A 144,179-nucleotide genomic window follows, 5' to 3' on the forward strand; every position below is an offset into this window, starting at 1 on the left:
TGTATATGCTTGCCACCTCGTCTTAATATCTTCTGTTTCTTCTAGGTCCACACCATTTTTGCCCTTTATTGTGCCCATCTTTGCATGAAATGTTTCCTTGGTATCTCTAATTTTCTTGAAGGGATCTCTAGTCTTTCCTATTCTAGTATTTTCCTCTATTTCTTTGCATTGATCACTTAGGAAGGCTTTCTTATCTCTCCTTGCTATTCTTTGGAACTCTGATTCAAATGAGTATATACTTCTTTTTCTCCTTTGCCTTTCACTTCTCTTTTCTCAGCTATTTGTAAGGCCTCCTCAGACAACCATTTTGCCTTTTTGCATTTCTTTTTCTTTGGGATGGTTTTGATCACCACCTCCTGTACAATGTTAGGAACCTCCATTCACAGTCCTTCAGTCCATAGTTCTCCATCCATAATTCATAGTTTCTGGTTACAAAACTAAAATGTATTTTTGCTGGAAGGAGCCAACCATCAAATAGGCAAAAATAATAATCACTTCTAGTCTCAACCCTCAGAAATAATTAATCTTAAGATTTATTTTACTTTCTTCCAGTATTTTTTTTTCAGGAGTTAAATTTAATATTTAATTGCAATAATCATTTCATCCTAGTTCCTGGATCATTTACCACCTCTCACCTCTAGTTTCTAATCTTTATTTTTGTCTTAAATGTTAACTGTTTCGTTATTTGTTTGTGTATTTAATTGCAAGCTTATTTAGCATAACATCAAAGAAATAAACATATAGACCGAGATGGGACTTCTCATGGCTTATAAATGTAGCAAAATTGAAAGCCAAGAGAGAGAAATTGTTGTAAGACGGTGAAAAGCAGGGCGGAATTTTGGCTCTGAGTGGGGCCAAATATGTTGGAGGACAGAAACAAGAAGGGGACAGAAAGTAAGTAGGTGGAGAAGAGAGGTGACACTTGTTGGATCATAATGTTGAGAAATAAAATTCTTTAGATCACCTGTCTGGCTTCTTTCATCTATACCAGCTCATTTTCTTTTGAAAACTAAGGCAGAAGGAAATGGATTTGCATAATGGCCCTCAGGGAAAGAGTCTAGGTGACTGTGGTCTTTTTTTTGACAATCAGAAGGTAAGGCAGACCTCAGGTTGACTTCCTGAAGTCCTAGGTGCCCAAGGCTAACCGCAGCGCATCCCACGCCACATCGGTTTAGCAGTGCCAACACCAAAGGACTGTGGATTGTATTTTAGGCCAGGGGATTTACCCAGTAGATACATACTCTATACAGTATGGAAATCTCCCCACCCTCACATCCTGCCTAGCTCACAAGGCCCTCTCAGGTGGCATACTCTTTGAAAAGGCTATATATAGCTGTCTGTTTGCCTTGCTTTTCAAAGTGATAGTTGGGTAACAAAAGTTATTGACTTGAAACCTCTTCCCCATGATAAACATGTAGACCTTAGCCATCTATAAACTTGCATGTCTACCTTACTCAGTACACCATATACAATATTTTGTGTTTTCATACTTCGCACCTCTTCAATCTTAGGGCAATTAAAAATGTACCAAAAACTGTCCTTAGAATTGTGGTTCTGACAGTTTCTCTTCCTACAAAACAATGTTGGTTTTAGATATTGAGATAAGCATTATCATGGCTTTCCATGTGGCTCATTGGTAAAGAATCTGCCTGTAAGTCAGCAGATGTGGGTTCGATCCCTGGGTTGGGAAGATATCTGGAGAAAGAAAGGACAACCCACTCCAGTATTCTTGCCTGGGAAATCCCATGGACAGAGGAGCCTGGCGTGCTACACTCCATGTGGTTGCAGAGTCGGGCACAGCTTAGTGATTGAGCAAGCACGCAAGTGTTATTGAGTCCATCCATTCAACTCACTCGCTGTTACTCTATCATGTATTTAATTGCCCTGCTCTACTGTTCTCTGCCTCTTCAGGGTTCTCCTGACTTATAACCTTTCTAAAGTTGGGGTGGTGGCTTATACATGCTTCATTATAGTCCTTATTAAGAAGAATTACCAAAAATGTATAAATAGAAAAAAATTATAAGATAGGTAATGTGTACTTTCAATGTCATATTGGAGCATGGTTTACACATCTGAAGATTATGTGATTTTTGAAGAGAAGTAAGTAAGACAATGAGATTGGATTAATAAGACTGAAGTATTGCTTTCTATTATTTTTAATAGGTTTATTGATATACATTTCACATACCAAAACATTCATCCATTGAAAGTGTATAGTTCAGTGCTTTTTTTTCATATATTCACAGTTATGAGATGATCACAATGTAACTTTAGAACATTTTCAGCACTTCAAGAGGACTATCTATTATTGATTAAAGTCTCAGACTCTGGAAAGTTCTGTAATAAGTTACAGATTTTCATTCAGAAGAGATGCAAGTGATCTCATTTAGTAAAAAGGATAGCCCCAAGGTTGATTTTATTGCCCTGTAGACATTTAACCAGTTTTGTTTCTAACCTGGCAATGTTAGTCCAACATCCTTTCTTTAATGCCAATGCCTAGTGTTCTTGCCTGGAGAATCCCAGAGATGGGGGAGCCTGGTGGGCTGCCATCTATGAAGTCGCACAGAGTCAGACACGGCTGAAGTGACTTAGCAGCAGCAGCAGCGGTCTTCTAATTCTCTGAATCAGCTTTATCATCCTGCTGACTTCCTCACTGATGAGTTAATTAAATCTACGACATGTTTTCATTGTATATTTGTGTGAGAATTATATTTTCAGATTTTTGAAACTTACTGTTTGACAACCTGAATGCTCTTAGTTTAATGGTAGGCACATAGCTGGCAATCAATAATCTTGACTTATTGATCTCCAGTTTTTTTTTTTTTTTTTAATGGGGATGCAGCAGACTTCCAAACTATGGGAAGAGAATAATTTTACAGAACTTTTAGAAAAATCAGAAAATGAATTTTGAATGATATTTTGTGTTTTGGTTCTCAAATTCTAAAATTTTGTGCCAGAGAGAGTTAAATTTGAATGAACCTGTTTATTTACTTCTTTTCTATAATAAGGTTTGAATTGACAAATAGCCTAAGAATATAATTTTACTAGCATAATATTTTTATAAATCTATAAAGTATTATTTATTTTTGTGCAAGTAGTATATGCAATAGAATAAAATCTGAAAGGTATAAAAGAGAATGTTCTGGAAAGATAAGTCTCTGTCCCACCATTTTCCTCAATCAACAAACTACTCGAAGATTATTCCTGGTACCAGTTTCCTGTGCATCTGTTCACACACACACACACACACACACACGATTTTAAAACTTTTTAATTAAACAATATGTGGTATATTATATATACTCTTTTGCAATTTGCTTTTTTTACTTATTAATATTTATTGAAAATTGTTCAACACAAGTATACATATGGGTACCTCAGTCAAAGCATGTCTAGTAGCTGATCACTATTTCCATGGCTCCCACATATATCTTACCTATCATCGTCTCTTGCAGGAGCTACCTAATCTCCATTTCTGCCCCCTTACACCTCTACAATCTCTTTGCAACATGGCAGCCAGAAATGATCCTCCATATATGTAGCTTTGCACATGGTCTGCTTTCCTACTATCACCACAGTTTTGTGGTCTCATCTCCAACCACTTTCCCTCACTTCACTCTTGTCTCTGTGGCCCCCATGGTGTTCCTCTAACACACCAGGCACACTTCCACACTAGGATCGTGGTCCTTGCTATTCCCTCTGACAAGAGGTTACTCTCCAAACACCTGTGTGCCTTCCTCCCTGACTTTCTCCTTGAGGTCTTTGCTCAGAGGTTGCTTCTCATTGAGCCTTCATTGACCACCACCTCCAGCTCCCTCTCTCATGCACAGACTGCCATCCCACTTGCCTACTTTATCTTTTTCCACAGCATTGGACATATCATTTATTTTACTGTCATTTACTGTCTACATATAAGCTCCGTGAAATTGAGGATATTTTTCTGTTTTGTCCACTTCAGCATGCCTAGCAACTCAAACAGGGCCTGGCAAAAAGTAGGCCCTTTAATTATATATTAATTAGAAGAACTGGTGAATTTATGCAGAATAGTATGTGTATATTTGTGTTCTATTTGTGTGATACAATGTAGTGTAGTTTAAGCTTTGCTGTATGTGGGGACTTATGCTTTTAGTGCCTTGTGACCCCAATAAAGTTGCTTAACTTCTCTGAGTCTTGATTTCCCTTTCTATAAATAGTAGCTGTGCTTATGTTTTATAGGGCTGTTTGGGGATTACATTTTGAAAAGAACATAAAGTGTTTAGTACTATGCCTGGCTTATAGTAAGTTCTTAATAATACAGTTATGATTTCTCTTTTAATCATTCTTTATTAATCATTCATCAAAAATGGATTTATGAACTGAATAGGTGGCTGAGAATATAGAAACTCATTTAAAAATCAATTGTGTTACCTTTTAGTGATTATTTCCTTACAGTAGAGTATAAGCCACTTTATTTTTTTTTGAGAAGTCATTTAACATCTTCAGAAATTTTTTTTTTTATCTCTTCAGAGGTAAGGACCTTTATCTTTGCATTTCTCTTTTCTAGCTGGTCCTGGAAATAGAGCTTGCTCAATAAATTTTGTTGACTAAACAAATGGAATAATGAATCTCAGTGGGCATAAGCAAGTTCATATTTATTAAAAAGCTGCAATTTTCCAGGTATTGAAGCAGGCAGTAGGGATATAAAAAAGAACATTTAGGGGATGAAGTTTATTTCAAGACCTTTATATAGTAATCACTGAGTTTGGGGGATGTATTTTTATTTCAAAAGTAGTCTTCTAACTGAGGGAGGGGGAATTTGGATTCATCACCTTGTGCAAAGTACAAAAACTCCAGAGATGTCTTTGCCATAATTTCTCTGAAGAGCTTTTCAAAGAAACGAAACATCAACGGTTTATCAGGTAGACATCAAGAGGGAGGAAGCAGGCAGACCAATATGGGAAATCCTATGGTGATTCAGGACCTCAGTGAATTTCTGGGGTCCCCACACATATTGCTAACCATGAATGATTCCGTATTTGATACAGAATGAGAGTATGATTGTGAGCCATGCAGCTTGAGAGAGAGAAAATGCCTGACCTGAGTTTCAAGATCAGGGCAGAATCCATCCAGCTCCATGTTCTGACCCTGAGTAAGATAATACTGAACCTCAGTTCTTCACCAGAAAATTATGGTTTTAAAAATTTGCCTCCTTTATAAGAATATACAATAGGAAAAAGATAGTCTCTTCAGCAAGTGGTGTTGAGAAAGTTGGACAGCCTCATGTAAATCAGTGAAGTTAGAACACACCCTTTCACCATGCAGAAAAATAAAATAGCTTCAACACTTAAGTATAAGACATGACACTGTAAAACTCCTAGAAGAGAACATAGGCAAAACATTCTCTGACATATATCCTAGCAATGTTTTCTTATATCATTTCCCAAGGAAATAGAAATAAAGGAAAAATAAACCAATGGGACCTAATCAAACTTATATGCTTTTGCACAGCAAAGGAATCCATAAACAAAGCAAAAAAACAACCTATGGAATGGGGGAAAATGTTTGCAAATGATGTGACCAACAAGAGCTCAATTTCCAAAATATACAAATAGCTCATACAACTCAACAACAATTAAAAACAATTCAGTCGAAAAATGGGCAGAAGAACTAAATAGACATTCCCCCAAAGAAGACATACAGATGACCAAGAGGCACATGAAAAGATGCTCAACATCTTCAGTTATTAGAGAAATGCAAATCAAAACTGCAATGAGGACTACACCTGTCAGAGTGGCCATCATTAAAAGGTCTGGGGACTTTCCTGGTGGTCCAGTAGTTAAGAATCTACCTTGCAATGTCAGGGGATACAGATTCGATCCCTGTTCAGGGAACTAAGGTACCACATGCAATGCAGCAACTAAGCCTACATTCTGCAGCTACTGAGCTTGCACGCCACAACTAGGGAATCCACATTCCAGTAACTAAAGATCCTACATGCTTCAGTTAAGATCCAAGACAACTAAATAAATACATAAATAAAAAACATTTTAAAAAGTTTGTAAATAACAAACGCTTGAGAGGGTATGCAGAAAGGGAAACCCTCCTACACTGTTGGTGGAAATGTAAATTTGTGCAGCCACTATGGAAAATAGTATGGAGGTTCCTCAAAAAACTAAAAATAGAGTTGCCATGTGATCCACGAATCCCACTCCTAGGCATATATCTGAACAAAACTGTAACTCAAAAAGATACATGCACTCCTATGTTGGTAGTTGCACTATTCACTTTTCAACTAAGATATGGAAACAACCTTAATGTCCATCAACAGATAAATGGGCAAAGAAGTTGCAGTACATATATACAATGGAATACTACTCAGCCATAAAAATGAACTAATGCCACTTGCAGCAATGGGGATGGATTTAGAGATTATCACACTAAGTAAGTCAGAAAGAGGAAGACAAATATCATATGATATCACTTATATGTGGAATCTAAAGTATGATGCAAATGAACTTATCTATGAAGCAGAAAAGATTCACAGATAAAGACAACAGACTTACAGTTGCCAAGGGAGTGGGATGGGGGAGGGATGAGTTAGGAATTGGGGTTAGCAGATGCAAACTATTATATATAGAATGGATAAACAACAAGATCCTACTGTATAGCACAGGGAACTATATTCAATGTCCTGTGATAAACCATAATGGAAAATGAATCACTTTGCTGTACAGCAGAAATTAACACAACACTGTAAATCAGCTATACTTCAATTTAAAAAGAAAGAAGGAAAAAGGAAAGCCAAATTTGAGGCACCTTTGTGGGGAAGGAGAGAGCTGTGCTTGGGAGGCAACATGCTGAAGAAGGGCTGGCAGTGTTCTATTTTTTGCTCTGGGCAGCAGCTACAAGGATGTTCACTTTCTTATTACTCATTAAGCTATATATTTATGCTTTGTGCACTTTTATGAGTGTGTGTTATATTTCACAATGAAAACTGTTTCTAAAACTATAAAGTAAATAAATACAAATAAAAACCAGCCTCCCTGAAATGATTACATGGGTGAGAAAATTCTCCATATCCTGGAAACCACTGTATAAGTGGGACTCTGTTTCTGACAGATAGCACTCTTTGTTAAGTTCCTGTCAAAGAATAACCATCCCCATAGGATGACTGCCCTTAACAAGCACACTGCCCACTTACAGGATTTAATCCCCAGCACATTATTCAGCAGATGCAGGAAGATGATCATTGCAGGGAGATTTGTAACAACAACAAAACTGGAAGTCATCCAAATATTTATAGAAGCTGAATGGTTTTCATTAATTATGCATCTTAACATTTTGATCAGGAAGAATATCCAGCCTACCCACGCTTATATCTTATCAGGGTCAGCCTATTCTTGATGGAGAAGATGGTTTGTTGTTGGTGATGGTGTTGGGGAGGGCTAGTGAGCCTGTCCTGAGGGGGTGGCTGCTTGGCGGCTGAATAAAGGGGTGTGTGATGGCAACAGGTCACAAAGGACTGTGCAGGATAAATGTGGTGATGCCAAGAGACTTAGGCAGAGCCCTGCAGGGAGATGGGCAGTTGCCTTCGCTCCCTCTCTCTCTCAGCGACTCAATTTGTGGCTGGTGGTGCTGTCGTCAAAGAAGAGAACCATGAGCAGTGAGTGTTTGTTACCTTATTACACGGCCAACAGCTACCGTTCAATGGATGTGTTCAATACCTCCATGGGGGACCTGCAACGACAACTGTACAAGGGAGGAGAGTATGACATTTTCAAGTACGCACCCATGTTTGAAAGCGACTTTATCCAGATCAGCAAGAAAGGAGAGGTGATTGACGTCCACAACCGAGTTCGAATGGTGACTGTGGGCATTGCATCCACCAGCCCCATCCTCCCACTACCTGATGTCATGCTCCTGGCCCGACCAACTAAAGTCTGTGAAGAGCATGTCAGACACACCCGGACCACCAAGGGGAGAGGTCGCAAGCCCGCAAAGACCTTAGAGCTCACCAGGTTGCTTCCCTTGAAGTTTGTCAAGATCTCCATCCACGACCGTGAAAAACAACAGTTGCGCCTGAAGCTTGCCACTGGCCGTACTTTTTATTTGCAGCTGTGCCCCTCTTCTGATGCACGAGAAGACCTCTTTTGCTATTGGGAAAAGCTTGTCTATCTTCTGAGACCACCGGTAGAGAGTTGCAGCAGTACCCCGACGCTCCAAACTGGAGATGCAAGAATTCTGGAGGGTGACAAAAGCCTATTGGTAAGTACCTACAGAGACTCAAGAACACGGAGCAGAGTGCTTTGGGAGAGCAGTGCAAAGCTGGTCCTTCAAAGGGATTTGATTCTCTCTGAGACTCACCTGGGAAATGCCTTCCCATGTCAAAAGGTCTCAGAACCAAATGAGCCATCACTGTGGGACTGACATACTGGAGAGGTTCCAAGCACTTCTCTACATTGTCCCACAAGGCCGAGTTTCAGAGAGCCCTTAAGTATTGTATCAGCCGCACTGGTCTCATCCCAGGGTTGTAACCCCTTCTACAGCAATCCTGATTGTCTAATCTTTTCTTGAACACTTACCCAAGGCCAGGTAATCTCATCAGTGGTAGAATATTATTCACAATTAGGAAGTTCTTCATTGTCTCCCCATGACTCTCATATGCTTATTAAAATCAGTCCAACTCAATTGTGCATCTACTCAGGCACAATTCATTCTAATAGTCTCCAAAACATAGAATGTATGTGTCCCTTGACCAAGCAACCTCACTTCTAGGAATCTGTCCTGCAGAGGTAGAAGCACAAGGGTATAAAATTAAATGACCGTGGAGAACTGTATTAATATCAATGCTTTCCCTGGCCCTGGGATTGTTCAAGCAAACGGAGTGGCTGTTTGACAGGGATGCTGTAGATGGAATCTTTCATCCAGTGGGAGCTTAGACTGGATGATTTCAAAGGTTATTCTAAAGAGAAACCCTTGAACTGGTCAGCTTCAGGATGGGAGAGGAGTGGACAGCTCTGATCTCATTTTCTGTGATCTCTATCTTACCTGTTTCTCCTCCCTTGGCACAGACCACAGAGCTCCATAGAGAAAGGGATCATGACGCTGTGGGGCTTCACAAGCTTGGTGATGTGTCGGGAGCCTCGTCTTGTGCTTATGTTGGTGGAGAGGGAGACTATCATGTCCCCCATGGCTCAACTACATCCTTGAAAAGTACTGAAGGAGGAGCAGCAGGGACAACCTCGGGCCTGGCCGTAGCAGGGACAACAACAAGCTCTGGAGGAGGCGTGGCAGTTGCAGGGGTGGGAGCGGGCTCTGTAGGAGGGGCTGTGAGCTTGGCCGCAACTAGGAGCACCAGCACCAGCCAGGTGAGCACCACCCTGGCAGGAGCTGCCGCCAAGGGTTCAAGAGAAAGCGGATCCGGCAAGGCCATTGTAGGTGCTGCCAGCATATCCTCAGAGGGCACGAACCTGGTTTTGGCAGGTGCTGCCAGCACATCCTCTACAGGGGTGGACAGTGCAGACAGCAGCATGAGCGTGGTGTTTGCAGGAGCAGTGAAGACTGGCAAGGCTGCTGCTGCAAGTGCTGAAGGCCAGGTCGGAGCCCCCCTGGTCTCTACCTTGCAGAGTGAAGGCTACATGTCTGAACGAGATGGAAGCCAGAAGGTCTCCCACCCCAGGGATGAAACTCGGAAGGAAAAAAAGGAAAGAAGGGAAAAGAAGGACAAGTCTTCATCTAGGAAAAGTTCCCGTCACCGCAGGACAGGGGAAGGTCATCACAGGACAGGAGGGGAAAAGACCCGGAAGTCATCCTCCCACCGGTCTGTATCAGGCCATGGAAACAAGAGAGATGACAAAAAAGAAAAAGGGCAGAGTGGCACCAGGGGCAAAGGACACAGCCCTCACAAGAGTGGCAGCCATAGCTCATCTGGCAAGGAGGGGAGGACAGCTCGCAAGCCGGGGAAGAGCAGGTCCAGCACCAGTTCAGGGACTTTAAATAAGAGATCCAGTAAGATCAGCACTTTCTTCAGAAGCTTCAGAGTCATTCCTGGTTCAAAACCAATGGTCAGACATGACAGAGAGGTAGACTTTGTGGCTAAGACGGTAGAGAAACGCAACATAGAGGCCAAGGTGGAGAAAGCCCCGGTTGGTGAGGACGTGGAGATCCATGGAACTGTGACATCAGAGACGATGGAGACCATCATCATTGAAACAAAATCCGTTTAAATAAGAGCCAGGGCAGGAAGCTTCCATGGAGACCCAACTTCAGGAAAGGATCCCTAGAGAGTCAATTCCAGCTTTCTTTAATAAAGGAAACCATACAACTCCAAAAGAAAAGCTCTGTTCTGTTTGAATCTCTAGGTCCTCTTGCCTGGTAGTGACTTCACAGTGGTTTCTGTGATGTGAACTTTGCTGAGACCCGTCTCCAGTCAAGCAGAACCCCAGCTCCCACCCATGTCCAGCAGAGCCAGCATTAGTACCCTGCCTTGCCTCAACCCCTTTCTGCCTTTGGTTTCCCCAAGACTATGGCTGTAAGTCACAGAGTACAGGTTGGGAAGAACCACCACCACCACATCCCCATGCCCTTCCTCTTCTCCCCGAAGACTCCTGAATAAGGTCATTCAGTCCAGTCCATAGAATAAGACAGGACTCATGTCTCCTCTGGGGGTAATCAGGTGAGAAAAGAAAGGGTGCTTCAGCACTTGTGGGCAATCAGAATAGTGAAGTTTATCATCTTGATCAGGAACTGGCAGCCTGAGGGTCAAATCTTGCCAACTATCTGGTTTTATAAGTAAAGTTTTATTGGAATGTAGCTACATCCATTCATTTATATATTGTCTAAGGCTGCTTCCCCTGGAGGAGGAAATGGCAACCCACTCCAGTATTCTTGCCTGGAGAATTCCATGGACAGAGGAACCTGGTGGGCTGTACAGTCCATGGGGTCGCAAAGAGTCAGACACGACTGAGCGACTAATGCAACACAAGGCTGCTTCCATATTAAAAAGACAGATCTGAGTAGCTGTGTCAGAAACCACGTGACCAGCAAAGTCTAAGATGTTTGTTCTCTGGCATTTGGCAGAAAAGTTTGCCCACCTGGATGTAATCTTAAAATTCTTCTTCCTCCTGGGTATACACTCTGGAGAAACTCTCATAAACACTTTCCAGGAGACAACTAGGAAAATGTTTACAGTAAAACAATCTGTAATAGCAAAATCCTGGAAACTGTCTACATATCATCAAACAGGAGAACTGATCAAATGTGGTGTATGCCTACAGTACATATTATACAGCAGTGAAGATGAATAGCAGTTGGAGAGGTTAGCATGGGTGAGTCTCTTGTAACGTTGAATAACAAAGTGTCATAAAAATACATGCAATATAGCTCCATTTGTAGAAAAGATCAAACAATAAGTGTGGGAACACACGTTCACTAAATGTGTAAAGGAAAAACAAGGACATGATAAACAACAAATTCACAACAGTGGATTTCTATAAGGTGAAAAGAACAGAGGGATGGCCTGGGAGGTACATATGAAAGCTTCAACAGAGTGGGGATTGTTCTATTATACAAAGAAGGGGTGTCCATGGGGATGTATTATTGTGTATTTTTTATTTTTATTTAAAAAATAATTCCATTCATTATTTCTAGCTGTGCTGGGTTTTTGTTGTTGCACAGGCTTTTCTCTAGTTGCTGTGGGCAGGGGCTACTCTCTAGTTGCGGGCTTCTCATTGCAGTGGCTTCTCTAGTTGAGGAGCATGGGCTCTAGGGTACCGACTTCAGCAGACTTCAGCAGTTGCGGTACGAGGGCTCAGTAGTTGTGGCTCTAAGGTTCTAAAGCACGGGCTCAGTAGTTGTGGTGCACAGACTTAGCTACTCCGTGGCATGTGGGATCTTCCCAAATCAGGGATCAAACCCATGTCTCCTGCATTGGCAGGTGAATTCTTCACCATTGAGACACCAGGGAACCCCTGTGTATATTCTATTTTAGTATCTCTGATATCAGGATGGTTTTTATATTGCTGTCAGCCAGGTGGCAGTAACTACCTTAAAAATATTTTAACCAATGTATTTCACGTATGTTTCCCTTTTAATATATGTGCAAGAGATAACAAAATATCTAAGTCTGGAAAATAATCTTTCAATAAGTATAAAATTTAAAAAATCTAAGTGACATACTCACTATCCAGGAACATAGGAAAGGTTTGATATTTTGGTAAGGAATAATAGAATAGTTCAAAATGGTCTATACTTATGAACTATGTAAGTGATGTATGCATGTGGAAAATGATTCTAAAAATAGAAAACCATATATTAGAAGTGAGACTATGCAATTTTCAAATGTCCATTATAAAAATGAATCATTGCAATTTTAAGAAGTTGTAAATAAATTTCACGTGTCTATGAAAATCATTAAATTGTTAACAACAGATGATAAAGCGGCCTTTGAGAAAAATGATTCTGAGAACCATGTGTGTTTGTATGAGCCTGGGAGTCATCTGCAACCTTGCAGTTCTCTGCTCATTCTCCTCTGTGACAACAGTCTACTAGGACGGAAGCTGGGTTTCCAGTAAAACTTAGGGACTTTCTCTGCAAAGCACATGTATGTGATAGAGGTGGAGGAGGTGAGAAACAAGATAGGGAGGAGTGGTGGCTTGGGAGGATGAGGGGAAGCCCTTCTCAGTTGCTCTGGTGGGCGGCTGGAAAATCCCACCTTGGGATTTCCGATAAATAAGATCAATCAATTCTGGGGATCAATGTGTCCTTGGAATTAACTCTTGAAACAGTGGGTCTTGGGAGGAAGAAACCAAGAGGCATGTTCTCTAAGACCTGAGAGGGATTTGGGGGAGGCCTTCTGGAAATGTGAGGGGCAATGTGCCAGAGGAGAGGAACTCTTTCCAAAGCCTTTCTCAGAGTCCCAAATTTTCACCATGCCAGAGGCCAAATCAGCCTAGTCAAAATTCAGTCTCATGATTCTGTATACCCTGGCTTTACCTTTGGTCCTTTGTATCCTGTTTTATGCATTCTCACTCTCTCACTCCAAAGGGCTTCTCTAATGTCAACCTAGTTTGTCCATTATGCAGGACATTAATTGAGCAGATGCAGAATGTACACAAATACCATCTAAGAAAGTGCAGGTGAGGACTTGCCACCACAACATGCCCTGCCTGGCACTTTCTCTGCATTTCCTTTTCTATTTTGACAGTTCATCAAGAGATGCATGTTCAGATACATACATATTTCAATGCAACAGGCATCTTCCTCTGGAGGGAGCTATCAATTGGGGCATCAAGTCAATAAACCCTATCAGATAAAGGCCAATATTTTTGACAGCAATATTCATCTCCATGGTAACAATTTGGCTGCTGCTGGTGCAATTAGGCAATGGATGATTGGTTACTGACTAACTGGCTTCCCAAACTTCAAGTCTAGCAACACACGTACATACTAGAGTGTTTTGCCTACAGCAAAGTAAGTACAATCATTCACAGGATTGTCGTGATCAAGTGGAGTCTTTCAGACAGAAGAAAGATGTGTGATAGTGGGAAGAAACAAGGTGCCTCAAAATATTGAAAGCAGTGTCATGGCTGGCAGAGCGAGTGTGATGAGATGCTGGGGAACACAGCAGGGGCCAGGCCGTACAAAGCTTTGTGGTCCATTTAAAGGATTTTGATTTCTGGCCTTAGAGTGATGGAAAGCCATGGAATGTTTTAAATAAGGGAGTAGCTTGATCAAGTGTGCACTTTGTGAAGGGCACTGTGGTTTCTGTGCAAAGAAATATTTGGTGAGGAAATCATTAATATGTGACTTTATGTCACTTTCTATATTGGCCACAGAATCTATAAAATGAGACTGGAGGGTATGTTTTGAAAGATGGTTTTCCATTTGAAATATCCACATGAGGTGGGCATTCCTTCAGTGAAGGACCCATGGCCCCACCTGGTGGGGGTGCGGCCCGCAGAAAGCCTTTAGCTGACAGTGAGTTTGGAAGTTGCCTAGGTTCCTCATCCAAGGTGCATAGGAAGAACTGAAGGAGGTAAAGGTCTGGGTGTCGTAGCCCAAGGTCACTCTGGTTCAGGAGCTTCTGGTGGGACCTGTATCACAGCTCAGTTTCTCCCTCTGTGCATTCCTGCTTCTTCCTGAGGTGCTGCTCCTAGGAATTCTCCTTATTGCTCAAAACTCTATCTCAAAATCTGCTCATTGGAGAACACAATCTGTGACACTATGTTAGTGTAATGTGCTGTGGCCACCTCCTCTAGAGTAGATAATGAGATGAAGGAAAGTAGACTCAGAAGAAAGATAATCAAGTCCTGGGCAAATCACAGAGACTGGAGTCTGCATGGGGTAAAGGAGGCCATAGTGATTTAAATACATAAAAGCTGCCTCTGTCCTTTGGAGGCCCAAGGTTCTAAGAGAAGTTTATTTTGGACCTGAGGCAGGAACCAAGTGGGTAAAGACTTTCTCAGATAACTGCAGAGGAGCAACATCTGGGCTTGCAATGGATTGGACCATATTATTTGCAGCTGCGAGGGCAGTAATTGACATTTAGGAGATGAAGAATAAAAAATGGATGAGTAAACAAATGAAATAATTAGAAAAGGAATTCATCATTAAGCTCTAAAAACCTGCCTGAGAGTGTATGGTCCCTGATGCCTTCAGGAAAATAATTCCATTCTTTGAATGACATAGTTTCATGAAAAGACCTCTACTGTTTAAATGGGTGGTATGTGGGGACTTCCCTAGCACTCCAGTGGTTAAGACTCTGTGCTTCAGGATATGGTTCAGGATGGGTACACCCATGGCTGATTCATGTCAATGTATGGCAAAATCACTACAATATTGTAAAGTAATTAGCCTCCAATTAAAATGAATACATTTATATAAAAAAAAGACTCTGTACTTCCACTCCAAGGGGTGCAGGTTTGATCCCTGGTCAGGAAACTAGGATCCCATGTGTTGCGAGGTAAGTCCAAATATTAATGAAAACAAATTCAGTTCAGTTCAGTTCAGCCGTTCAGTCGTGTCCAACTCTTTGCGACCCCATGAACCGAAACAAGCCAGGCCGCCCTGTCCATCACCAACTCCCGGAGTTCACCCAAACCCATGTCCATTGAGTCAGTGATGCCATCCAACCATCTCATCCTCTGTCGTCCCCTTCTCCTCCTGCCCTCAATCTTTCCCAGCATCAGAGTCTTTTCCAATGAGTCAGCTCTTTGCATCAGGTAGCCAAAGTACTGGAGTTTCAGCTTCAGCATCAGTCCTTCCATGAACACCCAGGACTGATCTCCTTTAGGATGGACTGTTTGGATCTCCTTGCAGTTCAAGGGACTCTCAAGAGTCTTCTCCAACACCACAGTTCAAAAGCATCAATTCTTTGGTGCTCAGCTTTCTTTATAGTCCAACTCTCACATCCATACATGACCACTAGAAAAACCATAGCCTTGACTAGACAGACCTTTGTTGGCATAATGTCTCTGCTTTTTAATATGCTGTCTAGGTTGAACATAACTTTCCTTCCAAGGAGTAAGTGTCTTTTAATTTCATGGTTGCAATCACCATCTGCAGTGATTTTGAAGCCCAGGAAAATAAAGTCTGCCACTGTTTGCACTGTTTCCCCATCTATTTGCCGTGAAGTGATGGGACCAGATGCCATGATCTTAGCTTTCTGAATGTTAAGCTTTAAGCCAACTTTTTCACTTTCCTCTTTCACTTTCATCAAGAGGCTCTTTAGTTCTTCTTCACTTCCTGCCATAAGGGTGGTGTCATCTGCATATCTGAGGTTACTGATACTTCTCCCGGCAATCTTGATTCCATCTTGTGCTTCCTCCCAGCATTTCTCATGATGTACTCTGCATATAAGTTAAATAAGTAAGGTGACAATATACAGCCTTGAGGTACTCCTTTTCTTATTTGGAACCAGTCTGTTGTTCCATGTCCAGTTCTAACTGTTGCTTCTTGACCTGCATACAGATTTCTCAGGAGGTAGGTAAGGCAGTCTGGTATTCCCATCTCTTTCAGAATTTTCCACAGTTTATTGTGATCCATACAGGCAAAGGCTTAAAAAAAAATGGTGGAATATAAACTGCTGATCCTGACTATTTAAAATTGGAGTGTTTTATCCATGATGGATTTTTTCCTTTAATAGTTTTTTAAAAAATACTGTTATTTATTTATCTTGCTTGCTGAGTTTTTCTCCTCTTCCTTAATTTTGCATCTGAGGCTTACGTTGGTTCCAGCCCTAATGTGATTCTGAAAGCTGGAAGCTCATATATACACAACTGTCATTTAGGAAACATGAAATTTTTCTCTCTTTTTTTTTTTTTTACTGTTGTTCAATACTCATCTTTCCACTTTTTTTTTTTTTTTTTGTCACATGGCAAAGTTTGTGGGGATCTTAGTTCCCTGACCAGGGATTGAACCTGGGCCACATCAGTGAAAGTCCAGAATCCTAATCACTGGGCAAGTAGGAACTCTTCAATGATACTCATCTTTCAACAAAAATATATTCAGCACTGGTTATATGTGAGGCAATACTAGAAGTTGTCAGAGCTAATGCACAGATAAGTTGGGGACTTAACTACAGCCACAGGAAAAAAAGCAGGTGCATAATGACAACTCAGGAGACACTACTTTGGGAAAGATACCCGTGTTCTCCTTACTTGTTACAAGTAATAAATCCTTCCTTCCCCCAACCCCCAACAAAGAAAAAAAAAATGCAACTTAAGGCAGAGAAGTGCTGTAGGTATAGAAAAGAGGCTGTGAGTGGGTATAGGGGTGATTTTTATTTTGGTGAACTCAGAGAAAACTTTTGAAGAAAATCATGTTTGAGTGGACTTTAAAAGGGTTGGATACAGGCCAGATCTTCTGGGGAGTGTTTAGAAAATAAATCAAATAACCAATAAAATGGATAGATTCTATGATGATTCCAAAACAGGTATGATAATGGTGTTTGTGCACACTAAGTCACTTTAGTTGTGTCTGACTCTTTGCAACCCTGTGGACTATCGCCTACCAGGCTCCTCTGTCCATGGGATTCTCCAGGCAAGAATACTGGAGTGGGTTGCCATGCCCTCCTCCAGGGGACCTTCCGACCCAGGGATGGAACCCTCATCTCTTATGTCTCCTGTGTTGGCAGGCTGGTCCTTTACCACTAGCATCACCTGGGAAGCCCATGCTCATGGCACAGGTGAAATTTCACATAGTAATGTAAATGTAGATTTTACATTGTAATGACAGTAATAGTGTCAACAAAAATTCAATTAACTGTCAAGTTAAGAAAATAAAGAAATTTTATTTGAGCCAAACTGAAGATTATAACCCAGGGAAGCATATTCTCAGAAAGCTCTGAGAACTATTTTGTTAGAAGTCAAAGGCATTGTCATATACGTTTTTGAGACAGAGGGTCATACATCAAAATCATATACTGATATTTTACATAAAATTCATCAAGGATACACGATCCAGGTAAACACATAAAGAGCGAACATCAAATCACCACGACCCCCTATGGAGCTGGGAAAGAATACTGTTCTTTTAAGAAGTTATATTGCTAGCATCAGAAGAAAAAAAGATGTTTACTATTGAGCAGGCACTCTGAGCAGGCATTCTGGTCTTTGAGGAGCTCTGGTTAATGTATAATGGGAATGCACACTACACATTAGGAAGACCCAAAGAAACACACAGAGAAAATGCTATGTTTAAGTTTTTGTCCTGCCTTAAAATATAAATTTTATTAATATTTCATCAGTAAGTACAACAAATAAAAGAGTGTACCTGCTTTTTTGTACAAGATTCTACATCTTTTTAAAGATCTTCAGCCTGCAAGTGACAACTGACATTGTTTCTCAGTGGGACGTCATACGTGGCACACTAATCTTTCTGTTACGAAATAAGTGTAAACTGGGGTTAGTTCCCCAACACCAGGGTTAATGCTGCCCTCTGCTGCTACAGAGAGGTGTAGCAGGCATAGCAAACTAGAGACCTCCTTCTGGCCCATCTGCTGCACACAGGTCTGGGTTGTTGAGACTATTATTAGTGATAAGGTTATTAGTACACATGAGACAACAGCAAGAATGCAAGAATGAAAACAGTGATTAGGAATTAAAACTACACAGCAGACTGCAGAGAAAAATGTATTAGCAATGATTCTCACTCAGAGTGCATTGTTTAAACAGTATAGACAAGCTGATAAAAATCTTTTGACAGGAATAAGCAGGGGCTGGAGATGAAGAATTTAACTTGCTAGCTTCCATTTTTTCTGTATGGGCTTATTAACAAGTATAAACACAATGTAATTAATTAATAAGAGTTCAGTGATTACTGTTTATGAACCTACCAATGACAAACATAGCAAGACCAACATAATCAATAGGGTACATTTTCTGGAATATTTGGACTTCCACATGCTAAAAAAAATCTTCTAGAAGAAAACATGGGGAAAAAAGCCTCTGTGACCTTGAATTAGGCAAAAATTTATTGAATAGGGCATAAAATGCATGACCCATAAAAGAAAACAATTGGTAACTAGTATATCATCAAAAGTAAAAGCCTCTGCTCTTTGAAAGGCACTGTAAAGAAAGTGAAAAGACTAGCTACAGGAGAAAATAAATAAAAATAACAAAATACATTTCTGACAAGGGTCTTTTATGCTATGTGTGTGTGTGTGTGTGTGCGCGCGCGCTCTTACAACTCTAGTAAAAAAATAAGTTAATTTAAAAATTTCAAATCTTAAAGATGATGCTGTGAAAGTGATGCACTCCATATGCCAGCAAATTTGGAAAACTCAGCAGTGGTCACAGGACTGGAAAAAGTTTTCATTCTTATCCCAAACAAAGGCAATGCCAAAAAATGTTCAAACTACTGCACGATGGCACTCATCTCACACGCTAGCAGAGTAATGCTCAAAATTCTCCAAGCCAGGCTTCAAAAGTATGTGAACTGTGAACTTCCAGATGTTCAAGCTATATTTAGAAAAGCCAGAGGAACCAGAAATCAAATTGCCAACATCTGTTGAATCATAGAAAAAGCAAAACGGTTCCAGAAAAAATCTGCTTTATTGACTATGCCAAAGTCTTTGACTATGCAGATCACAATAAATTGTGGAAAATTCTTCAAGAGATGGGCATACTAGACCACCTGACCTGCCTCTTGAGAAATCTGTATGCAGGTTCAGTTCAGTTCAGTCCCTCAGTTGTTTCTGACTCTTTGCAACCCTATGGGGGTTGCAAGGCCTCCCTGTCAATCACCAACTCCAGATTTACCCACACTCATGTCCATCGTATCGGTGATGCCATTCAACCATCTCATCCTCTGTTGTCCCTTTCTCCTCCTTTCCTCAATCTTTCCCAGCATCACGGTCTTTTCAAATGAGTCAGCCCTTCGCATCAGGTGGCCAAAGTATTGGAGTTTCAGCTTTTCAGCATCAGTCCTTTCATGAACATCCAGGACTGATCTCCTTTAGGATGGACTGGTTGGATCTCCTTGAAGTCCAAGGGACTCTCAAGAGTCTTGTCCAACACCACAGTTCAAAAGTATCAATTCTTTGGCACTCAGCTTTCTTTATAGTCCAACTCTCACATCCATACATGACCACTGGAAAAACCATAGCCTTGACTCGATAGACCTTTGTTGGCAAAGTAATGTCTCTGCTTTTGAATATGCTATCTAGGTTGAACATAACTTTCCTTCCAAAAAGTAAGTGTCTTTTAATTTCATGGCTGCAATCACCATCTGCAGTGATTTTGGAGCCCTAAAAAATAAAATCAGACACTGTTTGCACTGTTTCCCATCTATTTGCCATGAAGTGATGGGACCAGATCTTAGTTTTCTGAATGTTAAGCTTTAAGCCAACTGTTTCACTCTCCTCTTTCATTTTCATCAAGAGGCTCTTTAGTTCTTCACTTCCTGCCATAAGGGTGGTGTCATCTGCATATCTGAGGTTACTGATATTTCTCCCGGCAATCTTGATTCCAGCTTGTGCTTCTTCCAACCCAGCATTTCTCATGACGTACTCTGCATATAAATTAAATAATCAGGGTGACAACATACAGCCTTGGTGTACTCCTTTTCCTATTTAGAACCAGTCTGTTGTTCCATGTCCAGTTCCAACTGTTGCTTCCTGACCTGCATACAGGTTTCTCAAGAGGCAGGTCAGGTGGTCTGGTATTCCCATCTCTTTCAGAATTTTCCACAGTTTATTGTGATCCACACAGTCAAAGGCTTTGGCATAGTCAATAAAGCAGAAATAGATGTTTTTCTGGAACTGTCTTGCTTTTTCGATGATCCAGCAGATTTTGGCAATTTGATCTCTGGTTCCTCTGCCTTTTCTAAAACCAGCTTGAACATCTGGAAGTTCATGGTTTACGTATTGCTGAAGTCTGGCTTGGAGAATTTTGAGCATTACTTTACTAGCGTGTGAGATGAGTACAATTGTGCGGTAGTTTGAGTGTTCTTTGGCATTGCCTTTGTTTGGGATTGGCATGAAAACTGACCTTTTCCAGTCCTGTGGCCACTGCTGAGTTTCCCAAATTTGCTGGCATATTGATGCAGCACTTTCACAACATCATCTTTCAGGATTTGAAATAGATCAACTGGGATTCCATCACCTCCACTAGCTTTGTTCGTGGTGATGCTTCCTAAGGCCCATTTGACTTCACATTCCAGGATGTTTAGCTCTAGGTGAGGGATCACACCATCGTGATTATCTGGGTCATGAAGATCTTTTTTGTACAGTTCTTCTGGTGTATTCTTGCCACCTCTTCTTAATATCTTCTGCTTCTGTTAGGTCCATACCATTTCTGTCCTTTATCGAGCCCATCTTTGCTTGAAATATTCCCTTGTTATATCTAATTTTCTTGAAGAGATTTCTAGTCTTTCACATTCTATTGTTTTCCTCTATTTCTTTGCATTGATCACTGAGGAAAGCTTTCTTCTCTCTCCTTGCTATTCTTTGGAACTCTGCATTCAAATGGGTATATCTTTCCTTTTCTCTTTTGCTTTTCACTTCTCTTCTTTTCACAGCTATTTGTATGGCTTCCCCAGACAGCCATTTTGCTTTTTTGCATTTCTTTTTCTTGGGGATGGTCTTGATTCCTGTCTCCTGTACAATGTCATGAACCTCCGTCCATAGTTCATCAGGCAATCTGTCTATCAGATCTAGCCCCTTAAATCTATTTCTCACTTCCAATGTATAATCATAAGGGATTTGATTTAGGTCATACCTGAATGATCTAGTGGTTTCCCCACTTTCTTCAATTTCAGTCTGAATTTGGCAATAAGGAGTTCAAGATCTGAGCCACAGTCAGCTCCTGGTCTTGTTTTTGTTTCTTCATCTTTGGCTGCAAAGAATATAATCAATCTGATTTTGGTGTTGACCATCTGGTGATGTCCATGTGTAGAGTCTTCTCTTGTGTTGTTGGAAGAAGGTGTTTGCCATGATTAGTGCATTCTCTTGGCAAAACTCAATTAGCCTTTGCCCTGCTTCATTCTGTATTCCAAGGCCAAATTTGCCTGTTATTCCATGTGTTTCTTGACTTCCTACTTTTGCATTCCAGTTCCCTATAATGAAAAGGACATCTTTGGGGGGTGTTAGTTCTAAAAGGTCTTGTAAGTCTTCATAGAATTGTTCAACTTCAGCTTCTTCAGTGTTACTGGTCAGGGCATAGACTTGGATTACATGATATTGAATGGTTTGCCTTGGAAACGAGCAGAGATCATTCTGTCATTTTTCATCCAAGTACTGCATTTTGGACTCTTTTGTTGACTATGATGGCTACTCCATTTCTTCTAAGGGATTCCTGCCCATAGTAGTAGATATAATGGTCATCGGATTTAAATTCACCCATTCCAGTCCATTTTAGTTCGCTGATTCCTAAAATGTCAGTGTTCACTCTTGCCATCTCCTGTTTGACCACTTCCAATTTGTCGTGATTCATGGACCTAACATTCCAGGTTCCTATGCAATATTGCTCTTTACAGCATCGGACCTTGCTTCTATCACCAGTCCAATCCACAACGGGGTGTTGTTTTTGCTTTAACTCCATCCCTTCATTCTTTCTGGAGTTATTTCTCCACTGATCTCCAGTAGCATACTGGGCACCCACTGATCTGAGGAGTTCATCTTTTGGTGTCCTATCTTTTTGCCTTTTCATACTGTTCATGGGGTTCTTGAGGTAAGAGTGGTTTGCCATTCTCTTCTCCAGTGGACCACATTCTGTCAGACCTCTCCACCATGACCTGTCCGTCTTGGGTGGCCCCACATGGTATGGCTTAGTTTCATTGAGTTAGACAAGGCTGTGGTCCATGTGATCAGATTGGCTCGTTGTCTGTGATTGTGGTTTCAGTCTATCTGCCCTCTGATGCCCTCTCTCAGCACCTACCATCTTACTTGGGTTTCTCTTACCTTGGATATGGGGTATCTCTTCACGGCTGCTCCAGTAAAGTGCAGCTGCTGCTCCTTACCTTTGACGTGGGGTATCTCCCCATGGCCACCATTCCTGACCTTGGACATGGGGTATGTCCTCTTGGCCGTGGCTCCTGACCTTGGACGTGGGGGATCTCCTCTCGCCTCTCCTGTGCCATGCAGCCTCCTCTTCTGCACCGCACAGCAGGTTAAGAAGCAACAGTTAGAATTGGACATGGAACAATAGACTAGTTCCAACTTGGGAAAGGAGTATGCTAAGGCTGGATATTGTCACCCTGCTTATTTAAATTAAAATACAGGGTACACCATGAGAAATGCCAGGCTGGATGAAGCACAAGCTGGGATCAGGATTGCTGGGAGAAATATCAATATCCTCAGATCCGCAGATGACACCACCCTTATGGCAGAAAGTGAAGAACTAAAGAGCTTCTTGATGAAAGTGAAAGAGGAGAGTGAAGAAGTTGGCTTAAAACTCAACATTTATAAAACTAATATCAAGGCATCTGGTCCCATCACTTCATGACAAATAGATGGGGAAACAATGAAAACAGTGACAGACTTTATTTTTGGGGGGGATCCCAAATCACTGCAGATGATGACTGCAGCCATGAAATGAAAAGACGCTTGCTCCTTGGAAGAAAAGCTGTGACCAACCTAGACTGTATATTCAAAAGCAGAGACATTACTTTGCCAACTAAGGTCTGTCTAGTCAAAGCTATGGTTTTTCAATGTACGGATGTGAGAGTTGGACTAAACAAAGCTGAGCACGAAAGAATTGATGCTTTTGGACTGTAGTGTTGGAGAAGACTCTAGAGGGTCCCTTGGACTGCAAGGAGATCCAGCCAGTCCGTCAATCCTAAAGGAAATCAGTCCTGAATATTCATTGGAAGGACTGATGCTGAAGTTGAAACTCCAATACTTTGGCCACCTGATGTGAAGAATTGACTCATTGAAAAAGACCCTGATGCTGGGAGAGATTGAAGGCAGGAGGAAAAGGCAATGACAGAGGGTAAGATATTTGGATGACATCACTGACTCAATGGACCTGAGTTTGAGTAAACTCTGGGAGTTGGTGATGGATAGGGAAGCCTGGTGTCCTGCAGTCCATAGGGTCGCACGGTTGAATATGACTGAGCTACTGAACTGAACTGAATTTTTAAAAAAATGGGCAAAAACTTTTTTTAAAATTTTATTTTATTTTTAAACTTTACAATATTGTATTGGTTTTGCCAAATATTGAAATGAATCTGCCACAGGTATACCTGTGTTCCCCATCCTGAACCCTCCTCCCTCCCCATACCATCCCTCTGGGTCGTCCCAGTGCACCAGCCCCAAGCATCCAGTATCGTGCATCGAACCTGGACTGGTGACTCGTTTCATACATGATATTATACATGTTTCAATGCCATTCTCCCAAATCTCCCCACCCTCTCCCTCTCACACAGAGTCCATAAGACTGTTCTATACATCAGTGTCTCTTTTGCTGTCTCGTATACAGGGTTATTGTTACCATCTTTCTAAATTCCATATATATGCGTTAGTATACTGTATTGGCGTTTTTTTTTCTGGCTTACTTCACTCTGTACAATAGGCTGTAGTTTCATCCACCTCATTAGAACTGATTCAAATGTATTCTTTTTTTTTTTTTTCATTTTTTAAAATTTTATTTTTAAACTTTACATAATTGTATTAGTTTTGCCAAATATCAAAATGAATCCACCACAGGTATACATGTGTTCCCCATCCTGAACCCTCCTCCCTCTTCCCTCCCATACCATCCCTCTGGGTCGTCCCAGTGCACTAGCCCCAAGCATCCAGTATCGTGCATCGAACCTGGACTGGCATCTCGTTTCATACATGATATTTCTTTTTAATGGCTGAGTAATACTCCATTGTGTATATGTACCACAGCTTTCTTATCCATTCGTCTGCTGATGGACATGTAGGTTGCTTCCATGTCCTGGCTATTATAAACAGTGCTGCGATGAACATTGGGGTACACGTGTCTCTTTCCCTTCTCGTTTCCTCAGTGTGTATGCCCAGCAGTGGGATTGCTGGATCATAAGGCAGTTCTATTTCCAGTTTGTTAAGGAATTTCCACACTGTTTTCCATAGTGGCTGTACTAGTTTGCATTCCCACCAACAGTGTTAGAGGATTCCCTTTTCTCCACACCCTCTCCAGCATTTATTGCTTGTAGACTTTTGGATTGCAGCCATTCTGACTGGCATGAAATGGTACCTCATAGTGGTTTTGATTTGCATTTCTCTGATAATGAGTGATGTTGAGCATCTTTTCATGTGTTTGTTAGCCATCTGTATGTCTTCTTTGGAGAACTGTCTATTTAGTTCTTTGGCCCATTTAAAAAAAATGGGCAAAAACTTTTAACAGAGCATTCACCAAAAAAAAAAGATATGTATGACAAATAAGTACCAAAAAGATACTCAACACTAGAGAAATGCAAATTAAAACCACTACTTAGCCAGTAGCATTGCAAAAAGGAAAATAGCAGAGCAGGGTACAGAACAACTGAAATTCTTATAGTTTTCTGGTAGAAATGAAAAATGATGTATCTTTTATAGAAAATGCTTGTCACTTTCTTATATAGTTAAATATGTACCTATATTATAAGGCCTTACAATCCATTAGTAGTTATTCAAAGAAAACAAAAAAGAAAACTTTATGTCCATACAAAGATGTGTATGTGATACATAGGACTGGAAATAACCCAAATTCTCATCAACTGATGAATGAATTATGGTACCTCCATACAATAGAATACCCCTTTTCTGTAAAATGCAACAAACTATTAATACATAGAACAATGCTGATGGACTTCAGAAGTTTTAAGCTAAAGTGAAAGAAGTCAGACACAAAAGTCTACATACTACAGGATTCCATTTATGTGATATTCTGGAAAAGACAAACCTATGTGAATGGAAATCAGATCAGCAATTACCAGGGGCTAGGGATGAGGGAGGGGAATGAATACTGAAGGGGTACAAAAGGAATTGCTTGGGATGATGCAAATATTCTATACGTTGATTCTGGCGATAGTGTTTAGAAGGCAGAATATATTAATCAAAACTCATCGAACTGTCTACCTGAAGTTAATTTTACTGTATGTGAATTATGACTCAATAAACCTGTCAACTCAATGGACATGAGTTTGAGCAAACTCTGGGAGATAGTGAGGACAGGGAAGCTTGGGGTGCTGCAGTCCATGGAGTCACAAAGAGTCAGACATGACTGAGCGACTGAAGAACAAACAACCTTAAAAAATTGACAGGGTGTAGAAAGAGTGTGACTATTTCTGCTTGCCACTTAGGATCAAATGATAAAGATGTTCTTTATAATGTGCCACACTCCTAAAAACAGACAAGATGCTAGTTACCATGGACTCCTGCCTGTAACTGCTGCTTCACCTCCTCCCACTGTCCTTTTGCTGTTAGTTGTGAAACACATGGGCCCCCTTCCTGTCTCTCAGAGGATCACGGCAGCCTCGGGCTCTTTGCACTTGCTGTCTACAAGATACCTGCACAGTTGACCCCTTCTCATCACTTGTCTTAGCTCCAAAGCACCTCTTAGCAGAGGCTACCCCAATCACCTTCTAGAAAGTAGCTACCTATCAACCCACATAGCTATCACTTTATTTTGTATTATTTTTCTCTCCATAGCACTTATCACCATTAGAATTTTTTTTTCCTTGTATGCTGTTGTTTGTATCTATGAGAAGGCAAAGCTTTTGTTTGTCATTTTTACCGTCTAGAACAGTGCTTGGCACAATAGATGCAATAAAGATTTGCTGAACAGGTATAGTCCTTATTGGGCTTCCCTGGTAGCTCAGTTGAAAAGAATCTGTCTGCAATGCAGGAGACCCCAGTTCAATTCCAAGGTCAGAAAGATCTTCTGGAGCTGGTAAATAATTTGCCTGCAATGTGGATGACCTAGGTTTGATCCTTGGGTTGGCTACCCAACTCCAGTATTCTGGCCTGGAGTATTCCATGGATTGTATAGTCCATGGGGTCGCAAAGAGTCGGATACAACTGAGCGACTTTCACAGCCCTTGTTAAGCTAGAAAAGGCACCTTTAAGAGAGAAACTTTCCATTCAGATTCCAGAAGTGTAGCCACATAAGCGAATGTCTATTATACACCATATTTTCACTAGTTCCTCTCATGATGTGAATTTCACACCATTATTCATTTGTAGTTTATTGTAAAGAACACTAGACTAACAGTCAAGAGTCCCAGATTCCAGCCTTAATCCTCCCCTTAACTGTAAGATACTGAACCTTTGGATCCAAAATTTCATTTCTAGAAATTTATCTCAAGGAAAACATTGAACAGGTGCACTAACATATACGTGTGCACCAGGAACTAGGATACTCATCCAGTATATTCACAATAGCAAAAGTTGGAAGGAAGATAATTTCATATAACAGGCTTTGGCTATATAGACCCTGGTTTATCCATTGATGTCACACTGTGAATTCATTTGAAAATGATTATATTCATTTTGTTACTTATTCAGTGGATGTTCATTGAGTACTGGCCAATTCCAGGTACTGTTCCAGGTACTGATGATGCAGCAGTGAATGAAACAAAGACCCTATGATGATGAATCTTTTATTTTGATGGGGAAAAAAAGACAATGAATATAAACAAATCATATACTACATAATATATCAGATTGTAACACATTCTATGAAGGACAGATAATGCATAGTAAGGGAATTAGGGACATTCCCCAAGAAAATGATTGGGGCACGCCACTTTTGAGTATCCAGGGAAGACCAATCTGACAAGGTCACATTTGACCAGAAACCAGTATGAAGTGAGGAGGTGAGGCATGTGAATATCTACGGAAAGAGAGTCCTAGGCAAATGCAATGGCCTTTAGGCAGAAGTAGACTTGAAAATTTCAAGGGAAAGAAAGAATCCTGTATGTGGAGAAGATTGAACATGGAAAAAAATGGTAGGAAGTATTACTGGGGAAGTAGCCAAGGATGAGATTTTTGTAGCACTTTCTATAGGCCATGGTAAGGACATTAGATTTTATTATGAATGTGAAGCCTTGGAGAACTTTGAGAAGAGTGGTCAGATCAGTCATATTTTAAGACAGTATGATAAAATTGGCTTTGTTGTTGTTGCAGTTCAGTCACTAAGTCATGTCCGACTCTTAAATAGGCTAAGGAAGGACAAAAGTGGAAGCAAGGAAACTATTGACATTTAGGAGGTTATCTCAGAAGTCAGGGGAAGGTTATGATGGCATGGATGAGGATGGAGGCAGTGTGGATGGTGAAAATTAATATTTAGAACTTTTACTTATTTCCACATAGAACTAATACAAAAGACTGACACCCTAATTTTGAATAGATTATGGGAGAAAGAGGAGTAAAGATGAACCTTTGTGTTTGAGACTTTACAGTTGAATAAAGATGTGTAATACTGTTGGAGATGCCAGTCCAGGTTCAGTGCACGATACTGGATGCTTGGGGCTAGTGCACTGGGACGACCCAGAGGGATGGTATGGGGAGGGAGGAGGGAGGAGGGTTCAGGATGGGGAACACATGTGTACCTGTGGTGGATTCATTTTGATATTTGGCAAAACAAATACAATTATGTAAAGTTTAAAAATAAAATAAAAAAAAAAAAAAAGAGGGTCTGAGTGCAAGGGACAGGGTGTTGCCAGGATCTAGATATCACTTCAGTATTATCACCTGGATGACATCCCACTAAAAACAGAGAACTCAGTCCCAGGGCAATTCAAATGATCAAGGGTGCCAAATGCTGCTGAGAGTAGACTAAGATGAGGACTAAGAATGCCCACTGGAGGTCACAGTTTATGTCACATTGGTCTCAATGAAGGGAGCAAAGCCTAACTGGGGTATGCTCAAAAGTGAACACACTTCTTCAACAAATAGATTGTGGGTGGAGGAGATTGAGGTAGAGAAAGGAAACTAGATTAAAAGATGATTAGTAAGATACATCCAGTATCAGACTGACTGATACAGCCAGTCACAAAGGGGTGGACTTTACTGGATCCTCAGATAATTGGTATCCAAATACTGACTTGATTTTGACGATATTAAATAGTTGTTGTTCAGTTGCTCAGTCGTGTCTGACTCTTTGCGACCCCATGGACTGCAACACGCCAGGCCTTCCTGTCCGTCACCAACTCCAGGAGCTTGCTCAAACTCATTTCATTTGAGTCGGTGATGTCATGCAATTATCTCCTCCTCTGTTATCCCCTTCTCCTCCTGCCTTCAATCTTTCCCAGCATCAGGCTCTTTTCCAATGAGTCAGTTCTTCACATCAGGTGGCCAAAGTATTGGAGCTTCAGCTTCAGCATTGGTCCTTCCAGTGAATATTCAGGAAAACAGAAAAAGAAAGCAAAGAGTAACTGCTTTTATTGGTAACACACATCCTCCGCGACCCCAAAACCCTGTGGCTGCTGCCTAATCCCGGAAGGGTGGGCGGTGCCAGAAGGAAGGTAGGGGGAGAGGGTTGGCTAGAGAGGGGGAGTTATGTGCCGGCGAAATAGTGAGCCAACCGTCACAGAGGCGGGACTAGAGCCTCGGTTAAAGGACAGCTCTTTCCAGCCAATCAAAGGGCAGCATCAGTGGCTTCTTCCAGGAAGTGGAGGCCGGAAGTTGGATTTCGGCTTGAGGTGGAGAAGGCGGCTGCCAGTGTAAACCCAGAGCTGAAGTAAGTGGGCGGCGACGGCTTGGGCCTCAGTTCCTCGTACATTTCTTTTTCCGGACCCCGCTGCTTCCTTTGAGAGGGCTGGGAGTCCGGGGAGGCCTGGTGCTGAGGACGTTCGCCCGCCTTCCTCTCCGGCGTTCCTCAGAGAGCGCGACCTTCCCCGCAGCTCGCGGAGCCGGGGTCAGGGGTGGGTGGGGTGATTGGCCTCCCGTGGGAAGGTACCCTCTGCGCGGCGGGCTCTAGGCTTCCTCCGGTGGGGAGGCCGAGCCCGGCCGGAGGTTGGCACACCTGAGCTCTAGACCCGCGCCGCTGGTTTGCCGAGCTGTGTGGCCCCGCCACGTCTTCTGGCCTTTCTTCGGCCTTGTCCCTAACCAGTCTCGCCCTTCTTCCTCAGGGAGCACTCCTGAAATCAAAAGATTTAATGGGAGACGGGGAAGGAGGTAGGTCCCACGCGTCATTCATTAGATCTTCTGGGAAGATTTTAAAAACAACATTCCAGCAGCTCCATTCACAGTACACAAACGAGTCGAACGTCTGGAGATAAGACCCTACAGTACCTTTCTTTTTGTGGTTAAATCCGTCAGAACGGAACAAACACTAAAAGGTGGATCTTGAGTCTGATAATCAGCTATGATGCCTGGCGCGTGTCTTACGAAAAACCTCCGTTGCCTTTGGCACGTTTAGTCTGGAGAAGTGATATAAATAAACATGATTTCTGTTGTATGTCAGTTTCCTTTTGTACTGGCAGATGCTTCATTGTTTACTGATTTAAAGGAGCTTGTGCTGTGCAACCATAACAACCAAGGTTGAGAATTCCTGCTGTGCCATTTCTTGGCCCTTTGATTTGGTTGCAGACACTTCTTGGTGAGACAGACTTGGAACCCTCATCTCTAAAATGAAATTGATAGTAGTACTTAACTCATAGAATTAGTTTGAAGCGTAAGTAAAAGAGGATATAAAATAGTGATGCCTGTCACTTAGTTGCCCTTTTGGGATTGGCAGAAGAGGAATTCCAATCTGAAAAGGCTTGAAGGGGTGAAACCTAGGCTGTATGAAATTTATTTTTAAGTACCAGATGATTGCTAATTCTCCGATTTTGGTAATTATGTGGTTATAAGAGAACATTCTTATTTGGGAGATATCCACTGAAGTATCTTAGATAAAGAAATGAGAGACCCAATAAGGCAAATGAGGAAAATGTTAACAGTTGGAGAATCTGAAGAATATGGAATATTATTCATGTGCTGAAAAGACTGAATTTTTAAAAGTTAAAACATTGGTTATAACTATTTGCAACTATCATAAGTGTGTTGTAAATAAATGAAACAGTACACAGTATTTATAACCCTCCATTCCATGTAATTTCACCCCTTTTTTCTCAGGCCATATTGTGTATATATAGACATTTAATCCAAGCCCTCATATGGGTGAAAGTATGGATGAAGATTTGGATTATTTCCAGCTTTTCCTGCTCTTTTCAAACAGTGCTGCACTAAATATCCTGATACACAGATTTGTGTACTTGTACCAATATTTTTGTAGGATAAATTTCTAGAAATAGAATTGTTGGGTCACCAGTCAGTCCTAAAGGAAATCAACACTAAATATTCATTGGAAGGACTGATGCTGAAGCTCCAGTACTTTGGCTACCTGATGCAAAGAGCTGACTTATTGGAAAAGACCCTGATGCTGGGAAAGATTGAGGGCAAGAGGAGAAGGGGGTGGCAGAAGATGAGATGATTAGATAGCATCACTGATTCAATGCAAATGAATTTGAGCAAACTCTGGGGGATAGTGAAGGACAGGGAGACCTGAGGTGCTGCAGTTCATGGGGTCGCAAAGAGCTGGACACAACTTAGCGACTGAACAACAGCAACAGTGTTGTTAATCAGCTATAATCCAATATAAAATAAAATAATAAAAAGGATTGTTGGGTCAAAGAATATCAGCATTACAATGTTTGATACTGTCACATTAAATTCCAAGTAAGCATATTTGTTTCCTTTCCTATCAGTTGTATATGAGAATTCCCTATATTCTCTTGGTGATACTGGCTTGCCACCTTAGAGTGTTATTATGGTGGCTGTGATGGTGTTTGTGGGACCTCAGGGGAATGGATGTTTTCCACCGCAGAAGACTTCCCTGCAGGGCTGGAGTAGCTAAGAGCTTGCTTGTAAAATTGGCATGACCACTCTGAAGAAGCTGAAAGGTAGAGTGTGATCTGTGCTGGAATCCAGCACCTGCCACATAGAAAGTGTTCTATTTGTTAAGTGATGGAGGATTTGAAATCTTGATAGTCTTATATGGATAGGATCCTTTTTTAAAATTTATTTTTAATTGAAGCATAATCGCTTATTTGGCAACTGTGAATCAGCCATAAGTGTACATATGTCCCCTTTCCCTTGAACCTTCCCTCCCACCCCCACCCCATCTCACACTTCTAGGTTGTCACAGAGTACCAGATTTGAGCTCTCCGTGTTATACAGCAACTTCTCATTAGCTATTATACATATATGTTGGGATTTTTTTTCTTTTTTTTTCTTTTTTTAATTGGAAGATAATTGCGTTACAATACTGTGTTGACCCCTGCCGTATATCAACATGAATCAGCCACAGGTATACATAAGTCCCCTCCCTACTGAACTCCCCTCCCATCTCCCACCCCATCCCACCCATGTAGGTTGTCACTAGGTTGAGCTCCCTGTGTCACACAGCAGATTTTCACTATATGGTACATTTACATACTGTAATGTACACGTTTCCATGCTGTTATCTCAGTTTGTCCCTCCCTCTCCTTCCCCCACTGTGTCCACAAGTCTGATCTCTATGCCTGTATCTCCATTGCTGCCCTGCAAATAGGTTCATCAGTACCATCTTTCTAGATTCCATACGCATGCATTAATATACAATATTTGACTTTCTGACTTCACTGTATAATAGGCTCTAGGTTCATCCATCTCATTAGAACTGACTCATATGCTTTCCTTTTTATAGCTGAGTAATATTCCATTGTGTATATGTACCACACCTGTCTTATTCAGTCATCTGTCAATGGACATCTAGGTTGTTTCAATGTCCTAGCTATTGTAAAAAGTGCTGGAATGAACATTGGGGTACTTGTGTCTCTTTCAATTATGGTTTTCTCAGGATATATGCCCAGTAGTGGGATTGTTGGGTCATAGGGCAGTTCTATTCCTAGTTTTTTAAAGGAATTTTTAAAAGGAATCATACTGTTCTGTGTAGTGTCTGTATCAGTTTGCATTCCCACCAACAGTGCAGGAGGGTTCCCTTTTCTTCACAGGCTTTCCAGCATTTATTGTTTGTCGATTTTTAAATGATGGCCGTTCTAATTGGTATGAGGTGATACCTCATTATAGTTTTGATTTGCATTTCTAATAATGAGTGATGTTGAGCATCTTTTTGTGTTTGTTGGCCATCTGTATGTCTTCTTTGGAGAAATGTCTGTTTAGGTCTTCTGCCCACTCTTTGGGTTGTTTGTTTTTCTGGTGTTGAGCTGAATGAGCTGCTTGTATATTTTGGAAATTAATCCTTTGTCAGTTGTTTCATTTGAATTATTTTCTCCCATTCTGAGGGTTGTCTTTTCACCTTGTATATAGTTTCCTTTGCTATGCAAAAGCTTTTAAGTTTAATTAGGTACCATTTTTTTTTTTTTTAATTTTCATTACTCAAGGAGGTGGGTTAAAGAGGATCTTGCTGTAATTCAAGTCAGTGCGTGTTTTGCCTATGTTTTACTCTAATAGTTTTACAGTTTCTGACTTTATGTGTAGGTCTTTAATCCATTTTGAGTTTATTTTTGTGTATGGTGTTAGGAAGTGTTCTAACTTCATTCTTTTACATGTAGCTAACTGTCCGGTTTCCCCAGCACCACCTATTGAAGAGGCTGTCTTTTCTCTTATGTATTTTTGCCTCCTTTGTCAAAGATAAGGTGCCCAATAGGTGTGAGGTTTTATCTCTGAGCTTTTTTTCTTGTTTCTTTGATCTGTATTTCTGTTTTTGTGCCAGTACCATACTGTTGAGTACTATAGCTTTGTGGTATAGTCTGAATTCAGGAGGGTTGATTCCTCCAACTCCATTTTGTTTTCTCAAGATTGCTCTGGCTATTCAGGGTCTTTTGTGTTTCCATACAAAAACTGTAAAATTTTTTGTTCTGGTTCTGTGAAAAATGTTGGTAATTTGATAGGGATTATGTTGAATCTGTAGATTGCTTTGAGTAATATAGTCATGTTCACAATATTGATTCTTCCAATCAAAGAACATGATATCTCTCTCTCCATCTCTTTATGTCATCTTTAATTTCTTTCATCATTGTCTTATAGTTTTCTGTATACAGGTCTTTTAGTCTCCTTAGGTAGGTTTATTCCTAGGTATTTTACTCTTTTTGTTAGAATGGTGAATGGGATTGTTTCAAAAAGGATTCTTTTAAAAATTTGCTTTTAGCAATGTATTATTCTGAATATTTTCCTGCTTTTATCCAGCATTTGCGTTTTCTTCATCTTTTGCCTATTTTTCCATTTTTTTTTTAAAGATACAGGTTAAAAAAAAAAACTCAGTGGATCCTTATTGAGGATTTAGCACCTTCTAGCCATTGCTTAAGGTGCTAGAGGTAGAGTTGTGAATAAAAGGCAATATGAAGTCATAGTGCTTTTCTTCTCATAGGGATGGAATCAGAAAATATGTTTTAAAAAAAATCATAATTAAATTTCTAGTATTTACCCCTGTTAGCTTGCAAGCACTCTTCTTCCAGAAAAATAGGATTATCTTTTAATTTTGCTTCTGATGTATTTTCCCATATAGAATTTTTAGATTGATTTTTTGGTAGTCAGATCTGTTGGTCTTTTGTAGAACCCTTAAAATGTACAGTTATTTTTTGTCTGTTTTCCTTGATAGATTGTAAGGAACACTAGCATGGAGGCAGTGTTTCTTATTTATCTTTGAAAGATAGTATGATGTAGTGTTTGAGATCTTTTGGCTCTGGCTACTTCCTTTACACAAGTGGATCAACCTTTCTGAGCCACAGTGATCTCATCCTTGAAATGGAAAGCTCACCTTTCTTTTCTCAGATTTCTCACAACCATGAGAGAAGTTAAGAACAGTCCCTGGCACGTAGTATGCACTCAATCAAGTATTACCTGTCATCATAATCATTATTGTTATGTATTAGACAAACATTAAATACTTGAAGGAGTAAATACACATTAAAGATGTTTGTACCTGCTTTCAAATTCCCTTTGACTTGAAGCTCTTGTGAAATGAATGGAGCTACCAACAAAGACTTATGAAGCTTATGTGCATGGTTTTGAACCCAGTGAGAACTGTGATAGTCATAGTCCTTCCCTTCATAGAGTTTATAGTCTGGTTGGGGACACAAATCAGATACTGATGAAGAGAATAAAAGGGGGAAGACAGGGTCTGCTTTTGATGAATAATCAGAGAAGTTATATCTTTAGAAGTGACATTTTTAAGCTAGTGCCTGAAGCAGGAAGAAAATCACATGAAAAGACCCAGAGGCAGAAGAGGTTGGTAAAGAATTGTATGAGAATACTTGAAGACAGTATTGCTAGGATATAAGTAAAAGGGAATGTGGTATGAGAATTAGACTGGCTATTGTATGGATGAACTGTAGTGGAAACAAAAAGATCCCTGCAAAGCCATTGTGTTCCAAATAAGAGGGAGTGGTGTCTTGGTCAGAAGTGATGAATTTGAGATAGCAAGGGTTTGGAATCAGCGTGCCTGTGTGCATGCTTGGTTGAGTCCAGCTCTTTTGCAACCCCATGAACTGCAGCCTGCCAGGTTCCTCTGTCCATGAATTTTCCAGGCAAGAATACTGAAGTGGGTTGCCATTTCCTACTCTGGGGGATCTCAGGACTTGGCAGTGGTGGTGAGGAGAGGAAGTTGGTAAAAAAGGAGCATTGAGATAAACTTTAGGTTCCTGGCTTGGAATACTAGGTGGGAAATGGGGACATTTTACTGAGATAGGAAAGATTAAAGCTTTAGAAGCTATGAGAGGAGCAGATTTAGAGGGTATGTATTGTAGATGGAATCAAAAATTTTTTTTTAAGTTTGAATGCCCTATGAGGTATCCATAGAGAGCCCAGAGGCAGTCTGGACTAGAGATCAAAACTCATGAATCAAGAGAAAGACAAATATTATATGATATCACTTATATGTGAAATCTAAAAATAATACAAATGAATATATAAACAAAATAGAAACAGACTCACAGACATAGAAAACAAACTTGGTTGCCAAAGGGGAGAGGGAGAAAGGGGTAAATTAGGAATATGAGATTAACAAAGTCTTATATGTACAATAAATAAGTGGCAAAGATTTGGTTTATAGCACAGCAAATTATATTCATCATCTTATAATAACGTATAATGGAATATAATCTGAAAAAAAAAAACCTGAATAACTTTGCTGTATGCTTGAAACTAACACAGTATTGTAAATAAAGTATACTTCAGTTTAAAAAAAAAAAACCCAAGACTCAAATACAGACCAAGATTTCTCCACTTTGGCACAATATATTGACACTTTGGATGGGATAATTCTTTGTGGTGGGGGACTGCCTGGTGCATTATATGTTTACAGCATTCCCAGTCTCTACCCATTAGAAGCCACTAACACCCCTTTACCAAGTTGTGGCAACTAAGTGTCTCCAGGTTGGAGCTGACTGTGGCTCAGATCATGAACTCCTTATTGCCAAATTCAGACTGAAATTGAAGAAAGTTGGGAAAACTACTAAACCATTCAGGTATGACCTAAATCAAATCCCTTATGATTATACAGTGGAAGTGAGAAATAGATTTAAGGGACTAGATCTGATAGACAGATTGCCTGATGAACTATGGACGGAGGTTTGTGACATTGTACAGGAGACAGGGATCAAGACCATCCCCAAGAAAAAGAAATGCAAAAAAGCAAAATGGCTGTCTGAGGAGGCCTTACAAATAGCTGTGAAAAGAAGAGAAGCAAAAAGCAAAGGAGAAAAGGAAAGATATAAGCATCTGAATGCAGAGTTCCAAAGAATAGCAAGGAGAGAGAAGAAAGCCTTCCTCAGCAATCAATGCAAAGAAATAGAGGAAAACAATAGAATGGGAAAGACTAGAGATCTCTTCAAGAAAATTAGAGATACCAAGGGAACATTTCATGCAAAGATGGGCTCCATAAAGGACAGAAATGGTATGGACCTAACAGAAGCAGAAGATATTAAGAAGAGGTGGCAAGAATACACAGAAGAACTGTACAAAAAAGATCTTCATGACCCAGATAATCACGATGGTGTGATCCCTCACCTAGAGCCAAACATCCTGGAATGTGAAGTCAAATGGGCCTTAGGAAGCATCACCACGAACAAAGCTAGTGGAGGTGATGGAATCCCAGTTGATCTATTTCAAATCCTGAAAGATGATGCTGTGAAAGTGCTGCATTCAATATGCCAGCAAATATGGAAAATTCAGCAGTGGCCACAGGACTGGAAAAGGTCAGTTTTCATGCCAATCCCAAAGAAAGGCAATGCCAAAGAATGCTCAAACTACTGCACAATTGACCCATCTCACACACTATTAAAGTAATGCTCAAAATTCTCCAAGCTAGGCTTCAGCAATACGTGAACCATGAACTTCCAGATGTTCAAGCTGGTTTTAGAAAAGGCAGAGGAACCAGAGATCAAATTGCCAACATCTGCCGGATCATCGAAAAAGCAAGAGAGTTCCGGAAAAACATCTATTTCTGCTTTATTGACTATGCCAAAGCCATTGAGTGGATCACAATAAACTGTGGAAAATTCTGAAAGAGATGGAATACCAGTCCCCTGACGTGCCTCTTGAGAAACCTGTATGCAGGTCAGGAAACAACAGTTAGAACTGGACATAGAACAACAGACTGGTTCCAAATAGGAAAAGGAGTATGTCAAGGCTGTATATTGTCACCCTGCTTATTTAACTTCTATGCAGAGTACATCATGAGAAACGCTGGGCTGGAAGAAGCACAAGCTGGAATCAAGCTTGCTGGGAGAAATATCAATAACCTCAGATATGCAGATGACACCACCCTTATGGCAGAAAGTGAAGAAGAACTAAAGAGCCTCTTGATGAAAGTGAAAGAGGAGAGTGAAAAAGTTGGCTTAAAGCTCACCATTCAGAAAGCTAAGATCATGGCATCTGGTCCCATCACTTCATGGCAAATAAATGGGGAAACAGTTGAAACAGTGACTGACTTTATTTTTCTGTGCTCCAGAATCACTGCAGGTGGTGATTGCAGCCATGAAATTAAAAGACGCTTACTCTTTGGAAGGAAAGTTACGTTCAACCTAGACAGCATATTAAAAAGCAGAGACATTACTTTGCCAACAAAGGTCTATCGAGTCAAGGCTATGGTTTTTCCAGTGGTCAGGTATGGATCTGAGAGTTGGACTATAAAGAATGCTGAGCGCCAAAGAATTGATGCTTTTGAACTGTGGTGTTGGAGAATACTCTTGAGAGTCCCTTGAACTGCAAGGAGATCCAACCAGTCCATCCTAAAGGAGATCAGTCCTGGGTGTTCATTGGAAGGACTGATGCTGAAGCTGAAACTCCAGTACTTTGGCTACCTGATGCAAAGAGATGACTCATTTGAAAAGACTCTGATGCTGGAAAAGATTGAAGGGCAGGAGCAGAAGGGGACACAGAGGATGGGATAGTTGGATGGCATCACCGACTCAATGGACATGGGTTTGGGTGAACTCCGGGAGTTGGCGATGGACAGGGAGGCCTGGGGTGCTGCGGTTCATGGGGTCGCAAAGAGTCGGACATGAAGGAGCGACTGAACTGAACTGAGCTGGCAAAAATCACACCTGGTTGAGAACCACTGATAGAAATGCTAATAAAAGCTATGCAGTTGACTGAGGTCATCCCAGGAAGAACATAAAACAGAGGCCTAAAACTAGTGGCCTGCAGACCACAGAGGTTGTTAGAAATTCTTTTTGACTTAACAGTACTTGACAGTTTCCAGAATTAATTGCTAGTATTTTTAAAAACTGAGAAATTCCCCATATAATTCTGGATTTTTCCTTCCTTTCTTGAAAAGTCAAGACTAAGGTGCAGTGAATCTTAATTCATGAGTGAATGCTAGTGGCTGGAGGCTTTGAGGTCTGGCTTGGAGATCCTCTGTTCTCTCTAATCCCTGCCCCTGCATGTGTAACTTTATGTTCCCTGCCTTTTCCCTTTGATCTTTGAATTTGTGACTCTATAGGGCACTCCTCTGATGCATGCCAACATTAAAATTTGGATAGAGAAGGAGGGGCAGTAAAGGAGACTGAGAGGGAGCCTCCAGTAAGGTAGGAGGAAAACATAAATGTAAGATCACAGATGCTGAAGGAGAAGGGGACTGGGTTGAAAAGGAAGAAAATGGTGCTTAGAGATTAAGATCACTTTAGAAAAATGTCCATTGAATTTGGTCATGTGATGATTGTTGATGACTTTGAGTATTTGTGGAGGAAGGAGGTTGATTCCAGATTGAATAGTGATAAAAATGGATAAACAGAAAGCTAGTAGAGCAGTGAAGTGTAGCTTGGTATAGTTAGAGTAATGCATCATGCCCATGGCCACTGCCATATTGACTCAGTAGTATGCAGTTCACCACCATAGGTTGGTGGAAACTCAGGACTGCCCCACAGCTGCCCTTAGTACCTCAGAAATTCCAAGTATGAATCTTCCTCCAGTATATTACTTGCTATCTCTGATGTTGGATTGTATAAATAAATCTTGAAAATCTGGTAAGATCAGTCTAAATGAGCACTCAGGATCTTCTCATTTTATGATATTCCTAAGTTAAAATGGAATAGATAGAGGTTATTGTGGCTATTGAATTGAAGATATATTTGAGTTTGAAAGTTCTGTAGTGGATGTAGAAAAGTTAGTGAATCTATAAAGAATTGTAAAATACATTGTAGAATAAAAGGAAGTGCAATTGGATCACAGAAGCTCAGATGATGTGTTTGTTTAGACTAGAGCAATGGTAATTTTGTCAGTGTTCCTTAGAGTTACAGGTGTTTGCTTTTGGAAATCAATCTGTAATATAAAACAAGTGATTATAACATGAGATGGGGAGACAGCATGTGTAGTTTGGCTGCAGAGAGGATAGAGAAATGAGGCATAACTGGTGAGGGGTGTGGAATCCAGACTATTTCACTTATAGATGAAAATATAGTTGACCCATGAACAACTGGGAGGTTAGGGATGCCCGGCCTCTGCACAGTTGAAAATCTGAGTATAACTTAGAATTGACCTTTTGTATCTTTCGTTCCTTCACATTTGTGGTTCTGCATCTGAGAATTTAACCAAACATGGGTCTTGTTTTTAGTTATTTACTAAGTCATGTCTGACTCTTGCAACTCTGTGGATTAGCCCACCAGGCTCTTCTGGGATTTCCCAGGCAAGAATACTGGAGTGGGTTGCCATTTCCCTCCCCAGGAGATCTTCCTGACCCAGGGATCAAACCCACATCTCCTGCATTGGCAGGTGGATTCTTTATCACTGAGTCACCAGGGAAGCCCCATAAATCTTGTAGTACTCTAGTATTTACTATTGAAAAAAATCCACATGTAAGTGGACCTTTGCACGTTCAAACCTATGTTGTCCAGTGATACCAGTTCAGTTCAGTTGCTCAGATGTGTCCGACTTTGTGACCCCATTGACTGCAGCACACCAGGCTTCCCAGTCCATCACCAACTCCTGGAGCTTACTCAAACTCATGTCCATCAAGTTGGTGATGCTATCCAACCATCTCATCCTCTGTCGTCCCCTTCTCTCGCCTTCAATCTTTCCCAGCATCAGGGTCTTTTCAAATGAGTCAGTTCTTCACATCAGGTGGCCAAAGTATTGGAATTTCAGCTTCAGCATCAGTCCTTCCAATGAATATTCAGGACTAATTTCCTTGGATGGACTGGTTGGATCTCCTTGCAGTCCAAGGGACTCTCAAAAGTCTGCTCCAACACCACAGTTCAAAAGCATCAATTCTTTGGCGCTCAGCTTTCTTTATAGTCCAACTCTCACATCCATACATGACCACTGGAAAAACCATAGCTTTGAAGGTCAGCTGTATACTACAGTAGTTTTTTGTGCCGATGGAAATGTTAAGTAGAGCTGGAAAAATACCTGAATGATTGAGTATATAATGCTAATTAGAAAAAGATAGCAGGTTTACCCTGTTGTAAATGTTAGTTTTAGAGACGAGGGAGATCATTTTGTCTTGGGCACCAAATGGCCATGGGAGAAAAGGGAAATGATTCTGTCATTAATCACTGAATGTGATAGGTTTGTTTTGTAGCTCCACTCTCAATCTTTGGTCTATTTGTGTGTGTGTGTGTGTGTGTGTGTGTGTGTGTGTGTGTGTGTGTGTGTGTTACGTTTTGTTTTCCTCTTATTTTTTGTTTGATGGTTTATTTCTGTAGGTTCTTGATCTTCCACAATGGGTGAGCCACAGCAAGTGAGTGCCCTCCCACCCCCTCCGATGCAGTACATCAAGGAGTATACAGATGAAAATATTCAGGAAGGCCTCGCTCCCAAGCCTCCACCTCCAATAAAGGACAGTTACATGATGTTTGGCAACCAGTTCCAGTGTGATGATCTTATCATCCGCCCTTTAGAAAGTCAGGGTATTGAACGACTTCATCCTATGCAGTTTGATCACAAGAAAGAACTGAGAAAACTCAATATGTCTATCCTTATTAATTTCTTAGACCTCTTAGATATCTTGATACGGAGCCCTGGGAGTATAAAACGAGAAGAGAAGCTAGAAGATCTTAAGCTGCTTTTTGTGCATGTACATCATCTCATAAATGAATACCGACCCCACCAAGCAAGAGAGACCTTGAGAGTCATGATGGAGGTGCAGAAACGTCAACGTCTTGAGACAGCCGAGAGGTTTCAAAAGCATCTGGAACGAGTCATTGAGATGATTCAGAATTGCTTGGCTTCTCTGCCTGATGATTTGCCTCATTCAGAAGCAGGGATGAGAGTAAAAACTGAACCAATGGACGCTGATGACAGCAACAATTGTATTGGACAGAATGAACAACAAAGAGAAAATTCAGGTCATCGGAGAGATCAGATTATAGAGAAAGATGCTGCCTTGTGTGTCCTGATTGACGAAATGAATGAAAGGCCGTGAAGGATGTTTCTTTTCCTTTCCCCTTCAGTGAATGGTAAACATATTAGTTAATTCACTTTTAGAGAGTCTCAAAAGAAGATATAACTAGAAAGAAGTCTTGCAAGCAGCTTGATTCTCCAACTTTCTCAACTGTGAGAAGTCACAGCAGTAATTTCACCTTATGGCAAGCATAGGTAAATGAGTGTGCCTACATTAATTAAGAGTGATTACCTTAAAAAGCAGAGTGCAGGTATTTGTGGAATATCCTTGTTTCCAGAGTTGCAGTGAATTTTGAAGATATCTTCAGTGATAGCAGGTTTCAACACTGGGAAGTAGATTTGTCATTTGCTTTAAGAGTGATAGATAATAAAGGACATCAGACTTTATAAATGTGAAATTATGCGATCTTTGTTTCACTTAAAAACTTGCTTAATCTCTAAAAAAGAATAGTGTAACATGTTTAAAGAGAGGAACCCCAGAGTTATAAAACAGTTTCATTTTTTCTCTTGGCTGTTCTTGCAAACACCGTCTCAGCCTCTTACCCCTGTCCTGGATGGGTCCTGGAACTTTTATTCAGTCACTAAGAAGTCCTTTGATCACTTTTAGTTACAGACATTCATTTTAATCATTAAAATGTCTATGTAAATTGTCTGCACTATATTTCCTAGATTCAGACTTGCTTAAGGCTGGAAACCTGCTATAGAAAGGGGGTTTGGGGGCAGAGAGCGCTGGATGTCCACCAGAGATTCTTGCTCCCCTGAGACATGCTGCCTTGCCAGAAACTGTGGTTCTCCATTCCCTGTGCATCTCTATGAGGCCATGTGACTGAGTTCTAAGCAGTGGAATATGATGTAAAAATCCAGGCCTGCCCCATAAAAGTTTCTTATATCACCCACCATTGTCTTCTCATCTGCTGGTTTGATGGTCACACCCAGGAAAACTTTGGAAGCCACTTGAAGATGGCAAAAGTTTGGTCATTTTGGGTCCTTGAATGCCTGAAGACTAGGCCCTCCTTTCAACTCCACCCTCCCCTGCCCCAGTCCCACCCCTCTCCTCACCCCTGCTGATTTAACTTCACCATGTGAATAAGAAGTCAACTTACTGTTGTTATTTTGTTGTTACTGTTGTTTTGAGCACTGAGATTTCATTTCTGCACTTCTCTTTTCTTTTCTCCAACCCCTCTTCCACTGAAATCTTGATGGAGAGTCTGCCTTGTATCTGAGGGTTTCTATCAGCCTTCCTCTTAAGCATATTTAGAAATATGCTTTGAGTGATTCTCAAAGCATAGTGCTAGACCAGCAGCATTGATATCACTTGGGGACTGGTTATGCAAATTCTCAGGTCCACCCCAGCCATGTTAAAGTGAATTGTAGAAGTGGGGCTCAACAAACTGTGTTAAAGAGCTCTCAGGTGATTCCCGTGCAGGCTCAAGCTTAAGAATCCCTGATAATGGTAAGGCCTTTTCCCAAATAAACAGGCAAAGTCCGGTTTAAAGTGGCCATGGGTAAATTCTGTGTGTGAAACCCTCATTTATCCTTTTCTTTAAAATTCTGGGGGCTTTAGGCTGGTCCAAAGTAGATGGCCTGTTTGCGCACTCTCCCGGACTGGGCCTAAGCCATGCCAGATGAGGGACAGACGTTCTTGGCAAGTGAGGCCACTCTTCTCTTCTGTTCATGGGCCTCTTGCCTGTCATAAAAAATATTTGGCTTCCCTAGTGGCTCAGTTTGGAGAAGGCGATGGCACCCCACTCCAGTACTCTTGCCTGGAAAATCCCATGGATGGAGGAGCCTGGTAGACTGCAATCCATGGGGTCGCTAGGAGTCGGACATGACTGTATAACTTTCAAGTAGACAACCTGAGCGACTTCACTTTCACTTTTTACTTTCATGCATTGGAGAAGGAAGTGGCAAGCCACTCCAGTGTTCTTGCCTGGAGAATCCCAGGGATGGGAGAGCCTGGTGGGCTGCCGTCTCTGGGGTCGCACAGAGTCGGACACGACTGAAGTGACTTAGCAGCAGCAGTGGCTCAGTTGCTAAAGAATCTGCCTGCAGTGCTGGGTTTGATCCTTGGGTCTGGAGGATCCCCTGGAGAAGGAAATGGCAACCTACTCCAGTACTCTTGCCTGGAGAATTCCATAGACAGAGGAGCTGAGCAGGCTACAGTCCATGGGATCACAAAGAGTCAGACATGACTGTGTAACTTTCAAGTAGACAACCTCTCTGTTAGGCAGATAGTTGGCAAATCTCATTTGTTTTTTCCTCATATGTGTTTGGTATTGATTTTGGGGCTCCATAGACTCCAGGAGATGCAGTCTGGGCTCTGTTAAGTTTAAATTGAAGGGGGAGGGAAACCCCCTTATCTCCCTGTGGCAGAATAAGGTAGACATAACATAACACTTTAGCAACTCTCCAAAGGAATCTCCTTTGACCACAACCCTCTTACAACACTGAGGTACAAAACCAATTTTGCAAATCCTTGCATGGAAAAAACTAACTGAATCACATTATCACTATCACATCCTTAAGAGAGTCACAACATTATTTGTATATAATGTATGTTTGTTGGAGAGAAAGAGTAAGAGATTAAAATTTCATGTGAAATCTTAAATTCTGACTTTGAGGGGATATGTGAGCTTGCAGATCTTTCAGGGTGGAACTATTCTGATGTGAACTCCTGCTGTTATAATGTGATGAAAAAACAGCAGTGGTCTGATAGTTGTTACAAATTTCAAAGTGTATGTAAAAACTCTGAGGATTAAAATATATCTTTGCACACCTGATCATAATGAATATTCCGTATAGATTGATACTTTGAAGTGGAATATCTGAAGGTATAACCAGGGCAACTCTTGAGATTACCAGTGCTGGGACCCAGACTGCAAGGATTCTGGTTTCATTGCTCTGGAGTGGGGCCCTGAAATTGGTTTTAAGAAGTTTGTAGGTGACTGCTGTGCCATAGGATAAAGGATTGCATTACTTAGTACTCTCTACTTGTACTAGTTTAAGCAAAAGATGAATTTGTTGAAAGGATTATGAAATCCTTTTAAATTTATGAAATGAAGGATTTATGAAATCCCTAACATGATTATTGAAATCATGTGTTACATGATTGAGGGATAAATTAAACATCCAAACCATGAAGAGGACTTGGAGGTTCTTTAGGGCAAGGTCCAGAACACTTTGTCCCTCCTTTCTGACTTTTCTGTAATTTCATTCTATACAAACCAGCTTCTTTGATGGTATGAGTGGAGAACATGTGTACTAACAGTTCCTGAGTGTTAAGTCTTTCTGTACTACTGTCTGGGAGTTGTCTCAAAAAAAAAAAAAGTAATTGACCAGCTGGGAGGGAGAAGTTAGGGGTGGCATTCCTGATTTCAGCTGGGCCATTCAGCTGGTGGGGGGCGGGGGGCAGATTCTGTAAGAATATGACAGATCCCAACATGTTAATGTATGGAAGGAGGTGGTCCCCCCTTCTGTTTAAGTCCATTTATTTGCTCTATTCATTTAGTAGATATTGTGGTCCTCTTTATTCCTGACAGTGGTTTAGTTCCTGGGGGTATGAAGAGTGGAAAGGAAAATGAAAGAAACAGGAACATAAATAGGTTAATTTTTGAAGGCATAAATTCTTGCATTAACCATTCAGCCATTATAACAAGAATCTTGCTTCCAATATATTTCTGTTTCCTACTCAAAATGCCTTGCCCACATTATTTCTCAAGTTGTTTCTGTGTTTGAAATTGTTAAGGGTTGTGGAAGACCATTTCAACTGTGCTGTGTTGTATTTGAGAGAAAAGACCTGTCCTGAGGTCACAGGAAACAGCAAGTACAAGTGTCTCTTGAGACAAAAGTTGGCATAATTTTGAGGGAAAAGGCTGTTAGGGCCACACCATAGGGAGGGAGGAGGTTGGAGCTAGAGAAGCAGATGGTGTCAGATTACAGGATTTAGAAGGCCTAGGAAAGGAGTTTGTTCTATCCTAAATCTGATGGGAAGTGTTGGGGAGAGGGGAATTTCCCCCTCTATCCCTCTTGAGTTCTTGTGATTGGACTAATAAAACTGACACAAGACAATAGGAGAAAATTTTAATTCCTATACACAGAGGTCTCAGCAATGGGACCTAAGAAGTAGCCAGAGCATTTATATTCTTTACACAAACACTGAATTTGTGAGGAATTGGCATGTGCTCAATGAGGAATCTAAACAATTTGGGCTTGGAGTAATAAAGAGGTAACAAGGTTTATTTATATAGGCTTTTCAGCTCAAATTCCTTATCTCTGGTGATAAGGGTGTCCTTTTCCCTTCACTGTGGTGAGTGCACCTTTTGTGGGAGAGGTTTGTTTTTTGCTTTGGGGGAAACGGTGCAGGGGTGGGGTGGGGTGGGGGAAATTGGGGTTGGGAGAGGGTGGTCAGAGTGTTGCTCTTGTATTGGCCACTTCTTAGTTCAGTATGCCATTGGAAATATTTTGGGGCACCCTGCCCTAAGTTGTAACATACATCAATAGCATGCATATAAAGCACTTAGTTGGCACTGTTCTAATCACTTAATATACAAAAAGCTTCTTTATCCTCAAAACAACCCATTAAAATCATGATTTTTGCACCATTATTTCAGATGAGGGAGTGGAGACTCAGAGGGGTATCATTTATCCAAGGTCACCAAGCTAGTGAGTGGCAAAGCCAGGATTGAAATATTCTAGTTTCAAAGCCTAAACCTTCATACTTTATTACCTCTCTGTGCTGTTGCTGCAGCATCATATATTTAATAAATCATAGATAGTAACAGAGTCAAGAGTGGAATCTGATATTTAACCCCCAAATTCTTATTTTATACATCACACAGTATTAGACTGAGGAAGGATTTTGTAGATGGAAATTATGAGCTCCTTTTGAACATTTTAAAGCATTTATATCGAATTCTGCTGCTGTCTTGAGATGCTGTGTGTTTAAGCACTAACCTTCCTAAAACTCTCTTTAAGTAGATATCACCCCCACTTTATGAAAATGGGGATCAGTTTTGTGGTTTGCTCAGGTGGTGTATCCAGATTAGAATCTAGGTCAGGAATTGACATTTTTTAGCCATTGTAATTATTCCTCTACTGCGGTACAAATGCAGCCATAGAAAATATGTCGACAAATGAGAATGCTGTGTTCCAACTTTAGATATGGAGATTGAAACTTGAGTTTAAATAATTTTTACATGTTATGAAATATTCTTTTGATTTTTTCCAAACCATTTAAACATGTTAAAAATAATTCCTATTTTGTGGAATGTACGAAAACAGGCAGCCGAATGAATTTGGCCAGAGGGTCTGATCTAGGTGATTAGATTCTTAACCCTGGAATATTTTCATAAAACCACTTAATAACTGCAAAATAAAAATTATAGGTTTGTTCTGCGGCTGAAGTGAGATTATGGCTCCAGAGCACTCAGCATAATTTCTGGTACTTAGTAAACTCTCAAAGGTCAACTGTTACTTTTCCTGCTAATTGCATTTGGCATTTAGAATCCAAAATTGAGGAACTGGTTTCAAACTGTAATGTGATGAGTCTAACAGTAAGTGGCACTGTTACCTCTTGTTTAGGAGCTGCAGCCAGGTGGCGGAAGAGGGGACTCAGATGGAGAAACTCATAGATGCTGATGGTAATACTGAACTTTGTATTTAACGAGTGGGATGCCGTATCTGCTGTGGCCTACGCATTTTTTTCTCATGGAAAGAATAGGGTATAGATTTTTCAAAATAATCAGTACTGTGTTGTGAATAAGAGTTCTTTTTTTTTTTAATTGATTAGAGCTTTTCTCTCAGGGCTGCCTGGACAAGACCTGAGGAAGACCTAAGACACTGTTGGTTAATTCTGAGTAGATGATGACAGAAAGATGCTTCTCACATCTGCTTAGCATCAAGCTGTGAAGCACCATCTGTGAAGCTGCTGGTTTCCTGCTGTTTGTAGGTTGGGAATAAGGGAGGGCTTTGAAAGGATGGGAGTCGGGGATTGGGAGGGGGAGACATGGCTGGCTTGGAATACACTGTATCATAACTACAAGGAAAGGTGCCTTTGGGTCTTTATTTTCACAATTTTTCAGTCATTCAACAAGCATGAAGGTATACTATGAATACCACGTACTCGTTAAGAGCCATTAAGAATGGGAGTACTGTTGTGAAAGTATATTCTATATATAGCAACAGCAAGTTGCTGAGTATAGTCTGAGTTGGTATATATGTTTGTCTGTCTGTCTTTCCATACTCAGATTGGAAAAATGTTAAAAACTATTTTATGGATGAAGATGTAACTTCTTACACATTGAAGACACTTTGGCTAGTAAATGGCTGAGTTAAAAATAAGGTTTAAAAGAGAAGAGAAAAAGAGTAAGACATGGTAGAATTTGAGCTCTTGTATGTACTAGCACTGTAGCCTTGGTTTGAAATACAACCACAATGACATTCAGTTTCCTTAGCTATGATAATTATAGACCCATCTCATAGAGTAGTTGGGAAGCCCAGGTGGTAACAGTGGTAAAGAATCTGCCTGCCAACACAGGAGACACAAGAGACGTGGGTTCTATCCTTGGGTCGAGAAGATGCCTTGGAGTAGAAAATGGCAACCCACTCCAGTATTCCTGCCTGGAAAATTCCATGGACAGAGGAGCCTGAAGGACTACAGTTTGTGGGGTTGTAAAGAGTTGAACATGACAGCACAATGCAGCACACAGGGTATTTACCATCTAATGTCAAAAATGAAGGCCCACACTAATTCTTTCTGAAATTTATTTGTCCCCAAGCAACATATTCAGGTTTTAGGCTTGCTAATCATCTCTGAAGAAGCATCTGATCTGGAAGGGCTGAGTGGGTGTCTGAAAGGCTTCAGTGGTGCATGAGCCTGGGGCTCTGACTCATTACTACCTAAAGGGAAGAGTGGTTAAAAAAGAGGAAGCCATAAATAGTCAGCAGAAATGAAAAAGGGACATCACTATAGATTTGATAGAAAATAAGATAATAAAATATGGATAACTTTATACCAACAAATTTGATAATTTAGGTAAAATGGATAAATTCTTATAAAACTAGGCTTAAGAGTAGGAAACTTGAGTAGCTTTCTAACTATTAAGAAGAAAGTTGTCAAAGTCTTAGAAAACTTGAAGTTCAAATAGTTTTGCTGACAAGTCCTACCAAACACTGTTGGGAAAAAAAAAAAAAATACAGACTCAGAATAGAAAAAGGGGAAATGGAAGAACCCCCAGTTGTTTTTATGAGACCATAATAAACAAGTGAAAATAAAATGTGATCTTTATGGTCAATCTGTGTTTATTTTTAAAATGTAGACTAGAAAATGTAGTCTGTCACAAAAAATATATAAAATTTAGTATCCATTCATGAAAAAGAAAAAACTTAGAACGTTTAGGAATAGAAGAGAACTTTCTTAATGTAGTAAATAGTAGCTGTATAAAATCTACAGCATGTATTATACCCAAGGTGAAAGGTGAAACCTTTTCTTTAAGAGCTGTAATGAAACAAGGATGTCTGCTATCAAAACTTCAATTAAATATGTACACATTGCCTAACATTTGATAAGAAAAATGTAGGGTTGAAGAAGAAGAAAAAACTGAACTGTCATTATTTGCAGAAAATATGATTGGCTACATAAGAGAATTCAGTATAATTTACAGATAGTTGTTCAGTCACTCAGTTGTGTCTGACTTTTTGTGACCCCATGGACTACAGCACACTAGGCTTCTCTGTCTTTCAACATCTCCTGGAGCTTGCCCAAACTCAATTCCATTGAGTCAGTGAGGCCATCCAACCATCTCATCCTCCGTCGTCCCCTTCTCCTCCCGCCTTCAGTCTTTCCCATCATCAGCGTCTTTTCCAGTGCGTCAGTTCTTCGCATCAGGTGGCCAAAGTATTGGAGCTTCAGCTTCAGCATCAGTCCTTCCAATGAATATTAGGACTGATTTCCTTTAGGATGGACTGGTTGGATCTCCTTGTAGTCCAAGGGACTCTTGAGTCTTCTCCAGCATCACAGTTCAAAAGCATCAATTCTTTGGCACTCAGCCTTCTATGTGGTCCATCTCACATAGCTTTGACTATGGTTTTATTAATTATCTACATGTAAATTATTAATTGCCAACAAAGGTCTGTCTAGTCAAAGCTATGGTTTTTCCAGTAGTCATGTATGGATGTGAGAGTTGGACTATAAAGAAAGCTGAGCACTGAAGAATTGATGCTTTTGAACTGTGGTGTTGGAGAAGACTCTTGAGAGTCCTTTGGACGGCAAGGAGATCCAACCAGTCCATTCTAAGGGAAATCAGTCCTGAATATTTATTGGAAGGACTGATGCTGAAGCTGAAGCTCCAATACTTTGGCCAGCTGATGCGAAGAACTGACTCGTTGGAAAAGACCCTGATGCTGGGAAAGATTGAAGGCAGGAGGAGAAGGGGATGACAGAAGATGAGAGGGTTGGATGATATCACTGACTCAATGGACATGAGTTTGGGTAAGCTCTGAGAGTTGGTGATGGACAGGGAAGCCTGGTGTGCTGCAGTCCATGGGGTCACAAAGAGTTGGACACTACTGGGTGACTGAACTGAACTAGTTATTAATAAAAAAGTTCATTGGTTGGAGGAAAAAAGCGTTCAAAAATAAAGTGCATTTCAGAATACCAGCAACAAACAGAAGTTTTAAATTAACACAACATTGTAAGTTCACTATTGTCAATAAAATTAAAAAATTAACATAGAAAAAAGAAGATACTATGAAAAATAGCATCTATTGATAAGAAATGCCCAGGAAAAAACATTAAGAAATAAGCTGAATACCACTAGGGAGAATATTTTAAATTTTTATTGAGGCATTAAAGAAAATCTAAATGTAAGCAGAGATAAAGCATGTTTATGGAATGGAACCCTCAAGGTGATAGATCAAATTTCCTCCACATTGATCTGCAGTGTCAATGCAAGCTAGTCAGATTTTTACTAGTTTGTTTTTGGTTTTGTTTTAATTTGGTGCGATGGTTCTAAAATGTGTAGGAGAGAAGTACAAGAGACCCAAATAGCCAAGATACTCTTGATAAAAGAACTAAGTGGAGGATTTGATGTCCCATAAGGCTGCAATAGTTAATGTTTTATACTGACAGAAGGAAAGACAGATATACTATTGGAACAGACTTGAAAACCAAAAACCAGATTCATGCCTATATGATTTTTCAAATATAACAGAGATGGCATTGCAAAGTAGTGGGAAAATGCTGGAATTTTCAATAAATGGGGCTAGGACAAAAATATATATAAATCAATTCTGGCAAAATAAAAAGCTAGTAAATTTTACTACATTTGAATTAAGAAATTGTATTCAAAAAGCATACCATTAATAAGTGAAAAGCCACAAAGTGGGAGAACATATTAATAACAGATTAAACCAGCAGAGGACTGGTATCCTGAGTATATAAATTACTCATATGCATCAATAAAAAACTGAGAAACCCAACAGAAAAAATAGGCAAAAGACCCATATAAGCATTTGTGCCCCTCCACTCCCTAGATCCATGTGGTTCATAAACCAAAGAAAAGATGTTCATTAACCTTGTTAGTGACTATTTCCCTGGTGGCTCAGATGGTAAAGCATCTGCCTGCAATGCAGGACACCCAGGTTTGATCCCTGGGTCTGGAAGATCCCCTGGAGAAGGAAATGGTAACCCACTCCAGTATTCTTGCCTGGAAAATCCCGTGGTTGGAGGAGCCTGATAGGTTACAGTCCATGGGGTCCCAAAGAGTTGGACCCGACTAAGAGACTTCACTTTTCACTCAAAACCTTGTTAGTAATGAGTATAATGCAGAATAAAGCTATAGTGAGAGACCATCATATCCTTTACCAGTTGGCTAAAAAAAAAAAATCTCGCAATACCAACTGTTGAGAAGGATATGGAATAGGAGAAGCTCATACACTACTGGTAGATGTCTTGGAAACAGGCCTTATCTAATAAGGCTCAAAACATATATACCCTCTGACCTACTAATTCCACTGTCAGAAGTATGCTGCAGAGAAGCTCCTGTGTGTCCACCATGAATTCATAAATGAGAATGTCCAGGGTGACATTGTTCCTGAAAACTGAAACAAGATGAAATGTTCATTTCAAAGTTAATAAACAATTTGAGACATATCCGGTCCCAGGAAAACTATTCAGTAATAAAAACACCCCACAGAGATACAAAGCAGCATGAATGGATCTCACAAGTACACTGTTAAATGAAAGAAGCAAGATGCAAAAGCCTATAGACAATTTGATTTCACTATATGATGTTCAAAAACAAGCAAAATTATACATATAACTTTAGGATGCATTACCTAAATGGTAACGCTATTAAAAACAAGTAATTACTGAAAAATTTTGAGTAGTGATTACCTATAGGACAAGAGGAAGGTTTTGTGCTTGGGAAAGGAGTAGAGGTCAGAGAGACTTTAGGAGATCGGCTATGTTTTATTTTTTGTTTTGGGTCCTGGTTACTTGTGTGTTTGCTTTCTAAGTATTGGTAAACTGTAAATTTAAGTTTTTGCAGTGTTCTGTACATCTTTACCGTTTTCCATTAAACAGAGTAGTTTAACCTTAAAAGCCATACTGTGACATCATCATACACTCAGGAAAAAATTAAAAAGTGTGACAGTCCTGATATTGTCAAAGATGTAGGGCATTAAGAGTTCTCACTGCCAGTAAGATTGTAAGCTGGAATAAACACTTTAGAAAATTGTTCAACATTCTTGTGTGAAGTGAATGCCCATGAGATGAAAGAAATGAAATTGTGCAAGTACGATGCATGATACTGGTTGCTTGGGGCTGGTGCACTGGGACGACCCAGAGGGATGGTACGGGGAGGGAGGAGGGAGGGGGGTTCGGAACAGGGAACACGTGTATACCTGTGGCGGATTCATGTTGATGTATGGCAAAACCAATACAATACTGTAAAATAATTAACCTCCAATTAAAATAAATTAAAAAAAATTTTTTTAAAAGAAATAAGATTGTGAGTCAGAGACAAAGTGGGGAAATAGTGAAGTAAAATAAGAGAGAATCCTCACTGGGACGATGAAGAGTACGTCTGTTAAACTGAGAAGGATGATTAGCTTTAGTATCTGAACCTGGAGCAAAAAAATAATGAACACAAAGAATTGCCATATTGAACATGCTTGGGGTGAGCAACCACTCACCACTCCCCAACCAGCATCACATTGGAGGAGACTGGGACTGGCATTTTCAAGTTGAAACCTCAGATAGGAGTTCCCACAGTGACTCACTACGTAGCTCAATAGAATTTTCTTGATGGTTTTCATGCTTTTCAGTTTCGTCACTGGGAGCCTCGGTGAGTTATCAAGGGTTAATTATTTCACACCCCTCCCATTTCCTCCCCTCTGAAGAGGTTTGATTACCTGAGCAGAAGCAGCGCTAAGCTGATTCTGACCTTGGTTTGAGTGTGACCGCAAAATCTCTCTGGCACTCATCCAGTTACTAAATATAAAAACTCTAGAGACAAGAGAGCTCTTTAGCATCTCCCTGGGGTTGTGAAGAATGTGTCCTTTTTAAGTTAAAAAGCACTAGAAAGTGAAGTCGCTCAGCCCTGTCCGACTCTTTGCAACCACATGGACTGTAGCCTACCACGCTCCTGCGTCCATGGGATTTTCCAGGCAGGAGTACTGGAGTGGGTTGCCATTTCCTTCTCCAGGGGATCTTCCCGACCCAGGGATCAAACCCAGGTCTCCCGCATTGTAGGCAGATGCTTTGCCACCTGAGCCACCAGGGAAGTCCTTAAAAAGCACTATGTTAGTAAAATACCCTTTTTGTAAGAAAAAGAGCCATCCACATTTGGAGCATCAAGGTTTCTTTCCCCATCTCCCCACCACCCCATCCCTTTCTGGGAGGCATTTGCTTCTGCTGTAGTGGATATTTGCTTCTGCTGCCCAGCATCCATTTCTCCTGTTAAAATGCACCACACTTTTTTCTTTAGGGTAACCACCCTTCTCTCACTTTCAGAGCATGAGATTTGGTGACCCAGGCCTTACCCAATTAGTCCTTTTTGACCCTATGGACACAGATTGTTCAAAAATGAGTCTGTAACCCAATTTGGGTGTTTGAGGGAATGTGCATCCGTGGGCTTGTGGGAAAGTGGCCAAGAGATGTTCTTGGTGTGCGGATATGTGCTCTGAAGGGACGGGAGAGGGACACTGTAGGATCTGCAGAAGGCACCAATGCCAGGACAGCTAGAAATCAGGTCCCTGATGTTTTCACTGGGGCCATTGAGCCAAGCTTTGCCTGAAGCTAGACTTTTCAGTAACATCAGCCAATAAATCCATAGTTTAAGCTAATTTGAGTTGCATTTTCAGTCATCTGCAACATAAGTAAAGTATAGGGTCTTTGGTGAGAGAAGTCTTTGTTGGCAAAAGAACACCAAGATCATGTTCTGAGAGGTGGGCAGTAGCAAGGAAGAAATTTGTCTTGCAGCTAACCCTAAGATACTGGATGAGAGGGACGAAGTACTCTGTCCGTGCTGGGACCAGGTGCAGAAGGCAATATTGAAAGCACTTTGATGCGAATGAAAGCACCAAGACCACACAAACAAAAGTAAAATAAAAAGACTTTCATCGATGCAGTTTGTAGACTGCATCATCTGAGATCATCTGAGATGCAGTCTACACACTGATAGGTGATTTAATGGGGAGTTTCGTACCTTTTCCTGGGTCCCAGTGAATTCAGGATATTCACAATTGTCCATGAGTAAGACCTTCTGAGTGGTGATAGACCTACCAAAAGTATGGTGTTAACACATTGTATATATAGAGAGAAATTTATTAAAAATATCTGAAAGGAGAAAAACATTACTGTTTTGGTGACAGTGGATATTTCAAGGTACCGGGGTCTGGCCTTTATTTTATTTATTTATTCCTATTTTTCACAGTTTTCTACAGTGACTATGATGTATATAATAAAAGTTTTTTAAGTATTGTACAGACACATAAGGTTATAGTCCCTTTAAAGAGAAGTCACATGGCTAGCTGTAATCTATAGGTCAAGATCAAGTTCAGAGTTGCTTAACTTCTTACCCTTTATATCCAACCTCAGTGTCTGCCTTTGCAAAATTTTGGCACTAATGGTACATGGAACCTAACTGAGATGCTGTGATTTAAATGAGAGGATTTTGGTTCAAACTAAGTATGTCTAGAATTCCAGCTCTAGTGGGCATTACTATCTCTCCATTACCTAGTCAACTGCAGTTCTCCCGTTGTATAGGGTAGATTCTAAGTGAACTGAGTTTTCCAGGTGATCTTATCTGTCTCACCCACATTTTCCTATCTTCTGACCTGAGTAAAATTCTCTCACTTCCATTTTATACATTTTGTCAAGTGGTCCCTTGTCTCTTGTCATATGTCTGACTCTTGTAACTCCATGAATTGTAGCCCACCAGGCTCCTCTGTTCATGGGATTTCCCAGGCAAGAATACTGGAGTGGGTTGCCATTTCCTTCTCTAAGGGATCTTCCTGACTCAGGGATCAAATCCATGTCTTCTGCTTTGACAGGTGGATTCTTTACCACTGAGCCATCTGGGAAGCCCATCAGGTGGCCCCTTAGTTATCTATAAATGTGTAATTGTAATTACACATAATTCCAGTGTTTCCATTTAGTGTTTGGAGGATATCTTTAAGGAGTCTGAGATTTTCTGCCACGTTTCCTGCTGACAGAGGGAGAAAACAGAACACTTAACTTCTACAGTAGTATCATATGTAGTCGTTTTATTGTGTAGTTATCCCTCCACGTAATTACAGCCAACCCTCAACAAACCCTTAAGAAAATTCATGATATGAGTTTCTATTAATAAACAGAATATAGAAAATATTACACTATGGAAGACTTCTTTACCAAAAATACATTCAATGTCTCCTTTCAAAAAGCAAACTTCTCTTGTACATAATTAAAGAATCATAGACCTTCATGGGTCTTTTATGCTCATCTTTATAAATAAATTAGACACGCTGTATTCCTTTCAAAAGAATAATCATTATTATTTCCACCCAGTGTTTTCACCCAATAAGATCTATGTTGCCATAATAAAGAACAAGAACATTCTATATGAGCTGAAATGGAGAAATACTCAGAATAGAATATGAAGTTGAAAAAGAAAGATGCAAGCTGATTGATCTTAGCATCTCTAGATGTGGCACAACCATTCAATTGTGATGGAGTAGCACCAGCTGTGTGTTCTTGCCAAAGAATCAAGCCTGAATCTAACCAAATCTCTAGAGCTAAGTTACATTTATAGGAAATACAAAGAAAAGAGGAATATTTTAAATGAAGAGACACAGGGAAACAAACCCAGAATGTGGAACAGCACATTGTTTTGTACAACTTGTCAGTGGCAGGGGGAAAGGCGGGAAGACTGGCCTTGATGAAAAGAAACTTAAGGGTTATAACCTGTGGAGGAGGAAATGGCAACCCACTCCAGTATTTTTTTTTTTTTTAAGGTTTTCAGGATTTATTTAAGCATATTTTGGGGCCAGTACGTACCATTGCTGACTTATTTTTATCTTGGTGAATTACACCCTCATTCATCTTGTCACTGAAGCCTGAAACTTGAATGTTATTATCCACTCCTCCCTTTCACTCACCCCTCTGGTCCCATCTGGTCTTGCTTGTTCTACATCTCAAATAGAGCTTGGAAGCAATTTTATTCATCTTGATGACTGTGTGGACCACAACAAACTCTGGAAAATTCTTAAATAGGTGGAAATACCAGACCACCTGACCTGCCTCTTGAGAAATCTGTATGCAGGTTAGGAAGCAACAGTTAGAACTGGACACAGAACAACAGACTGGTTCCAAATAGAGAAAGGAGTACATCAAGGCTGTGTATTGTCACCCTGCTTATTTAACTTCTATGCAGATTACATCATGAGAAATGCCAGGCTTTATGAACCTCAAACTGGAATCAAGATTGCTGGGAGAAATATCAATAACCTCAGATATGCAGATGACACCACCCTTAAGGCAGAAAGTGAAGAAGAACTAAAGAGCCTCTTGATAAAAGTGAAAGAAGAGAGTAGAAATTTTGGCTTAAAACTCAACATTCAGAAAACTAAGATCATGGTGATCTGGTCCCATCATTTCAGGGCAAATAGATGGAAAACAGTGGAAATAGTGACAGACTTTATTTCTGGGGGCTCCAAAATCACTGCAGATGGTGACTGCAGCCATGAAATTAAAAGATGCTTTCTCCTTGGAGGAAAAGATATGACCAACCTAGAAAGCATATTAAAATTCAGAGACATTACTTTTCCAACAAAGATCTGTCTAGTCAAAGCTGTGGTTTTTCCAGTAGTCATGTATGGATGTGAGAGTTGGACTATGAAGAAAGCTGAGTGCTGAATAATTGATACTTTTGAACTGTGGTGTTGGAGAAGAGTCTTGAGAGTCCTTTGGACAGCAAGGAGATCCAACCAGTCCATCCTAAAGGAAATCAGTCCTGTGTGTTCATTGGAAGGACTGATGCTGAAGCTGAAACTCCAATACTTTGGCCACCTGATGCAAAAAACTGACTCAGTTGAAAAGACCCTGATGCTGGGAAAGATTGAAGGCAGGAGGAGAAGGGGCTGACAGAGGACAAGATGGTTGGGTGGCATCACGGATTCAATGGACATGAATCTGAGTAAACTCCAGGAGTTGGTGATGGACAGGGAGACCTGGCGTGCTGCAATCCATGGGGTAGCAAAGAGTGAGACATGACTGAGCGACTGAACTGAACTGAACTGCCACTCTTATTCAAGTTACTATTATCTCTCACCGGGAAATCTGTGAACACTTCTTAACTGGTTTTATAATGCAGCAGCTGAAGTGATTTAAAAAAATTAATGTATTTATTTTAATTGGAGGCTAATTACTTTACAATATTGTGGTGGTTTTTGCCATACATTGACATGAATCAGCCACTGGTGTACATGTGTCCCCTATCCCAAACCCCCCTCCCACGTCCCTCCCCATCCCATCCCTCTGGGTTGTCCCAGTGCACTCCAATATTCTTTCCTGAAAAATCCCATGGATTGAGAAGCCTGGCCTACTGTAGTCGAAAGGGTTGCAAAGAGTCGGACACAACTAAGTGACTGAGCACACAGAGCACAAGGGTTATAACAACCAAATGCAGTGTAGGGTTACAACAACCAAAAGCACAAGGGTTATTACAAACAAATGCAGTGTTTAGATCTGGGTTTAAACCTATTATTAAAGGACACTTTTGAGATAATCAGGGGAATTTGATTATGGACTGAAGAATCAGGTGCTGCTAAGACATCATTATTAATTTTGTCTTATGTGATCATTGTAATTAGCAGAGTGTCAATTTTTAAAAAACAAGATGCACATTGACGTCTGTAAGGGTGAAATAACATGATATCTGGGATTTGTTTTAAAAGAAAAATTTGATAATTTTGAATTTGTGTATTGAGAATGTGTACTATTCTCTCTGCTTTTGATATGTCAGAAAATTCATATAAAATAGTAAATGGAAAATGCAAATTGTAAAATGTGTTATGATATGCTTTTTTGTCTGAAAAAGGGAGAAATAAGAATATATACTTTATTTTCTTATGTTTACATTGGGAGGATATACAAAAGATTTATGAAAATAGAAACCTGTAGGGTGGGTGGGGGAAACTGGTGGACTTGAAGGGGTGAGAATGAAGCTTCTCAGTATAGGTTTTTTATATTGCTTTAAACTTTAGCCATTTGGATGTGTTGCCTAAACAGTTAAAAAAAACACCAAGAAATAAGTTAAGTGAAAATGATAATATTCAGAAAAAGTCCTGTATACACAGAAAAAGAAAGGGGTTAGAGTAGATTTCTAAGCAACTTCATGTCTAGACCTCAATGAATTAATACATTGTTAATTTTTTTTAAAAGCCTGACTAGTAAGTAATTTCATTTTTAAAATAATTTTATTTATTTATTTAGGCTGTCCTGGGTCTTTGCTGCTACATGTGGGCTTAGTTGTTCCATGGCATGTGGGATCTTCCTGGGCTATGGGGATTGAACCTGTGTTCCCTTCATTGGCAGGTGGCTTCCCAGGGAAGTTCCCATTGTTAAACTTTTATAAAGCTGGATCCAGTAATAATTCCAGAGATGTATAAAGGACAGAGTAATAATAAGAAACACAATAAACCAAAATCAGAACACAAAATGTGAAGCCTGAAACTTTTAACAGTTTTGCTTGGACTCACGCATGCTGTTAGTAAATCTAACCTCTGACCCCATGTTTAATCAAATCTACCTTACACTTGAATATGTACATTTGCTTGTTATTAGGTATGTGGGCAGACATAGTAAGGACAAATATGAAATTTATGAAACATAGTTTGCAGTGGGAAAACAATCTGGTTCTTAGGGAAACTCGTGTTCTTGCCTGAAATGAACAGTCATATACCTTTGGGCAAATTGGTCTTTTCAGGTCTCAGTTTCCTTGTCTATGCTGCTGCTGTTAAGTCACTTCAGTCGTGTCCGACTCTGTGCGACCCCAGAGATGGCAGCCCACCAGGCTCCCCTGTCCCTGGGATGCTCCAGGCAAGAACACTGGAGTGGATATATACCATAAAGAAATTGAACATGATCTCCTGAGTCACCACTAACTTTGTGGCACTATAAAGGTACACACACAGAACAAGCTGGATATTTATAATAAATGCATTTAGTAACTTTTAAAGTGAGTGACAAGGAAATTCAGGCAGAGAAGACAGAGGAAGACCACAGGGTTTCAGAAACTATTCCATCTGAGAGCTCACTTCCCTTTTATAAATAGATGTTTGCTTTTAAGATTTCCAGACAAAAGTCACTCTCCCAGAGTTGAGACTGTTTGAGTCTGAGATGTTAATCTCAATAATGGAGAGTGTGGTTCAACACTTTCTGGCAATTGATGCCCAAAGCCCCTGGGATGGAAGGAGAGGGGACAACTAGTTTATATGGGAGGAAATAGAATATCGAGGTGCCTTCAGTTCCCCCAACAGGAGGGGGAAAGAATCATTGCAGGAAGGAATGCATTTTTCCTTGGTGGAAGAGTTTGAAAGTTCAGGTCAAAGTCAGAATATTAGAGCAGCTATTCATATATCACCTAACACAATTTCCTCATGTTATAAGTTTTATAAATGGGGAGGCCAACCTAGTAAGCTTATATGACATAGCTCAGTTTGTATTAGAGCAAGGCTAAGAACTAGTTTCATGATTGGAGTAGAAAGGGCAGCTAAATGTGAGGATAAGGAACAGGCCTGGGATTTCCCTGGCAGTTCAGTGGTTAAGAATGTACACTTCAATGCAGGGGGCATGGGTTCGATCCCTGGTCAGGGAATTAAGATCCTACAAGTCACATGGCATGGCCAAAAGGAAAAAAAAAAAAGAATCAGGCCATTCATTCATGGTGGTATCTCCCAGCTCCTAGTCCAGTTCCTGACAAGTAGCAGATGCTTCATAAACATTGGTCACAGAACTCACCAGCTGACTGACTTGACTGAATGAATGTATGAGTGATATATTTCTACCTGTGTTCCCAGGGAACACTGTCCATTTCAGACCGAGGACTACTATTTCACTGGAGATAGTAGAGGGTTTACTCTCTTTGCCAAGAGACACTTGACAGAGTAACAGTTTTCTTCCTCTGAGTATTGCTTCCTCTTCGTTGATGAGGACAGGGTAAATGTCAGTCTTCACAGGATGTGTGTGGTCTAGCATGAGAGAGAACTGGCATTTCCTTTGCTGTCATCGTAGATGACAGTGTTAAGAGAGCAGTGATTGGTAGTCGAACACCTGCTGTGCTGGGCCAGCAGTCTGGAGAGTGGCCACTGCTCCTGTGACTTGGGAGGAGAGACAGTTCCAGGAAATACTCAGTTCGATTGGAGAATTGAAACGGCACCTAAACAGAGCCATTGTTTGACTTTCTTCTTCAGAATCCATGTTTTCACATCTTCTTTTTGATTGTGTCCTGCTCATGCTGCTACTGCTTACAAGTAAGTCTGGATTTTTGCAGTTGGATAGTACAAGATAAAGATGCAAGGATGATCATTGTAATAAGCAAAAGCTTGGAAGAAACCTAAATATCCACCAGCAGAAGGTGGGTAAAGAAATTGTGATATATCCATGATACAAATTGCAAAGCTGATGAAACATAATGATATGAGATGTCTTTAAATCATAATGTTAATTGAAGAAAGCAAGGAGCAGAAAAATGGATATATTGGACTTGTTTTTGTGTGTGTCACAGGGCAGTGGGAATACATGAATGCTTCTCTGGGAAAGGGAGCTGGGAAATGGAAAAGAGCAGGGTACGGGAGAGTTGTCATATGCTTTTTATACTGCTTTTATAATATGTGTGTATATTTTTATACTGCTTTTTAATATGCATGTATATTAGTGTGTAGTTTACATAAATTTTAAACCTCAGAACAGCCATACATTAACTTCTTATTCAACCAAGGGTTTTTATTCATTATGTGACTGGTCCTTCATTAAAAAAAAAGGAGAGAGAGTTTTGTGTCAGGATAACTGCCCTGAGTTTGTGAATAGACGACTAGCCTAAATGGGTGAGCTCTTTTCCTGGCTGGCAGTGACTCACTGCTGATTATCTGTTTCCATCAGCAGTGCCCTTCAATGTTTACAGGACCAGGCCATGATTCTCTCCTTGGGCACTGGTTCTCAAAGTGAGGTTCTAAGATGAGCCATATTCTGAGCGTGTCCTGGGAACTTGTTAGAAATATAATTCTTGGGCCCCACCCAAGAACTATTGAATGGGGAACTCTAGCAGTTGAGCTCAGCTCTCTCTGTTTGAACAAGGCTTTCTGGTGATTCTGGTGCCCCTTGAGTCTGAGAATCATTGCTATAGTGAACTGTTCTCCAAGCAGGACAGCAGCAGTGGTTTCCTCTTTATTCTGCAAAGCACTGCTTGCAGTTTTCTTGAAGTGGAACAACCTCTCTCACTGCTCTCTTTCCCTCTTTATGCAGGTTCTTTGAAAGGGGCATATGTGTCTCAGGTGGGTCAGAATGCTGATCTGCCCTGCACCTACTCTCCAGCTACCACTGAGAATCTCGTGCCTGTGTGCTGGGGCAAGGGACCCTGCCCTGTGTTTGAATGTTACAGTTTGGTGCTCAGGACTGATGGAAGGAACGTGACCTATCAGACATCCAGCAGATACCTACTAAAGAGGGATTTGCACAAAGGAGACGTGACCTTAACCATAAAGAATGTGACTTTAGCTGACAGTGGGACCTATTGCTGCCGGATCCAATTCCCAGGTCTAATGAATGATCGAAAATCAAACCTGGAGTTGATCATCAAACCAGGTGAGTAGACTTTTGCATACCTTCTTTCTGAATGAGATTTGCCTGTGGATCATATTAAATACACTGACTGATCTCACCTTTGGTCTTCCCAATTACAGCCCTCCAGTTGGGACCCTAAGACCTAAAGCTTAACAGGTCCAACCGTGTTTAATTCCCTCCATCTATTTTGAACCTCATGGCCATAGAATGAAGGAAAGTGCTAGATCAGTGGTCTGAGTACCTGACTGGTCATTGGAATCACCTGGGGAGCCTTTTGACTCCCACAGATGCTTGGGCTCCAGCCCTGAACCAGGGAAATCAGCATTTCTGGAGGTGGATGGAGCCTGAGCATGGGAGTTTTACAAAGTCTACACCCAATGATTCTTCCCCATGTGCAGCCAAGATTGAGAACCACTGGATCTGCATGTGTGGGGAAGAGGGGGCACGTATGCTTTCATGTTTTAATGCTTATAGAGTGTGTACTTAGTGGTTGATGGAGCTAAGTTCAAATTTGACACTGCTTCTTACCAGCTATGTAATCTTGATCAAGTTATTTAAACTCTGTGACCTCTTCTTCTATAAAATATAATATTACCTACCCTAGAGGCCACTGGGAGTATTTTATGAGATGTTTTGTCAAATGCATTTACTATGGCTGTAAGTTTTATTGTTAACAATTAGACTGTGATAATAATGATGTAACACACCTCTGTCAGACATTCTGAGTGTCATATACTCTCAACGAAGGTGTTCAGGTAGGTTTGGAAGTTTAGCATGTGTTTCTCTTCTATTGTTGTGTTTACAGTTTTTTTTCTGTTGCCACTTTTCTGCTGTCAGAGAAGCCTCATCTTTACGTTGGTTTCTGACTTTAGCCAAGGTCACCCCAGCTTGGACTCCATGGAGGGACATCACTACAGCCTTTCCAAGGATGCTCACCACAAAGGGACCAGTCTCAGGTAATTACACATGGTGTATAGGAGGAAACCTTTAGTTGGTTTCAGAGTTCAGAAGATTTAGAATATGGGGAAAATATGAGAAAATAGTTTGAGTGGAGGCACGAATATTTCTGTGCACCCAAGATAGTGACAGTGGTAAGGAAGGGTTTGAGGTAAATTTATGCTGGGAAAAAAGAGCCCCAGGCTAGGATTCTGAATTAGTCATGAGTAGCCCTCTACCTGAGCCAAAGCCTTTCACTTCTCCTGATAGCAGCTTCCTCTTCTGTCTGAGGAATGAGTTCAGAGACTTGGATTTCACCACCCAATAATTCCTGACTCTTGAAAAAGATTTTTGATGAGCTTCTTATTTTGCCAAACAAGGGAAAAAAAGATTTCTACTATTGACATCCCCGTGTTTAAAAAAAAAAAAAAGAGGATACTCTTATATAAGTTTAATGAAAAACTCATGTTTCCTTGTTATTTTCTGATTTACTCCTGTACTGATGATGTTTTGTCATGTATTGGCCCCAGTCCATGTTTGGGATAATTTGGATTAGGCTATTTCAAGAGTTCCTTCTAACTGGAATAAAGTCCATCATCTTCCTCAGATTCTGACCTCAGAAGGAGCAGCTAAAACCTTCAAGTATTTCAACAAGTATTTTCCACAGTGCTCTAGAAAGAAAATAAGGTTGACAGAGCAGACCTCAAGTCACATTGATCAGGGAGGAGTTCTGGTCTCTCTAAACTCTCCAAAGCATAGTCTTTGATTCAGTAAAATGAGGTGGTTGTTGTTTAGTTGCTAAGTCATGTTTGCCTCTTTTGTGACCACATGGACTGTAGCCCATCAAGCTCCTATCCATGAGATTTCCCAAGCAAGAATACTAGAGTGGGCTGCCATTTCCTTCTCCAGGGGATCTTCCAGACCCAGGAATTGAACTCACGTATTCTGAATTGGCAGGTGGATTCTTTACCACTGAGCAACCAGGAAAGCCCTAAAATTTAATAATAGGTAAATTCCAATCCTAATCTATTAAATCTCTCAGATTTAAATAAGGAAGTGTGTCTAAAGTGCTTAGCCCAGAGTCTGATCATGGTACATACCCAGTACATGTTAGTTATTGTCATTTTCAGTAAGATCTAGAGGCAGAATGAGGTTGCAGTTAAGTATTTGTTCAGTGATGGGCTTCCCAAGGTGACTCTGTGGGTAAAGAACCTGACTGAAATGCAGGAGACACAAGAGATGAATGTTCAACCCCTGAGTCAGGAAGATCCCCTGGAAAAGGACATGGCAACCCGCTTCAGTATTCTTGCCTGGAGAATCCCAAGGACATAGGAGCCTGGCAGGCTATGGTCCATACGGTTGCAAAGAATTGGACATGACTGAAACAAGTGAGCACAGCACAGTGCTTCAGTGATAGGCAGAATGGGTTCTAATGTCAGCTTTTTGTGTTAGTTTTATAAACTCAGTTTTGTTGCTCAAACTCTGTGAGGCTCAATTTCCTTACCTCTATAATGAGGCTAATTTCCAGTGCCTATGTCATAAGACTATTGTAAAGATTGATGTGATGACATATGTAAAGCACTAAGCATAATGCATAATGCCCTGCCCAGACAAAGCACTCAAATATTAGTTATTTTAAATATTAATGTCAGTTCTCTAGAGGTTGAATCTTTTTGTTGGTTCTTTAGTCACTGGGTACCAAGATCTCTCATGCAATTAGTAAGGAAGTTAAATATGGTGAAAACAGATGATCACCCACATAGTGAGCTAATCAAATCATACCAAGTGTTTATCATATGTCATTGTTATATTTTAAAGAATTCCACGACTGTAGACCTTGAAGGGAATGGTGGGAGTCCCACTTACCCATCATGGGTTTCAGTGCTCTTTACAATGTCACGCCCCAGTGGACATTTGCTGTGTGACCACACACCTTCCCAGATAGAGAAATAGCTTCCTCACAAGGCAGTGCACGTTTTTTGAGGTGTCTGTACCATAACCAGAAGTGGCCTTCACTTCAGGTTTTACTTGTTTGTTCCTTCCCTTTAGGGCAACAGAATGGGGCCATCTTTTGTACCTGGGAATATAGGGAGAGTGCCTACAATCTCTGAGCTTTTCAAAGGCCTGAGAAAATACTTAAACAAAAAAAGGCAATGGCTCCAAACTACGGAAATAAAAGGAAAAGTTGAAATTAACTAGTATTTAATTAGTTAATTAATTAGTATTTAATGGTATGACTATAATACGTAACATTATACCAGTTAATTACCTGCAAGTCAGCTTGTGTGTAGTTGTACACACCGTTTCTTTAACGTGGAATGTGGGTACATATGCTTGCTATGAAGTGGAGAGGAGCCTTTACAAGTAAGAGTTCCAAGGGTCTTTGAGGTTCCTAAACCAACTTTGAACATCGGACAAATGAAATCTCTCTTCCACCTGAAGAAAGCAGAACTGGATCATGGATGAATCCTTAGCTCTGGAAGTAGACTTGATTTGAATCTTGGGTTCTCCAGTTAATAGCTATGTGATCTTGGACAAAATACCTCTCTGAGACTTCTTCATTTGAAAAATGGGAAAATAATAGTACTTTGCACACAGTGACTACAGCCATGAATTAAAAGATGCTTGGTTCTTCAAAGAAAAGCAATGGCAGCTCTAGACAGTGTATTAAAAAGCAGAGACATCACTTTGCTGACAAAGGTCCGTGTGGTCAAAATGGTTTTTCCAGTAGTCATGTATGGATGTGAGAGTTGGACCATGCAGAAGGCTGAGCGCTGAAGAACTGATACTTTCGAACTGTAGTGTTGGAGAAGACTCTTAAGAGTCCTTTGGACAGCAAGGAAATCAAACCAGTCAATCCTAAAGGAAATCAACCCTGCATATTCATTGGAAAGACTGGTGCTGAAGCTGAAGCTCCAATACTTTGGCCACCTGAAGTGAAGAGCTGACTCATTGGAAAGACCCTGATGTTAGAAAATATTGAGGACAAGAGAAGGGGTTACAGAGGATGAGATAGTTGGATGGCATCACTTACTCAATGGACATGAGTTTGAGCAATCTCACAGAGATAGTAAAGGGCAGGGAAGCCTGACATGCTGTAGTTCATGGGGTTGCAAGTCAGACATGACTTAGTGACTGAACAAGAACAACGCGGTGGTGAAGATGAAAAGATATTGTGCATGTAGAGTACTAAGCACTGTGTCAGGCACATAAAACATGCTAGATGGTAAATATTAAGTTTGTATACTTTTAATATCATCAACCTGCTCCGCCAGTCTTGGGTCCTCTAGGAAACACACTGTAACTTCCTCCATCTGTCCCACCCATCTTGGTTGACGTCAATCTATGTGAAAATAAGCTGTGATAACCCAATAGGGCTTTAGTTGATTGATCATTTTCACTGTAAGATGAAGTTAAAAAAAAAAGTTAGAAGTCAGACAGTCTTATCATTTAAGCCAAGAAAAGTAATTGTATGGAAGCAGAAACTAGATTTACACTAGAAAATATTGTATGTGTAGTTTACTTAGTAGTTCCACCAGTGTGGTTTTAAAATTCCTTTTCGTAAAGGAGCAAAGGTAAATGGGAGATAACGTCTTTCCTTTTCTTAAAAAATAAACAAAACTTTAGGCTGAGAATATGCTTTTGTAGTATTAAAATCAGAGTCTGTATGCCAGGAGTTTAGCATTAAAAGGCTTAGACTTTGAAGCTACCAGAAAGTGACCATGGCATTTAGGAAGTTTCATAGCCTCTGACTCAACCAGAAAAATGAGTTTGCATCCTTACTTTTCCCAAGGCTGACAATTTATTGGTTTTTAAAATGCATTGTTTATGAGATAAGGGCCTGCACCCATCTTGTTCACTGTTCTGTCCTCTGTGCCTGGCATAGAGTGGGGATGTAATATATGTTCATTGAATGGATAGGCAGATAAATAAATGAATACCTAAAAAGGAAAGAAAGTGATCTGGGATCTGGGCAACATGATGAGCTTAGTAATCACAGTGCTGAGGTGAGCATTGTTGGAGGCAGCATAGTTAAGTGTGTACTTAAGGCCACGCAGACCTAAATTGGAAGGCCATTTCTGTTATTCGCTAAGCTGTATGACCTTGGGTAAGTCATTTAGCTTCCTAATTCTCAGCTTCTTCATCTGTGCAATGGGACAGATACTCCCTACTGTAAGATAGTTGTTTTGAGTGTTAAATGAGATATACTTCCTTGAAGAATTTAACACAATGCCTATTCATAGTAAATTATAGTTACAGTTATTATTATTTTCATTTTTTAGGGAACAAAATACCCTCTCTTAATGTTAAATGGTTTTGAGAAAATCAACTTTCGTTACCTTTCAGAGTCTAATCATGCCACATCTTTATCCATTCATTTGTTGATGGACATCTATACAATGGAATATTACTTAGTTATAAAAATGAAATAATGCCATTTGCAGCAACATGGGTGGACTTTGAGATTATCATACTAAGTGAAGTGAGCCAGACAGAGAAAGGCAAATGTCGTATCATATTGCATATATACATATGAATTTACTTACAAAACAGAAATAGACTCATAGACATAGGAAACAAACTGATGGCTACCAAAAGGGAAAAGGGTGAAGGAGGGATAAATTAGCAGTTCGGGATTAACATAGACGAGGCATCCCAGTTGGCCCTGGTGGTAAAGAATCCACCTGCTAATGCATGAGATGCAAGAGATGGGGTCCAACCCCTGGATCAGGAAGATACCCTGGAGTAAGAAATGACAACCCACTCTGGTATTCTTGCCTGGAAAAGTTCCATGAACAGAGAAGCCTGGCAGGCTACAGTCCATGGGGTCTCAAAGAGTTGAACATGACTGAGCGACTGAGCACACAGATATATACAGTAGATAACCAACAAAGATCTACTGTATAGCACAGGGAACTATACTCAGTAAGTTGTAATAACCTGTAAGGGAAAAGAATCTGAAAAAGACTATATATATTCTGAATCACTTTACTGTATACCTGAAACTAACACAACATTGTAAATCAACTATACGTCAATTAAAAAATGAACAAAATAAATATTGAAGAGCAGTCATGTGATCTAAAAAAAGTCTAATTATAATGCCTGCTTGTGTATCGTCAATGCTGTTAGAATTTTGCAGACCGTTTTAGGTCCTATGGACACAACAAACTACATATTCAAATATGTCTTCCCAGAAGAAGTCTCCATTTCATAGAACATAGGTAGTTCGGTTTGTTATCTGGGTGAAAAAACATCATCCTAGAGTTGATTTGTAAGTGTTCAATAAATTCCGTTGGTTTCTCAGTTAATTATTGTGAAGAGTATGAAGTAGAATTAATTTCAAGTAGAATTATAGGCAGCTTAAAAAAAAAAACAACAAACCTCATATAAAAGAGCATTCCTAACTGTTTTGGCTATTTTTCTTCTTTGTGGTAGAGACACGGACACTGAAGACCCTCCATGATAAAAATCAGACAGTAAGTAACTGTGTGTGTGAACTCAGCTCGTGCTCAACTCAAAGAAAAAAAAGTATGGCTTTAGACTTCCTTCCTGTCCACTCTTTCCTTGGGGAAAAATACCTAATCTCCCTTGTCTTTGGGTTCCTTGACTATAACATGTTGCTGATGACAATTGTAATTGCAGAGGCCTGTTGTAAGGATGGAGTGAGATGATGCATATAAAAGTGCCTGGCACATAGTAGGTGTGCCAAAAGGAAGACTCACTAGCATTTTGTTCTTATCCTGAAATTTCACAACTGTATACCACTGTGGAGGGTTCAGACACCCTGCATCTCCTGAGAGTAGTGTTTTTCCTTGTTAACATTTCTACCCTAGTGAGAAAGATTGTTTGTTTGTTTAAATTTATTTATTTATGACAAGACACCAGTCAGGAATATTCTAAGGTAAGAACTTACATATCTAAACAAAAACAAAGCTGTATTTCAATCAACCACCATTTTAATATCTCCCACCTTCTCAGAATGCAAGGGAAAACCACTAGAAAACAATCTGATAGCAGTGACTGGGAAATTGTTTGAGGACATACCCGGGAGTCTGCATTCATTTGACACAGTCTGACTCACTCTCAAGTATTTTGTGTTTGTCCTGCGGTCTTTGCAATCCAGGACTGCCTTTTAAATACCTCTTTGTGCCACACTGCTCAGGGCGCATTTGCACAGTGCACTTGCAGTAAATGTGGGTTGAATAAATGGAGAACTTAATTGCTTAATGTTGTTTTAAAAGTGTTCACTGTTGCTCTTTTTAAAGGGGGAACATGAACTGAAAGTTTAGAAGCAGGATGCAGAGCAATAGCAATAAAAGCTATCGCTGATTGAACATTTATCCTGTACCAGGCTCTGTGCCAAGTTTTCTGGTTTTTGTCACTTGATTTTCCTGATAACTTTACAAGATGACTCTGCTGTTTGGTGACAGAACTGGGATTTGAACCCAAGACTGTCAGGTTGCAAATTCCTAGCTTTTAAATCACTATCTTTCTGTGGAAATTGGGGTTTCATGGTACAACACCAAATTTAGACCTCTCTGAAACTCCCTGGAAACATGAGGGAATCTTATATAAATAGGGTTCCACTTTAATGTTCATTTTTGTTGGGGAAATTGGGAGTCCATTTACTAAGGCTACTTCTCCACCCATACTGCAGACAAGCATATCTTATTCTCTTGCTAAGTCCAAAACTTCAGCTAATCTTTTTCTTTGGGTGGTTTGAAGTTTGTCTAGAAGGGGACAGATTGTGAGTCATTTCAAGGTCCCTGCTTTCCTGGGATACTGTGAAAGGGCTGTTCTGATGCATAAGTCGTGAGATTACCTGGGCAGACAATGGGTTTCTGGCCATTTGCTGTAATTCTGTTTGCGTTTCCATAGGAAATATCCACACTGGCTACTGAGTTACAAGACATGGGTGCCACCACCAGAACAGGCCTCTACATAGGAGCAGGAGTCTTTGCTGGGCTGGCTCTGATTCTTATCTCTGGTGGTCTAATTCTCAAATGTAAGTCATCTGATGGTGCTTCTCTCTCCCTCTGATAAGGAACTGTTAATATAGGAACCAACCCAAACCTAGACATTATAATTATTAGGTTATATTGATTAGAATCAATACTCTTCAGTCCTTTCAAATCACAGGATTAATAATAGCTTGTTTTTATTCAGTGCTTACTGTGTAACAAGCATGTTTTTATATTTATCATCATCACCATCTTATAAGGTAGGTAGTACTGTTATCCCCATTTTTTTACAGCAGAGGAGAGTAACACTTAGAGACAGTAAACTTTCAAGGTTTTCTCAAGGTTTCAGAATCGGTAAGTGGCAAAGCTGGAATTCAGATTCAGGCAGGTTGATTCTAGTACCTATTTTCTTATTTTGTAAAGAGCATAAATATTTTAAATTCATGAATTAGCAATCACTTCCTTCTATGCATTTTCTATCTTATGTATCTCTTACGTGTGGTTCTTTAAAGAGGGGCAGCAGGTTCCTTTAACATTGGGTCATGGTCAAGGTTGCAGCATTTGTAATTTTCCTCCATTGTGGCACTCAGCAAACTTTTTACTTCTAAGTTGATTATGTTTATTTTTTAAAAATAAGTATAATTTATATGTGATACACTGTCTATGTAAAATGTGTCCAACTTAATGAATTTTTGTAGATGATTTCACTCAGGAAACCATCACCACAATCAATGACCAAACACTTCCATCACTCTGAAAGCCTCACATACTTTAATAATTGTGATATATTCTCTTCTCTTTGGGGCAGAGGCCAAGGCCTTATACCTCTATTATTTTAGTAGCCTTTCTTACTCATCTGTAAACATAGACTGTGTGTAGCATTACAAACCATTCCGAAATTTCCCAGGACTGAAGCGGGGTAGGGGGTCTGAATATGTGGGTTTTCAGGGCTAAAACTGGGACAGTCCAGGGAAAACTGGGATGAGCTGCTCATCCTGTGTGGCTTAAAGCTTCCAAGTGCTTTATGTGCATTAAGTCCTCATAATTACCCTGTTGAGAAAAGTACTAATATTGTTCTCATTTACCAGTTGGAGAGCCATTGTGTTGAAAGGTTAAGTAACTTTTAGTCCAACGTGACACTGTTAATTGATAGAGGATTTGAAACCTGGGCTATGCTGCTTACCTTTTTGTTATTCTGCCATTAATGGTAAATGAATTGTTCAGAGGAAGAAGCTACTCACTCCCACTTACCTGAGTTTATGGAGAGGTAGCAGTGGAGTTTGGGAATTGACCACATGAATATGGAATCTACAGGCTGATAGGAGTAATGATAACACCCACTTTTTGTGTTCTGCCAAGGCCTGGATATTGGGGACTGTTATGGTTTGGGTAAAAGGGTATGGAAAGAAATTGATGAAGAGTGGGAGAAGTCGTGTTTTGTACACACATATGATAACTGCCAAAATGGTATGGGGAGGGAGGTGGGAGGGGGGTTCAGGATGGGGAACACGTGTACACCCATGGCGGATTCATGTTGATATATGGCAAAACCAATACAATATTGTAGAGTAATTAGCCTCCAATTAAAATAAATAAATTTATATTAAAAAAATGACTACATAGAAGAATAGATGGGAAAGTTGTGTACAATTTGCAGTCTTTTCCCTAGAAGCTGCTAGAGAAAATCACACAACGAGGGTAACAGGTTTTTAATCATGACATCAAAGCCATAAATTGACACTCAGAAATGTGCAGCAATCTTGTTTCTTCCTAGTGCAGTGTCTGAGATGAGCATCACATATTTCACTGCTTCTCAAACCTCCCTCCCTTCTCACTGCACTAATGAAGTATTAAAAGCCTGTTTCAACTACTTTGGCATAGCCATGACTTCCTTCTTCCTTTGATTGCTTTCTCCAAAATCATCTCTTTCTCCATTCCTATTTATGCTTTTTTTATTAGTGTAAAAATAAGATCTAGTTCACACATTTCTCTCCTGCCACTCCCATTTCTCTCCTCTCCTTCACAGGCATATTTCAGATGAGTTATTCCTACATTTCATTCCTCTGTACTCTTCAAACACCCCCAGCCCCATTTAGCTTCTACACCTGAATTGCCATGGAAGTAGTTTTAGTTCAAGCTCAGTGATCTCCATTTTGATAAACCCAGTAGATACCTCTGTCTTCATTGCAATACATCCATCTTTCAGTAATATTCACCTGTTGACCCTCACTCATTCCAAAAAAGTCTTCCTTCTCTTGACTTCTGAAAGACCACTCTCACTTTGGCCACTCCTTTTCAGTCATTTTTATAATTTTCTCTCCTTCAGCATGATCTTTAGTTGTTGAGATTCCCCAGAGCTGGTGTTTTTCCTCTCTCCATACCCTCTGGATGATGATAACCTATATTTCCATAGACTTAAATGTCATCCTTAGTTTCTATCTTCAGCCCTCAAGGGTGTTGGTACTGACTGTCCAGCTGTTCAGGTGTTATCTCTACTTATTTGTCTCCCACCTTACTGTGTCCAAAAAGGAGCTCTGGAGTCTATATTCCACCTTTTAAAAACCCTACCCCACCTCGCTGGGTCTTCATCATAGTGTTTCCCTACCATCCAAGTGGTTGCCTGAGCTAGAAGCCCTCCTTGAATTCTCTCCTTCTTCACTCCTAACACACAATCCCAACTACACACAATCCAGTTTCACTTCTTGCACTTTCCCCAAAACATATCTAAAATCCATTCATGATTCTGTGCCTCTCTGTCACTACCTTACTCTGAGGCAGTTCATGCCTTACCTGCTCTTTTTTTCATACCTCCTTTTAGTTCATTCTCCTCATAGCAACCAAAGTGATTTTCTTGAAACCCAGTTATATCATTTTTCTGGCCTTCAATTATTTCTTATATCTTAGGATAAAACCCAAGCTCCTGATTATGGCTTCAAGGGTCCTATAGTATCTAGCCCAGCATCCATTTCAGACCTTATCTTGTACCACTCTTTTATTCCAGTCATGCTTTCAGTTTCAGGCACTTATCACCATCTTTACCAGGGCTTTACTCAATCCAGAATGCTCACCCTGGTTCTTCATTTGGCTGACTCATTCTCTTCTTTCAGAACTGATCTTAAAGATCATCTTAGTGGTATGTATCTGTTCATTCCATACTCCTAATTAATCTCTGCTCCTCTCTACCCTTTGGCAACCATAAGTTTGTTTTCTATGTCTGTGAGTCTGTTTCTGTTTTGTAAATAAAGCTATTTAATGTTTTTAGCTTTCACATATAAATGATACCATATTTGTTTTTCTCTGTCTTATTTCACTCAGTATGATAATCTCTAGGTTAATCCATTTTGCTGCAGTACTTTTCTTTCTGTCACATCAAGTTTGAAATTGTTTTATTTTTTCTATTTCTTATTTTTTTTTCTTAAATGTCTCCCCACTGGAAGACAAGCTTAATGATGTCAGGGCTCATAATTCATTTTTGTGTCCCTGGTGCTTTAGCATACTACCAGATATGTAGTAGGCACTCCCTATATTTGTTAAATATGAAAATACATCTTTATTACTTTCTACCACAGTTTATGTAATATACCAAGACACACATCAGTGGTTTGATGTAATTCAATCTTAACCGGTAGACCAGATTTCCCTAAACAATCTTTGCCTCCCGTTAGCGTGTTTTGTTTTTTATCTCATTTATTTTATTAAATCATTTTAAGTGGACTTTCGTTTGCCTTTCTACTTAGGGTATTCTGATAGAAAAGAGAAGATACAAAATTCAAGGTAAGAATCATGAGTAGGGTAGGAGAAGGTGGGGATCTTGAGTGAGCCGTCAGCTGATTGAGCACCTACTCCACCCAGGCTCTAGGTGGCCACTGGTTACAGAAGTGAACGAGAAGCTCAGCGTCTACTCTCAGAGCTTTTCATAACTCAGCCTGGTTCTTCTGAACTCTGATTGCCTGTTAGAATCACCTAGGGTACTTAAACATATTTGTCTATCCCAGAGCAAATACTTTAGAATCTTTGGGGATGAGGTCTCAGCATAGTGAAAAAGTGAAAGAGTTAGTTGCTCAGTTTGTGTCCGACTCTTTGTGACCCCGTGAACTGTAGCCCGCCAGGCTCCTCTGTCCATGGAATTCTCCAGGAAGGAATACTGGAGTGGGTGGCAATTCCTTTCTCCAGTGGATCTTCCCTACTCAGGGATCAAACTCGGGTCTCTTGCATTGCAGGTGGATTCTTTACTATCTGAGCCACCAGGGAAGCCCTTATTGTTCTAAAAACTTTCTAGGTAATTGTAATATACAAACAGAGTTGAAAACTGCTTGTCTGTCATATTGCAGAATTAGTCTCCATTCCTAATTACACTACATACACACAAAGCTTATATAACTTTTACTGGGTTTCTGTGACATTTGGGACATGGGCAGAATGAAATATATTTTAAGAAAAAAATGATTCTGTCCACTGAATACTATCTGAACCACTAATAATTTTAGACTAAGTCTAGGTGGTGTTAGTGGTGAAGAACCTGCCTGCCAGTGCAGGAGATATAAGAGATGCAGGTTCACTCCGTGGGTCGGGAAGATCCCTTAGAAGAGGGCATGGCAACCCACTCTTGCCTGGAGAATCCCATGGACAGAGGAGCCTGGAAGGCTACAGTCCCTAGGATCATAAAGAGTTGGACACAACTGAAGTGACTTAGCATTCACACACACTAGATGGTATAGTTAGTTATGAAGACAAAATAGTCTGCAGTAAAAAAGTAAAATAAGACCAAATAAAACATTTAATCATCATGGCTCTATATGATATATAAGCAGCATTTATTAGAGCTGAAACCTGAAATGTTATAATATCAATAGGTAATATTTACATTTATGTGTACTACTGCTGCTCCTGCTGCTGCTAAGTCACTTCAGTCGTGTCCGACTCTGTGCAACCCCATAGATGGCAGCCCACCAGGCTCCGCCATCCCTGAGATTCTTTATGAAATTATTGGGTTAATGTTTTATCTCTACCTATAAATGTAAACTCCGTAGAAAATTAGTAAGTTATCAGCCACATTAATAACTGTATCCCCTAGTGCACACCTGAATCTTAGTACACACTTCATAAATATTTGAGGATTGCATGGATAAATGTTCCTTACAGCAGCCCTGTGAGAGAAGAGTACTTATTCCTATTGTATAGATGAGGACCCTAACACCCTGAGTTTACTAATATACAGCCTCCAGGAGCTTTTTGTGTTTTGTTCACTGTAGTATCTCTTGATGCATGGGCTCAGTGTGTAACACACTAAATAGTTCTTTAATGAATAAATGGAAAAGGCAAATCCAACTTAGCCTAGATCTTACGGATGGTAAGCAACAGAGGTAGAATTCAAACTCAAGTCTCACTGGATCCATAACACATTCCTTTTACTTTTCAGAATTGTTTAAACCCACATAATAATTGAAATAACAGTGCAATTTGAGCATGTTATTTGATATTTTGTCACATTTACTTTGTTTCTGTCTTTACGTATACAATTTTGTTTTTTTTCTGAACCATTTATACAGGTGTTTCAGACATCTTGACACTTCACATAAACACTTTAGTCTGCACTTCCTCAGAATAAGTATATTCTCTTAGATAACACAATTCCACTTTTATACCTAAGAAATTTCAGATTAATTTGAATTTGTACAGAGTATTCCCCAGATTATTTCATTGCTATTTTATGTTTTCCCTTCCTAGTCAGGACCTGATCAAGGATCATATACTTCCTTGGTTGCTAACTCTTCAGTAAAGCCCATTCTCTCAATTCTACTACACGTTGTCCAGAAAATGCTTAACTCAACTACAATACTTTATTTCCACAGCCTCATCACTTTGGCCAACCTTTCTCCTTCAGGGTTGGCAAATACAGCAGCAGAGGGGATGCACCCAGTGGAAAACATCTATATCATTGAGGAAAACATATATGAAGTGGAGGATCCATACGAGTGTTACTGCTCCGTCAACAGTGGGCATCAATCCTAACAACCTCTGGGCTGCTGTCACCTTTCAACGTCACCAGATTCAACCACTTCATCTAGGGGCTTGGTGTTGTCTTCTTTGAAAACATGAGATGGCTCAGCTGACTGATTTGAGAAATTCTGCCCTTGGCCACCGAGCAGAGTTTTTCCATATTTTAAAGATAACTAGCTCACTTGAGGATTGAGCTGGGACCTGTGTGGTAATACACAGGCACTACATTGCCTCTGTGTTCCATCCACCCAACTCAGAGACTGCTAATTGGGACATTAGAGCTCCAGTGGGCTTTTATAGAGAGTAAGAATTCTTAATATGGGATCTCTGGAATTCTAGATATTCGATTACATGGTGTGTCCATGAAACTCCTGAAAATACAGGGGAAATTATGTGCTGAGATACATGTGTGTCTTTTTCAATACACGAAGTCTAAAGGGTCACTGATTCTCAAAGAGCTCTGTGATCCATAGAAGGGGTTAGGAAACTACTGGAGTAGGACTAGATGGTCTTGATTCCCTCAAAGCCTCAAGGTTTATACTTCTTTGAATGTTGACTCTGCAACAGTAAGTGCCAATGCACAGCTCTCCTTGGCCTCAGTTAAGAAGATGGGCCAGCAAGGCCTGTGGTGTGGCAGATGCTCCTGGAGAAAAAGGAAGTACGCTCAGTGTGTATTGACCAGTTTTGCTTGGAGGGTACTCAAAGGGGAAGATCTCTAACCGACTTCTCCATTCATGGAGAGAAATGGAGCAGTGTTTTTCATAAAAGAAGAAGCAGGACTGGGACACAAATTCTGTTCCCTGGTGGAAAGTAGGTGAAGGTCTCTAGCCATCTTTATTTGTCAGAGTCAGATCCCTTCATGCTTCGACAATGGTCCTTAAGCTTCAGTGCCAAGATGGTGGAGAGTAGGTCCATCTTGCTTGTTTTTTCCTCCTCAGTTATGGCTCAACTCTGACACATAATAGAGATTTACTTAATATCTTTGGAGTGAAAAAATTAAACAAGCAGAAAGGCAAATTTCTGGAAAAACTTTTCCATTGGAGAATTCAGATAGAGCTCTGTACCTTCACTTGTGGGGAACTAAAAAATACTCTTAATCCTCTGTTTCTGGTCTTGTCCAGCTCTTATTTTCTTAGCATCTTCTTCCAGCTCAGGCCCTGGAAGTCTATTACTCTCCTGTTTTCTTTCTCTTTTCTGCTGGATGAATCAACAGTAGAGACCTGCCTGAAAACGGCCTTCTCCGGGTGATGACTAAAGTGCTACTGTGTTGCATGCAGGAGATGTTGGTCACCAAGGATGCAGGCAGCCTGTTTGTTACAGTGTTCAGGCTGCATCTAGATAGGATTGGGAAGCATTGGTTTTCTACTGGAGATTTGAAAGGGAGATCATTTTGCAAAGTTCAAGGCAGTGGCTTTTAAACAAGCTGAATAATTAATCTTAAGTGTTTTTAGTTTATGAAATTCTAGAGGGAAGAGGTTTCAGAACACATTTAAACCAGGTCAATGATTGTCCCACAAAAGGGATTCTTATCCTAAAAAAATCTTTAAACAAGGATATATATATATATAAGAACAACTCTTGCAACAGTATTTGTGAGACACTTTTTCCATGAATTGGGGAATAGATGGTTATTATGGTATTGCCAACACACTGGAACAGTTAAAAAAAAATTAGGTGGTTTCATCATTGAGTTGTTTTGCTAGTTCAACAGATACTAAGTGCTTACCTTGTGCCAGGGACTCTGGTGCTGGGATCACAGGGACCGAATAGACACATCCCTGACCCCATGGAACTTCTGACTGATCTGACAGGAAGGAGGATCTCATTCATTCATTCAGTGAACATTTTTTGGCACCTAGTTTGTGCCAGACAGTGATTTAGTTCCTAGAAATATAGTAGTGAAGGAAACAGACAAAATCCCTAGTTTCACAGAGCTGTGTTACTTGTCAAAGGAGAAATCTATATTGCTAATAAAAAGAAAAAGATTCTAAAATAGTATAGTTAATACTATTTTTTTCTTTTACTGTAAAATATTCCAGAAGCATATTCCAAAGTTAATATGGTTATTCCACAGGGGCAAATAGTCAAGAGTTTCACTTTTTCCTTTTATGTGCTTCTATAACTGTTTGAATCATTTTCTCCATTTTTTTGTAATAAAGAAATTGATTTAAGTATGATCACAACGTTTCCCTGTCCACCCTCCTCCTCACAGAAAGAAATGAAGACTTTGGATAAGCTCAGGTCACAGCCAGCGTAGTGTGTAGCATCACTCTGGACGTGTCAAGAGTGGTTCCAGCAGGGATTGGGACCCTGGTTTTCAGGGTAGGGTCAACTCTGTATCAGTGATTTGTAATGAGGAAGATGGCAGAAAGATAACAAACTATCAAGGAACCCACAAAGGGTCTGGGTGATGACAAGTGATTACTTAATTAAAAACAACGTAGGAAGAGTGAATGTGTGGTTTTTCTCTTAGAAGTGCCTTAGAAATTTTTCTCCTAGATCTCTGCCATAGACACCCACAGGGCCCGAAGAAGCTCCTTGATCTTTTCAGACTGAAAATTTAAGATCTTGCCATGTTTTATCTGCCTATCACTTTTAGTGTTAGAATTCCCAAGGCAGAAATTCCAAGCGGTTTGACTTGTCATTCATTTATTTGGGAACATCCCCTTATGCTTATTTCCATTTAAATTTAATTTTCACATAAGTTTGAATTGTTTTTTAACTGAATACAAATTAATTTTGTCCCCATATTTCTACTGAGAAAGTCTTTCCAGAGGTAAGTAGAGATGCCCTAGATCTGTAATTTTAAAGATTTTCGTCATTCTTTTCTGGAACTCAGCTGGAAAGGGGAAAAGGAGAGAGGCAGCTGGGACACTTGGTTGGAGAGTTCTCAAGCTTAAGGGGAGCTCAGATTTTAACCAGTTTTCAGTGGAAAAGCTGTGCAGTAGAGAATGCATCAGAAATGTGACTTTCAAGATTCTAGATCCTCTCTCTACATCTTTTTTTCAGTTGTATTGCCTGTAATTATAAAGGTCACTCATTTACATAGTAGCAGTTTTCTTTCGTAATTCTTAGTCAAGCTCCTTCTGCTTATGGTGTGACTCTTTTTCCAGAGAAAGTAATGATGTTTTAAAAAATTGTTTAAGCTATGCAAGTGTGGTTGTGGTGGTAGAATGTTTAAATACCCACATTATTTTTAATGTAATTGTTTTGTGGGTGGGTCACCTTTGGAAAGTATTTTGTTGCAGGTTTATAGTCTATACTTAACAACATGCCTTATGACAATCTGACATGTTGTCCTTTGTAATTTCTACATTTCATGCCTTTTAAACCTACTTCATGTAAAATGAAAGTATTTTACACTCCAATGCAGTGTTTAAAATTATCTTCATTTGGCCAGTTCTGAAATAGCCATGTATCTATATATCTATATCAAATCTGTTTTAAATTTTGTTATCCAGTTTTACCTGCCATTCCTACTCATTTGCATGCTGAGTTTAGTTCTTATTCTGGAAACCTTTAAGTAAATAGTAACACCTGTACAAGGTGTTAGGTGAAGGTTGTTATACTAATGATATTGATTTTTGATTCACTTTTTTAATCTCAAAGTTCACGATGAGATCTTAGCAAAAATCTCTTTTTTTTTTTTTCCTTCATTTCTTTATTTTTTTTTTTTTTTAATTTTATTTTATTTTTAAACTTTACATAATTGTATTAGTTTTGCCAAATATCAAAATGAATCCACCACAGGTATACATGTGTTCCCCATCCTGAACCCTCCTCCCTCCTCCCTCCCCATACCATCCCTCTGGGTCGTCCCAGTGCACTAGCCCCAAGCATCCAGTATCGTGCATTGAACCTGGACTGGCAACTCGTTTCTTACATGATATTTTACATGTTACAATGTCATTCTCCCAAATCTTCCCACCCTCTCCCTCTCCCACAGAGTCCATAAGACTGTTCTATACATCAGTGTCTCTTTTGCTGTCTCGTACACAGGGTTATTGTTACCATCTTTCTAAATTCCATATATATGCGTTAGAATACTGTATTTATGTTTTTCCTTCTGGCTTACTTCACTCTGTATAATAGGCTCCAGTTTCATCCACCTCATTAGAACTGATTCAAATGTATTCTTTTTAATGGCTGAGTAATACTCCATTGTGTATATGTACCACAGCTTCCTTATCCATTCATCTGCTGATGGACATCTAGGTTGCTTCCATGTCTTGGCTATTATAAACAGTGCTGCGATGAACATTGGGGTACACGTGTCTCTTTCCCTTCTGGTTTCCTCAGTGTGTATGCCCAGCAGTGGGGTTGCTGGATCATAAGGCAGTTCTATTTCCAGTTTTTTAAGGAATCTCCACACTGTTCTCCATAGTGGCTGTACTAGTTTGCATTCCCACCAACAGTGTAAGAGGGTTCCCTTTTCTCCACACCCTCTCCAGCATTTATTATTTGTAGACTTTTGGATCGCAGCCATTCTGACTGGTGTGAAATGGTACCTCATTGTGGTTTTGATTTGTATTTCTCTGATAATGAGTGACGTTGAGCATCTTTTCATGTGTTTGTTAGCCATCTGTATGTCTTTTTTGGAGAAATGTCTATTTAGTTCTTTGGCCCATTTTTTGATTGGGTCGTTTATTTTTCTGGAGTTGAGCTGTAGGAGTTGCTTGTATATTTTTGAGATTAGTTGTTTGTCGGTTGCTTCATTTGCTATTATTTTCTCCCATTCTGAAGGCTGTCTTTTCACCTTGCTAATAGTTTCCTTTGATGTGCAGAAGCTTTTAAGGTTAATTAGGTCCCATTTGTTTATTTTTGTTTTTATTTCCAATATTCTGGGAGGTGGGTCATAGAGGATCCTGCTGTGATGTATGTCGGAGAGTGTTTTGCCTATGTTCTCCTCTAGGAGTTTTATAGTTTCTGGTCTTATGTTTAGATCTTTAATCCATTTTGAGTTTATTTTTGTGTATGGTGTTAGAAAGTGGTCCAGTTTCATTCTTTTACAAGTGGTTGACCAGATTTCCCAGCACCACTTGTTAAAGAGATTGTCTTTTATCCATTGTATTTTCTTGCCTCCTTTGTCGAAGATAAGGTGTCCATATGTGCGTGGATTTATCTCTGGGCTTTCTATTTTATTCCATTGATCAATATTTCTGTCTTTGTGCCAGTACCATACTGTCTTGATAACTGTGGCTTTGTAGTAGAGCCTGAAGTCAGGTAGGTTGATTCCTCCAGTTCCATTCTTCTTTCTCAAGATCGCTTTGGCTATTCGAGGTTTTTTGTATTTCCATACAAATTGTGAAATTATTTGTTCTAGCTCTGTGAAGAATACTGTTGGTAGCTTGACAAAAATCTCTTGACCTTAGTGTTGGTTTAGTCTGAGGGCTGGAGCCAGGAGCCGATGAGGGAGCAAGGAGCAAGTGAAGGGGCTTTGAAAACTTCTAGCTGCCCAGGCCTCAGTGAAGTCCTTGGAGAGGTGGCAGCTTTCCTCTTCTCTGAGCAAGCCTCCTACTCCAGCAAAAATCCCTGGTACCTAAGCAGCAGCCAGGCAGCTTCTAATCACCAAGGGAGAAGGGAGTTTTCTGAATTGATGGAATTTCAGGTGGGAGCTAAGGAATATGATATTTAGTAATCCTAGCTGCCTTGTTTCAAGCAAATGTGTTTACAAGGAACTGTGGGTAGGTGAGTTACTTTACAGTAAGTACTTTGAAACTCCAAGTAAGAATCTCTAAGCGGAAGATATATCTTGTTAGAGTGCTTGTTTCCCTCATTGTTGTTTTTTTTTAGGTTTTTATTTTTAAATACTTTGAGATTTGCAGAAAAGTTGCAATGATAGTGTAGAGTTCCTGTATTCAGCAGATTTTTTTTTTTTTTTTTTTGGTTAACAGCTTACATAACCATGGTACCATTTGTGAAGACTAAGGAATTAAGACTGACACATAATAGTAACTAAACGATAAATTTTGCTTGGATTCCTACTCTGATTTTTAAAATTTTAAATTAAGTGCTTTCTGAAAAATAATTAAAACTGGAAATGCCTATTCCCTGTCCTCTCCATCAAAATTTTTCCCCAGTCCCAATCCCCAGGAACAGTCCTAGGTCAGCACTGTCCAGTAGAAATGCAGTGTTTTTTTTTCTCTTCTTATTCTTGTTCTTTTTTTCCCCCTTCATTATAAGTCTTCACAGTTCAGTGAGTATTTTCCATTTAGAGGACATCTCCATTCTGACTAGTCACTTTTTAAGTGCTCAGTAGCCACATGTGGCTAGTGGCTCTAGAGTTAGCAAAGTTCTAGGCTATTCTCTTATTTTTTCCCCCTCTTTCACTCATACACACACACAGTAACCTAATTTTTTCCACTACATACAGAAGCTCATCATTCCCTGTGAGAATGGGACAACAGCCTTTACTTAGACAGCTATGTAGTATTAAGTAGAACAAATGTACTTAATCTATGAAATCACTTCCTCACACATAGATGTTTAGTCCCCCCCCCCCCCCATTTCAAATATACAAAACCTAGGAGCTATCCCACGTTGAAGGTCAGGAAGGGTGGCGGTGAGGAGATACCCCTCATCCAAGGTAAGGAGCAATGGCTGCGCTTTGCTGGAGCAGCCATGAAGAGATACCCCACGCCCAAGGTAAGAGAAACCCAAGTAAGACGGTAGGTGTTGCAAGAGGGCATCAGAGGGCAAACACACTGAAACCATACTCACAGAAAACTAGTCAATCTAATCACACTAGGACCACAGACTTGTCTAACTCAATGAAACTAAGCCATGCCCGTGGGGCAACCCAAGATGGGCGGGTCATGGTGGAGAGATTTGACAGAATGTGGTCCACTGGAGAAGGGAATGGTAAACCACTTCAGTATTCTTGCTTTGAGAACCCCATGAACAGTATGAAAAGGCAAAATGATAGGATACTGAAAGAGAAACTCCCCAGGTCAGTAGGTGCCCAATATGCTACTGGAGATCAGTGGAGAAATAACTCCAGAAAGAATGAAGGGATGGAGCCAAAGCAAAAAGAATACCCAGCTGTGAATATGACTGGTGATAGAAGCAAGGTCCGATGCTGTAAACAGCAATATTGCATAGGAACCTGGAAAGTCAGGTCCATGAATCAAGGCAAATTGGAAGTGGTCAAACAAGAGATGGCAAGAGTGAATGTCGACATTCTAGGAATCAGCGAACTGAAATGGACTGGAATGGGTGAATTTAACTCAGATGACCATTAGATCTACTCCTGCGGGCAGGAATCCCTCAGAAGAAATGGAGTAGCCATCATGGTCAACAAAAGTCTGAAATGCAGTACTTGGATGCAATCTCAAAAACAACAGAATGATCTCTCTGTTTCCAAGGCAAACCATTCAATATCACAGTAATCCAAGTCTATGCCCCAACCAGTAATGCTGAAGAAGCTGAAGTTGAATGGTTCTATGAAGACCTACAAGATCTTTTAGAACTAACACCCAAAACAGATGTCCTTTTCATTACAGGGGACTGGAATGCAAAAGTAGGAAGTCAAGAAACACCTGGAGTAACAGGCAAATTTGGCCTTGGAATACGGAATGAAGCAGGGCAAAGACTGATAGAGTTTTGCCAAGAAAATGCACTGGTCATAACAAACACCCTCTTCCAACAACACAAGAGAAGACTTTATACATGGACATCACCAGATGGTCAACACCGAAATCAGATTGATTATATTTGTTGCAGCCAAAGATGGAGAAGCTCTATACAGTCAGCAAAAACAAGACCAGGAGCTGACTGTGGCTCAGACCATGAACTCCTTATTGCCAAATTCAGACTGAAGTTGAAGAAAGTAGGGAAAACCACTAGACCATTCAGGTATGACCTAAATCAAATCCCTTATGATTATACAGTGGAAGTGAGAAATAGATTTAAGGGCCTATATCTGATAGATAGAGTGCCTGATGAACTATGGAATGAGGTTCATGACATTGTACAGGAGACAGAGATCAAGATGATCCCCATGGAAAAGAAATGCAAAAAAGCAAAATGGCTGTCTGGGGAGCCTTACAAATAGCTGTGAAAAGAAGAGAAGCAAAAAGCAAAGGAGAAAAAGAAAGATATAAGCATCTGAATGCACAGTTCCAAAGACTAGCAAGAAGAGATAAGAAAGCCTTCTTCAGCGATCAATGCAAAAAAATAGAGGAAAACAACAGAATGCGAAAGACTAGGGATCTCTTCAAGAAAATTAGAGATACCAAAGGAGCATTTCATGCAAAGATGAGCTCGATAAAGGACAGAAATGGTATGGACCTAACAGCAGCAGAAGATATTAAGAAGAGATGGCAAGAATACACAGAAGAACTGTACAAAAAAGATCTTCACGACCCAGATAATCATGATAGTGTGATCACTGACCTAGAGCCAGACATCCTGGAATGTGAAGTAAAGTGGGCCTTAGAAAGCATCACTACAAACAAAGCTAGTGGAGGTGATGGAATTCCAGTTGAGCTGTTTCAAACCCTGAAAGATGATGCTGTGAAAGTGCTGCACTCAATATGCCAGCAAATTTGGAAAACTCAGCAGTGGCCTCAGGACTGGAAAAGGTCAGTTTTCATGCCAATCCCAAAGAAAGGCAATGCCAAAGAATGCTCAAACTACTGCACAATTGCACTCATCTCACACGCTAGTAAAGTAATGCTCAAAATTCTCCAAGCCAGGCTTCAGCAATATGTGAACCGTGAACTTCCTGATGTTCAAGCTGGTTTTAGAAAAGGCAGAGGGACCAGAGATCAGATTGCCAACATCCACTAGATCATGGGAAAAGCAAGAGAGTTCCAGAAAAACATCTATTTCTGCTTTATTGACTATGCCAAAGCCTTTGACTGTGTGGATCACAATAAACTGTGGAAAATTCTGAAAGAGATGGGAATACCAGAACACCTGATCTGCCTCTTGAGAAATTTGTATGCTGGACAGGAAGCAACAGTTAGAACTGGACATGGAACAACAGACTGGTTCTAAATAGGAAAAGGAGTACATCAAGGCTGTATATTGTCACCCTGTTTATTTAACTTATATGCAGAGTACATCATGAGAAACACTGGACTGGAAGAAGCACAAGCTGGAATCAAGATTGCCAGGAGAAATATCAACAAGCTCAGATATGCAGATGACACCACCCTTATGGCAGAAAGTGAAGATGAACTCAAAAGCCTCCTGATGAAAGTGAAAGAGGAGAGTGAAAAAGTTGGCTTAAAGCTCAACATTCAGAAAACAAAGATCATGGCATCCAGTCCCATCACTTCATGGGAAACAGTGGAAACATTGTCAGGCTTTATTTTTCTGGGCTCCAAAATCACTGCAGATGGTGACTGCAGCCATGAAATTAAAAGACGCTTACTCCTTGGAAGGAAAGTTATGACCAACCTAGATAGCATATTCAAAAGCAGAGACATTACTTTGCTAACAAAGGTTCATCTAGTCAAGGCTATGGTTTTTCCTGTGGTCATGTATGGATGTGAGAGTTGGACTGTGAAGAAGGCTGAGCGCTGAAGAATTGATGCTTTTGAACTGTGGTGTTGGAGAAGACTCTTGAGAGTCCCTTGGACTGCAAGGAGATCCAATCAGTCCATTCTGAAGGAGATCAGCCCTGGGATTTCTTTGGAAGGAATGATGCTAAAGCTGAAACTCCAGTAGTTTGGCCACCTTATTCGAAGAGTTGACTTGTTGGAAAAGACTCTGATGCTGGGAGGGATTGGGGGCAGGAGGAGAAGGGGACGACAGAGGATGAGATGGCTGGATGGCATCACTGACTCGATGGACGTGAGTCCGAGTGAACTCTGGGAGTTGGTGATGGACAGGGAGGCCTGGTGTGCTGCGATTCATGGGGTCGCAGAGTCGGACACGACTCAGCGACTGATCTGATCTGATCTGTTGTGCATTTGTATACTTCCAATATTATGATTTTGGACATGGAATTTTTGTGTCAAAGGATGTGATTGTATTTGAACTATCATGACAATAGAACAACAGTATATTTTTAAAGAAATATACCATTCAGTGTATTACTAAATGTATATTTTTTTCTCAAGGCAGTCATTTCTGAAAGCAATTTATTTCAATAGTGTTCCTTTCACTCGAAATAATTCATTTTTGATTTTTGACATTTGAAGTTTTGAAATTTTAAAATGTCAACATTCTTTAGCAACATAGCTAGTTAACAGAGGGTTCTGTTGTCAGTGTGGTAAGTCGCAATGCTCACTACAAATGCGGTGCCTTGATAAAGCTCAGCATACATTTTGAATAACTTCTACTAGCACAGGAGTTCAACTGGTGCCCAAGTCTTGCAGTGGGCTTGGTTTGGAAGAGTACTGAGTCCTTCAGAAGATTCCTTTAACCTTATCTGATGAAAGCCAAGTGCTATCATGTTTTTTTTTTTTTTTCTCATCCAGCCATCTTCCCTAAAATGGATGCAGAGGAAATGACTTGCAATCATGTGATAATGCAGTAAGGCACATAGCTAAAAGTGAAAGTTTTCATCCCCAAACAAATCTCTGATGTCAGTGTTTTTAAGTAGAAAACATTGTTTTGGTTTTGGGGATGAAGAAAAAGGATGCATTATCTCATAATTTGGGGAGATGTTCTGTTTTACACTAGGCAGTGCCCTCTAGCTATGTGAACAGGAGCTCACTTAGCTCACATTCCATTTTCTGACATCCTCTCACTCACAGCTTCAAAACCTGGAACATCAATGGACGTGGTATTAATATGTGAGAGAGGTATATAAATTATATTGGGGCACAGTGTAACTCGACTATTTTAAATTGAAGTGCAGTTGATTTACAGTATTATGTTAGTTTCAGGATTATAGCAAAGTGATTCACATGTGTGTGTGTGTATGTATTTCAGATTATTTTCCATTATAGTTTATTGCAAGATAATGAATATAGTTACCTATAGTGTGAAAAGTAAGTCACTGAGTCTTGTCTGCCTCTTTGAAGCTCCATGGACTATGGTCTGACAGGCTCTTCTGTCCATGGGAAGAATGCTGAGAGTGGGTAGCCATGCCCTTCTCCAGAGAATCTTCCTAACGCAGGGATCTGCCCTGGCTCTCTTGCTTGCAGGTGATTTCTTTACCATCTGAGTCACCAGTTTCCTATGCTATACAGTAAATCTTTGTTGCTTGTCTATTTTATGTATAGTAGTGTGTATCTGTTACACACACATGCACACGCACACACACACACACACACACACACCTATTTAAAAAAAAGAGTCTGAAATGCAGTACTTGGATGCAATCTGAAAAATGATAGAATGAACTCTGTTCATTTCCAAGGCAAACCATTCAATATCACGGTAATCCAAGCCTGTGCCCTAACCAGTAATGCTGAAGAAGCTGAAGTTGAATGGTTCTATGAAGACCTACAAGACCTTTTAGAACTAATAACCCCAAAAGATTTCCTTTTCATTATAGGGGACTGGAATGCAAAAGTAGGAAGTCAAGAAACATCTGGAGTAACAGGCAAATTTGGCCTTGGCATATGGAATGAAGCAGGGCAAAGGCTGATAGAGTTTTGCCAAGAAAACACAGTGGTCATAGCAAACACCCTCTTCCAACAACACAAGAGAAGACTCTACACATGGACATCGCCAGATGGTCAACAACGAAATCAGATTGATTATATTCTTTGCAGCCAAAGATGGAGAAACTATATACAGTCAGCAAAAACAAGACTGGGAGCTGACTGTGGCTCAAATCATGAACTTCTCATTGCCAAATTCAGACTTAAATTGAAGAAAGTGAAGAAAACCATTAGACCATTTAGGTATGACCTAAATAAAATCCCTTATGATTATACAGTGAAGTGAGAAATAGATTTAAGGGACTAGATCTGATAGACAGAGTGCCTGATGAACTATAGATGGAGTTTTGTGACATTGTACAGGAGACAGGGATCAAGACATCCCCAAGAAAAAGTAATGAAAAAAAGCAAAATGGCTGTCTGGGGAGCCTTACAAATAGCTGTGAAAAGAAGAAAAGCAAAAAGCAAAGGAGAAAAGGAAAGATATAAGCATCTGAATGCAGAGTTCTGAAGAATAGCAAGGAGAGAGAAGAAAGCCTTCCTCAGTGATTAATGCAAAGAAATAGAGGAAAACAACAGAATGGGAAAGACTAGGGACCTCTTCAAGAAAATTAGAGATACCAAGGGACCATTTTAGGCAAAGATGGGCTCCATAAAGGACAGAAATAGTATGGACCTAACAGAAGCAGAAGATATTAAGAAGAGGTGGCAAGAAAACACAGAAACTGTACAAAAAAGAGCTTCACGACCCAGATAATCATGATGGTGTGATCACTGACCTAGAGCCAGACATCCTGGAATGTGAAGTCAAGCAGGCCTTAGAAAGCATCACTACAAACAAAGCTAGTGGAGGTGATGGAATTCCAGTGGAGCTATTTCAAATCCTAAAAGATGATGCTGTGAAAGTGCTGCACTCAATATGCCAGCAAATTTAGAAAATGCAGCAGTGGCCACAGGACTGGAAAAGGTCAGTTTTCATTCCAGTTCCAAGGAAAGACAATGCCAAAGAATGCTCAAACTACCACACAATTGCACTCATCTGACACGGTAGTAAAGTAATGCTCAAAATTCTCTAAGTCAGGCTTCAGCAATACGTGAACTGTGAACTTCCAGATGTTCAAGCTGGTTTTAGAAAAGGCAGAGGAACCAGAGATCAAATTGCCAACATCTGCTGGATCATGGAAAAAGCAAGAGAGTTCCAGAAAAACATCTATTTCTGCTTTATTGACTATGCTAAAGCCTTTGCCTGTGTGGATCACAATAAACTGTGGAAAATTCTGAAAGAGATGGGAATACCAGACCACCTGAGCTGCCTCTTGAGAAACCTATATGCAGGTCAGGAAGCAACAGTTAGAACTGGACATGGTAAAACAGGATGGTTCCAAATAGGAAAAGGAGTACGTCAGGGCTGTATATTGTCACCCTGCTTATTGAAATTCTATGCAGAGTACATAATGAGAAATGCTGGGCTGGAAGAAGCACAAGCTGGAATCAAGCTTGCCTGGAGAAATATCAATAACCTCAGATATGCAGATGACACCACCCTTATGGCAGAAAGTGAAGAGGAACTCAAAAGACTCTTGATGAAAGTGAAAATGGAGAGTGAAAAAGTTGGCTTAAAGCTCAACATTCAGAAAACGAAGATCATGGCATCCGGTCCCATCACTTCATGGGAAATAGATAGGGAAACAGTGGAAACAGTGTCAAACTTTATTTTTTTGGGCTCCTAAATCACTGTAGATGGTGATTGCAGCCATGAAATTAAAAGACACTTACTCCTTGGAAGGAAAGTTATGACCAACCTAGATAGCATATTCAAAGCAGAGACATTACTTTGCCAACTAAGGTCCGTCTAGTCAAGGCTATGGTTTTTCCAGTAGTCATGTATGGATGTGAGAGTTGGAGTGTGAAGAAAGCTGAGCGCCGAAGAATGGATGCTTTTGAACTGTGGTGTTGGAGAACTCTTGAGAGTCCCTTGGACTGCAAGGAGATCCAACCAGTCCATCCTAAAGGAGATCAGTCCTGGGTGTTCTTTGGAAGGCATGATGCTAAAGCTAAAACTCCAGTACTTTGGCCAACTCATGCAAAGAGTTGACTTATTGGGAAAGACTCTGATCCTGGAAGGGATTGGGGGCAGGAGGAGAAGGGGACGATAGAAGATGAGATGACTGGATGGCATCACCGACTTGATGGACATGAGTTTGAGTGAACTCTGGGAGTTGGTGATGGACAGGGAGGCCTGGCGTGTTGCGATTCATGGGGTCACAAAGGGTTGGACACGACTGAGCTACTGAAGTGATTGAGTGTGTATCTGTTAACTGTATACTCCTACTTTATCTCCCACCTTCCCCTTTGGTAACCAGAAGCTTGTTTCCTATAATTACTTCATTCATACTGAAAGTGGTGTCTTTTTTCCCTTAACTTTCAAAGGTGGAGATTGTGGGTTTGCTTTATCTACTTAAAATGTTGCATTGCTTAGTATGGGGTGCTTGATGAATATTTGGTTAAATAAATGGGAATTCCCTGGCAGTCCACTGGTTAGGACTCTGAGCTTTGATTGCAGAGGCTGTGGGTTTATATCCCTAGTTGGGGAACTAAGATCCCACAAGCTGAATGTTGCAAAGAACAACAACAAAAAACATTGGTGAAATAATGTTTATTGACGAAGAGGAACAGTGGAATAGGGGTAGGCGAACCTGGCTTTCACTTCTGCATTGGTCCCGAGTGACTTCTGTGGGTCCTCTCGTCTATTTCTCTCTGGTCCTCAGTTTATTCACATACATATCAAGGGGATTGGCCCCAGGTAATTAAAGTCCCTTCTTGTATAAACAGTCTCAAAGTTCATATGGCTTTTCAGGCCTAAAGTCTGACCCTAAATCAAGACCTGTACTGAATCTTAAAAACAGCCTACCTCAGAAAGAATAAAATTCCTAGAATAAAACTGCCTAAGGGGGTGAAAGACCTATACTTGGAAAACTACTGAAGATTATATGGATGGAAAATTATACCATGTTCTTGGATTGGAAGAATTAATATTGTTAAAATGATTATTAAAATAATTAATATTGGTAAATATTAAGTGTAACATTAATATTTATGTAACATTTATATTTTAAAATTTATATAAATATATAAACTCATATTTTGTATATTATGTATAATATACATATAATTATATATAATGTACAATATATGTCATAAATTTATATTAATAAATTATTATTAATGAAAATATTTTATTAATATTTAACAATAATTAATGTTGTTAAAATAACATTGTTAAAATTACCCAAGGCAATTTATTGATTCAATACAATCCCTACCAAAATACCAATAGTATCTTTCAAAAACTAGGAACAATTTTAAAATTTATGTGGAAATACAAAAGACCCAAAAGGCCAAAACAATATTGAGAAAGAACCAAGGTGGAGAAATCCCACTCCCCAACTTCAGACTATATTACAAAAGCTACAGTAATCAAAACATTATGGTACTTGTTCAATAGACACAGAGATCAGTGGAAGAGGATGGAGAATTCAGAATCATATACTTTTGGTCAATTAATCAATGACAAAAGAGGCAAGAATAGACAATGGAGAAAAGACAGTCTTCAAAAAGCGGTGCTGGGAAAACTGGACAGCTACAGGTAGAAGAATGATAGCTCAGCTGGTAAAGAATCTGCCTGCAATGCGGGAGACCTGGGTTCGATCCCTGGGTTGGAAAGATCCCCTAGAGAAGGGAGATTCTACCCACTCCAGTATTCTGGCTTGGAGAATTCCATGGACTGTATAGTCTATGGGGTTGCAAAGAGTCAGATATGACTGAGTGACTTTGAATCACTCACTCATTCAATATCACATACAAAAAAGAGTTAAAGACATAAATAGACCAGACACCATAGAACTGCCAGAGGAAAACATGGGCAGAGCACTCTTTGATATAAAAAGTTGCAGTGTTCCTGTTTAAGAACCATGACCACCTGGAACAGCTCAGTGGTGACTGAAGCAGCAAGACAGTCTATGAGAAGTTCCTGATGCAGCTTCTGGCCATCAAGGGCATGCTACAGAGGTTTGTGGATGCCCTCTTCCAAACCATCTTCAGCATGCACTGGGGCTCAGCCCTGCTTCTGGCCATCGAGTACATGTTTGATTTCCTGGATGAGCAGGACGATCGGCACCAGGTGCATGATACAGATATGCATCACACCTGGAAGAAAAACTGCCTGCTCCTGTGCTCCTGCTTGAACATGATCAAGAACCGACAGGTCCTATTCAACATCTACAAGAGCAGCAGCGCTCACGCCTGCCTGTCAGTGGTGGCCTAGGCCTTCATGGACTCCTGCTCCACATCTGAGCACAAGCTGGGCAAGGACTTTTCCTCCCAGAAGCTGCTCTACACCAAGGACATCCTTAGCTACAAGAGCTAGGTGGAGATTTACTATGCCTACATCACCAAGATGGCCTGCCATCAGCTACCAGGACACAAGTGCATATTTCACATTGGACCCGAGTCAATTTAATAGCATGAGTGTCCTGCATGAGATCTACTCTTACATCATCAAGTACAAGGGCAAGACCCCAACACAGCCCTGGAGAAGGATAAGCAGACCTGGTGGCAGCTACTTTGGAGCAAGCTGGAGCGAGTAGTACATACTGTACCCCTGAGTAACTGAGTCATTGGCCTATGACCATCTGACCAGGGGGACTCGAGTGAATTTGGGGCTGGCCCTTATCTAGCAGCAGAGCTGGGAGATCTGTAGAAGAGGCCTGGTCCCAACTGTACCAGGTGCCCTGTGCTGGGGGCCATGTGTCCAGTCCTGGTCCCCTTGGCACTAACCTTCCCCTTGGAGCCTGCCAGGGTCCCAGTTCTTAATTGGCGTGGATGAGACGATGCCTGAAGCACCCTCCATGCCCAGAATTGCTTGCCATGGGGTTGGGGAACCCAGGTGTGACCAGGGTCCTTCTTGGGACAATAAGGTGACTTCCCTGGTGGCTCAGATGATAAAATGTCTGTCTAAAATGCGGGAGACCTGGGTTCGATCCCTGGGTTGGGAAGATCCCCTGGAGGAGGAAATGCAATCCACTCCAGTACTATTGTCTGCAAAATCCCATGGACAGAGGAGCCTGGTAGGCTACATTCTATAGGGTTACAAAGATCAGACACGACTGAGCGACTTCACTTCACTTAAGTCCCTGGAGGTGAGGCTGGACCTTCTGGGAGGGAGAGACCAGGTTGCTAAGGCCAGGACTAGGCCCAGCAGCTGAGAGGTTTCAGCTGTGCCTGGCTTCCTGGGCAGAGTCTGAGGACAGGGGCCTGGCTGGTGGCCCAGGTGGGGAGAGTGAATGTCCAGGGCTCGGTCATGATGAGCTAAAGTCTGTCTGGGCCATCACACCCCACCTGCTATGTTTCAGCACCCCTATGCTCACCACTACACACCCACAACCACCATCCTCTTGATTCGCCACATGCTGTCCATGGCTGGGGTTGGAGTGACACATCGACCTCACCCAGAGAGAGGCCCTGGGTCCATCCTATGGAGGGGTTGCAGGATGGTTCCACCCAGGGCCCAAGTGACTTCTTCTTCTGTCCTCAGGGCTGTGCCTCTGGGAGCTATTGGGGCCTGGGGCTCCTGGTCATGAGTGTAAGTTTATCTCATTTATTCTCCCTCACCATGCCCACTATCCCCCACACCCTGCCTCAGGCTGAGCTCTCAACTGTAGAGGTCCAGGAGTAGTCATGACCACAGTCCTCTCCACTCCCTGACCCGCCACCAACCTTTCAGAGGTTTCAGTCTGGCTCCCCAACAGCATGCTGGCCCCTTGCAGCAAGGGGACATCTGGGGGCCATTGTTTAATTTTTAGGGGAACAGTGGACTCCTGCTTACTTTGTTCAGGCAACTGGCAGCGTCAAGGTCTCAGGTCACATCCAATGGCCTGGTTGGCAGCAGGATGCAGTGACCAGAGGGTCTGGAGGTTGGGACTTCCCATGTTGCAGTCAGCAAGTAAGAGAATACATGTTGAATTACAAAACCTGTACATTAAAAAAAAAAAAAGTAGCTATGTTTTCTTGCATCTGCTCCTTTTAAAGCAAGAGAAATAAAAACAAAAATAAATGGGAACTAATTAAACTTAAAAGCTTTTGCACAACAAAGGAAACAATCACAAAATGAAAAGGCAACATAATGAGAGGTAGAAATTATTTGCAAATGATATGACTAATAAAGGGCTAATACCAAAATATATAAACAGTTCATACAACTCAATGTCAAAAAAACAACCATGTTACAAAAGGGACAGAAGACCTGAGTAGACGTTTTTCCAAAGGGGTCATGCAGATGGCCAGCAGACACATGTTTGACACTGCTTCTCTTCAGGGAAATGCAAATCAAAATGTCAAAACCACAATGAGGTATCACCTCACAGCTGTCAGAATGGCTTTCATAAAAAAGAACACAAAACCAAATGTTGTCAAGGATACGGGGAAAAGAGAACCCTTGTACACTGTTGGTGGGAATTTGATTTAGTGCAGCCTTAGTGGAAAACAGTATGGAGGTTTATAAGAAAACTAAAAATGGGACTATGGTATGACTCAGCAATTCACCTCCTGGTTATATATACCCCCCCCCCAAAAAAAGCAATAATTCAAAAAGATATATGCACCCCAATATTCATAGCAGCCTTATTTATAGTTGCTAAGATATGGAAGCAACCTAATTGTCCATAAACATGAATGGAAAAAAAAGTCACAGTGTGTATAAATACACGCATAATGTTGCCATTTGTAACAGCTTGGGTGGATTTGGAGGGTATAATCCCAAAGAAAGGCAATGCCAAAGAATGCTCAAACTATCACACAATTGCACTCATCTCACGCGCTAGTAAAGTAATGCTCAAAATTCTCCAAGCCAGGCTTCAGCAATACGTGAACCGTGAACTTCCAGACGTTCAAGCTGGTTTTAGAAAAGGCAGAGGAACCAGAGATCAAATTGCCAATATCCACTGGATCATGGAAAAAACAAGAGAGTTCCAGAAAAACATCTATTTCTGCTTTATTGACTATGCCAAAGCCTTTGCCTGTGTGGATCACAAAAAACTGGAAAATTCTGAAAGAGATGGGAATACCAGACTACCTGACCTGCCTCTTGTGAAACCTATATACAGGTCAGGAAGCAACAGTTAGAACTGGACATGGAACAACAGACTGGTTCCAAATAGGAAAAGGAGTTCGTCAAGGCTGTATATTGTCACCCTGCTTATTGAAATTCTATGCAGAGTACATAATGAGAAATGCTGGGCTGGAATCAAGCTTGCCTGGAGAAATATCAATAACCTCAGATATGCAGATGACACCACTCTTATGGCAGAAAGTGAAGAGGAATTCAAAAGACTCTTGATGAAAGTGAATGTGGAGAGTGAAAAAGTTGGCTTAAAGCTCAACATTCAGAAAACGAAGATCATGGCATCTGGTCCCATCACTTCATGGCAAATAGATGGGGAAACAGTGGAAACAGTGTCAGACTTTATTTTTAGGGACTCCAAAATCACTGCAGATGGTGACTACAGCCATGAAATTAAAAGACACTTACTCCTTGGAAGGAAAGTTATGACCAACCTAGATAGCATATTCAAAGCAGAGACATTACTTTGCCAACTAAGGTCCATCTAGTCAAGGCTATGGTTTTTCCAGTAGTCATATATGGATGTGAGAGTTGGAGTGTGAAGAAAGCTGAGCGCCGAAGAATGGATGCTTTTGAACTGTGGTGTTGGAGAAGACTCTTGAGAGTCCCTTGGACTGCAAGGAGATCCAACCAGTCCATCCTAAAGGAGATCAGTCCTGGGTGTTCTTTGGAAGGAATGATGCTAAAGCATCCACTCCAATACTTCGGCCACCTCATGTGAAGAGTTGACTTATTGGAAAAGACTCTGATGCTGGGAGGGATTGAGGGCAGGAGGAGAAGGGGACGACAGAGGATGAGATGGCTGGATGGCATCACTGAGTCAATGAACGTGAGTTTGTATGAACTCTGGGAGTTGGTGATGGACAGGGAGGCCTGGCGTACTGTGATTCATGGGGTCGTAAAGAGTCGGACATGACTGAGTGACTGAACTGAACTGAAGTGAACTGATGCTTAGTGAAATAAGTCAGAGAAAGACAAATACTGTATTATTGAAATAACTTATATGTGGAATCTAAAAGGTAAAACAGACTAGTCAATTTAATTGAAGAGGAAGCAGACTCACAAATATAAAGAACAAGCTAGTGATTACCAGTGGAAGAGGGAATGGGGGAGAGGAAACACTGGTAGGGGATTAAAAGGTATTAATCACTACGTATTAAATAAGCTACAAGGATATACTGCACAACACATATTGTACAACAACCAATACTTTATAATAGCTGTAAATGAAGCATAACCTTTAAAAATTGTGAATCTCTACATTATACACTTGTAACATAAAATATTGTACATCCACTCTACTTCAATTAAAAAATAAAAGCAGTTGTACTCTTGCTTGGAAAATCCATGGACAGAGGAGCCTGGTAGGCTGCAGTTCATGGGGTTGCTAAGAGTCGGACATGACTGAGCGACTTCACTTTCACTTTTCACTTTCATGCATTGGAGAAGGAAATGGCAACCCACTCCAGTGTTCTTGCCTGGAGAATCCCAGGGATGGGGAAGCCTGGTGGGCTGCCATCTATGGGGTTACACAGAGTCGGATACGACTGAAGCGACTTAGCAGCAGCAGCAGCAGCAGCAGCAGCAGCAGCAGCAGCAAAGAGCAAATTCTATTCTAGCTCACTAAAATCTCCTGGTAATCTATTTAGTGACTGGATCAAATCCACCAAAAAGACTGGCAGACTAGAGAAGTTTAACTTCTAAAGATACCTCCCAACATTCTCTGGAAACGTGTGTCAAAGGGATAAGGACTAGAATTCCATCTTTATCCATAAATAGAAAAGAGACAGAATCAGTGACAGATCACCAGAGAAGCTGGAAAACTACCTCCTAACTCACCTGTAAGTACAATTCTCTGGAAAGCACTGTACTTCTCTTTAGCTCAGTAAAGGGATGTATTGTCTCTAAGTCACACAGATTTTGTTTTTTTTGGTCCCCTTGCATGGCTTGTGGGATTTCCCTATCATAGATCGAATCCAAGTACATCGATGGATGTACTTACATCCACCTGTTAAGTAGAATCCTGTCTTACGCTGAAGAGAAAACTGGAACTTTGCTGCTTGAACTTTCTCAGTAAAATATGGAATCTTAATACAATGATGAATGAACCAATAGAAATTGAGTAATTCATGTAAAATGGATTTGTATCTCTTGAGCGAGAAATCTTCATTAATTAGAATAATGGACTTACACATTGGAATTGTTTAAGCTTTTCCTGGGCAACATCAGTGAGGGAAAGAGAGAGGAAAAGAAACCTGAGCAGAATTGTGTGGTACCTTGGGAGGAAACAATAATCATTGAGGCCCCCTTGAACGTTGTGTGGGAAATTCCATGACAGTTCAGTGGTAGGACTCAGAGCTTCCACTGCAGGCGGCATGGATTCGATCTGTGATTGGGAAACTAAAAACCCACAAGGCATGCAAGGGGAACAAACAAACAAACAAAAGCTGTGTGACTTAGAGTCAATACATCCCTTTGCTGAGTCTTTCCTTATTTGTTAGATGGGTGTAGTATGTGTATTTCTGTGAACAATTTTGTTCATCAATGTCTGTGGTTTGTAAAGTTAAAACATTTGTAAAATGTAGAGGAGCCTGATATTTGCTTCTGACTTTTGCAGGTTTGATAGTATTCTTATATGTGTTAGAAAGTTGATCTTGCAAAGATTAGCAAGTACAAGTTTTGGCTTGGAGTTTTGTTCTTCAAAAGTCACTTCAGTCGTGTCCGACTCTATGTGACCCCATAGATGGCAGCCCACCAGCGTCCTACATCCCTGGGACTCTCCAGGCAAGAACACTAGAGTGGGCCGCCATTTCCTTCTCCAATGCATGAAAGTGAAAAGTGAAAGTGAAGTCGCTCAGTCGTGTTCGACTCAGCGACCGCATGGACTGCAGCCTACCAGGCTCCTCCGCCCATGGGATTTTCCAGGCAAGAGTACTGGAGTGGGGTGCCACTTGGGATAGAAGGAAGGGTGTGGCTAGCTTGGGAAGTCTCTTCTGGGCAGCTTTTAGAGTTTCAACTTTGGTCTTAGGAAACGCCTGAATGCTTTAAGATGGGGAAGATAATTGATGGGATTATTTAAATACTGGAGAAGGTTTAAAAAATAGCTATCCTCTGATGTGGGTTCTTCCTCATAGTTGGCAATTGCAGATAGTTGGAGAGCATTGACCTCCTGGGCTTTGCTTTCATGACCCCTTGCTTTCCTGAGGCACCTCCTGGGCTGGTCTTGCTTTCATGACCCCTTGGTTTCCAGAGGCACCTCAGCATTTCCAAATGGTCATGTTTGAGTCCCTCTTCAATTTGCTCTCGAAGATGTGCTATCCCCAGTCATGTCTCAGTAGAATCCCCTAATTGGACAGTGAATTCTGTCCCTCTATTGCTCCATGCATTTTTTCCTTGCCCAAATCAATTCTTCCACTCAGGCATCTCCAGATCATACAAACATGCTGTTATTTTTATCATCTGTCTCTTAACCCTACTTCCGAACTCCTCCTTCCTTTTATTTTTTGTCACAAAATTCCTTGAAAGAGTTCCCTGACCTCAATTTTAAATTCTCTTTTGATTGTCCCTTTCCTTGTAAACCCTTTTCTTGAGATGTAACATAGATTGCAAAAGTGAACAGTCATTCAACTATTCTTTACTGAAGCTGCTTTTATTAAGGTCATTAATGATCTCCCGGTTGCTCTGTCCTACAGGCAAATCTCATTCCTTGCCTTTGCGGCATTTGATTCATGATCACTGCCTCTTTGTTAGTGCATTTGCTTCACTTGGCTGCAGTAGGATCCCATTTACTTTTTACCTTTCCTCCTGCTTCATTGGCTTGTTTCTATGTGTGTGATGTGCCTCTTCCACCTCCTACTTTTGCACAAGGCCCCAGGACCTAGTCTCTAAGCCAAGAAGATCCTCTGAGCATCAATTCTGGTTCATGGCTTTAAAATCCCATTTCTAGACTGATGTCTCTCAAATAAGTATTTTCAGTCCAGATCCCCTCTCCTGAAGAGTTTTCACTTGGGTGTCTGAGAAATCTGAAACTCAACATGTCTGAAGTCCACAATATTTCCTCCCAAACTGTTACACACAGCTACCCCTGTCTCAGTTGATGGCACCTCCAGTCTTTCCAGTTGTCAGGCCACATCGCTTGGAGTCATCGTTAGGCTGTTACTCCACATCTCTGTAAGAAGTCCTGCTGGTCCTGTGTTGAAACAACCAGGGCCTGAGCTGCTCTCCATCTTCACTTCTGTTCAGTTCAGTTCAGTCTCTCAGTCGTGTCTGACTCTTTGCGACCCCATGAATCACAGCACGCCAGGCCTCCCTGTCCATCACCAACTCCTGGAGTTCACTCAGACTCACGTCCATCGAGTCAGTGATTCCATCCAACCATCTCATCCTCTGTCATCCCCTTCTCCTCCTGCCCCAATCCCTCCCAGCATCAGAGTCTTTTCCAATGAGTCCACTCTTTGCATGAGGTGGCCAAAGACATATAATCATACCTCTTGGTTTTATAGAAGGGTTGATTTTTAGCAAGTAGTTCCGGGCAGCATGTGTGAAGGCCCAGCAACAGGAGGGAGCTTGTGTTCAGGTAGGTCGAGGAAGCTCTAAGACTTGGGCCTCCTCCAACCAAGGCCTTCTTCAGACTGAAGCACCCCCAGACAGAAATATTGCAGTACTTCCTGACAGGTCCTCACGCTTCTCACCATAGTGGCCCCTGCATTCCTTCTCAAAGGTGAGTCTGATCCTCTCATTCTCTGTGCCTGCACTGGGGCTTCATTTCCTGTGGACATTCATGTTTGCTGCCTGAGCCTTATCCCTCAACTGGGATGTATCTTCAAGGGGTCACAAAGTTGATTCTAGAGTAGCAACTGTCAAATAGCTTAAATTGAAAAAATCCATTGTGCTGTTTGGGAGCCTTGAGAACATAGTGGGGGCTCCTATGGGAGACAGCTTGTCTGAAAATTCAGTCCTATGGAATTGTACACTTACTGGACATCACAGAGCCTTGTCCACATTAATTACTGAATGTTGACATCATTTTGCAGAAAAACTAAAGATTCAGGACTATAAATAAATACATTTGGTGCCACATTGTAACGTTTTCTCTAAGAAAGCACACGCATTTTAGAAATTATGTTGTTTAATCACTAAGTCTAGTCCAACTCTTTGCGACCCCATGACTTCAGGACACTATGCTTCCCTGTCCTTCACTATCTCCCGGAGTTTGCTAAAATTCATGTCCATTGACTTGGTGATGCTATCTAACCATCTCATTCTTTGCTGCCTTCTTCTCCTTTTGTCTTCAATCTTACCCAGCATCAGGATCTTTCCAATGAGTTAGCTCTTTGCATCAGGTGGCCAAAGTATTGGAGATTCAGCTTCAGGATCAGTCCTTCAATGAATATTCAGGGTCGATTTCCTTTAGGTTTGATTGGTTTGATCTTCCTGCAGTCCAGGGGACTCTCCAGAGTCTTCTTCAGCACCGCAATTTGAAAGCATCAGTTCTTCAGTGTTCAGCCTTCTTTATGGTCCAACTCTCACAGGACTACTGGGAAAACCACAGCTTTGACTATGCGGACCTTTGGCAGCAAAGGGATGTTTCTGCTTATTAATACACTGTCTAAGTTGGTCATAGCTTTTCTTCTGAAGAGCAAGTGTCTTTTAATTTCATGGCTGCAGTCACCGTCCACAATGATTTTGGTACTCAAGAAAAGAAAATCTACCACTGCTTCCACTTTGCCCCCTTCTATTTGCCATAAAGTGATGGGACTGGATGCCACAATCTTCGGTTCAGTCTCTCAGTTGTGTCCGACTCTTTGCAACCCCATGGACTGCGTCACACCAGGCTTCCCTGTCCATCACCAACTCTCAAGCCTTGGTCAAACGCATGTCCATCGAGTCTGTGATGCCATCCAACCATCTCATCCTCTGTTGTCCCCTTCTCCTCCAGTCCGAAATCTTTCCCAGCATCAGAGTCTTTTCTGATGAGTCAGTTCTTCACATCAGGTGGCCAAACTATTGGAGCTTCAGCTTCAGCATGAGTCCTTCCAATGAATATTTAGGACTGATTTCCTTTAGGATGGACTGGTTGGATCTCTGTGAAGTTCAAGGGACTCTCAAGTGTATTCTCCAACACTGCAGTTCAAAAGCATCTATTCTTCAGTGCTCAACTTACTTTATGGCCCAACTCTCACATCCATACATGAGTACTGAAAAACCATAGCTTTGACTAGATGGACCTTTGTTGGTAAAGTAATGTTTCTGTTTTCTAATATGGTGTCTAGGTTGGTTATAGCTTTTCTTCCAAGGAACAAGTGTCTTATAATTTCATGGCTATAGTCACCATCTGCAGTGATTTTGGAGCCTAAGAAAATAAAGTCTGTTGCTGTTTCCATTGTTTCCCCATCTATTTGCCATGAAGTGATTGGACCAGATGCCATGATCATCATTTTTTGAACACTGAGTTTTAAGCCAGCTTTTCCACTCTCCTCTTTCACTTTCATCAAGGGGTCTTTATTTTCTCTTTGCTTTCTGCCATAAGGGTAGTGTCATTTGCATATCTGAGGTTATTGATATTTTTCCCTGCAATCTTGATTCCAGCTTGTGCTTCATCCAGCCCAGCATTTCACATGATGTACTCTGCATGTAAGTTAAATAAGCAGGGTGACAATATACAGCCTTGATGTACTCCTTTCTCAATTTTGAACGATCTTAGTTTTTGCATGTTGAGTTTGTATAAATAGTATTTCAAGTTTGCCAATCTATGGGATGCTAATGTAAAAGACAGTATGTAATTGCTTGCTTCTCAGTTTTCACTAGAGATTAAGGTTTTTGAAAGTTGATAATTCAGGACTTCTCTGGTGGTTCAGTGATTAAGACTCTGTGGTTTCAATGCAGGGGCCTGGGTTTGATCCCTGGTCAGGGAACTAGACCCCATGTGCCCCAACTAAGAGTTTGCCTGCTGCAGCTAAAGATCCTGCATGCCCCAATGAAGACCCAATGCAGTCAAGTAAATAAATATTTTTAAAAATTTGATAATTCTAAGTAATTAGCCTATAAAGTTTGGAGAAGGCAATGGCAACCCACTCCAGTACTCTTGCCTGAAAAATCCCATGGGCGGAGTAGCCAGGTAGGCTGCAGTCCATGGGGTCGCTAGGAGTAGGACAGGACTGAGCGACTTCACTTTCACTTTTCACTTTCATGCATTTGGAGAAGGAAATGGCAACCCACTCCAGTGTTCTTGCCGGGAGAATACCAGGGACGGGGGAGCCTGGTGGGCTGCCGTCTATGGGGTCGCACAGAGTCAGACACGACTGAAGTGACTTAGCAGCAGCAGCAGCCTATAAAGTTTATATGAAAAACGTCTTTGTATGCAAGTAAGAAGAAGAGGGGCTTCCCTGGTGGCTCAGATGGTAAAGCATCTGCCTGCAATACGGAAGACCTGGGTTCAATCCCTGGGTCGGGAAGATCCCCTGGAGAAGGAAATGGCAACCCGCTCCAGTACTCTTGCCTGGAAAATTCCATGGACGGAGGAGCCTGGTAGGCTACATCCCTGGGGTTGCGAAGAGTCGGACACGACTGAGCGACTTCACAAGCAGAAGATATAAGAAATAAAAATGCATTTTATTAAGGAAAAAGAAAATAATTTTGTTCTGATGCTATTTACTTGTAAATAGGAAAGAAGAGACAGATTATTGTAAGTATAGAAAACTATAGGTTTGAGAGGAAAAAAGAAACTTTAGAAAGGATTTTATGTTTGGGCAGACTCTGATGCTGGGAGGGATTGGGGCAGGAGGAGAAGGGGACGACAGAGGATGAGATGGCTGGATGGCATCACTGACTCGATGGACATGAGTCTGAATGAACTCTGGGAGTTAGTGATGGACAGGGAGGCCTGGCGTGCTGCGATTCATGGGATCGAGAAGAGTTGGACATGACTGAGTGACTGAACTGAACTGACCTGAAAGGTTAGAATTAATTTAATTGGGCAAATGAATTTCAATATTAAATGTAAAATGGTACAAAACCTGAATTTGGTTTCTCTCTATTAAGAGGGGAGAGTTTTCTTAAGAATATTGATCTGCTTTTTGTAACAGATTGTGAATGTTCTTTGTATTTTAAATAATTTTTTATAACTTTCTGTACTTGCCTTTGAAATATTTTATTGTTTCTTGGTTAAGTCAATAAGTATTGTTTCACAGTGTGATGCCACCTGACCAAGTGTTTTTTTAAAGCCTTTTGATATTTTTGGCAAACTTGCCAGAGATCAAATTCTACTTGAAGTTTATTTGACCTTTAGCTTACTTTGAGATTTTCCAAAAGGTCCTGAAACACCTAAGGGAAGTGTTTTCTCTCTTTATCAAAGATAAAAATGTTGAACTAACTAGGCTTATATTCTATGTTAAATTGCATGGGAAGGGCTTCCCTGGTGGCTCAGAGCTTAAAGCATTTGCCTGCAATGTGGGAGACCTGGGTTCGATTCCTGGGTTGGGAATATCCCCTGGAGAAGGAAATGGCAACCCACTCCAGTATTCTTGCCTGGAGAATCCCAAAGACGGAGATGCCTGGTGGACTACAGTCTGGGGGGTTCGCAAAGAGTCAGATAGGACTGAGCGACTTCACTTTCACTTCAGACTGCATGGGAAGCATTTCAAACAGATGGTGATAAACATCCTTAGGGTATATTGTACGGCGGTGGGGGGGAAATGTTTTAGATACTCTAGAAATTATTGGAATTCCTAAGAATCTGGTATGTCATAGTAAAATGTTATTAGTCTTATTTCTCATTATTATCTTAAAATGTGTGTCACAGCAGTAAAGAAGTTTCTTTGTCAATTGCATCAGAATCAGATCTTTAACCATGTTTTTAAAAATCTTTGTTGTTCATAGACAGTTATTATTTGATCCTGACGCCTTTGCAAAAATGCTTCATTTTCAAGAAAATTCACAGAAAGGATTTTTGACAAGTGCAGGCTTTTAAAAGCTTTATAAAACTGTTAACAAAAGGTCAAGGATTAGTTACATAGGATTGAGTGAACTGATGAACATGGTTATAGATTTTATGGTTTTTCTGGTCTGAAATATTACTGCTTTTTAATCTGTTTTCCAGATATAAGGAAACCTTTCCCCTTAAACTAATTATGACTTACAGCAATTTGGTTAGTGATACCTTTGTAAGCAAAACTGAAACATATATCTTTTGTTTCTACCTGATCCCTCCAAAATTGTAAACCCTTAGGTTGCTAGCAGACTTATCAAGTAAATGAGAAAGTCCACCTCCTGACAGCTGCAGGAATCGGAAGACACTTTGGAACACTGAGAAGAGAGACATTAATTCAGATCTTTAGGTATCACAGGTGGGATCTGATGGCATGCCCTTGGGATGACTTTTCTCACCTTGAGAAAGAAGCCTTTTAAAAATTCAATCTGAGATTCTTTATAAAAAGTTCCACCTAAACCAATTTTTAAAAGGATTGTATGATCAATTACACTTATATAAGTAATCAGGCCAAGTTTACCGAAAGCAGACTTATTTTTGCCAAAAAATTACTCTTAATTTGACTATATTTGATAGACGTCAGCATAATTTTAGAGAGAAAAATTACATATATGGATATTAAATTCTAGTATTGTTAATTTAGGTCTGTATTTACTGCCCAAGACTCACTTCTGAGATAGACCCCTGTTGTTAGGTTACATTATTGTAGAGTTTAATTGAATTATTAAAAGGACACTCTAAGTTTGTCTCTGAAGATTATCACTGTAATCTTTGGATGAATATCAGATGCCCCATGACCTATAACCAGAAGGTTATGCATTTCGGAAAGGCATCATTTAAAGGACTGTCTCCAACCTACATGAAAGGACACTTGTCAGACATTCTTGATTAGCTCATGCACAGAACAAATGAAAGAAATTGACTTTTGGTTTTGTATTTTCCACTTAGAAAGAGTTCTTGCACTGGAGTTCTTGCACTGCTGCTGCTGCTGCTGCTAAGTTGCTTCAGTTGTGTCCGACTTTGTGCGACCCCAGAGATGGCAGCCCACCAGGCTCCCCCATCCCTGGGATTCTGCAGGCAAGAACACTGGAGTGGGTTGCCATTTCCTTCTCCAATGCATGAAAGTGAAAAGGGAAAGCGAAGTCGCTCAGTCGTGTCCGATTCCTAGCAACCCCATGGCCTGCAGACCACCAGGCTCCTCCGTCCATGGGATTTTCCAGGCAAGAGTACTGGAGTGGGGTGCCAATGTCTTCTCCGACTGGAGCCCTTAGACTCACCTTAAAACAAAGTTCAAACGGAGGAGAAACTTCACTCCTACAAAGACAAAGAGAAGACAACATCAGAAGTGGACAGCTATCCCTGGATTACCGACCTGACCTGTATGATTATTTATAGTGTTTTCAGCATAATAGTTACATTAGATAATAATGTCATATTATATAATTATAGAAATATGGATATAATTATATATTATAATATTTTTGATAATTTCTTGGACTTTTTCATGAATCCATGGTTTTTTTTTATCATGGTGTAAGTCTTACACAGAGTTTAAAAATTAATCTAATTGTTAGGCTTATGATCAATTACCTACATCTAGTACTTCTGGGTTACCTTGGTGGATTTCTCCTCTCCATGGGTCTAATTCGATGACTCTTAGAAAATTTATTCCAGAAGAAAGCTATAGTTCTGTTTGAGCAGATGTTGATATTAATAGATTGGACTCCCTCACTTGGCCAACCAATGGTGCTTTCTCTGACCATGGCTATAATATGAATTTTCTTTTAATTTTACTCAAGCTCAAATATGACAAACTAAATTTCAGTCAAAAAATATAACTTACTGATTATTAGGAGGGACCCTCCTTCAGTTACAGGGTGGATTTATATGACTCCCACCTGATTATTTAAATCATTTAAGTTTAAAAGTTCCCTTACTTTGAGAACAGTTAAACTAAGGATTATCAGCCTAATAATACTAGGGAATTAGGCTGGATGCCTTGTAAACAATACAAGTATTTCATTACCTTTAAGATAGTGATTTGTACAGGACAGATTGAGTCAGATGAGCTGGTAATATACTGGATCACACCTAATTGAAACATTTGGCCTAAATATTTACTTATGACCCTATTAATGCTACATGCTATGCTACTTGCATTTGGTGTATTTTACAAGATTGTAATTTCTTGCATTACTAAATGTGTGAATAAGACTCTGATAAAAATGATGACTAGGCAACTTGAACATATATATTTATTTAAGAGCTATACATGTATATATTTATTTATGAACTCAAGATTATAATAGTGTAGCTCTACATATGGGAAGAAACAACACAGGGTATTTTGGTTGGACCAAAACAGATTTGAAAAATATGTGGTCCAAAGACTTTTGGCTACTATTAGCAGTGCCTAGTCCAGTAAGAGCACACTGAAGATCATCAAAATACTGGCCTGACTGAGAAAAAGGTATTCTCTGCACTATGAGATAAAGTGGTCATCAGATGCCTCCTAAATCATGATTTAATTTATAAACTTTAGGGGGCACTGCCAGCTAAGGAGTGTCCCTAGCCATCTGGTTCTGTAAGAATTAAGTCACTAGCCATTGTAGTCACTGATACTCAATATACCCTGAAAGGAATTCAGTGCAGTGATCCAAATTGAAGCACTCTGTGCTCTGGGAAAACTGGTAAAACAGGCCTTCAGATAGATGTTTACAGGAGAAAATTTTATGAATCCAAGTTTCATCTTCTTGTACTTAGAAAAACGCTAAAGGCATTAAATGAGGTATTTATTTCTTGTACCCAGTGGGGACCTTCTACTGAGATGTTTGATTGTACTTCTCCAAAGTCACATATAAGCTTATCTCTCCACCCCTCTTGGGCGTGGTTCCTCAGAGCTATCTGAGAGGCAGTTTCCTGAGCCATAAGTGAAACACAACTCTCAGTTCTTAGATCAGTGGACATTTGATAATTTGACTAAGGCTGGGGACTAGCCATTGTGACCACAAAGGAAGAAGTACCCTCCTCTCACCAGAAAGCCAGGTGACTCATCTTCAAGGCTCAGGATAAGTGTACCTTTGCCATGGGAAGTCTGGTCTTTGCTCTGGCTTTCCCTGCTAAGCCTTCCTCTCATTTCCTTCGTGTTTGCTCCCTCTGTCAGCACCTAGAGTCAGTTTGGACTCTAGGTGTAGGAAAGGAGCTGGGTAAGTAGGCATTGTTTCAGAGGACAGTTTTGCCTGTCTGTTGGAAGGAGCAGAGCTCTCAGTTACCTGGAGCAGACAGACAGCTGAAGCATTTGCAAGTGTGTCCCTGTTTCCTGCAGGCAGGCGTATGTGATTCACCCTGTAAGGGTGAAAGGAGAAATTGCAATCTGAGAATTAAGACTTGTTCTGATACCATCTGATTGAGGGCCACACCAAGCAGTCTGCTTTCTCTTTCCTTCAGGCCAATAGCATCATGCATCCTTGGGTAGCCATCCTGGGCCTCCTACTCCTGCCAGGTAAGTGAATAGGTGGATTGTGCTTTGGAACCCCAAGGATGTAGGGGGTGTGTGGGCATGGTGGAAGGGGTCTTTGTTGAAGTAATGGGATCAAGCTTAAGTTCTAAGAATTAGAAAATCTATGGGTAGGTGAATAATGCATGCTGCAGTATAGTACAGCTTATGCTGCCTTTTGTGTTTAAATTAAAAAAAAAAAATAGTAGGTAGATGGTTGTGTATGCACGAACTACTGAAGTGTATGTAAGAGAGTAACCGTGGATGAGGGTGGGAAGTAGCAATGGGGATGGGTGGGAAGGAGACGAGTCCTTTATTGTACCATTTTGTACTTTTTGATATTTTTAACCATGTGTAACTGTTTATTTTAAGAAGAAAGTATTTTAGCTTTCCTGGTTTTCCAGTGGTTAAAACTTTGTGTTTCCAATGCAGGAAGCACAAGTTCTATCCCTGGTTGGGGAACTAAGATCCCACATGCGGTGCCAAGTGGCCAAAAATTTTTTTAATCAATAATCAAAAAATTTAATTTTTAATAAACAAAATAATGTAATTTATCTCATATTTTAACATTCTTTGAGATAGGGGAAATTTTTAGGAATAGACATGATGCTAAATTAAAAAAAATCTCTAGAGGTAGAAATATGAGGAAAAGTACATTTTTAAATTATATTCTGTAACAAATTTCTATAATTAGCATAAATTACCTTTATAATTCAAAAATAATATTAAGCAAAATTAAATATAATCAGAATTTTGGTAATAAAAACTAGACTTATTTTATATAACAATGAGTGTTTTATTCCCAGAGCATTTCCCAGACTTACAGCCCAGTTCTAACTATTACTGGTTGTTGAATCTCAGATTTTTTTTTAAGGACCACTCAGACTTCATTTGGCAATACAGTTTTTTAAACCACTGCTGCAGGAGAGAGTTTTCCTGCCTGTTTGTTTTTAAGAGGTAAAGTTTAATATTTGATTGAATATTGTCCAATTTTTTTGTTTCACCAGGCTAACTGGACAATGCTCCATTGTAGCACAGTCATCAATTCACAAGAAGGGATCCCTGCTTGAAGTTTTTTTAATCGATCCTAAATCCCATGATGGGCTTCCCAGGTGGCTCAGTGGTAAAGAATCCACCTACCAATGCAGGAGACATGGGTTTGATCCCAGAGTCGGGACGATCCCCTGGAGAAGGAAATGGCAACCCACTCCAGAATTCTTGCCTGGGAAATTCCATGAACAGAGGAGTCTGGCGGGCTACAGTCCATGGGGTGGCAAAGAGTCCAATACAACTAAGCAACTAAACAAAAACAACAAAGCCCATTATAAGCCTCAGTTCCTTCTGCTGCTGCTGCTGCTGCTGCTAAGTCGCTTCAGTCGTGTCCAACTCTGTGCGACCCCATAGACAGCAGCCCACCATGTTCCCCCATCCCTGGGATTCTCCAGGCAAGAACACTGGAGTGGGTTGCCATTTCCTTCTCCAATGCATGAAAGTGAAAAGGGAAAGTGAAGTTGCTCAGTTGTGCCCGACTCTTAGCGACCCCATGGACTGCAGCCTACCAGGCTTCTCCATGAGAGTATTATAAACCCTTTTTTCTGAAAACTAATTTGTAAAGAGTTTACTAGGCTTCTGCCTTCTAGCCAATGATGCTGTAAGTAGGATATTAGCTGTTTTTTCTTTAACTTAGAGGAAATTTGTGAGGTGAAATTTTTTTTTTTTTTTTAAATTTTGGAAGAGATTCATGGTTGGGGGGGTCTGGCAGGGCTGGGCTGGAGGGAGGCTGGAGGGGGGCTGCCCCCCGGGGCTGCTGTTCTGGGCGGGCGGCTGGGCTGTCGGGGGTGGGGGGTGCGGGAGAGGTGCCCTCGGGTGGGCTCCGCTCCCGGGAGGGGGCTCTGGGAGGGGGCGCCGAGGCCGGAGCTCGAGGTGAAATTTTTTGCATAGCCATTTAAAAAATTGCAATTAAATTGAAAATCAAAATTTTAAATGCAACAGTTTTAAAATCAGATTTCAACTGAGACAGTGACTGAATCTAGGGGAGAGGAAAAGCCACCTGTATGTATTAACATTTAGTAAGCAGATACCTGTCAAACATAGAATAAAATGCACACACACTGATGCATTGCTGGAGTGTCATTTGTTTCAAACCTTTTGGAGAGGAATTTGAATCATATTCACCAAAAGACTGAACATATTTCTGCCCTTTATCCTGATACTTTCTCTCATAAATCTGTCCTATTAAGAAGTAATCCTGAATACAGAAAGACATTTATCTGATGTTTCATCCTCAAATATATCTGGTTAATAATAATACTGCTAAAGAATATATTTACCAGAAAAATGCATATATTAAATTTATAAACTCAAGATATAGTTAGATAATTTCAAACAGCATAAGCTATATAAAGAACAAAATGAAAATAAAGTTAAAATTTTGAGACCTCATGCTCTGGTTTCTCTTTATTTACAGATGGTGTAACCTCTTACCATCGAGTGACTGGAGTGGCGGGTCAGAGTGTCACTCTACCCTGCTACTATAATGGAGAAGTCACAAGCATGTGTTGGGGCCGAGGGTCATGTCCTTGGTTTGATTGCGGAACTAACATCATCTGGACTGATGGATACAGAGTCACCTATCGAAGGGATGGACGTTACCAGCTAAATGGCAATATTCGTGGAAGGGATGTGTCTTTGACCATAAACAATGCTGCCACATCTGACAGTGGCTTGTATTGTTGCCGAATTGAGGTGAGAGGGTGGTTCAATGACATAAAAACCACCCTAGAGTTGAGGATCAATCCAGGTGAGCTTATCTTCCTACTTCTTTGATCACTTCCTGTGGGTTCCCAGAGATAGAGTTTTCTGTTTGATATTAACTTTCTTTTCCTTTAGTAGGGAAAGAAAAGTTTCCTATGATCTTGTTTTCTAATAACTCTTCAACTGAATATCTTGTATTTGTGTAGAGTTAAGTGTTAAGACTAACCTTGATTCAAGACCATAGGCTAGAGCATCTTTCCAGTCAGCAAACTGTTTCCTGAAGCAGTGCTTCAGGAATACTAGTTGGTTCATGAAAAAGCATTCACTGTTCCACACTGAGATATAGTGAGTATCTTTTTGGAGCTAAATTTCTTCTTCTTTAAAATCTGACCTTTTCTGTGAGGTCATTTCTTCGGAGAATTTTCAAATGTTCTTTCTTAACATTTTAAGACTCATTGAGAGTTTCACACATATAAAACAGGTAATATAAGGTCCTGTCAAATAGATGTATCATTTGGTTTAGACAACTGTCAACTCAATTTTGTAGCATATACATTGAAAGAGTCTATATAGTTTCATCCCCTCCCTCTACCCTTGGATTTTTTGAAGCACAATTCACACCATATCATGGCTCAGCTGGTAAAGAATCAGCCTGCAATGTGGGAGACCTGGGTTCAATCCCTGAGTTGGGAAGATCCCCTAGAGAAGGGAATGGCTACCCAGTCCAGTATTATGGCCTGGAGAATCCCATGAACTCTATAGTCCATGGTGTCTCAAAGAGTTGCACACAACTGAGTGACTTTCACTTTCACTCACATCATATCACTAAACTGCTTGTTTAAAAATTTAAATCGCTTTCTTATCCATTTGACTGCTGGTGGACATCTAGGTTGCTTCCATGTCCTGGCTATTATAAACAGTGCTGCAATGAGTATTGGGGTACACGTGTCTCTTTCAATTCTGGTTTCCTCGGTGTGTATGCCCAGCAGTGGGATTGCTGGGTTGTATGGCAGTTCTATTTTTTAAGGAATTTTTTTAAGTTAAGTTTTTAAAGGAATCTCCACAGTGTCCTCCATAGTGACTGTACTAGTTTGCATTCCCACCAACAGTGTAAGAGGGTTCCCTTTTCTCCAAACCCTCTCCAGGATTTATTGCTTGTAGATTTTTAGATAGCAGCCATTCTGACTGGTGTGAAATGGTACCTCATTGTGGTTTTGATTTGCATTTCTCTAATAATGAGTGATGTTGAGCATCTTTTCATGTGTTTGTTAGCCATCTGTATGTCTTCTTTGGAGAAATGCCTGTTTAGTTCTTTGACCCATTTTTTGGTTGGGTCGTTTATTTTCCTGGAATTGAGCTGCAGGAGTTGCTTCTATATTTTTGAGATTAATTCTTTGTCAGTTGCTTCATTTGCAATTATTTTCTCCCATTCTGAAAGCTGTCTTTTCACCTTGCTTATAGTTTCCTTTGTAGTGCAGAAGCTTTTAATTTTAATTAGGTCCCATTTGTTTATTTTTGCTTTTATTTCCACGGGGGTTAATTCCAAGAGTGTCTCCTCCAGTGGATAGCTGAAACTGCACAGAGTACCAAACCCTGTGCATGTTTTTTCCTGTGCTTATCAGTTCAGTCGCTCAGTCATGTATGACTCTTTGCTTATATACCAACGATAAATTTTAACTTAGAAATTAGGCACAGTAAGAGATTAAGAATAACTAATAATAAAATAGAACAATTATAACAAAAAAAGAGAAAAAATAATTAAAATCACCTTATTGCAATATGAGAACATTTTCATCTCAGTAACGGTTCACTTTTGGCTTTTAAGAATTTCGTGCAATCCAAAAGTCAGGGAAGTTTATGTTTTTCCATAAACATAATGTAGACATTTTAATTTTTCTTACCACTTGGTTAAAGGAGCAGGTTCTAAAGGATTTCCTGGTTTCTGGTGCTCTTTCATAGTAAGTATTCTCCCACTAAAGTTTCTAATGAAAACAGAGCCCAATATTCAGAGCCTTTATAAGCTAGGTCTCTTTTTTAGTTTAAATGAACTTGATCTTTCAATTTCATAATTTTTCCTAACTTCATCAAAGACACTTGGCTTATTTGATGAAGGCAAGTAAAATCAGGTCAATTGTGACGGAGGAAGTAGCTGATCCAGGAAAACATCTAGGAGGCAAATTAAGAAAACCAAAAGAAGATGGTGCTATACACATGTTGCAGGAGGCTGTGTGTGGAGAAGAGATTATTTTTGGAAATTATATGATTGGTATGGAGGAAGAAAGAAATTAATAGGGGACATTTATAGTGCTTATAAATTCTTTAATAGATGAATATTTTCAAAGTCACTGCTCTGTCCAGTGGGAAACGGGTTCATCAGTTCAGTCAGTTCAGTTCAGTTGCTCAGTCGTTTCTGACTCTTTGCGACCCCATGAATCGCAGCACACTAGGCCTCCCTGTCCATCACCAACTCCCGGAGTTTTCTCAGACTCACGTCCATGGAGTGAGTGATGCCATCCAGCCATCTCATCCTCTGTCGTCCCCTTCTCCTCCTGCCCCCAGTCCCTCCCAGCATCAGAGTCTTTTCCAATGAGTCAACTCTTTGCATCAGGTGACCAAAGTACTGGAGTTTCAGCTTTAGCATCATTCCTTCCCAAGAAATCCCAGGGCTGATCTTCAGAATGGACTGGTTGGATCTCCTTGCAGTCCAAGGGACTCTCAAGAGTCTTCTCCAACACCACAGTTCAAAAGCATCAATTCTTCAGTGCTTAGCTTTCTTCACAGTCCAACTCTCACATCCATACATGACCACTGGAAAAACCATAGCCTTGACTAGACAGACCTTTGTTGGCAAAGTAACGTCTCTGCTTTTCCATATGCTATCTAGGTTTGTAATAACTTTCCTTCCGCGGAGTAAGCATCTTTTAATTTCATGGCTGCAATCAACATCTGCAGTGATTTTGGAGCCCCCAAAATTAAAGTCTGTCACTGTTTCCACTGTTTCCCCATCTATTTCCCATGAAGTGATGGGACCAGATGCCATGATCTTCATTTTCTGAATGTTGAGCTTTAAGCCAACTTTTTCACTCTCCACTTTCACTTTCATCAAGAGGCTTTTGAGTTCCTCTTCACTTTCTGCCATAAGGGTGGTGTCATCTGCATATCTGAGGTTATTGATATTTCTCCCGGTAAGTTTGATTCCAGCTTGTGCTTGTTCCAGTCCAGCATTTCTCATGATGTACTCTGCATATAAGTTAAATAAACAGGGTAACAATATACAGCCTTGATGTACTCCTTTTCCTATTTGGAACCAGTCTGTTGTTCCATGTCCAGTTCTAACTGTTGCTTCCTGACTTGCACATAAATTTCTCAAGACGCAGGTCTGGTGGTCTGGTATTCCCATCTCTTTCAGAACTTTCCACAGTTTATTGTGATCCACACAGTCAAAGGCTTTGGCATAGTCAATAAAGCAGAAATAGATGTTTTTTTGGAACTCTCTTGCTTTTTCCATGATCCAGCGGATGTTGGCAATTTGATCTCTGGTTCCTCTGCCTTTTATAAAACCAGCTTGAACATCTGGAAGTTCATGGTTCACGTATTGCTGAAGCCTGGCTTGGAGAATTTTGAGCATTACTTTACTAGTGTGTGAGATGAGTGCAATTGTGTGGTAGTTTGAGCATTCTTTGGCATTGCCTTTCTTTGGGATTGGAATGAAAACTGACCTTTTCCAGTCCTGTGGCCACTGCTGAGTTTTCCAAATTTGCTGGCATATTGAGTGCAGCACTTTCACAGCATCATCTTTCAGGATTTGAAAGAGCTCAACTGGAATTCCATCACCTCCACTAGCTTTGTTCGTAGTGATGCTTTCTAAGGCCCACTTGACTTCACATTCCAGGATGTCTGGCTCTAGGTCAGTGATCACACCGTCATTATTATCTTGTTCATGAAGATCTTTTTTGTACAGTTCTTCTGTGTGTTCTTGCCACCTCTTCGTAATATTTTATGCTTCTGTTAGGTCCCAACCACTTCTGTCCTTTATCGAGCCCATCTTTGCCTGAAATGTTCCCTTGGTATCTCTGATTTTCTTGAAGAGATCTCTTGTCTTTCCCATTCTATTGTTTTCCTCTATTTCTTTGAAGTGATCACTGAGGAAGGCTTTCTTATCTCTTCTTGCTATTCTTTGGAACTCTGCGTTCAGATGCTTATATCTTTCCTTTTCTCCTTTGCTTTTTGCTTCCTTTCTTTTTGCAGCTATTTGTAAGGCCTCCCCAGACAGCCATTTTGCTTTTTTGCATTTCTTTTCCATGGGGAAGGTCTTGATCCCTGTCTCCTGTACAATATCACGAACCTCATTCCATAGTTCATCAAGCGCTCTATCTATCAGATCTAGTCCCTTAAATCTATTTCTCACTTCCACTGTATAATCATAAGGGATTTGATTTAGGTCATACCTGAATGGTCTAGTGGTTTTCCCTACTTTCTTCAATTTCAGTCTGAATTTGGCAATAAGGAGTTCATGATCTGAGCCACAGTCAGCTCCTGGTCTTGTTTTTGTTGACTGTATAGAGCTTCTCCATCTTTGTCTGCAAGGAATATAATCAATCTGATTTCGGTGTTGACCATCTGGTGATGCCCATGTGTAGAGTCTTCTCTAGTGTTGTTGGAAGAGGATGTTTGTTATGACCAGTGCATTTTCTTGGCAAAACTCTATCAGTCTTTGCCCTGCTTCATTCCGTATTCCAAGGCCAAATTTGCCTGTTACTCCAGGTGTTTCTTGACTTCCTACTTTTGCATTCCAGTCCCCTATAATGAAAAGGACATCTTTTTTGGGTGTTAGTTCTAAAAGGTCTTGTAGGTCTTCACAGAACTGTTCAACTTCAGTTTCTTCATTGTTACTGGTTGGGGCATAGCCTTGGATTACTGTGATATTGAATGGTTTGTCTTGGAAACGAACAGAGATTATTCTGTCGGTTTTGAGATTGCATCCAAGTACTGCATTTCAGACTCTATTGTTGACCATGATGGCTACGCCATTTCTTCTGAGGGATTCCTGCCCACAGGAGTAGATATAATGGTCATCTGAGTTAAATTCACCCATTCCAGTCCATTTTAGTTTGCTAATTCCTAGAATGTCGACATTCACTCTTGCCATCTCTTGTTTGACCACTTCCAATTTGCCTTGATTCATGGATCTGACGTTCCAGGTTCCTCAGGGAGTTGGTGATGGACAGGGAGGCCTGGCGAGTTGTGATTCATGGGGTCACAAAGAGTCGGACACGACTGAGTGACTGAACTGAACTGAACTGATACAATATTGCTCTTTACAGCATTGGACTGTGCTTCTATTAGCAGTCATATCCACAGCTGGGTATTGTTTTTGCTATGGTTCCATCCCTTCATTCTTTCTGAAGTTATTTATCCACTGATCTCCAGTAGCATATTGGGCACCTACCGACCTGGGAAGTTCCTTTTTCAGTATCCTATCATTTTGCCTTTTCATACTGTTCATGGGGTTCTTAAAGCAAGAATACTGAAGTGGTTTGCCATTCCCTTCTCCAGTGGACCACATTCTGTCAGATCTCTCCATCATACCCGCCCGTCTTGGATTGCCCCACACGGCATGGCTTAGTTTCATTGAGTTAGACAAGGCTGTGGTCCTAATGTGATTAGATTGACTAGTTTTCTGTGAGTATGGTTTCAGTGTGTCTGCCCTCTGATGCCCTGTTGCAACACCTACCATCTTACTTTGGTTTCTCTTACCTTGGACGTGGGGTATCTCTTCACGGTTGCTCCAGCAAAGCGCAGCTGCTGCTCTTTATCTTGGACGAGGGGTATCTCCTCACTGCCGCCCCTCCTGACCTTGAACGTGGAATAGCTCCTCTAGGCCCTCCTGCGCCCGCGCAGCCACTGCTCCTTGGACGGATTCATAACTGAGCCAAAGTGACTCTCTGCCTCCAACCCAATACTTCACTTAAGTTTTCTTGCACTTTTCAGAGAATGAGCTTACTTTCAACCTCTCTTAGGGCTCTTCCCCAGCAGCTTTTCCTAGCCTTAGTGTCCTAGCTTCTTTCTTAGGAAATATTTACTCCTGAGCAAGACACATTAGTGGAACAAGCTGATTAAATTTCCTCCTTGTTATACTCTTTTGATCAGATTTTTTTCTTGTTTCCTCTTTTTCTTAGGTTTCATTTCAAATTGAAGGGAGGGGATTGAGTCTGCACTGTTCTTCAAAATCTTTAACTACACTGTTAGACCCAGGTCGGCAAACTGTAGCCATAGGACCAGATCAGATTATAAAATAAGCTCACCAACAGTTTTTTTTTTTTTTTTTAATGAATAAATGTTTATTAGAACACAGCCCCATCCATTCATGTATATACTATCTATGACTGTTTTCAGGGCTTCCCAGGTGGCATATGGCATCTGTGTTATCCAGCTATGTTAATGATGTGAATTAATCCACATTTAGGATGCAGATATGTTGGGAGGGTGCCCTTAGAACTGACAGAAGTGAATGCTATTTATTTGGTCAATATTCTGGCTCTTTGGAACTACTATTTGGGTTCTAGTCATGTACTGCTCAGAGGACAAGACAGCTTCAGGCTCTAGACACTTTCCCCTCCTTCACAGATGCTTATGAAGATATGTAAATCTGATATGTATGACTAGTCTTTACAAACTGCTTCAACACAAATCCCATGTGTCATTTTTGAATAGCAACACCTTCCAAAATATCATCCTTTAAATGCCGCTGTTGCCTTGTTGTGACCATGTCTTCACTCCGTCCTCAGTCACAGATTCTAGTTGACCCATGACAAGAACTTGGAGTTCATGGGAGATAAGTGCCGAGTTCTGCCTGGGGACAGTCTCCGTGGTTGTGTTGGTGCACAGGCCCAGCACGAGTCTCTTGTTTCCTGCTGCTTGATGAATCCCTGCTTTCATGTTGATTCCTAGCTCCACCTACAATGACAACGACCACCACCACTGCTACTACAACAACAACTACCACCACTACTCCAACAACCACCACCACTACTCCAAGAACAACCCCCACTACAAGAAGGACAACTACCACCACTACTCCAAGAACAACCACTACAAGAAAGACAACCATTACTACTACCCCAACAACGACTACCACTATTACAACAACCACCACTACTACCCCCAAAACAACACCTACCACAACTCCAACAACCACCACCACCACTACTCCAACCACAATGGTCACCACTGCTCCAACAACCACCACCACTGCTGGGCCAACAACAATCAACACCACTACTCCAACCATGACAGTCACCACTGCTCCAGTGACAGCGAGGTCCTCTACTTCTTCTCTTCCAATGCCAGCCCCCACAAAGGACCTCCAGCCAGGTAAGCAAAAGTACTTCTAAGTGCAGAAGTTTTTAAAGTCAGGATATGCACCATCCAGGGCACTGTGTTAAGGCATATGGACAATCTAGGGTAGGGATTCTTAACAGGTTTCCAAACCTGGCTTCACAGAATCTGTGAACCACTTGTACCCTCTTATCTTCATCTTTTGTATCTTTAAGCATTTTCAGAGTGAGAGGAACCTATGGTTTTTATTAGATTCTCAAAGGAATCATTAATAGCAAAAAAAAAAAAAAGCCAGACCACTGGTCATGGACATCTTAGAAGGATGGTGCATTTGGCCCAGTTTAACACAGAATTATGATGAAAATCTGAATAGAGATCATTTAATCCATTTTGAAGCCTAACCCAACACTTGAGGATACGATTTCGGTGAAGTTAATGCTTACTCTGTTTCCTGTGTCAGGAAACATGCTAACTGCTTTATAAGTATTACACCCCTTAATTCTTATGACAACCCCAGGAATAATGCTAAAGCTGAAGCTCCAATGCTTTGGCCACCTTATGCAAACAGCAGACTCATTGGAAAAGACCCTGCTGCTGGGAAAGATGGAAGGCAAAAGGAGAAGAGGGTGGCAGCAAATGAGATGGGTAGACAGTATTGCTGACTCAATGGACATGAGTTTGAGCAAACTCCAGGAGACAGAGAAGGACAGGGAAGCATGGCATGCTGCAGTCATAGGGTTGCAAAGAGTTGGACACGACTTAGCAGATGAACAACCAAAGAAGTATAAAAAGTGAAATAATTCTGTTGTTAGGTTCTCAGCTCATTATCTAATTCAGATTTATTCATGATAATGAAATGCCTACATAGCAGGGTAATCAGATCAGTCACTCAGTCGTGTCCGACTCTTTGTGATCCCATGAATCGCAGCACGCCAGGCCTCCCTGTCCATTACCAACTCCCGGAGTTCACTCAGACTCACGTCCATGGAGTCACTGATGCCATCCAGCCATCTCATCCTCTGTCGTCTCCTTCTCCTCTTGCCCCCAATCCCTCCCAGCATCAGAGTCTTTTCCAATGAGTCAACTCTTCGCATGAGGTGGCCAAGGTACTGGAGTTTCAGCTTTAGCATCATTCCTTCCAAAGAAATCCCAGGGCTGATCTCCTTCAGAATGGACTGGTTGGATCTCCTTGCAGTCCAAGGGACTCTCAAGAGTCTTCTCCCACACCACAGTTCAAAAGCATCAATTCTTCGGCGCTCAGCCTTCTTCACAGTCCAACTCTCACATCCATATGTCACCACAGGAAAAACCATAGCCTTGACTAGACGGACCTTTGTTGGCAAAGTAATGTCTCTGCTTTTGAATATGCTATCTAGGTTGGTCATAACTTTCCTTCCAAGGAGTAAGTGTCTTTTAATTTCATGGCTGCAGTCACCATCTGCAGTGATTTTGGAGCCCCCAAAAATAAAGTCTGACACTGTTTCCACTGTTTCCCTATCTATTTCCCATGAAGTGATGGGACCAGATGCCATGATCTTCATTTTCTGAATGTTGAGCTTTAAGCCAACTTTTTCACTCTCCACTTTCACTTTCACCAAGAGGCTTTTGAGTTCCTCTTCACTTTCTGCCATAAGGGTGGTGTCATCTGCATATCTGAGGTTATTGATATTTCTCCCGGTAAGTTTGATTCCAGCTTGTGCTTCTTCCAGCCCAGCATTTCTCATGATGTACTCTGCATATAAGTTAAATAAACAGGGTGACAATATACAGCCTTGATGTACTCCTTTTCCTATTTGGAACCAGTCTGTTGTTCTATGTCCAGTTCTAACTGTTGCTTCCTGACCTGCATACAGGTTTCTGAAGAGGCAGGTCTGGTGGTCTGGTATTCCCATCTCTTTCAGAATTTTCCACAATTTATTGTGATCCACACAGTCAAAGGCTTTGGCATAGTCAATAAAGCAGAAATCGATGTTTTTCTGGAACTCTCTTGCTTTTTCCGTGATCCAGCAGATGTTGGCAATTTGATCTCTGGTTCCTCTGCCTTTTCTAAAACCAGCTTGAATATCAGGAAGTTCACGGTTCACATATTGCTGAAGCCTGGCTTGGAGAATTTTGAGCATTACTTTACTAGCGTGTGAGATGAGTGCAATTGTGCGATAGTTTGAGCATTCTTTGGCATTGCCTTTGTTTGGGATTGGAATGAAAACTGACCTTTTCCAGTCCTGTGGCCACTGCTGAGTTTTCCAAATTTGCTGGCATATTGAGTGCAGCACTTTCACAGCATCATCTTTCAGGATTTGAAAGAGCTCAACTGGAGTGCCATCACCTCCACTAGCTTTGTTTGTAGGGATGCTTTCTAAGGCCCACCTGACTTCACATTCCAGGATGTCTGGCTCTAGGTCAGTGATCACATCGTCATTATTATCTTGGTCATTAAGATCTTTTTTGTACAGTTCTTCTGTGTATTCTTGCCATCTCTTCTTTTTTTTTCCAGCCAACATTTTATTTTATTTATTTTTTTTAAATTTTATTTTATTTTTAAACTTTACAATATTGTATTGGTTTTGCCAAATATTGAAATGAATCTGCCACAGGTATACCTGTGTTCCCCATCCTGAACCCTCCTCCCTCCTCCCTCCCCATACCATCCCTCTGGGTCGTCCCAGTGCACCAGCCCCAAGCATCCAGTATCGTGCATCGAACCTGGACTGGTGACTCGTTTCATACATGATATTATACATGTTTCAATGCCATTCTCCCAAATCTCCCCACCCTCTCCCTCTCACACAGAGTCCATAAGACTGATCTATACATCAGTGTCTCTTTTGCTGTCCCGTACACAGGGTTATTGTTACCATCTTTCTAAATTCCATATATATGTGTTAGTATACTGTATTGGTGCTTTTCTTTCTGGCTTACCTCACTGTGTATAATAGGCTCCAGTTTCATCCACCTCATTAGAACTGATTCAAATGTATTCTTTTTAATGGCTGAGTAATACTCCATTGTGTATATGTACCACAGCTTTCTTATCCATTCATCTGCTGATGGGCATCTAGGTTGCTTCCATGTCCTGGCTATTATAAACAGTGCTGCGATGAACATTGGGGTACACGTGTCTCTTTCCCTTCTGGTTTCCTCAGTGTGTATGCCCAGCAGTGGGATTGCTGGATCATAAGGCAGTTCTATTTCCAGTTTTTTAAGGAATCTCCACACTGTTCTCCATAGTGGCTGTACTAGTTTGCATTCCCACCAACAGTGTAAGAGGGATCTCTTCTTAATATCTTCTGCTTCTGTTAGGTCCATATCATTTCTGTCCTTTATTGAGCCCATCTTTGCATGAAATGTTCCTTTGGTATCTCTGATTTTCTTGAATAGATCTCTAGTCTTTCCCATTCTGTTGTTTTCCTCTATTTCTTTGCATTGATTGCTGAAGAAGGCTTTCTTATCTCTTCTTCTAGCAGGTAATTCCTAGCAGGGTAATACCTTCTAGCAGGGTAATACCTCAGGACATATATTAATACATTTCTAAGATAGAGTCAAAGGGTAATTTCTGATTTAGTTTTGTTTGTTCTTTCTGCTGGGGGTGTAAATTTTCCTCCACTAATCGAACGCTATTTTTCCATTCTTGTCATTCCTATAGCTTCTTTATCTGCTCCAACTCAGACAGCAGAAAGCCAGCCTACTACCCTGTATGAAAGAAACATAACCAGCTCACCATGGCACTCTTGTTCAACAGGTAACTTCAGTTTCTTTCCTGAACATCTGGGAGCATTCAAATTTTGATAAATATTAGCACATTGTTCAGAGCACATATTCTGAAATAAGACAAGCATGACTTGAATGCCAACAATGGCTATTCCACTCAGCTATGCAACTTGAACAAATGTCTTATTACCCTCTTTGAATCTGTTTTTATCCTTTGGAAAATGGAGGAAATTTTACTTATTCTTACAAGCGTTATATGAGATAAAGATCTGGGGACATAGCTACGAGGTAAGTGATAGAGTGGCAATAATGAATGTTACTTGGAATGTCCAGAAATACGTACATTTGAGTGACATAGGCAGCTTGTATGATTTGGGATCATCCACATACATATCCACATTTTTCTAAATAAATTGAATTAGCCTTGTCTTTAAACTTATTTCTAGGCGTACTTCCCTGGACAGAGCCTTAAAACAATTAAATCCAAACTGGTCCAGACCAAACTGGTTGCCTGTTTATGCTTCCTCTAAGCCTCAGACACGACACAGAGCCAGGAGGCTCCCCTGCTGCCTTGTCGAGCTTTCATTTCACATGGACACTTTGAGTTGGGTTGAGGACATGGACACCAGAGCCAAAGAGGCAGGTCCCACTAGGATTGTGCTATTTCACTCTCAAAGACTCCAGTTCTCCCTAGTTTTGGAAATTCCATATTCTTTTGAGATGTAAGATTAGTCTGTTTTTCCTGTAATGGAGAATGATGATACTGAATTGTCATCTTTCCTAGCTAGCTCTGATAACCATGTAGGTAAATTTGGAGAGTGCCACATGTGAACCCCTTTGTAATGCAGAACCGGCTTATTTGTCCATGCGCCTGTGAAGCATCCAAACAAGGTCAGATTTTTTAAGATTTTGTAAAACTTGTGCCTATGATTCATCATGCTCAGGAGTTGCTATAGGAGACCCTCAGGGTGGCCTACTTTGCCAATCATTCAAGGAAGCTCTTAATTGAAAATGGACATGTAGCGGGACTCAGAGAGGGACCAATTTACTTGAAATTAGCTAATAGTTACATTTGGTTTTGAAAGTGGAATCCTTGGTGTGAAGTGTTTCTTGGCACAGAAACAAAGAGAAAGCAGATAAAAATACAGGTAAGAGCAGTTGGGGCAGGCAACTGCACTCCACACTTTTAGGCTAAGAGAAAGAACAAAGTAGAAAATGGGAAATTATTCTCTAAAATATGTCACTAAACCCTGGTCAAGTAGACTTGGCAGCATGGAACAGACATTGCAGCAGCTGTGTCCCTATGACTTCTGTGACTGCTGCCGTCTTGGCAGCATCTCTGAGGCCCTTCAGCCAAATCCTCACAGTGCCCGAGTCACACTTCAGTGGGTTAAAGCCTCACAAAGCCAAGAATGTTAGTCCAGGAGGAATTTTGGTTTTCACAGGGCCTGCACCTACCTTTTCAGATGTATGTGCCAGCAAATTGTTGTGCATTATCTTATTTAATTCTTTCAGGGCAGGTTTATTTCTTGCCATTGCCAGACTGAGGAGGACATTTAGTTCTACTTTGGACAAACAGCTTCCAATTCAACTGCCCCCCAATGGCAGTTTCAAGCTGCACGCCCATGAGCAAGTTGTTTCATTCCTCACTACATGTTTGTAAGGAATGAAGGATAGGATATTTGGAAAATCCATTGCATGGTGTTCCTTCCCCATTGCTCCTATTGTTATATAGCAACATAATTGTGATACCTGATATTTGTTTAACATGGTGTTAAGCACCTTACATGCATCATTTAATGTGATAACTTTATGAAACGGGTGCTGTCAGCTTGTACTTCAAGGTTATCCTAGCTAGAAATATAAATACATATGTTTACATGCATATATATGTAATGTGTATGTAAAGGACATTGGTCAAGGTCACATTGGTAAGTGACATGTCAGCACTAAAGTCAAGTTTCATCTAACTCAAGTCCTTGCTATTTTTTTTTTTTTTACAACATCACTCATTCTATAGCTTAAGGATTTAAGGTTATAACATAAATCATTCACAGAGACTAGACTGTAGACACTGTCTTTGTCTCTTGAAGACGTAGTGTTGGAATGTTTAAATTGTAGATACAGTAGTGTAATGTGTGAAAACTTGGGGGGAATATGGTTACTGCATTTTCACTAACATTAGAACACGATGGTTTTATAGCTCTGTCAGTAGTATGTGAATCTCTGAGACCTGCAGTATTTTCATTGAATGGAAACATAGTGTGTGCAGTGGTTATGAGCTGAGGCTCTTGTCCTTTAGTAGAGTTGGAAACTTCAACCATTTCAGCACATCATCTATAATTTCAGATTAAGAAAATGGGTATAAGGATGTAAAGTGCTTGTGTGTAATAGATACTCAGTAAAGAGAAAATCCTGTATTTGACCTATAGTTGCTTAGAAGGGCCAACAGTATATGTTCAGTGGGACAAAAGAGATATTTCAAAACACTATTAAAATTTGGACATTGAAAACTTTAAGGCATAGTATCCTTTTATATTGGGAGTTTAGGTAGTATAAGGTATACTGGCCTTGGGAGTGTTGTAACATATTTTCTAAAGCACGTTTGGATCAGTGTCTGGGCACACTGGCATATAATGTAGGAGTTGGATGCCAACTGTTTGAGGTATCTTAGTGCATTTCACTCACATTTTGAATGTAAAACCAATGTAATGTTCATTTTGAACAGAGTGGTTCTGCTCTTTGGATGTGTAATGACCTCTGAGCACTCACTGAAAGTTTCTGAGCTGCCAAGAAAATATTGATTATTTATCTGTAAGTGGTAATTTTTAACCTAGTTCTGAGAATGGGTCACTCTGACTTGTCTAAAATTGTCAGTAAATTTTCTGTGAGCATGCATTTTCCCCCTGCATAGGGAGAAAAAAAAAAGGGGTTCATTTTCAAAGGGTCCATGACAAAATGGTTAAGAATCACAACCTTACTACTTAAATAAATAAATGTTAGTAAATTGGTATTACTCTTGGGATGCCTACAGCATTAGGCCATATGATTATTCAACTTTCCCTTCATTATCAGAAGGCAGTGTGAATATATTTGGTGCTTGCAGGAAAGTTCAATATCTTTTTATAATTCTTATTAATTTTCTTTCTTGTTGAGCAGATGGAAATGGCACTGTGACACAGTCTCCAGATCCCCACTGGCATAACAATCAAACTGTAAGAATATTCCTTCCTATTTTATTAGCCTGATTCACTTTTATGTCTCTTCTGGAATCAAGTTACATTTAGAGATTATTATTGTCAAACTAATCCACAGATTGATTCTTTCTAATTTAAGAAATAAAGGAAGAAAAAATTTGACTCTTAAATAGGGATCAGATCAGATCAGATCAGTCGCTCAGTCGTTTCTGACTCTTTGCGACCCCATGAATTGTAGCACGCCAGGCCTTCTTGTCCATCACCAACTCCCGGAGTTCACTCAAACTCACATCCATCGAGTCGGTGATGTCATCCAGCCATCTCATCCTCTGTCATCCCCTTCTCCTCCTGCCCCCAATCCCTCCCAGCATCAGAGTCTTTTCCAATGAGTCAGCTCTTCGCATGAGGTGGCCAAAGTACTGGAGTTTCAGCCTTAGCGTCATTCCTTCCAAAGAACACCCAGGGCTGATCTCCTTCAGAATGGACTGGTTGGATCTCCTTGCAGTCCAAGGGACTCTCAAGAGTCTTCTCCAACACCACAGTTCAAAAGCATCAATTCTTTGCCACTCAGCTTTCTTCACAGTCCAACTCTTTCATTCACACATGACTATTGGAAAAACCATAGCCTTGACTAGACGGACCTTAGTTAGCAAAGTAATGTCTCTGCTTTTCAATATGTTATCTAGGTTGGTCATAACTTTTCTTCCAAGGAGTAAGCGTCTTTTAATTTCATGGATAGTTTAATTAATTTTAAAAGTCTATATAGATGCACTACTTTGTTAGAAATACCTGAAATGTGATATTTTTCTCTAGACACACATATACCCCCAAGACAGAATTTCTCCTGACCAGAAAATAAGAAAAAAAAAGTGAATTATTTCAGGCATAGTGACTTAACATTACATACCAAAAAAGACTTAGATCATCGTTAGAGAAATAACAATCCTTGATATGATGTAGTGGAATGGGGGCCATCCCCACCAAAAATATTATGTCAGTGAAAGTGTGATTCCTTAAACATAGGCCCCCTAATATCCTTTTCCAATCCAATTTTCCTCCTATAGAGAAATTTTGAGGCCACACTTCTGAGTCTTTCTATATATAATCCTCCCCATATGATGACATATTAAGGTCCTAAGATCTTCAACAACTTTGTCATTCTGTAATTTGTTCTTGCACTTTCCCACAATTATCTTGGGAAAAATCCAAGGGACTATAGTCTTATGATGTTCATCAAAGCCTCATCTTTGTGTGTAAGTTAGAAGAATTTATCAGTGAGATTTTTACTTTTGGCTCCCTTGGGTGAAACAACTTTCCATTCACTATGTGCAAATAACTCTTAGAAGCAAAAAACATGAACAGATTCAGGTATGAGAGTAATCTTGATTGCAAGTGGTGAGAAATTGCAGCATGGACATTATAAGAGAAATTCAAGTTCAAGCAAAGTGGGGTTAATGTGACGTCAAATGGCCTTATGTTGCATAACTTAGTGACAATGAGAACACTACCATGTAGGAATGATATGAAAGATTTTAATCACTCTGATGATGTGGTTACTGATTGATCTGATGGATATGAGCTGAATTTGTTGTTCTTGTTAAATAGCAGAACTGCCACCATGTAAATGTCATGTCAGTCAGACTTATGCTAGTTTTAAAAAAAGAAACAAACACCCTGAATGAGAAGATTGTTTTTGACCTCAGTTACCTGCAGGACAGGTATATTCAGTAGCAATTAATCTCTTCTATATAATGTAAGCAATACAGAAGCAAGTTCACAATAGGTGGTAGCACAATTGTGGGCTTTTTGTGTCTTGACCGTGAAGATATCAAGTGTCTCCCAAGTATCTTAAAACCAAGCAGCATATATTTCCACCCAGTAGGTCAACTTCTTGAGCTGCATCTTAAGGAGAGAATGAACATGTACATAAAGATGTATAAAACAAGCTATACATTGCTGCTGTTTATAATCATGAAAATGTTATAAACAACCTAAAAGTTCAATAATAAGAGATTAATAACTTATCAATTAAGCATGCCCATTTATTGCCATTAAAAATGTTGTCACTTCAGTGTACTTACTGCTATGAGAAGACAGTGTCAATTGTTAAATGAGAAAACTAACTTTTCAGATAGCATTGGGACCTCCCTGACAGTCCAATGATTAAGACTTCATGCCTCCAATGAGGGAGAAGGCAATGGCACTCCACTCCAGTACTGGAAAATTTTCCAGCCTGGAAAATCCCATGGATGGAGGAGCCTGGTAGGCTGCAGTCCATGGGGTCGCTAAGAGTTGGACACGACTGAAGTGATGCAGCAGCAGCCTCCAATGAAGTAAGTAGAGGTTCGATGGCTGATTAGGGAACTAAGATCCCACATGCCATGTGGCATTGCCCAGAATGAAAAAAAAATTTTATTATATATAGATTATAGATACAAAATAAAATCATGTATATACTGTAGTATACATTGGATACGGTAACTGTGTCTGTTAAGAAAACTACTTAACAGACACTTAATTTTATCTTCAGAAAGATAAAATTCTAAAACAGTATGTAATGAAAAATTGTAATAGTAACTATTTCTGGATGTTGAAATTATGGTTGATTTTTGTTTTTCTTTTTTTATCCTGAGCTGCACACTCTAAAATGAACTTCCAGTTTTTATGTAACATAATATTTTTTAAAAAGCAAGCAAAGACTGCTTCCTATAACCCTGTGTTCCATCTAACTGCTTTCCCTCCCACAAGTAAAGTGATAACACAGCTTTTCCCTCCCAAGGCACTGACTGTTTTCCATTTAGGCAAGGACACCTCAGAGGCTGGGTCACCCTCCTCTGTATTCCTCATAGTATTTATCAGGAGGTACCTGAAATACCTTTCCCAAGAACCCTATTTAATTTGCATTTGACAGAAAAGGAGGTTTGGAGAGGCTAAATAACTTGCTAGGGTCACAGAGCAACTAAATAAAAGTTAATCTGGGATTCTGACTCCAGGGATTAAACTCTTATGCAGGAGGAGACTTGAGACTTAATCTTTTTCTCTGATTTTCACTTCCTTTCTGTTAAAATACCTACCTGGTAGGACATCTTTAGAATTAGAATTAAGCTATGTAAAGGAGGCAAGCATGATGGCCTGGTATATTTGGGGTTTATTTTTTATATTTGGGGTTTACTTTTTCCCCAATTGCACAGCATTTTAATTGTTAAGCAGAGCCATAAATCTAAGCAGCTACTTTCATGCCCATTTATAAAGATATAGAATCTTGAATTCTACTTCAAAAAAGTGTTTTAATTAATGGCCAGTTTCAGTAACTGAACACATTCAAATAGCACCACCATGGCAACTTATATAGGAACAAAATTGTTTTTGATTAGTATCATAAGAGGATTATCTATGAAAAGAGCTTATTATTTTAAAAATAGGTATAAATTATAATAATCAGGCACACTCATTTGAAGCATACAGTTTGAGTTTTAACAAATCTGTACCCTTCTCTAAATACCACCGCATGTAAGATGTAAACATTTCCACCACCCCCAAATAAATATCGAATTTTGAGTTGTCTTAGAATTTCATCATAAGGCTATAACTTTACATCATTTGGTCTTACCCTTCATGATCCAGAACTAGCCAGGGGCCAATAAACAATAATTTGGGTGTATTATTTTCTGAAATGTTTTCTGCCTATAACTCTAACAAGATTGTTTTATTTTTCTGTTTTGTGTTTGATCTGCTGATGTTTCTGTAGCCTGCGGCACTGGCACAAGAAACATGGATGAGCACCAACAAGGGAGTCTACATTGGAATCTTGGTTACTATTTTGGCATTGTTGGTCATGTTTGTGGTTTTCTGGATTAGGAGAAGTAAGTCACCTTAGGACTGAAATATTCAGAAATATTCTTGAGCCCACAGGAGTATTCTTGAACCAAACACATGTATCTGTACATTCCATAAGATATCAGTTTCATGTAACTTTCTTGGTTCTTACCTGGTTCTTTTTTTATTTTTTATTTATCTTAAATTTATTGTTCCATAAACATGATATTTAAACTCTCCATAGGAGAAATTAAATATGGAGATATAAGCACTGGTTGTGTAAAGTTGAGATTTGGAAGTCAAAACCACTGTAATATACAAGATTTTTTCCCTCCCATTTTGTTCTTTTCCCATTCCCTCAATAACAAATTTTTATCCCTATTGGGGGTAAAACTGTTGATGGTTATAACACCCACTTAATAGAAGAAGCACAAGAGACATTAGGATGGTACATGATTTCAGAGCTAGTAGAAAAACAAAGGGTTTCACATGACAGTCATCCAGTACCTCGTAGTCTCCTTCCACCAGTTGTGTGTGTATGTGTGTGTAAAACCTGTCTTCTATGGGAGAAGTGCAATATTCAGGGTTTCTTTACAGTGAAATATAATGGCATTAAAGTAAGCTAGGGCATGTAGGTCAATACACTAAACCTATGAATCAGAAGTTACTCTATACCAAGGGGCTTACTTGGCTCCTAGAGATTCAAGAGAAGTTACCTGGAGTTATCAGGTTAGGGTCCAGATTGATTTTTTTTTTCTCCTTCTTTTTAAAAATATTCTTTCTTCTAAATTAATTTTTTTTAGACTCTGAGAGCTGTACTGATTTTGCTCTTATTAAAGTAATAATCGTAATAATACACTGGTTTGGAAAAAAAATCTCATGAACTCTTTGGCTTGCATGTTTAATTTTCTCTTCATTTCCCCCTCAATTTAGGATATTTTTGCCTGGGGAGCAAGGTGGAGCTACTACGGTAAGTTTGAAATGGTTTGTGTTAATAATGCTTTTTGATGTTCTTAATATAGTAAACATAAGGAAAATTTCTCTGTCCCTCTCCTCTTTTCCTTCCAAGTTCTCCATTTTATACTCTGGATCCTGAAAAATCTAGTACATAGAGCACCTCCATTGCTGTTCGACCTTCCAGTGATGATTTTAGCATTTCTATGCTGCTTTTGCTGCTGCTAAGTTGCTTCAGTCGTGTCCGACTCTGTGCGACCCCATAGAAGGCAGCCCCCCAGGCTCCTCCTTCCCTGGGATTCTCCAGGCAAGAATACTGGAGTGGGTTGCCATTTCCATCTCCAAGCACCTCCTTATTTCCCTGGCATTGTGTCATAACTGCTATAGAAACAACACCTCAAACCTTATCTCTTAGAGCAAGAGAACTAAATTGCAGATATTGTTTCAGGGATCATTTGAATGGGTTGTTTAATTTGTTATTTGATTTCATTCAGTGCTTTGTTTATTGCATGTGTATTGAATCTCTATTATATTCTGAAAAGATGAGCAGAACAGACAGAAAACATATAAATGAATAAGCAGGGCCTTCTAGAACTTCCAGAGAAATACCATGGGGAATACTGGAACAGGGCAGTAGGCTATGTGAGTGAGCCCCAAAGAAGCAGAAGGCAGCTCTGCAAAAATCTCCAGGAATACACCTCCAGGCTGAAGACCCGCAAAGGCAGGGGGTAGGGACGTGCCTCCAGCTCCCCACGGTTCCCACCATCCCCTATTATTCCATACCCAGACTGCTCTGTTCATTTACATTAGTTGTCTGGCGTCACAGGCATTTCAATTTACAGTTTTTGCAAATTTACCGCTTCACCCACTAAAAAATTAAATCTTCTTTGTATGCATCCCTGCAGTCATTTTTTCAAGCATCTGTAAAGGTTGGAAACCACTACCTACTTCCAACAAAATAAACTTCATCTGGTCCAGCTTGGGTTTTAAGCAAAGTCTTTCTTTGTTCCGAATTTGTCCCTCTTTAACTGCCATCCATTATTCTTAGTTCTCTTTCATTGGATGTTTGTACCCAGTCTTTCCTACATCTGAGTTAATCACATGAGCCAGTCCACAAAATACGCCTTGAATAATCTCCAGCATATTGCAAGTGTTCCATAGATGCTGGATTTTATTATTGCAGACATGCCCTTCACAGCAATAAACCTGTGAGACAGGCAGTAGTAGTATTCTCAGTTTACTAATTAGAACACAGCTTTAGAGATGTTAAGTGACGTCCAAGGTCACATCACACAGCAGGTCTCTTAGAGTCCAAAACCAGACTTTTAGGAGTTTTTGACTGTCAGCTTCCAAGAGTGGGAAAAAAATAAGTACTCCCTACAGACAGAAAACCATGAATAACATTCTTTTAGTTCATTTTTGTTCTTTCAGTATTTACTTTTTTAAAGTTTCAGTTTTTAATCACCTAAACCGAAAAGAAAATATTTTTTGTAGAAGATGCTGTATAATATAGAAAAGCAAACAAAAGAAAAACAAAAAGGTATATTTCCTCATGATGTTATTTTTGGAGGCAGCTATATCCTGTTGACTCATTTTGAGCTACTGACACCTAACCTGTTTCCACACATGTATGACTAATCTGTTTAAAGATCAAAGCTGAGTGATGATTCCTTGAGTTTCATTTCATTTCTGGGCAAGCTTAGGTAATAAAAGTAGTACCCACAGACAACTTCTAAAAAAGCATTGATATCAAAACCCCACAAATGACCTTTCTGTACACTTGATGTGTGAGCATTCATGTTATAAAACTCATCTATCCCATGGCTTTCTAATTTTGACTGTTAAGGCAGGGTGTGATTTTTGACTCTGTGATCTAGAACACACTTAGGTGAAGCAATAGTATTTTACTACATCTGATATGCTCTGATATTTTGTATACTTATATATATTAATCTTAAATACAGGATACATACCACTAAATAACATCACTAAAGGGTCACAGTCCTCAGCTAGAAAAACACCAGCTAAACCATTTCCTGGCCATCTTTGAGACTGTGCATACTGGTTTAGTACTTCAATTTGATGAGTGGTATTTGTCTTCTTAGATTATAAATTTTTGTGTTCTATTGCACGAGTGTCTTGAAAGAGACCACTGTGAGTTTTTTGAAACCAAAAGGTGTAACTTTCTACCTCCTTATTAAAAAATAATTTCCTGTAACTTCATATTCACAATTCTGGAAGCTTCTATTCATTTCATAGGATGTTTGAATGGGGCTCAGAGAAATGCAAATACCCAGGCTTGAATGAACATAAACAAATATGCTGCTCATACTTGAGAAGTGATCTTCTTTTCTCTTACTCATGTTATTGTTTCTACAGTGTGATTCCATTGAAAGATTCTCGCATTGGAGCTTTGAAAAATGCAGCTCTGAAGCCTATTCAATCAGAAGACAATGTCTACATTATTGATGACTATCACTAAGTCCTGGATCCAGATTCTAAAGTGTTATGCCCTTGACTGTAGAAGAAAGTAACAAGATACCATGTCAGAGTCTTCTGAATCAGCTGCAGAATTTTTCAGTCAGTTTCCCATGGCATTCCTCTGAGTCAGGGACACTGGATAGAGTGATGCTAGCTCGACTGTGTAAAGTCAACCTCTGTCACAGAGTCCTAATTTTTTATACTAAATTGGCTCAAACTTTCTGATCATTGCAGTTCAGTCCAGTTCAGTTCAGTCAGTCGTGTCCGACTATTTGCAACCCCATGAATCGCAGCACGCCATGCCTCCCTGTCCATCACCAACTCCCGGAGTTCACTCAGACTCACGTCCATTGAGTCAGTGATGCCATCCAGCCATCTCATCTTCTGTCGTCCCCTTCTCCTCCTGCCCCCAATCCCTCCCAGCATCAGAGTCTTTTCCAATGAGTCAGCTCTTCGCATGAGGTGGCCAAAGTACTGGAGTTTCAGCTTTTAACATCATTCCTTCCAAAGAAATCCCAGGGCTGATCTCCTTCAGAATGGACTGGTTGGATCTCCTTGCAGTCCAAGGGACTCTCAAGAGTCTTCTCTAACACCACAGTTCAAAAGCATCAATTCTTTAGCGCTCAGCTTTCTTCACAGTCCAGCTCTCACATCCATACATGACCAGAGGAAAAACCATAGCCTTGACTAGACGGACCTTTGTTGGCAAAGTAATGTCTCTGCTTTTGAATATGCTATTTAGGTTGGTCATAACTTTCCTTCCAAGGAGTAAGCATCTTTTAATTTCATGGCTGCAGTCACCATCTGCAGTGATTTTGGAGCCAAAAAAAATAAAGTCTGTCACTGTTTCCACTGTTTCCCCATCTATCTCCCATGAAGTGATGGGACCAGATGCCATGATTTTGTTTTCTGAATGTTGAGCTTTAAGCCAACTTTTTCACTCTCCTCTTTCACTTTTATCAAGAGGCTTTTTAGTTCCTCTTCACTTTCTGCCATAAGGGTGGTGTTATCTGCATATCTGAGGTTATTGATATTTCTCCCAGCAATCTTGATTCCAGCTTGTGCTTCTTCCAGCCCAGTGTTTCTCATGATGTACTCTACATATAAGTTGAATAAGCAGGGTGACAATATACAGCCTTGACATACTTAGAATTGTACATACTTCTTAGAATTGTACATTCTCTTTAGACCTCATGAATCCTCTTTTCCTTCAAGAATTCTCATTGGGAAGATAGAAAAAAACACTTCTACCTCAGTTACCAAGGCTGTCAAGAATACCTGAATACAACTTAGAATCAGGACATCTAGTCCAGGACTTAAAAGACTTAACATGCAAGTGCTTCATGATTGTCCTTTTTTTTTTTTTTTAAATCAACTGACTCCAAATGTGATATTGCTTAGGGTCCCCAAGGTTTCAAATTGTGTGTACAGGTTTTTATTTACCCAACAGAAAAATGGCAGTGAGTGTAATTTTGCCATTATAGACAAATTTGGTTTCTCAGGGTTCTGGAAATACAAGGCATTAAATGCTTTCTTTGGGAGGAGGATGGTATTTTAGCAGTTAGCAGAAGCAATGGTATTGAATAGGCCATGAAGACACCAGGAGAAGAATATCAATAGCCATATAATTTATGATATTTTTGCTACCTCAGTGCCACAGTTCTAGGTGCTTATGTTGACAACCGGTAGGCTCTGATTTTTAGAATGAGTCAGGGCAGAAATAAATACAAGGAAAAAAGAGAGGGAAGGAGTAGCAAAGAGGCTTTCTGTTTTAGAAAATAGAGTTTGCAAATATAATAGTATTGTTTGAGAGTGTTACTAGTTTCTACAAAACGCTAAATTGTCCTCAAACCACTTTGATTTTTAAAATTGTTTTGGAAGGATAAAAGGTATTTTTCATATTGGATCAATACATGTGTTATATTTGTTTTTCACAACTCAATTAAATTTTTGTTTTCCCAGAAGAATTAGACAAAGGCTAAATGTAAGGATAATTTTAATCATTTAGAATCATTTCTACATGAACAGCTAAAAGACTGGAGATTAATTTCACTTTGAGTAAACCCTGAAATAACTCATGCTTGAGTAATTTGGGGGACATTCAGAGCTATTCACACCTAAGTGGTCCATGAGGGCTGGATGCTTGTTTTTTTTTTTTTTTTAATATACATTTATTTTTAATTGGAGGCTAATTACTTCACAATATTGTAGTGGTTTTGCCATACATTGACATGAATCCGTCATGGGTGTACATGTGTTCCCCATCTTGAACCCCCCTCCCACCTTCTTCCCCATCCCATCCCTCTGGGTCATCCCAGGGCACCAGCCCTGAGAACACTGTCTCATGCATTGAACCTCTACTGGTGATTCATTTCACATATGATAATATACACGGTTCAATGCCCTTCTCCCAAATCAATCCACGCTCGCCCTCTCCCACAGAGTCCAAAGGACTGTTCTATACATCTGTGTCTCTTTTGCTGTCTTGCATATAGGGTTATTGTTATCATCTTTCTAAATTCCATATATATGCATTAGTATAGATATTGGTATTTTTCTTTCTGGTTTATTTCACTCTGTTTAATAGGCTCCAGTTTCATCCAACTCATTAGAACTGATTCAAATGCATTCTTTTTAATGGCTGAGTAATACTCCATTCTTTTCCAGTTTGGATTCCTTTTATTTCTTTTTCTGCTCTGATTGCTGTGGCCAAAACTTCCAAAACTATGTTGAATAGTAATGGTGAAAGTGAGCACCCTTGTCTTGTTCCTGACTTTAGGGGAAATGCTTTTCAATTATTCACCATTGAGGATAATGTTTGCTGTAGGTTTGTCATATATACCTTTTATTATGTTGAGATATGTTCCTTCTATTCCTGCTTTCTGGAGAGTTTCTTTTTTTTTTTATCATAAATGGATGTTGAATTTTGTCAAAGGCTTTCTCTGCATCTATTGAGATAATCATATGGTTTTTATTTTTCAGCTTGTTAATGTGGTGTATTACATTGATTGATTTGTGGATATTGAAGAATCCTTGCATCCCTGGGATAAAGCCCACTTGGTCATGGTGTATGATCTTTTTAATGTGTTGTTGGATTCTGATTGCTAGAATTTTGTTAAGGATTTTTGCATCTATGTTCATCAGTGATATTGGCCTGTAGTTTTCTTTTTTGGTGGCATCTTTGTCAGGTTTTGGTATTAGGGTGATGGTGGCCTCATAGAATGAGTCTGGAAGTTTACCTTCCTCTGCAATTTTCTGGAAGAGTTTGAGTAGGATAGGTGTTAGCTCTTCTCTAAATTTTTGGTAGAATTCAGCTGTGAAGCCGTCTGGCCCTGGGCTTTTGTTTGCTGGAAGATTTCTGATTACAGTTTCAATTTCTGTGCTTGTTATAGGTCTGTTAAGATTTTCTATTTCTTCCTGGTTCAGTTTTGGAAAGTTGTACTTTTCTAAGAATTTGTCCATTTCTTCCAAGCTGTCCATTTTATTGGCATATAGTTGCTGATAGTAGTCTCTTATGATCCTTTGTATTTCTGTGTTGTCTGTTGTGATCTCTCCATTTCCATTTCTAAGGTTATTGATTTGATTCTTCTACCTTTGTTTCTTGATGAGTTTGGCTAATGGTTTGTTGACTTTATTTATCCTCTTAAAGAACCAGCTTTTGGCTTTTTGATTTTTGCTATGGTCTCTCTTTTTTTTTTTTTTCATTTATTTCTGCCCTAATATTTAAGGTTTCTTTCCTTCTACTAACCCTGGGGTTCTACATTTCTTTCTTTTCTAGTTGCTTTAGGTGTAGAGTTAGGTTATTTATTTGATATCTTCTTGTTTCCTGAGGTGTGCCTGTATTGCTGTGAACCTTCCTCTTAGCACTGCTTTTACAGTGTCCCACAGATTTTGGGTTGTCGTGTTTTCATTTTCATTAGTTTCTATGCATATTTTGATTTCTTTTTTGATTTCTTCTGTGATATGTTGGTTATTCAGCAGCGTGTTGTTCAGCCTCCATATGTTGGAATTTTTAATAGTTTTTCTCCTGTAGTTGACATCTAATCTTAGTACATTGTGGTCAGAAAAGATGCTTTAAATGGTTTAAATGTTTTTGAATTTACCAAGGCTAGACTTATGGCCCAGGATGTGATCTATCCTGGAGAAGGTTCCATGTGCACTTGAGAAAAGGGTGAAATTCATTTTTCGGGGTGAAATGTCATATAGATATCTAACTGGTCTATTGTATCATTTAAAGTTTGTGTTTCCTTGTTAATTTTCTGTTTATTTGATCTATCCATAGGTGTGAGTGGGGTATTAAAGTCTCCCTCTATTATTGTGTTACTGTTAATTTCCCTTTCATACTTGTTAGCATTTGTCTTACATAGTGTGGTGGTCCTATGTTGGGTGCATATATATTTATAATTGTTATATCTTCTTCTTGGATTGATCCTTTGATCATTATGTAGTATCCTTCTTTGTTTCCTTTCACAGCCTTTGTTTTAAAGTCTATTTTATCTGATATGAGTATTGCTATTCCTGCTTTCTTTTGGTCTCTATTTGCATGGAATATCTTTTTCCATCACTTCACTTTCAGTCTGTATGTGTCCCTTGTTTTGAGGTGGGTTTTTTGTAGACAACATATGTAGGGGTCTTGTTTTTGTATCCATTCAGCCAGTCTTTGTCTTTTGGTTGGGGCATTCAACCCATTTTCATTTAAGGTAATTATTGATAAGTATGATCCCAATGCCGTTTACTTTGTTGTTTTGGGTTTGAGTTTATACACCCTTTCTGTGTTTCCTGTCTAGAGAAGATCCTTTAGCATTTGTTGGAGAGCTGGTTTGGTGGTGCTGAATTCTCTGAGCTTTTGCTTGTCTGTAAAGCTTTTGATTTCTCCTTCATATTTGAGTGAGATCCTTGCTGGGTACAGTAATCTGGGCTGTAGGTTTTTCCTTTTTCATCACTTTAAGTATGTCCTGCCATTCCCTTCTGGCCTGAAGAGTTTCTATTGAAAGATCAGCTGTTATCCTTATGGGAATCCCCTTGTGTGTTATTTGTTGTTTTTCCCTTGCTGCTTTTAATATTTGTTCTTTGTGTTTGATCTTTGTTAATTTGATTAATATGTGTCTTGGGGTGTTTCGCTTTGGGTTTACCCTGTTTAGGACTCTCTGGGTTTCTTGGACTTGGGTGACTATTTCCTTCCCCATTTTAGGGAAGTTTTCAACTATTATCTCCTCAAGTATTTTCTCATGGTCTTTCTTTTGTCTTCTTCTTCTGGGACTCCTATGATTCGAATGTTGGGTTGTTTAACATTGTCCCAGAGGTCTCTGAGTTTGTCCTCATTTCTTTTAATTCTTTTTTCCTCTCTGTTTCATTTATTTCTAACACTCCTTCTACCTCATTTATCCTATCTTCTGCTTCCATTATTCTACTGTTGGTTCCCTCCAGAGGGTTTTGATCTCATTTATTGCATTATTCATTATATATTGTCTCTTTTATTTCTTCTAGGTCCTTGTTCAACATTTGTTGCATATTCCCAATCCTTGTCTCCAGGCTACTTATCTGTGACTCCGTTTTGTTTTCAAGATTTTGGGTCATTTTCACTATCATTATTTGGAATTCTTTATCAGGTAGATTCCCTATCTCTTCCTCTTTTGTTTAGTTTGATGGGCATTTATCCTGTTCCTTTACCTGATGAGTATTTTTCTGCCATTTCATCTTGTTTATAATGCTGTGTTTGGGGTGGCCTTTCCATATTCTGGCAGTTTGTGGTTCCTTTTTATTTTGGAGGTTCCTCACTGTGGGTGGGGTTGGATGGGTGGCTTGTCAAGGTTTCCTGGTTAGGGAAGCTTGTGTCAGTGCTCTGGTGGGTGGAGCTGGGTTTCTTCTCTCTGGAGTGCAATGAAGTGTCCAGTAGTGAGTTTTGAGATGTCAGTGGGTTTGGAGAAGAGTGGGAATCAAAAGGGGAGAGAACAAGCTAGCCAGTAATCACTTCCTATGTGTTCTCCACAGTCTGGATCCCTCAGAGATGTTCATGGAGTTACACAGAGAAGAGAAGAGGGAGGAAGGAGACAGAGGTAGTCAGAAGGATAATAGGTGGAATCAAAAGGAGAGAGACAGAGGTAGCCAGGAGGATAATAGGCGGAATCAAAAGGAGAGAGACAGATCCAGCCAGTCATCAGTTCCCTAAGTGTTCTCCACAGCCTGGAACACACAAAGAGATTCATAGAGTTGGGTAGAGAAGAGAAGGGGAAGGGAGGAGATAGAGGCGACCTGGTGGAAAAAAAGAAGAGTCAAAAGGGGGAGACAGCAATCAGGCCAGTAATCTCACTCCCAAGTAAAAATGGGTACTGAAGATTGGGTTCTTAAATGTACAAAATTGATAACAAATACCAAAAAGCAAAGATTAAAAATCTAGAGTAGAGGTTAGATTCTCAAAAATACAATATTAAAAAAAACAAAACAAAGTCACAAAATTATAAAAAATATATAGATATATATGAAGTTTGCTTTAAAAATAGGGTCTTTTTTTTTTTTGCAAGGTAATAGTAGGTTATAACGGAGAAGGCAATGGCACCCCACTCCAGTACTCTTGCCTGGAAAATCCAATGGATGGAGGAGCCTAGTAGGCTGCAGTCCATGGGGTCGCTAAGAGTCAGACACGACTGAGTGACTTCACTTTCACTTTTCAGTTTCATGCATTGGAGAAGGAAATGGCAACCCACTCCAGTGTTCTTGCCTGGAGAATCCCAGGGATGGGGGAGCCTGGTGGGCTGCCGTCTCTGGGGTCGCACAGAATCGGACATGACTGAAGCGACTGAGTAGTAGTAGTAGTAGGTTATAAAAATAAAAATTAAAGGAGTAATATAGGACTTAAAAATATAAAAAATTTTATGAAAATTTATAAAATGATAATAGTAAAAAATATATCTAGGACTTTCTCTGGAGCTGTTGCAGACAGTTTGGGGCAGTTCATTTTCAGATAGTTCCTCGCTCTGGCTTATAGTTCTTCAAGATCTATAGGCCCCTTCCTATGTAGTCGGTGTTAACTACAGGGTTTTAATCTATTGCACCTCTCACTTCCAAAGCGGTTCCTTCTGTTTATTTTAGCTTCTTCTGTTTGCTGGTCTCTTCAGTGTCTAATTTCCGCCCTGACACAAGGGGCTGGTGGAGGTCACTTTTCTTAGGCTCACTTGTTCAATCGTGCTGTGGGGAGGGAGGAACACTGCAAACAAATATCACTGGCATGTGTGGGGAGTGCTCGCAGTGTCTCGGCCACACCAGGTTTGCCCCTGCTCACGGCGTGTGTGCTTTCCCAGTCTACACTGCTCAGGCTCTAGGTTGCTCTGCGGGGAACTGTCTGTGGCAGGCCCTGGGTTGCATGCACTGCCCAGGTCTAAGCCGCTCAGGTTCAGGCTCTCGGGTAGTCCACAAAGGCTCAGACTTGGTTGGGCCTGCATTTTGTGCCCTTCCCAGGTCCGAGCAGCTCAGGTGACCAGGTGTTTGGTGAGTACAGTCCCCCACCCCCTGTTGGAGGCTGCGTCTTATGGCCTCCCCGTCCAGCGCTCGGTGTTCTGGGTGTACAGCGGCTGCGCCTTCTCAGGTGATCTGTGTGTCTCTTCTGGGAGGCTGATCTCTGGTTGTGATCCTCCCAGTGGATTGACCATCCAGAATCCCAAGAAGTCTTGGTTAGCAGTGAAGCCTGCTTGCAGTTTGGTAGAGGATGCCTCTCTGAGGTCGAGATTGCCCCCTTCCGGCTCTGGCTGCCCTCCCCTGCTTGTCTCCGGTGGGGGATGGGCCCGTCCACAGCTGGCTAGTTCTGCTCAGTCCTTTGTTCTGTGAGTGGGTCTGGTGATGTCTTCAGTTCAGTTCAGTTCAGTCGCTCAGTGTGTCCAACTCTTTGCGACCCCAGGAATCACAGCACGCCAGGCCTCCCTGTCCATCACCAACTCCCAGAGTTCATCCAGACTCACATCCATCGAGTCAGTGATGCCATCCAGCCATCTCATCCTCTGTCGTCTCCTTCTCCTCCTGCCCTCAATCCCTCCCAGCATCAGAGTCTTTTCCAATGAGTCAACTCTTCGCATGAGGTGGCCAAAGTACTGGAGTTTCAGCTTTAGCATCATTCCTTCCAAAGAAATCCCAGGGCTGATCTCCTTCAGAATGGACTGGTTGGATCTCCTTGCAGTCCAAGGGACTCTCAAGAGTCTTCTCCAACACCACAGTTCAAAAGCATCAATTTTTCGGCGCTCAGCCTTCTTCACAGTCCAGCTCTCACATCCATACATGACCACTGGAAAAACCATAGCCTTGACTAGACGGACCTTTGTTGGCAAAGTAATGTCTCTGCTTTTCAATATGCTATCTAGGTTGGTCAATACTTTCCTTCCAAGGAGTAAATGTCTTTTAATTTCATGGCTGCAGTCACCATCTGCAGTGATTTTGGAGCCCCCAAAAATAAAGTCTGACACTGTTTCCACTGTTTCCCATGAAGTGATGGGACCAGATGCCATGATCTTCGTTTTCTGAATGTTGAGCTTTAAGCCAACTTTTTCATTCTCCACTTTCACTTTCATCAAGAGGCTTTTGAGTTCCTCTTCACTTTCTGCCATAAGGGTGGTGTCATCTGCATATCTGAGGTTATTGATATTTCTCCCGGTAAGTTTGATTCCAGCTTGTGCTTCTTCCAGCCCAGCATTTCTCATGATGTACTCTGCATATAAGTTAAATAAACAGGGTGATAATATACAGCCTTGATGTACTCCTTTTCCTATTTGGAACCAGTCTGTTGTTCTATGTCCAGTTCTAACTGTTGCTTCCTGACCTGCATACAGGTTTCTGAAGAGGCAGGTCTGGTGGTCTGGTATTCCCATCTCTTTCAGAATTTTCCACAGTTTATTGTGATCCACACAGTCAAAGGCTTTGGCATAGTCAATAAAGCAGAAATAGATGTTTTTCTGGAACTCTCTTGCTTTTTCCATGATCCAGCGGATGTTGGCAATTTGATCTCTGGTTCCTCTGCCTTTTCTAAAACCAGCTTGAATATCAGGAAGTTCACAGTTCACATATTGCTGAAGCCTGGCTTGGAGAATTTTGAGCATTACTTTACTAGCATGTGAGATGAGTGCAATTGTGCGGTAGTTAGAGCATTCTTTGGCATTGCCTTTGTTTGGGATTGGCATGAAAACTGACCTTTTCCAGTCCTGTGGCCACTGCTGCATTTTCCAAATTTGCTGGCATATTGAGTGCAGCACTTTCACAGCATCATCTTTCAGGATTTGAAATAGCTCAACTGGAATTCCATCACCTCCACTAACTTTGTTCCTAATGATGCTTTCTATGGTCCGCTTGACTTCACATTCCAGGATGTCTGGCTCTAGGTGAGTGATCATACCGAAATGGTTATCTTGGTCGTGAAGATCTTTTTTGTACAGTTCTTCTGTGTATTCTTGCCACCACTTCTTAATATCTTCTGTTTCTGTTAGGTCCATACCATTTCTGTCCTTTATGGAGCCCATCTTTGCATGAAATGTTCCCTTGGTATCTCTAATTTTCTTGAAGAGATCTCTAGTCTTTCCCATTCTGTTGTTTTCCTCTATTTCTTTGCATTGATCGCTGAAGAAGGCTTTCTTATCTCTTCTTGCTAGTCTTTGGAACTCTGAATTCAGATGTTTATATCTTTCCTTTTCTCCTTTGCTTTTCACTTCTCTTCTTTTCACAGCTATTTGTAAGGCCTCCCCAGACAGCCATTTTGCTTTTTTGCATTTCTTTTCCATGGGGATCATCTTGATCTCTGTCTCCTGTACAATGTCACGAACCTCATTCCATAGTTCATCAGGCACTCTATCTATCAGATCTAGGCTCTTAAATCTATTTCTCACTTCCACTGTATAATCATAAGGGATTTGATTTAGGTCATACCTGAATGATCTAGTGGTTTTCCCTACTTTCTTCAATTTAAGTCTGAACTGGGCAATAAGGAGTTCATGATCTGAGCCACAGTCAGCTCCTGGTCTTGTTTTTGTTGACTGTATAGAGCTTCTCCATCTTTGGCTGCAAAGAATATAATCAATCTGATTTTGGTGTTGACCACATGGTGATGTCCATGTATAGAGTCTTCTCTTGTGTTGTTGGAAGAGGATGTTTGTTATGACCAGTGCATTTTCTTGGCAAAACTCTATCAGTCTTTGCCCTGCTTCATTCCGTATTCCAAGGCCAAATTTGCCTGTTACTCCAGGTGTTTCTTGACTTCCTACTTTTGCATTCCAGTCCCCTATAATGAAAAGGACATCTTTTTTGGGTGTTAGTTCTAAAAGATCTTGTAGGTCTTCATAGAACCCTTCAACCTCAGCTTCTTCAGCATTACCGGTTGGGGCATAGACTTGGATTACTGTGATATTGAATGGTTTGCCTTGGAAACGAACAGAGATCATTCTGTTGTTTTTGAGATTGCATCCAAGTACTGCATTTCAGACTCTTTTGTTGACCATGATGGCTACTCCATTTCTTCTGAGGGATTCCTGCCCGCAGGAGTAGATATAATGGTCATCTGAGTTAAATTCACCCATTCCAGTCCATTTCAGTTCGCTGACTCCTAGAATATCGACATTCACTCTTGCCATCTCTTGTTTGACCACTTCCAATTTGCCTTGACTCATGGACCTGACATTCCAGGTTCTTATGCAATATTGCTCTTTACAGCATCGGACCTTGCTTCTATCACCAGTCACATCCACAGCTGGGTATTGTTTTTGCTTTGGCTCCATCCCTTCATTCTTTCTAGAGTTATTTCTCCACTGATCTCCAGTAGCATATTGGGCACCTACTGACCTGGGGAGTTCCTCTTTCAGTATCCAATCATTTTGCCTTTTCATACTGTTCATGGGTGATGTCTTAGGTTAGGGCTTTTCGTATATAGCTATCCCACAGTCTGGGAAGCTATCTCAAGTTAGTTCCCTCAGATTGCCCTTGGGGCATTCAGGCCGAGTCCTTACCCTAAGCAATGCACCTGTGCCTCCCTGTCCAGCCCCTGCTTGGTAGTGGCTGATGCGAGCATCTGGGTTGCTTCTCTGCTGGGAGTTGCCATTAGGCGTGTAATCTCCTTTTGAAGAAAATGGGATGCCTTTCTGGGTGTCTGATGTCCTCTGCCAGCATTCAGAAGTTTTGTGGAATTTTCTCAGTGTTCAAATGTTCTTTTGACGAATTTGTGGGGGAGAAAGTTGTCTCCCCATCCTATTCCTCTGCCATCTTAGGACCACCCCCCAAATGTTTTTTCCTGGCTCTGATTCTTAACTCTGGTGGTTTAATTCTCAAATGTAAGTTATTTGATGGTGCTTCTCTCTCCCTATGATAAGGAACTGTTAATATAGGAGCCAACCCCAAACTAGATATTATAATTATTAGATTATATCAATTAGAATGAATACTCTGTAGTCCTTTCAAACCACAGGATTAATAATAGCTCATTTTTATTCAATGCTTACCATGAAACAAGCATATTTTTATATTTATCATCATCACCATATTATAACATAGGTAGTACTGTTATTCTCATTTTTTACAGCAGAGGCGAGTAACACTTAGAGACGGTAAACATTCAAGGTTTTCTGAACGTTTCAGAATCAGTAAGTGGCAAAGCTGGAATTCAGATTCAGGCAAGTTGATTCTAGCACCTGTTTTCTTATTTTGTAAAGAACATAAGTCTTTTAAATTCATAAATCAACAATCACTTCCATTTATACATTTTCTATCTTATTTATTTCTTAAGTGTGGTTCTTTAAAGAGGGGTAGCAGGTTCCTTTAATACTGGGTCATGGTAAAGGTTGCAGCATTTGTTATTTTCCTCCATTGTAGTACTCATCAAATGTTTTACTTCTAAGTTACTTATGTTTATTTTTTTAAAGTATAATTTATATGCAATAAACTGTATATTTAAAATGTGTCCAACTTAATGCATTTTTGAAGATGATTTCACTCAGGAAACCATCACCAAAATCAATGACCAAACATTTCCATCACTACTAAAGCCTCACATACTTTAATAATTGTGATATATTCTCTTCTCTTTGGGGCAGAGGTGAAGACCTTATACCTCTATTATTTTAGTAGCCTTTCTTACTCATCCATAAACATCAACTGTGTGTAGGATTGCAAACCATTCCAAAACTTCCCAGAACTGAAGGGGGGGGGGGCAGTGGTAGTCCGAATATATGGGTTTTCAGTGCTAAAACTGGGACAGTCCAGGGAAAACTGGGATGAGCTGCTCATCCTGTGTGGCTTAAAGCTTCCAAGTGCTTTATGTGCATTAAATGCTCATAATTACCCTGTAGAAAAAGGTACTATATTGTTCTCATTTACCAGTTGGAGAGCCATTGTGTTGAAAAGTAACTTTTAGTCCAACATGACACTGTTAATTGATAGAGGATTTGAAACCATGGCTATCCTGCTTACCTTTTTGTTATTCTGCCATTAATGGTAAATGAATTGTTCAGAGGAAGAAGCTACTCACTCCCACTTACCCAAGCTTATGGAGAGGTAGCAGTGGAGTTTGGGAATTGACCACATGAATATGGAGTCTACAGGTTGATAAGGAGCAATGATAACACCCACTTTTTGAGTTCTGCCAAGGCCTGGATATTAGGGACCGTTATGGTTTGGGTAAAAGGGTGTGGAAAGAGGTTGATGAGGAGTGGGAGAAGTCATGTTTTGTACACACATATGATTACTGCCAAAACTCAAAACATGACTACTTAGAAGAATAGATGGGAAAGTTGTGTACAAATTGGTCTTTTCCCTAGAAGCTGCTAGAGAAAATCACACAACGATGGTAACAGGTTTTTAATCATGACATCAAAACCATAAATTGGCAGTCAGAAATGTGTAGCAATCTTGTATCTTCCTAGTGCAGTGTCTGAGATGAGCATCACATATTTCACTGCTTCTCAAACCTCCCTCCCTTCTCACTGCACTGATGAAGTATTAAAAGCCTGTTTCAACTACTTTGGCATAGCCATGACTTCCTGCTTCCTTTGATCACTTCCTCCAGAATCATCTCTTTCTCCATTCCTATTTATGCTTTTTTTATTAGTGTAAAAATAAGATCTAGTTCACACATTTCTCCCCAGCCACTCCCATTTCTCTTCTCTCCTTCACAGGCATATTTCAGATGAGTTATTCCTACATTTCATTCCTCTGTACTCTTCAAACACCCCCAGCCCCATTTAGCTTCTACACCTGAATTGCCATGGAAGTAGT

At 40.4% G+C, this 144,179-nt stretch overlaps 4 protein-coding genes and 1 pseudogene across 15 annotated transcripts; all 5 read left to right on the forward strand.

Moving 5' to 3' along the window:
* The first annotated feature begins 7,534 nt into the window (after positions 1 to 7,534).
* FAM71B (family with sequence similarity 71 member B) lies at positions 7,535 to 10,305 on the forward strand. Its single transcript, XM_027548794.1, has 2 exons — positions 7,535 to 8,244; positions 9,051 to 10,305. Exons 1-2 carry the CDS (start codon positions 7,636 to 7,638, stop codon positions 10,203 to 10,205), a joined length of 1,764 nt encoding a protein of 587 aa, XP_027404595.1. The 5' UTR covers positions 7,535 to 7,635; the 3' UTR covers positions 10,206 to 10,305.
* An 18,710-nt stretch (positions 10,306 to 29,015) lies between these two features.
* On the forward strand, positions 29,016 to 47,296 carry MED7 (mediator complex subunit 7). Of its 6 annotated transcripts, none has more exons than XR_003511756.1 (4): positions 29,016 to 29,105; positions 40,555 to 41,307; positions 46,832 to 46,971; positions 47,054 to 47,296. XR_003511756.1 is itself a non-coding variant. In XM_027545836.1 (3 exons), exon 2 carries the CDS (start codon positions 40,572 to 40,574, stop codon positions 41,271 to 41,273), a length of 702 nt encoding a protein of 233 aa, XP_027401637.1. In that variant the 5' UTR covers positions 29,016 to 29,105; positions 40,555 to 40,571; the 3' UTR covers positions 41,274 to 41,307; positions 47,054 to 47,296. The 6 variants fall into 6 exon arrangements, 3 of the variants coding, with proteins under 3 accessions (XP_027401637.1, XP_027401635.1, XP_027401638.1); XR_003511758.1 differs by having other exon boundaries at positions 46,832 to 46,890; positions 47,040 to 47,296; XR_003511757.1 differs by having other exon boundaries at positions 46,832 to 46,890.
* HAVCR2 (hepatitis A virus cellular receptor 2) lies at positions 29,035 to 78,523 on the forward strand. Of its 7 annotated transcripts, XM_027545831.1 has the most exons (8): positions 58,596 to 58,915; positions 60,206 to 60,265; positions 61,257 to 61,595; positions 62,447 to 62,530; positions 67,950 to 67,990; positions 69,393 to 69,519; positions 73,213 to 73,249; positions 75,328 to 78,523. In XM_027545831.1, the coding sequence occupies exons 2-8, from the start codon at positions 60,211 to 60,213 to the stop codon at positions 75,485 to 75,487; spliced, it is 843 nt and encodes a 280-aa protein (XP_027401632.1). In that variant the 5' UTR covers positions 58,596 to 58,915; positions 60,206 to 60,210; the 3' UTR covers positions 75,488 to 78,523. The 7 variants fall into 7 exon arrangements, with proteins under 7 accessions (XP_027401630.1, XP_027401632.1, XP_027401629.1 ...); XM_027545829.1 differs by lacking the exons at positions 58,596 to 58,915; positions 73,213 to 73,249 and adding an exon at positions 29,035 to 29,105; XM_027545828.1 differs by lacking the exon at positions 73,213 to 73,249 and having other exon boundaries at positions 58,789 to 58,915.
* A 2,359-nt stretch (positions 78,524 to 80,882) lies between these two features.
* LOC113896242 lies at positions 80,883 to 91,740 on the forward strand (annotated as a pseudogene).
* A 14,404-nt stretch (positions 91,741 to 106,144) lies between these two features.
* Positions 106,145 to 131,235, forward strand: LOC113895103 (hepatitis A virus cellular receptor 1-like). Its single transcript, XM_027545838.1, has 9 exons — positions 106,145 to 106,247; positions 106,650 to 106,704; positions 109,166 to 109,498; positions 116,404 to 116,826; positions 120,434 to 120,529; positions 123,658 to 123,713; positions 127,444 to 127,558; positions 128,445 to 128,481; positions 130,845 to 131,235. Exons 2-9 carry the CDS (start codon positions 106,662 to 106,664, stop codon positions 130,945 to 130,947), a joined length of 1,206 nt encoding a protein of 401 aa, XP_027401639.1. The 5' UTR covers positions 106,145 to 106,247; positions 106,650 to 106,661; the 3' UTR covers positions 130,948 to 131,235.
* The last annotated feature ends 12,944 nt before the right edge of the window (positions 131,236 to 144,179 follow it).

The sequence above is a fragment of the Bos indicus x Bos taurus genome, chromosome 7 (assembly GCF_003369695.1).
Source record: "Bos indicus x Bos taurus breed Angus x Brahman F1 hybrid chromosome 7, Bos_hybrid_MaternalHap_v2.0, whole genome shotgun sequence".
NCBI classification, from domain to species: domain Eukaryota; kingdom Metazoa; phylum Chordata; class Mammalia; order Artiodactyla; family Bovidae; genus Bos; species Bos indicus x Bos taurus.

Coding starts and splice junctions, on each gene's coding strand:
- FAM71B (XM_027548794.1), top strand. CDS start 7,636: ATGAGCAGTGAGTGTTTGTTACCTTATTACACGGCCAACAGCTACCGT. Junction 8,245..9,050: donor AGGGTGACAAAAGCCTATTG/GTAAGTACCTAC, acceptor CCCTTGGCACAG/ACCACAGAGCTCCATAGAGA.
- MED7 (XM_027545836.1), top strand. CDS start 40,572: ATGGGTGAGCCACAGCAAGTGAGTGCCCTCCCACCCCCTCCGATGCAG.
- HAVCR2 (XM_027545829.1), top strand. CDS start 60,211: ATGTTTTCACATCTTCTTTTTGATTGTGTCCTGCTCATGCTGCTACTG. Junction 62,531..67,949: donor CACAAAGGGACCAGTCTCAG/GTAATTACACAT, acceptor TCTTTGTGGTAG/AGACACGGACACTGAAGACC. Junction 67,991..69,392: donor TCCATGATAAAAATCAGACA/GTAAGTAACTGT, acceptor GCGTTTCCATAG/GAAATATCCACACTGGCTAC.
- LOC113895103 (XM_027545838.1), top strand. CDS start 106,662: ATGCATCCTTGGGTAGCCATCCTGGGCCTCCTACTCCTGCCAG. Junction 120,530..123,657: donor ATGGCACTCTTGTTCAACAG/GTAACTTCAGTT, acceptor CTTGTTGAGCAG/ATGGAAATGGCACTGTGACA. Junction 127,559..128,444: donor GGTTTTCTGGATTAGGAGAA/GTAAGTCACCTT, acceptor CCCTCAATTTAG/GATATTTTTGCCTGGGGAGC.